We start from the raw sequence: 144,179 nt of genomic DNA on the forward strand, positions 1-144,179 counted from the left end.
TGTCCATCAGTAGATGAACAGATAAAGAATATGCACTATTAATATATATATACACAATGGAATGCTCCTCAGCTGTAAAAGAAAACTTGAAAAACATAAGAGAAAAATTGCTATTTGCAGCAACATGGATGAGCCTAGAGATTATACTAAGTGAAGTTAAGTCAGAGAAAGTGAAGTAACGCATCTGTATCTAAAAAGTGAGAACTTATTTACAAAACAGAAACAGACCCACAGACTTAGAAAACAAATTTATACTTACCAAAGGGGGAGGTGTGGGGAGGGATAAATTAGGAGTTTGGGATTAACACATACACACAAGGACCTACTGTCAGTAACACAGGAATCTATATTCAATATCTTATAATAACCTATAACAGAAAAGAATGTGAAGATGAAAACAGATACATATATACATGTATAACCCTCTGCTGTATACCTGAAACTAACACAACATTGTAAATCAACTATACTTCAATTTTTAAAATAAATAAACGAAAGTATGTGAAATGAATTTGAGACTAAGCAAATCATACCTTAAGAAGAATTGAGAATTAAAGGAGATGACTTGCATCTTGTAATTTGGAAGGAAAAATGAAAGGAGGTGATTCCCTGGAGAACTGATGTGTGTAGTGCTGATTGTATGCTGGGCTCTAAGAGGAGGCAGAGGTGAAACCACCGCTACTGTGATGAGCAGGGAGTGGGTGTCTCCAGAAGGCTAGACCGCGTCCATAATCAACACCAGGTACACGGTGGGAGCTCCCTCCTCCTTAAGTCTCACATTCTCACTCTCCAAGAGCCTTGGTTATATCAGAAGACATTCTGCCAATGTCAGGCAGGAATACTAATTATTTAACCACGTAAAATGTAAAAATCTTAGTGAGATGGATCCCTATCACCTTGGCAATAAATTCTAGGCTTAATATTATAAACAACAATATTCTGATGCCTTATTGTCAGTTATTATTTAATTTGCCTATGCTTTGCTGATATGGAAAGAACAGTCCATATCTGTTCTAACTGCTACCTGTTTCATCATCACCATAACCAATTTCACAGAGAAAATGAATGCCTTCCAACACGAGCTCCCCAAACTTTCCACTTCCAACCTACTGAAGTCTGTACACTACTCAGGATCAGTCTCTCTTTCCCTCTTTTTATGATGAACAATATATCTAGGCACTTGCCTCATGGTCCAGTGGCTGAGACTCCACACTCCCAATGCAGGGGGCTCAGGTTTGATTGTTAATCAGGGAACTAGATCCCATATGCCACAACTAAGACCCAGCACAGCCAAATAAATAAATATTTTTAAAAAGAAAGAAATATATATATCTAACCTCTCATGTTCTGACTCACATTTGTTTTTAACTTCTCAGGAACATCAATCAGTCAACTATCTTGCTCCTGAATCTTTAACATCTTCCTTCTTCCCAGCTCCTTCCTTTCAAAATTAAAGCTCACTTCAGTATTTCCCCATGTTAAAAAAAAAAAAAAATCTTGGCCCTATCTCTTCATCGAGCTGCTGTGTATTCTCCTTCTCCTTTTAACAACCTAACTGTGTTGTGTCCACTTTTTTACCATCCAGTCACTCCTGGGGTCTTCACCCTGCAGCCTGCACTATGACTGTTCTGGCCAAGGTCAAAGGCATTCTTATTGCTACATCCAGTGGCCACTTCCCAGACCCTTTTTCTGTGAATTCTTGGCAGTGTTCGTCACTGCCCATCACTCCTCTAGGAACATCCTCTTCTCCTGACGTGGCTCACTGGGTCTCTGCATTGCCCCCCCCTCGTGTCCCCATGTTCCCTCATCCTCCTTATACAGTTGTCCCCCATCGCCTGTCCCCTTGAAGACTGGTATCCCTCAGTGTCCTGTCCTAGGCTCTCTTTTCTTGTTCTACATACACCACGGGGCAATTTCATCACTTCCAAGGTGCCAGGGACTAGCCAAAAACACTGATGTCTTTCCTATCTATTTCTCCAACCTACATCTCTCCCCTGGACACAACAGTCCTGAGCCTAATTCTCAGTCTCAGCTTTTATGGCTCAAAAACTTGATTTACCAGCACATTCAAAGCAACTTTTTCTCTTGGGGGGGAGGGGAAACTAAGTTATAACTGTCACATAGTAAAGCTGCCACAGTTGAGAGGCTGCTTTCATTGCATTGATGCTACTGGTGGTATTCATCATCAATATTAGTATATTGTTAGTATATTCATCATCAGTATTTAAGTAAAATGCCAATATTTTTAATGTGTAAGCGATATTTTTGTTGGTGTTTTATACCAATGAAATAACACACGTTAATTCTCAATGTTTCTAAAGTTTCAAATTACACTGTACTAAATATTAGGGTTTTAAAGCTCCCCTATACATTCCTGATAATAAGCATTTTGAATGTTTTGCCAACACATTTTAACGGTCATGCAACAGTTATTTTTCCCATTAAATATTAAGATCACTTGGCATGATTTTAACTTGCATGGTCATTGCAGCAGTAGCTTAAGTAACAACTGTAGAGATTACTGATAGTATATTTTCCATCAAAGAGAGACTCTTTTTTTCCCTCAGGCATTTAGGTAAGAGGCTGATCAACTTAAGTCAATCAAAAAGCAAGCCAAGCCAGGGCTGTTTTATTAAGACTACAATCTAACTTTGGTACAGTCTTGAAGTAGCTGGGTTCAGTTCTTGGTAGCAAAACCAACTCGCTGGCTGGCAGGAAGGGTGAGATGGCAGGGAGGGAGGCGGGGAGGGGGGAGAGGGGATGGGGGGTCGGGACAGAGTTGGTAGGAAGAGACTCTAGCCCTTAACAATGTACACAGCGCTTTTAAGTACCTGACAAGGCTCTTTTAATCCACCCAGCAGCACTGTGAGTTGACATTAAAACCCCAACTTTGCAGATGTCAAAACTGAGGCCTGGGGCTTCCCTGGTGGCTTGGTGGTAAGAATTTCACCTGCCAGTGCAGGAGACATGGGTTTGATCCCTGATCCGGGAGGATCCCACATGCCCATACGACACAACTATTGAGTCTGTGCTCCAGATCTCAGGAGCCACAACTACTGAAGCCAGCAAGCTCTGAAACATGACAAGCCACAGCAACGAGAAGCCTGTGCACGAAACCAGAGAGAAGCCCATGCAGCAACAAAAACTCGGCACAGTCAAAAATAAATAAATAAATATATTTTTAAAAAAACTGAGGCCTGCAATCTTCTGAACAGATGTCTTCTGATTCCTAAATGTTTTTGCTACATGACCACATGAAGAATTAGGCCCCTTTTCACTGTACCTAGTTTATTAACTAAAATAGATGATCAGCTCTAATATCAAGACCAGCTTTGTTAATCATTCAACAATCATTATGCAACCCCTGGCTGTGCTGAGTGAGGAAAAGGCTAAAGCAAAATAGATCTTTACCCTTGAAGATCTTCATTTATAACAAAAGGACATGGCTATGAGCAGCCCCTCTCAGGGGCTCTTGACAGCAACATACAATTTCTTATGAATCGTAAGCTGCACGCTACTTCACATTTTAGTATCTCTGGATACTGTAAAATCAACTGAACATCACAGTTAACTTGTTAGCATTTGTGTTCTATGTTAATGGGATGTAAAATAACATGCCTCATAATAAATGGCATCTTATAAAAGTCAAGAAAATATAAAGTAATTAAGTGGCCACTTATTTTATAGCAATCAACAAATATTTGTCAAAAAGTAAGCCTTTTTATCCACAGGTAATAAAGTTAATATGTTACCATAAAACTGGAGAACATTAGTATCACTGTTATTGATTCCCAATGCCCCACTCGGGTTCAAGGTCTTCCATTACAAGATACAGGCACAGCAAGAGGTTCCTCAGTTTTGGTTCAGAAAAGCCTGCATAGAGGAGGCAAACAATTAGGTTGACAATCCCAGATGACAGAGTAACCAGTGGGCAAATATGCAAAAATCATAATTATGTTGAACTTCGGGTTCCTCCTTTGTAAAATGACTATAAAAGACGTTTAGTGGTGTGATGAGGAGAGGTAATGTTTGTAAAATATTTGGTAGGGACAGCAGACACTCGATAAATGGTAATAAAATTGGTTAGAATGTTTTGAATAGAAGAAGTAAATCCGAAAAGCTGTGATTTGGGAAATTAAAGTAGAATCTGTGACTAAAATGGGTTGGATAAAGAAAGTGATAAGTAGAAATCTAGTTAATATGCGTTTTCAATCGTCTGGATGGAAGGTGGAAGGGCAGGGGGACCGGTGGGGGGCAAACTAGGACCTCTACCAGTGGAGATGCGGCAGTCGGGGGCCCCAAGGGGCGAGGGCTACAAAGACTGCGAACCTGGTACAGTACCTTCCTGGGTACAGAGCCTGGTGGGTGGAGGCCCCGCAAAGCATGCGAGGAATCCGGAGGGTCTGCAGCCCAAGTACCAGAGAGAGGACGCGAAGGGGGTACAGATTGGGGGTGTGGGGGGAAGGTGTTCACCACCTCTACCTAAGTCCCGCCCTGGGAAGCATCAGTATCGGCAAAAAAGTCAGTCAATACTGGAGGCTAGGACTGGCAGAAACCGGTTCCCCCGCGGGATACCGGCGGAAAGCCGGGCGGAGGTGGAGCCGGAGGTGGAGCGCAGTCCCTGCTCCGCCCCTTTCGCCGCGTCCCGCCTCTCCGAGCGCGTTCCGAGGGGCGGAGGCCGAGACGCCCCGCCCATCTTGGCCACTTCCACTAGTCGCGCCCCGCCCTCCCTCCACCCCGAGCGCGTTCTGAGGGGCGGAGCCCAGTGCGCCACATCTATAAGGGCCACGCCCATCCTCCGCGCCCCACCCTCCCGCGCTCGCCCGGGATCCCTGCTCGCGCCGGCTGCGCCAGCCCTTTCCCCCTACCCCGTGTTTCCCCGCGCGTCTTGAGCAGCACGGCGACACCATGTTGGGCATGATCAAGAACTCGCTGTTCGGGAGCGTAGAGACTTGGCCTTGGCAGGTCCTGAGCAAAGGGAGCAAGGTAGGCCCACAGGGCTGTTGAGGACCGGAAAGAGGGCTCAGCTGGGAGGAGGGGGGGACAGAGAGACAGGATGGGTTTGAGGGGAGAATCCCAGCTTAACGAGATGGGCTGCGCCTGTTGAATGCACTGGTCCATCTATATATTACAAACATTCTGAATATTCGTGTACTGCGAGGTCTTCGGTTGCAGGAAGGACTGAAAAAGTGCTTATCCTGAAGAAGCTCCCAAACCGTCCTCGGTGGAGAGCGGAGTTTAGAAGAACAAGATCCGCGCCGCGTGGTGGTAACTGTGGAAGGCCAGGAGCACCTGGCAAGGAGCAGTCCATTTCTGCCAGTGGGTGACGGTGAGGCCCTCGCAGAGGAAGTGCCCTCAGCTGGGCCTCGGGAGTATGCAGGAATGCTCAGAAACAAGAAGAGCCTGTGCACAGGCTCAGAGCTGTGAAATGTCTTGTTGGTCAATGGAACTCCCAGAACTGGGCGCCTAGAATACAGGATGAGTGAGGCATCATCGCAGTTTTCCCCCAAATTGACATCAGTGCTCACCCAGGCAGATTGGACTGCTCCCGGAAAACAAGGAATCTGCCACTGGGTGATAAGCTCCTTGCAGACAGGTACTTTGTGCTCCTCCTGGCTGGAAACTCAGCTCCCCACCCAGTGCTGCTTTTGTTAAAAAACCGTGTTGTCCGGGCGGCCAAGGCCAGGTACCCATTACAACGATCATCACACAAAACCCTCAACTAGAGTCTGGACTGTTTAAGCAGCTAATAGCCAGAGGCCTGTACCTTTGTCTATATCTGTCTCCTTACTCATATGTAGAATGAGCAGTTTAGATCTATCAAAGGTGACCTTTTCAGATGCCTACAAGCAGCCAGGCATCTGATGATGAAAATGGATGACAGACTGAGGCAAGCTGAGGCTACGTGGAGTGAGAACTCAAGTCCTCATCTACAAAGTGATTCCAGGCAGTTGTCATGCAGTGGTAAAGAATCCACCTGCCAACGCAGGTGATGCGGGAGATGTGGGTTCCATCCCTGGGTCAGGAAGATTCCCTGGAGGAGGAAATGACAACCCACTCCAGTATTGTTGCCTGGAGAGAATCCCATGGACAGAAGAGCCTCGTGGGCTGCAGTCAGTGGGGCTGGAGAGTCAGATACGACTGAGTGACTGGGCACACACATCACGCATTGATGTGAACCAGGGTTGCCAGGTTTTTAAGGAAAACTAGCAACGCAGACTTTTGTGTGAAATCTCTAGATATAACATTTATTCATTCAACAAATAACTGTTAAGTGCCAAGTGAGGGTCAGGTGCTCTTACAGGCAGTGAGGTAAAATAGTGAACAAAACTGGAAAAAATCCCTGTCCTCGTGGAGCTTCTGTTTTAGTGACTAATGAACAATTAAATGTCAAATATTTCATGTATTGTTTGGTGATCAGTACTGTGATTAAAAAAAAAAGCAGGAAAGGGGAGGAAGGATTATAGAGTGTTAGGCTGAGGCTGTAGTTGGAGTAGGGCAACTGTGTCAGTTTTAACTGTTAAAATGTTTGTAAACATTGCAGATCAGGTGGGCAGGAGGAGGTGTCTGATGGGATGTCGCCCGTGTGCACACCCATCTGTGGACTCAGCCCAGTGACCTCCAGGGTCCTTGTTGGTCTTGACACTGAAGAATCCGCCTGTTACTTAAACCTCGCAGAGATCTTTCCTTTCTGTAATAGAATTGGGCTCACTTTGTCTTTGGGGTACAGGATTATTTGCAATGCAAGCTGAGGGTTTGGTCTCCTGGGAGAAAGCACTAGAAGGAGACAGGAGGATGGGAAGAAGGGAGAGACCAGGGTATTTCTCTTCTCCTTCTCCACCCTATGAGGTCTCTGGAACCAGGAGTTTCTCTGGGGCTCCAACTCTTGCTGGCCAGGTTACCATGCTTCTGGGTTTCACCACATGACCCAGGTATCTGAGCTCAGGTAACAGATCACCCTCCCTCCACAGCCCTGTAGGGTTCTTGCAAACCTCTGGGTTGCTTCACTGTTCCCTGGTGGGCTTCTCAGCTCTTTTGCTAAGTTGTTCAGTCGTGTCTGACTCTGCAACCCCGTGGACTGTAACCCACCAGCCTCTTCTGTCCATGGGATTCTCCAGACAAGAATACTGGAGTGGGTTGCCATGCCCTCCTCCAGAGGATCTTCCCTATCCAGGGTTCGAACCTGCATCTTACATGTCTTGCATTGGCAGGCTGGTTTTCTTCACCACTAGCACCACCTGGGAAGCCCCTTTCAGCTTTTTTAGTATCTGTGAAATCAATCCCTTGAGTCAAGGTGCCTCTGTTCAAAAGTCTTTTTCCTTAATAGCCGTTTATCAGTACAGAGTCACCTGCCACGGATTTGTTGTCTCCAGGCATAAATGCACCTCCCTGATACGCATCTTTCCTCAACATTTGGTAAGAATATGGGGCCAATTTATAGCGACGTGCGTGGACCTAGAGATTACCATCCTGAGTGAAGTAAGTCAGACAGAGAAGGAGAAATATCATATGACATCCCTTATATGTGGAACCTAAAATGAAATGATACAAATGCACTTAAAAAACAGAAAGAGACTCACAGACTTAGAGAACAAACATGGTTGTCTGCAAGAAGGATGAGGAAGAGGAATAGTTAGTCCTTGATGGATATGTACAGACAGCCATATTTAAAATGGATAACCAACGAGGACCCACTGTATAGCACAGGGAGCTCTGTTCAATGTTATGTGGCAGCGTGGAGGGGAGTTTGGGGGAGAATGGATACATGTATATGTATGGCTGAGTCCCTTCCCGTTCACCTGAAGCTATCACAGTGTTGTTAATCTGCTACACCCCAATAGAAAATAAAAAGTTTAAATTAAAAAAAAAAGAATATGGGGCCATACAGGGTGTTATTATCAAGCCGAAGAAAATCATTTAACCCGAATGAACCTCAGTTTCTGCAGCTTAGAAGGGGTATGAAAATATCTCCTCCATCCACTCCCAGAGTTGACGGAAATTTTACATTTGTTTGAGAAACATGAAAATGATTTATAAACTAAAACACCCTACAAGTGTTGTGATATTGTTATGTCAGAATTCAGCTCAACTCCACTCTCACTAGCTTCATGGTCCTGGGTAGCTTAACCTCTGATGCTGATGAGGGGGGAAAAATACTTCACATCTTATAAGATTGTATTGAAATTTAAATGAGACCCAATTATAAATTGTGCAACAGAGTACCTAGCACTTGATTGTTAACTTTCCTTTTCTTACAGGTAATTTGGGGTAAGTTACTTAACCTCTCAGGCTCAGCTGGTAAAGAATCTGTCCGCACTGCAGGAGACCTGGGTTCAATCTCTGGGTTGGGAAGTTCCCCTGGAGATGGGAAAGGCTCCCACTCTAGTATTCTGGCCTGAAGAATTCCATGGACTGTATAGTCAATGGGTTGCAAAGAGCTGGACACAGCTGAGCAACTTTCACTTCACTTTGCTTAACCTCTCAAACTCTCTGAACCCTAAAATTCCTCAACTGTAAGATGAGAATGACAGTGCCTTGTGTGAGAATTAAACATTCAAAGACTCTTATAACCCTTTTTAAAAATATATACACTTGCAGGGTGTTATTGTGAAGATAATCTTTTTCTAAATGATCTCTCCTTGGAAAGAGTCTTAAGTCAGAAACTGTTGTCCACTGTCCTGGGTCAATGAATGGAGCACATGGTATGCCCCATGTAGCTTGAGGTTAGGTTCAACCAGATGTTCAGGGCTGATTTCAGGTACCTGCTGGGGGCCCAGGCTGCTGCAGACCTTATCAGGTGCCTTCTGCCTTGCCTGGAAGGGGAGAAGGACCTACACCTCTTTGTGTGGGTTTGGGCGGGACTTGTGGGTGCTCAGTGCAGGACTGATATTACTAACCGGTATCTTTATGGGATTTGTTTCCAGCCTGTGCACGTTGGTTAGGGCCCCACTGCCTGGCTTGGAATCCTGGCTCCACTTCTTGCCACTGTATCTTGGGCATGTTGCTTAACCTTGTATGCTCCAGCTTCATCTGAAAATGAAGATGATAACACTTCACTGGGTTGTTGGAGGGTTGAATGAATGGATCCACATAAAATGTTTAAAACAATACAGGACACATAGTACTCAGCTTGATCATCATTATTGTTATTGTTATTCCCTTATAATGAGAAAGCTGTCTTCCAAAATCAGCGTGTGTACCCACCACATCAGGTGGTGTTGGGGTCCTTTAATGGACCAGAACCTGGTGGTCCGGAGTCGATGATAAGAAAGTGAAAGAGAGAGAGCCGGAGGGAGGGAGACAGAGGAAGAAAGAAAGACACAGGGACCCAAGCTCTGATGAAGCAAAGGTACTTTAATGATCTTTCTGTGAGTATATATAGGCTGTCGTACAAGAAATTTCTTTTGACAATGATAAAGATCAGAAAACCAAACATATAGCAACCATTACCAAGGGAACAAGGGATTAATAATGGTCACAAGGTCAGGAGACAATCCATATCTCAAGAAAGGGGATCGCGACTAAGCAGTTTTGTCGTAAAGAGAATGTTCACTGAAGGAGATTCAGGCCTGTCTCACACAATGACCTCAGTCCTGGGAGCAGCGTGCTTTCCGACTTAAAAAGAAACAAAGGACTTGTGAGAAACAGCATGTAGGAATCCTCCTGTTAAACATTCCCTGACAATTCCCCCTTATTTATTTATAATATTTGTAAAAAGGGTTCTGACCATTAGAGTTTGTTTAGTTTTAACAATTTTTGCATGAAGGCAACAGTAAACGACATATATAATTGTTAAGACAGTCACCAAAATTACAGTTCTAGAACCGATGTTGTGAGTAATGCTTTGAAATCATCTTCGTGGGTCTAGCCCAGATAATTGATCAGCTAGTTGTTCAGCTAAAGTTTTCAAATTAGTGGAAGAGGGCAGATTTTTAGAAAAGGTTTCAAAGATTTCTTTTTTTAATAATTGTACATTCAGAGAGGCATTATCATGTATGTTTTGTAAATGAAATTTGATTTGTTCCCAGTTGTAGGCACTATTATTGAATTGAACAGGAGTAACACAAAATTGAGTAGAATTCCAATCACATTTTAGCATCACCTGTTTTTGTACATCTATTAATTGATCTCCAAACCCATCTGATGGCTGTTTTTAGTTCCTGTATTTCATCTTGAATTTCCTCATTTATCTGAACCTGAGTGGCCCACATAGTATGAGCATCTTTAGTCCAATTTTGGATAAAATTATGTGTTTGAATTGAAGTTTGTAAAGTAACACCAGTGACGGCAGCAGTGGTGCAAATAACTGTTAATCCCAAAATGCCAAAAATCAGCCATCCAATGAATCGTTTAGATCGCCAGAGCAATTTCGTAAGTAACCGGGAAGCAAGTCCAGCCATGGGATCTTCCCAGGCTTCCCAGGGCCACTGGAGATTTATTGGTAACCACAGACTATGTCGAGATCGAAGAATCAAAAGGGATTCATTTCTTAAGGAAACAGGAGAGTTAAGACAAGTATATAATTTGCAATTTATACAAGTTACAGAATGTAAAGTCTTATTGAATTGTAAATTTCCTGTAGCTACAACAAAAGGTAGTGGAATACAGGCTTGTATGAAATATGATTGATTATCGCGAAATAAATAATTATTATGACTATGATTGGTCCCTGTGAAATGTCCAGTCTAAGTCCCAGGTTCTTCAGTGCTCTCAGCAAGTTTCCAGATGTCCCATTGATTAGGCCCAATCTGTTTATCGAGGACGATTTGAGGGTGAGAAGGTGTCATTTCGCCGTCAAGCCAGCCAAGGAGTCCTTTTCATGGAAGTGTTTCATTGAACTGTTGGTAGTCTTCTATGCTACTTGAGTAGCATAGTCACACATGGTGCTGTTAATATCATCTGAGCAGTTAGATACCCACATACCATGGTGTCCCCAATCAACAATGGTGAAATTGGCCATAAACATTAATTTCTCTGATTTACCTTGACATTTATCTCAATAAACAGGAGTATATTTAAAGTTTTTATAAGTAAACCCCTTACATTTTAACTTTTGTCCTTTTCCTAGAGTTTTGGTAGTATTAACATGGTTTTTATAAAAGGACAGGGCAGTAAACAGTCCAAGCAATGTGTGGAATTTCCTTTTTTGGAGGCAGGACAAAAGCCCATGTTTGTCGATTAACATTAATACATAATTTTATTGGGCCCATGCATAAAGGAAGGATTTCATAGCCTAGAGAAATGTTAATTAGTCTTCCTTCTTCCTCAGGATGAGAGGGCTCCTCCAAGCTCCAAGGAGGGGACATATGTGTTGAGTCATTAGTGGATACGATTGGTCCTATATCTGTCCATTCTATAACCTATAATAAAAGGGGAGGTTAGGTATATAAGCCAAATAAGTGTGATCAATCAAGTCAGCCTGAGCGGGGGAAGCAAAAGCAAGCATAGCGACAAAAATATTTTCAGGATTCCGAGGCATTCCGTGTTGAGAAATCAGATTTTCAGTTTGATTAGTAAGGGTTTTTATCTGTCCCCAAGTAGGGAGATCATGAGGTTGATGACGTCAAGTGCGGCATTTTTTGGAAACTTTAAAGCCGCCATGGCTTGTATTGGAATTTCTTCCTCTTGGGGTTTTTGTTGTTTTGTCTCTAGTTTGAATGCTGGGGGCCCCCCTACGCTGAATCTTCTGAAGAGGAAGCCATGTGAGTTCGTTGGATCCATCTGGAGAAATAGAAGCATACCCTTTCCCTGTAAGATTAGTTTTAGATTTCCATTGATTAGTTAACCCATCTTGATACCAAATGGGCAAAGGAAGGGAGGTGTCCTTCAATGTCTCGAGATGTTTTTCTGCTTTTGTCAAAATATCTCTTTGTGGTACGTTTAAAAAAATTAAATAAAGCTGTATTAACAATAGTTATAGGAAGAAAGGAAATGATAATGATGAAAACATTCCTAGGAAATATTTCAGTCCAAAAAAAAATCATCTAGAGATCTGTTTGGGGACTGGTATTTGGCTGTGGTTTTGAAGTAATGAGTTGATTTCCTCCTCACTGAGTACATACATTTTTCCTGATATAAAAAGAAATGGGATCTGACTGTGTTTTAAGTGGTTTGTGTTATTTGGGGCTAAGGATTAGGAGCAAACACTCAAACATTTTTCCTAAGTGAAATTACTGACAAGCTGATGCAGAACAACTTGACATATGAATGCTGCTCACATCCAAATACCTGACCTTGTCCCCGGAAAAGAAAGGCAGCCTGGCAGCTGTTGAATCTCTCTGTTCAGTGTATTAAGGAAGATGATTATACTTTTAAGACAGACCTGAAAAGAAGGTGAATATTTTGCACTTTTGATACTCTTAGGAACAAATAACTTATTTGGCAAATGGTATAATTTTTATGTTGTTTTTGTTTTGTATTGTGAAACAGGCACTGAAGTTGATGTTATTTTAAGAATCTTACAGACCAGAAACAGAAATAAAGCTATATTAACAATAGTTACAGGCTTAAAGAATATATTGCGTTGGAATCTAGTAAAGTCTCCTCTGGATAAGGAAGATAAAAGTGTTCTTGTGTATTCCCTTTATTTAATTTTTTATTTGTAGTTTTAGTGTGTAATGTATTTGTTTAATTATGTCTTGTGTTTGTGGATTATAAGGAATGATTATAATCTGTTTAATAGAGAATGAATGTAAAAATTATTTGAATTGTTTAGAAAATAGGCAGGGCCATTGTCTGTTTTTATAGAATTAGGTGTTCTCATTATTGGAAAGTAAGCTATCAGGTGGGTTATTAAATGTCGTATAGTTTCACCTCTGAGAGGTGTGGCCCATATAAAAGAAGAATTTGTATCAATTGAGACGTAAGAAGGAAGAGGAAGAAAGTTAAGGGCAATGAGTTACATCCATTTTCCATAAAATTTTCTTTCATTTGTCATAAACCTTTTTTATATTTTTGTATTTATCATTTTATTTGCCATTACTTATATCTTTTTATTAAAAGCATATATCTTTTCTTTAGCAACAAGTGTCTTGTATGTTAGCATTTTATAGATTGATGAATATATTATAAATATATATATTTATAAATAGTTTAAAATCTCTAGTTTTTCTGTAAGAAAAACTTTTTGTAAGGAAGTTAGTCTTCAGTAATTAATGTTTTAAAATCTTACTTTATTTGGAAATGACCTAGCTATTTAATAAACTTTTATCATTTAGTTTATCATTTCTAAAATATAATTATTTTTAATAGAGTTTTTATCTAAAAATTCTCATCTTATTTATATATTTATATATATAAAGAGTTACCTTTTTGTTGACAAATTTAGTTTACCTTAAACCTAGGCATAATAAAAGTATTACATAATGTTGATGACTTAAGACATGTCTTAATTAGATTAGCAAACAATTATATGTATATTTAAATAAACATTATTCTTAATATTGAATATTTTTCAGTTCACGTGAACTTAAATTTAAATGGAGCTCATTAATTTCATATTATCCAAAAACAAAGACTTATAGTGAGACATAGATAATTTTAGATAGACAGGCATAGTTTTCTGCTTGAAATTTAAATTTTTTTTTTTTTGAGTTCCACCAATTTGCTTATGGCTGGAGTCCTAGGTAGAGTGGGCTGTGTATCCCAAGGACATGATAAGAGTTAACTTCAGGTTTTTTCTTAGGCCTGTTTTTGTTTCCCAGGCAGAATTGGAGTTCCAAAAAAGTATTTTAACAGTATTTAACCTTTTCCTAACTGCATACGTAAGAAGAACCAGTTTTGCATTTCAAAAAAGATTTTATTTTAATCAGTTTTCTCTGGAGTCTAAAGAATATCATGGCCATTCAGTGTCAAAAATATCATTTCTCCTTTTTGTAGTTACAGTATATTATTAATGATATATGAATGAGGGAATTGCTGTCACATTGGATGTTAAGTCTTGGCTACAAAATTTTGACAAATAGTAGGACTGTTAAGCATACCTTGAGGTAACACAGTCTATTGAAATCTTTTATGAGGCCTGATATGATTAGGATAAGGGAGAGAGAAAGTGAATCTCTCCCAGTCTAAAGGATGTAAAGGTATATTAAAAAGGCAATCTTGTAAATCAGTAATAATAATGTGCCAATTTTGAGGAATAGTAGTAGGTGATGGGATCCCTGGTTGTAATGCACCCATAAGTTTCATAGATGCATTAACTTTTCTAAGGTCTGTTAAGAGATGCCATTTGTTAGAGTTCTTTTTTATAACAAAAATAGGAGAATTCCAAGGAGAGCAAGATTCCTCAATATGTTTTAATTCTAATTGTGTGTCTATAACCAGTAACGCTGAAGAAGCTGAAGTTGAACGGTTCTATGAAGACCTACAAGACCTTTTAGAACTAACACCCAAAAAAGATGTCCTTTTCATTATACGGGACTGGAATGCAAAAGTAGGAAATCAAGAAACACCTGGAGTAACAGGCAAATTTGGCCTTGGAATATGGCATGAAGCAGGGCAAAGGCTAATAGAGTTTTGCCAAGAGAACGCACTGGTCATAACAAACACCCTCGTCCAACAACACAAGAGAAGACTCTATACATGGACATCACCAGATGGCCAATACTGAAATCTGATTGATTATATTCTTTGCAGCCAAAGATGGAGAAGCTCTATACAGTCAGCAACAACAAGACTGGGAGCTGACTGTAGCTCAGATCATGAACGCCTTATTGCCAAATTCAGACTTAAATTGAAGAAAGTAGGGAAAAGCACTAGACCATTCAGGTATGACCTAAATCAAATTCCTTATGATTATACAGTGGAAGTGAGAAGGAGATTTAACGGACTAGATCTGATAGATAGAGTGCTTGATGAACTATGGACGGAGGTTCGTGACATTGTACAGGAGACAGGGATCAAGACCATCCCCATGGAAAAGAAATGCAAAAAAGCGAAATGGCTGTCTGGGGAGGCCTTACAAATAGCTGTGAAAAGAAGAGAAGTGATGAAAAGCAAAGGAGAAAAGGAAAGATATAAGCAGCTGAATGCAGAGTTCCAAAGAATAGCAAGGAGAGATAAGAAAGCCTTCCTCAGCGATCAGTGCAAAGAAATAGACGAAAACAACAGAATAGGAAAGACTAGAGATCTCTTCAAGAAAATTAGAGATACCAAGGGAACATTTCATGCAAAGATGGGCTCGATAAAGGACAGAAATGGTATGGACCTAACGGAAGCAGAAAATATTAAGAAGAGGTGGCAAGAATACACAGAAGAACTGTACAAAAAAGATCTTCATGACCCAGATAATCATGATGGTGTGATCACTAACCTAGAGCCAGACATCCTGGAATGTGAAGTCAAGTGGGCCTTAGAAAGCATCACTACGACAAAGCTAGTGGAGGTGATGGAATTCCAGTTGAGCTATTTCAAATCCTGAAAGATGATGCTGTGAAAGTGCTGCACTCAATATGCCAGCAAATTTGGAAAACTCAGCAGTGGCCACAGGACTGGAAAAGTCAGTTTCATTCCAATCCCAAAGAAAGGCAATGCCAAAGAATGCTTAAACTACCACACAATTGCACTCATCCCACACGCTAGTAAAGTAATGTTCAAAATTCTCCAAGCCAGGCTTTAGCAATACGTGAACCATGAACTTCCAGATATTCAAGCTGGTTTTATAAAAGGCAGAGGAACCAGAGATCAAATTTCCAACATCCACTGGATCATCAAAAAAGCAAGAGAGTTCCAGAAAAACATCTATTTCTGCTTTATTGACTATGCCAAAGCCTTTGACTATGTGGATCACAAGAAACTATGGAAAATTCTGAAAGAGATGGGAATACCAGACCACCTGACCTGCCTCTTGAGAAACCTGTATGCAGGTCAGGAAGCAACAGTTAGAACTGGACATGGAACAACAGACTGGTTCCAAATAGGAAAAGGAGTACATCAAGGTTGTATATTGTCACCCTGCTTATTTAACCTCTATGCAGAGTACATCATGAGAAACCCTGGGCTGGAAGAAGCACAAGCTGGAATCAATATTGCTGAGAGAAATATCAATCACCTCAGATACGCAAATGACACCACCCTTATGGCAGAAAGTGAAGAGGAACTATAAAGCCTCTTGATGAAAGTGAAAGAGGAGAGTGAAAAAGTTGGCTTAAAGCTCAACATTCAGAAAATGAAGATCATGGCATCTGGTCCCATCACTTCATGGGAAATAGATGGGGAAACAGTGGAAACAGTGACTGACTTTATTTTTCTGGGCTCCTAAATCACTGCAGATGGTGATTGCAGCCATGAAATTAAAAGACGCTTACTCCTTGGAAGGAAAGTTAGGACCAACCTAGATAGCATATTCAAAAGCAGAGACATTACTTTGCCAACAAAGGTCCATCTAGTCAAGGCTATAGTTTTTCCTGTTGTCATGTATGGATGTGAGAGTTGGACTGTGAAGAAAGCTGAGCACCGAGGAATTGATGCTTTTGAACTGTGGTGTTGGAGAAGACTCTTGAGAGTCCCCTGGACTGCAGGGAGATCCAACCAGTCTATTCTAAAGGAGATCAGTCCTGGGTGTTCTTTGGAAGGCTGATGCTAAAGCTGAAACTCCAATACTTTGGCCACCTCATGCGAAGAGTTGACTCATTAGAAAAGACTCTGATGCTGGGAGGGATTGGGGGCAGGAGGAGAAGGGGGTGACAGAGGATAAGATGGCTGGATGGCATCACCGACTCGATAGACATGAGTTTGAGTGAACTCTGGGAGTTGGTGATGGACAGGGAGGCCTGGCGTGGTGCAGTTCATGGGGTTGCAAAGAGTCGGACATGACTGAGTGACTGAACTGAACTGAACTGAACTGAAGTTCTTTAGTAGACTGTAATTTTTCTTTCGTAAGGGGCTATTGCTGTGTCCAAATAGGTTCTTCATTCTTCCAAGTTATTTTAATAATTGCTTTATTTGTTAAATGAGCAGTGGCCCTTAGGAAAAATGTGGAATGTATATCTGAGTTTGTCATTGCATAAGTCTCTTTCTGTTAGATTAAGGGGTACATCTATTACATAAGATCTTAATGTTGCAGGCTGGCCTTTTGGTCCTTCATATGGGTAGATTTGAACATTTTGATAAATTTCTTGTTCTTTGGTTTGAGAAATTCCTGCAGTTTGGCAAAAGATTTTTTGTATAGGCCAGGATTTGGGCCATAAGTGTTTGGAAATAATAGTAATATTAATATTAGATCCAGTGTTTGAGAAGACCAGAAAATCTTTGGGCATATTGGGCATATTCAGATACCAATGATGTCCATAAGGATTGTTTTTGATCTCCACTGCCGAATCTGCCTGTCTGTATATTTTTAGAGGAGTTAATAGAAATGTAAGGTAAAAGAAGTAATTGAGCAATTTTGTCCCCCTTTTTGAATTTTCATAGAATCTGCAATGACATCATAATTTGAATCTGCCCTTTGTAATCTGAATCAATTATTCCAGGGTGAATAGTAATTCTTTTAGAAGTCAAACTAGACTGGCCAAGTAAAAGGCTGAAGGTTTGTGGGGGCAGGGGTCCAAAAAGTCCGGTAGGTATTTTAGAAGGGACTGCTTGAGGGTAAAGGAAAAAGTCATTTAAGGCTGGTATATCAACAGCAGTGATGTTGAGGGTTTGAGGGAAAAGATAGAATTTGCCCCTGGTTTTTGTTGAAGGGGACCTGGGGGGTCCCCTGCCTGTAGTTTCCTGGAATAGGTTTTCTTTCAATATCAAATTTAGATTTACAATCTTTGGCCCAATGCACTCCTCTATGGCAGCAAGGGCAAATTTTTGTAGGTTTTTTATTAGCCTTCTTAGGGCAGTCCCTTTTTAAGTGGTATTTATCTCCACATGTAAAGCATCTTTCATTTTCCTTTCTAAAGGTAGCAGCCATTGTCTCAGCTAGCATTTGCATCTTTTGAGTTCCTGATCTTAGATTGCAACAAGCCTTCAAATAATCATTAATAGTCCCAGTCTCATGAATTGGAAAGATAGCTTTTTGACATTTCTGATTTGTATTTTCATAAGCAAGTAATTTCTCTAGCTGTTTTTTGGTTTCTTCTCCGATTACAGTACGGGAAATAGCAGTTTCTAATCTAGCTAAAAAATCAGCGTAACTTTCATTAAGTCCTTGTAATATTTTAGTGTAGCTACCTGTAGGTTCTCCTTGAGGAGTAATTCGATCCCAAGCTTCAAAGGCTACTGTTTTTGTTGATGCAATAAGGGAGGGCACTGTGTTTGAGCTTCTATGGTATCAAATTGTCTAGTGCCAGTTAACATTTCAAAAATAATTTGGTTTTGGGGAGTGCCAGCTCGAGCATTGCCAGTTTTGGTGTCAAAAAACGTCTTAGGAGAGTCGTTATTAGAATCATTAGGTTCTAAAAAAGGAAAGACTTCTGGATTCGTGCCTGCTGGCAGAGGAGGAGCATTTGGAGCAGCCGGGGCAGGGCTAGGAGGAAACTTTTGAAATATTTTATGTTGTTCTAATTGGGCCTTTTGTAAAGTTTCATCATCTAATTCATATTCATGCAATTAGTGTTCTGTCTGTTGTCAAATATCGTGAAGGCTAGAATTTACCTTGAAATGGCAGAATTATAGCTTTAATTTGAGCCCATAGGGGCCAGAAATCAACTGGAATATTTTTTTCCTGCCTGGTGACTCGTTCAACATTTTCTTTGACTTGGTGCCAAATTTGTAAATCAAAATGCCCCTATCAGGGAACCAAGGATTACATTTAACCACTGTTTGAAAGCAAGCCTCTATTCATTGGCATGAACCAAAAGTCCGTGAGCTTTAAACAAATGGTGAAGTAAAGCAGAGAAATGATGGGGCTTTCTAGCCGTTTGACCCATGTCTTAGTACTTACCGACCTCAATAGGTCCTGACCTCAGTAAGCCTGGAGTCACTCTGTCCGAAATGCCACGTATGCCAGTGTCCCTGTTCTGGGCGCCACTTGTTGGGGTCCTTCAATGGACCAGAACCTGGTGGTCCAGAGTTGACGATAAGAAAGTGAAAGAGAGCTGGAGGGAGGGAGAGAGAGAGAGGAAGAAAGAAAGAAAGACACGGGGACCCAAACTCTGATGGAGCAAAGGTGCTTTAATGATCTTTCTGTGAGTATATATAGGCCGTTGTTCAAGAAATTTCTTTCCACAATGATAAAGATCAGAAAACCAAACATATAGCAACCATTACCAAGGGAACAAGGGATTAATAATGGTCACAAGGTCAGGAGACAATCTATATCTCAAGAAAGGGGATCGAGACTAAGCAGTTTTGTCGTAAAGAGAGTGTTTACTGAAGGAGATTCAGGCCTGTCATACATAATGACCTCAGTCCTGGGAGCAGCTTGCTGTTCCACTAGTTTCTGACAACAGAAACTGATAAGGAACAGAGGATTTATGAGAAACAGCACGTAGGAATCCTCCTGTTAAACATTCCCTGACAAAGTGGCAAGGGGAAAAACCAGCCTTGCAAAGGACCTTGCAGATCTCATAGCAAGAGGCATTCTTTCAACATCTCTGTCTGGGACTTGACTGTGGTTCCCACTGAATGTTGAAAACTGGTGTTTGTGGCCACTGGCTGAAATCCTCATCTAGTAACTGGGAGCATGAGCTAGCTGAATGTGGGGCCAGGAAGGGTCATTATTTTGTTCCATGTAGCAAGGAAATGCACTGAAGGTGTTAAATTTGAAGAATCAAATGTGCTGACAGTGTTAAATTAGGTGCTTTATTTTCTGCAGAAATAGAGAGAACCTATTTAAATTCAGCTCCCTGGAGAACCAGAATAGTTGGACAATATCCATCTCTCAAACCTGAATTTTCGTAGTGATCCAGCAGTTCAGGTGAGAAGTTGTAGACACGGATGCTGTGAAAACAGGGGGTACCTGTTAGAGAACCTCCTTCAGACAGTGTGATGCAGCCTTCTTCCAAGACACATACAATTAGGCTAAGTGCTCCTCTCTCCAGCCATGTATGGTTGCTGAATTCCTTGTCATTAGAGTAAAGCCAGGTTTCACCCCCCATAGCCTCCTTGTCCACAAATCCTTATAGAGATCCTGCTATATATTAAAGACATGGTCCTTGATGCTGAGAGATAATAACAGTGGTAAACAATGCAGACAGTCCCTGACCCCATGGGGCTTATGGTTGCCAGTAGAAATTAAACATGTTATTATTCCATTACAATTTCCATTGTAATTATATTCCAGTGTTGCTCAGTTGCCAAGTCATGTTGGACTCTTTGTGACCCCACAGCCTGCAGCATGCCAGGCTTCCCTGTCCTTCACCATCTCCCAGAGTTTGCTCAGATTCATGTCCATTGAGTCATTGATGCTATCTAACCATCTCATCCTCTGTCGCCACCTTCTGCTTTTGCCCTCAGTCTTTCTCAGCATCAGGGTCTTTTTCAGTGAGATGAATCCCCTTCAGGGATCAGAGCCTTGTTATGGCGAAGGGGCTTGCATAACTCAGTGAAGCTATGAGCCATGCTGTACAGGGCCACCCAAGACAGACAGGTCATAATGAAGAGTTCTGAAAAAACGCGGTCCATTGGAGGTGTAAAAGGCGAACCACTCCAGTATTCTTGCCATGAGAACTCCAAGAACAAAAGGCAAAATATCATGGGGCACCTGTTTTAAACTGGGATCCTCTCTGAGGAAGTGACTTTTTAGGTTGAGACCTGTTGGATGAGTAGGAGTTCATCACGCAGAGAAAGGAAGGGAATCCCCCAGGCAGAGGGAGAGGCGGGTACAGAGGCTCTTTTGGAATGACCAAGACATTGACAAAAATAGCAGAAGGCCAATGAGGAGGTGCTCTAGCATTGCTGGTAAGGTAAGTAGACACTCAGTGGTGCCTGAGCCATCACAGGAAAGAGCTTGGTGAATGCCAGCTTTTAGGTGGGGGATTCATGAACGTGATAAATTTATATAGAATGCTCTGTATACTTCCCTGGGGCTTCCCAGGTGGTGCAGGTGGCAAAGAATCTGCCTGCAATGCAGGAGACTCGGGAGACTTGGATTCGATCTTTGGGTCAGGAAGATCTGGAGGAGCACATGGCAACCCACTCCAGTGTTCTTGCCTGGAGAATCCCATGGACAGAGGATCCTGGAGGACTGCAGTTCTTGGGGTTGTATAGAGTCAGACACGACTAAGCACACAGCAGCACAAGTATATGTTCCCTGGGCAACACAACCTCATTCACAGCTTTGGTTACCCCTCTGCTGATGCGTCCCAACTGAACCAGGCCCTGGCTGAGCTCCGGACCTGTTTGTCCAACTATTCAGTGGACTGCTTGCTTGTAATAAGAGGCAAATGAACTGCTGGATTTGTAAGCACACTTGCAGCTCTTACTGGAGAGAGCTGGTCATTGGTTTCTCCATTTGCAAGAGAAGGAACTGCATTGTATGACTTTTGATGCCCTTGATCTGAGTTTGACACGGGCCTACAAATGTCGGTCAGAAATACCTACCTCTGTACCTAAACAGAGAGGCTGAAAAACACTCACTTCATCCCCCATGGAGCATACAGCCTTGTGACAAGTGTTAGACCACTAAGTGAAAGTCACTCAGTCATGTCTGACTCTTTGTGACCCCATGGACTATACAATCCATGGAATTCTCTAGGCCCGAATACTGGAGTGGGTAGCCTTTCCCTTCTCCAGTGGATCTTCCCAACCCAGGAATTGTACTGGGGTCTCCTGTATTGCAGGCAGATCCTTTACCAACTGAGCTATCAGGGAAGCCCCTTGACCAGAGTCTGGGGCTTTAAATTCTGGTTCCTAGTTTCAAACACTTAGCAGCTGTATGTTTTTGTTGTTCAGTCACTAAGTCATGTCTGACTCTTTTCGACCCCATGAACCGCAGCACGCCAGGCCTCCCTGTCCATCACCAACTCCCGGATCCACCCAACCCCATGTCCATCGAGTCAGTGATGCCATCCAACCATCTCATCCTCTGTCGTCCCCTTCTCCTCCTGCCCTCAATCTTTCCCAGCATCAGGGTCTTTTCGAATGAGTCACATCAGATAGACAAAGCATTGGCGTTTCAGTTTCAACATCAGTCCTTCCAATGAACACGCAGGACTGATCTCCTTTAGGATGGACTGGTTGGATCTCCTAGCAGTCCAAGGGACTCTCAAGAGTTTTCTCCAACACCACAGTTCAAAAGCATCAATTCTTCGATGCTCAGGTTTCTTTATAGTCCAACTCTCACATCCATACACGACCACTGGAAAAACCATAGCCTTGACTAGACGGACCTTTGTTGGCAAAGTAACGTCTCTGCTTTTTAATATGCCGTCTAGGTTAGTCCTAACTTTCCTTCCAAGGAGTAAGCGTCTTTTAATTTCATGGCTGCAGTCACCATCTGCAATGATTTTGGAGCCCAGAAAAATAAAGTCTGACACTGTTGCCACTCTTTCCCCATCTATTTCCCATGAAGTGATGGGACCAGATGCCATGATCTTAGTTTTCTGAATGGTGAGCTTTAAGCCAACTTTTTCACTCTCTTTCACTTTCATCAAGAGGGTCTTAAGTTCTTCTTCACTTTCTGCCATAAGGGTGGTGTCATCTGCATATCTGAGGTTATTGATGTTTCTCCCAGCAATCTTGATTCCAGCTTGTGCTTCCTCCAGCCCAGGGTTTCTCATGATGTACTCTGCATATAAGTTAAATAAGCAGGGTGACAATATACAGCTTTGACGCACTCCTTTTCCTGTTTGGAACCGGTCTGTTGTTCCATGTCCAGTTCTAACTGTTGCTTCCTGACCTGCATACAGATTTCTCAGGAGGCAGGTCAGATGGTCTGGTATTCCCATCTCTTTCAGAATTTTCCAGTTTCTTGTGATGCACACAGTCAAAGACTTTGGCATAGTCAGTAAAGCAGAAATAGGTGTTTTTCTGGAACTCGCTTGCTTTTTCGATGATCCAGCAGATGTTGGCAGTTTGATCTCTGGTTCCTCTGCCTTTTCTAAAACCAGCTTGAACATCTGGAAGTTCACGGATCACGTATTGCTGAAGCCTGGCTTGGAGAATTTTAAGCATCACTTTACTAGCGTGTGAGATGAGTGCAATTGTGTGGTAGTTTGAGCATTCTTTGGCATTGCCTTTCTTTGGGATTGGAATGAAAACTGACTTTTCCTGTGGCCACTGCTGAGTTTTCCAAATTTGCTGGCATATTGAGTGCAGCACTTTCACAGCATCATCTTTCAGGATTTGGAATAGCTCAACTGGAATTCCATCACCTCCACTAGCTTTGTTCATAGTGATGCTTCCTAAGGCCCACTTGACTTCACATTCCAGGATGTCTGGCTCTCTAGGTGAGTGATCACACCATCATGGTTATCTGGGTCATGAAGATCTTTTTTGTACAGTTCTTCTGTGTATTCTTGCCACCTCTTCTTAATATATTCTGCTTCTGTTAGGTCCCTACCATTTCTGTTCTTTATGGTGCCCATCTTTGCATGAAATGTTCCCTTGGTATCTCTAATTTTCTTGAAGAGATCTCTAGTCTTTCCCATTCTATTGTTTTCCTTTATTCCTTTGCACTGATCGCTGAGAAAGGGTTTCTTATCTCTCCTTGCTATTCTTTGGAACTCTGCATTCAGATGCTTATATCTTTCCTTTTCTCCTTTGCTTTTCGCTTCCCTTCCTTTCACAGCTATTTGTAAGGCCTCCTCAGACAGCCATTTTGCTTTTTTGCATTTCTTTTCCACGGGGATGGTCTTGATCCCTGTCTCCTGTACAATGTCATGAACCTCAGTCCATAGTTCATCAGCCACTCTATGTATCAGATCTAGTCCCATATCTATTTCTCATTTCCACTGTATAGTCATGAGATTTGATTTAGGTCATGCCTGAATGGTCTAGTGGTTTTCTCCACTTTCTTCAATTTCAGTCTGAATTTGGCAATAAGGAGTTCATGATCTGAGCCACAATCATTTCCCGGTCTTGTTTTTGCTGACCGTATAGAGTTTCTCCATCTTTGGCTGCAAAGAATATAATGAATCTGATTTCAGTGTCGAAAAAGGATATATATATATATGTGTGTGTGTCTGAATCATTTTGCTGTACACTTGAAACTAACACAACATTGTAAATTGACTATAGTCCAATTAAAAAAAGAAAAGGCATGTATCATCATGCATCCAATCCATAAGGGTAAAGTGTTATTTTGTGAAACTTTGCTTCAGACATGTATGTCCATGATAGGGCATGATGTGAAAATGTATTTCTTGTTCTGGATTGTGGGTTTTTTTTAAGTTTGAAAGCACTGCTTTACTGTATGTTCGGGAATGCAAAATTATATCGTGTTTGTGTGTGTGTGCTCGGTCATGTCTAACTCTTTGCATCCCCATGGACTGTAGCCCTCAAGGCTCTTCTATCCATGGGATTCTGCAGGCAAGAATACTGGAGTGGGTTGCCATTCCCTTCTCCAGGGGATCTTCCCAACCGAAGGGTTGAACCGATGTCTTATGTCTCCTGCATTGGCAGGCACGTTCTTTACCAGTTGAGCCACCAGGGAAGCCCAGTATCATAATGAGACGTCAGAGGGCAAGGAGGAGGAAGAGGCCTGGAGGAGAGCTGTGTGGGTCTGTAGGGTAAAGGTAACGACATTAGCACAGAGACTCAATGCAGGAGGAGATCACTGCCAAGGAGGAAGTTTTGAAGAGGAAATGGCAGTTCGGCTGATTTCTCAGGGGATGTGCTTAGTGAGCCGGGCTGGGAAGAGGAGTCATGACTGGGAGTACAGTGTGAACAGAACTACTCTGATTCTTCTTGAAAGGCAGTCCTGCTACTGCTGTTGCTGCTGCTGCTAAGTCGCTTCAGTCGTATCTGACTCTGTGCGACCCCATAGACGGCAGCCCACCAGGCTCCCCCGTCCCTGGGATTCTCCAGGCAAGAATTCTGGAGTGGGTTGCCATTTCCTCCTCCAATGCATGAAAGTGAAAAATGTGAAGTCCTTCTACTAGATTGAGGCTTATCTTGGGGCCTCAGAGTTTTGTGGGATTGTCATTGTAGTTGTTTGTTTCCTTTGCCATTTTGTGTTCTCTTTTCCTGTGTGCATGCGTATTCATATCCAACTATTTGTGACCCCGTGGACTGTTGCATGCCAGGCTCCTCTGTTCATGGAATTATCCCGGCAAGAAAACTGGAGTGGGTTGCCATTTCCTCCTCCAGGCATCATCCCAACCCAGAGATTAAATCCTGATCTCCTGTGTCTCCTGCATTGGTCGGCAGATTCTTTACCCCTGAGCCACCTGGGAAGTCCTCTCTTTTCCTAGATCTCTCATTATTCAGATGTTGGATCTCTTGGCTTGATCCTTTTCCTTTTCTATTTTCCTCATCTTTGCCTTTTTACTTGACTTTCTAAAATATTTACTTCAATTTTATCTTCCAACCTTTCTACCGAATTTTTTCACCTCTGTTATATTTTTAATTTCCCAGAGCTCTTTGATCTCAGACCATTCGGTTTTTACAGCATTCTGGGGCTGTTCTGGGTGGTTTGGGATGTAATATCTTCTATTATTTCTCTGAGAATGTTGATTATATGAAGTTGTTTCATGTTCTTGATAAGGCATGATGTAAAAAATATTTCTTGTTCTGGATTGTGATTTTCTTTTTAAGTTTGAAGGCACTGCTTTACAATATGGCAAAGGGTGAAACAAACCAATACAACGCCAATCCCACAAAACTCTGAGGCCCCAAGACTAGCCTCAATCTAGTAGCAGGGCTGTAATTCAAGAAGAATCAGAGTAATTCAGTTCACACTACCCCCAGACGTGACTCCTCTTCCCAGCCCGTCTCACTAAGCGACACCCCTGTGCCCCGAGCAATCGGCTGCCCTGTCACTCCCTCCCAAATCCTTCCTCCTTGGCACCAGTCCCCTCTCTGCTGTCTGTAGGTCTGTAAGAACTCTCAGAGTCTATTTCTTATGGGCCTTCATACTCCGGCCTGTCTCTCCCACTGTCACCAGAGTTAGGCTCATTATGGCAAGTTCCTTAGCAGTCTGTGCCTCTTGTAGCTGGACTTTCACTGCTTGTAGGGGCTTCCCTGGTGGCTCAGATGGTAAAGAATCTGCCTGCAATGTGGGAGACCTAGGATCGATCTCTGAGTCAGGAAGATCCCCTGGAGAAAGAAATGGCTGCCCACACCAGTTTTCTTGTCTGGAGGATTCCCTGGACAGAGGCTACAGTCCACTGGGTCACAAAGAGTCGGACACTACTCTTTGTGTTAAGTGACTAACACTTTGAAAGTCATCACAGATTGCTACCTTCCACCTCTTCAGTGCTGTGCCTTCTCTGCCTCCAGGGAGATGTCTTCTACGAGGAGAGGGCCTGTGAAGGCGGGAAGTTTGCCACAGTGGAAGTGACAGATAAGCCTGTGGATGAGGCTCTGAGGGAGGCAATGCCGAAAGTCATGAAGTATGTGGGAGGCTCCAATGATAAGGGTGAGTGTCCCTGGAGGATGGGCTCTGGTCACCCAGGCCAGTGCTGCAGTCTCACGTCATCGATGGAAAGCACAGGAAGGGACCCAAGATGCCTGTTTCAGTGTCCTGTGACCTTGCTGTTCTGTGTGGGCAGGGGGGCTCTGGGGAGACCCACTGATGTCATGCCGGTTCAGGAGCACTGAGTTCATGCTTCTCTCCCGGGTCTGAGACACAGGCTTCGTTTGTTCGTCCATTTGTTATTTTTTCGTCTTGAAGTGCTTATCTCTGGATTGGTAAACTGGGAAAGGTGTGTCCGCGGTAAGCCAGGCCTCAGAACAAAGCCCGCCTCTGCCTCGAGACCTCTGCCCCCAGGCCAAAAATCTCGTCAGCCCCTAGTAGCTCAGATTCTACGGGGTTCTGAAGATCAGTGAGTGATGAGTGTGGCTGGTCCCTGGCTGTGTTCTGGCAAATAAAGAGCCTGAGAGTTCTTAGTCCCCTTCTGAAACACTTGACAGTCCATGGGGATTCCCTGGCAGTCCAGTGGTTAGTACTCAGTGCTCTCACTGCTGGGGTCCAAGATCTGATCCCTGGTCAGGGAGCTAAGATCCTGCAAGCCACGTGGCTTGGTCTAATAATAAGACTTGGTAGTCCATGCTGGCTGCCTCCCTGTTTTTGTGATAAAATGAGAGGCCTGAAGTTTCAGTATACCTGTTTGTATGTAAACCATATTTAAATAGGACTTTAACACTTAAGGGCTTCCCTTGTGGCTCAGCTGGTAAAGAATCCACCCACAATCTGGGAGACTAGGTTCAATCCCTGGGTTGGGAAGATCCCCTGGAGAAGGAAAAGACTACCCACTCAAGTATTCTGGCCTGGAGAATTCCATGGACTGTATAGTCCATGGGGTCACAAAGAGTCGGACACGACTGAGCAACTTTTCATTTAACTCTTAAGTTCTCTAACTTGGCCTGCACTTTAGAATCAGTACAAACCCAAAATGGTTCAGTATACAAGATGAAAAAAAAATGTATTTAATATTTAGGATATATCTCAAGTTGATAAATGAGAAAGAAGCTTGTATCAAGCTTAGTAATATTTGCTAGAACCAAAGAAATCAGGCTTTGGACATAAGTCAACCAGTAGGAGGTCACGAAGAAGTCTTTTCCTTCTTAGCACTGGCATAAATTTTCCTCAGAAGAAAATATGTGTAAAAATTATAAACTCACCAAACATTTTTGAAAATAACAAAACAGCACCCCAGTCCATCTTTTCTAATGTAATCATTGTCATATTTGAGTGTATTTTTAGGGCTTTATAATAGGTTTTTAAAATGTAATCATAATAGTATCTTCCTTGGTGGCTCAGATGGTAAAGAATCTGCCCACAATGCAGGAGACCCAGGTTCAATCCCTGGGTCAGGAAGATCCCCTGGAGTAGAAAATAGCAACTCACTCCAGTATGCTTGTCTGGAGAATTCCATAGACAGAGGAACCTGATGGGCTACAGTTCATGGAGTTGAAAAGAGTTGGGCATGACTGAGCAACTCACACACAATATGTAATCGTAGGGTTTGTGCAATATATCCTGTTTCTGTTCCTTATTTCATAATTATTTTCCATTGTAGCTAACTAGTCCTAAGCATGACTATTCATAGCTAAATCATATTGCATCATGTGCCTATAATTTACTTAAACATATTCCTCTTTTGAACATATCTAAATTTTTAACAATTATAAATTCTGCTGAAAGGAAAATCCTATTCCCTAAATAGCCTTTTTCATATTTTAGATTATTTCATTAAAATCAACAATTATGACTTCTCTGGTAGTATAGTGGTTAAGAATCCGCTTGCCAATGCAGGCAAGTGGGGTTCCGTGGGGCAACTAAGCCCATGCACACAGCTGCTGCAGCTCGTGTGCCCAGATCCCAGGCTCGGCCACAAAAGAAGCCACTGCAATGAGAAGCCCAAGCATCGCCTCTAGAGAACAGCCCCGACTCTCTGCAACTAGAGAAGTAGCCCCCACTAGAGAGCAGCCCCGACTCTCTGCAACTAGAGAAAGCCCGTGCACAGTGGTGAAGACCCAACACAGCCAAAAATGAAAAATTAAATAAAATTTAAAGATAAAATCAGCAATTAGACAGGATGTACTCTGTTGTTATTTAGTTGCTAAGTTGTGTCTGACTCTTTTGCGACCCCATGGACTGTAGCCCACCAGGATCCTCTGTCCATGGGATTTCCCAGACAAGAATATTGGATTGGGCTGCCGGGGTATCTTCTCCAGGTACCTTCTCCAGGGTATCTTCCCAACCCAGGGGTCAAACATGCATCTCCTGCATTGGCAGGTGGATTCTTTACCACTGTACCACCTGGGAAGTAATTGGGTACTGATATATTTATAGTCTTGATATATATTGCTAAATAATTTTTTCTGGACAAGTTTGAATCACTACCTTCCTACCTCTAGTATGTACAATTAAGAGGTACTTTATATGTATGTGGTGATACATGCTAATGCCTTAAATGCCTATTATAAATTTCAAGAACAACAAATATTGTCTTGAAAGAAGAATGAGACCAGCAGATGGTCCATGGGCCTCAGCAGGTTCTGTCTCTAACACCCATGTCTCTCTGTGGGGTTCTGTGTTTTCAGGACTCGGAATGGGGATGACAGTTCCTATTTCCTTTGCTGTGTTCCCCAGTGACGATGGGGACCTACAGAAGAAATTAAAAGTCTGGTTCCGGATTCCAAACAAGTTTCAAAGCGACCCGCCAGCTCCCAGCGATGACAGCATTAAGATCGAAGACAGGGAAGGCATCACTGTCTATTCCACGTAAGAAGACAATTCTTTGGGCATCCAAGGGTAGTACGTGATTTCCATAATCACTTCTTGAATCATCTGCCATGAACATTTGCATTTAAATTATTTTTTTCCAGTTTTGAGCTGTAATTGATATATAATGTTGCATTAAAGTGTACAGCATAATGCTTTGATTACATATTTATGAAATGATTACCAATGGAAGTTAACATCTTTCATTTGACAAAATTCCAAATCTTTTTCCTGAGATGAGAAATCTTAAGATCCATTTTCTTGCTGCTGCTGCTAAGTCACTTCAGTCATGTCCAACTCTGTGTGACCCCAGAGACAGCAGCCCACCAGGCTCCCCCTCCAGGGAATCTTCCTGACCCAGGAATAAAACCTGTGTCTCTTACATCTCCTGCATTGCCAGGTGGATTCTTTACCATTAGTCTCACGTGGGAAGCCCAATTTCAGAATGCTGCTGCTGCTGCTGCTGCTAAGTGACTTCAGTCGTGTCCGACTCTGTGCGACCCCATAGATGGGAAGCCCACCAGGCTCCCCTGTCCCTGGGATTCTCCAGGCAAGAACACTGGAGTGGATTGCCATTTCCTTCTCCAATGCATGAAAGTGAAAAGTGAAAGTGAAGTCACTCAGTCGTGTCTGACTGTTCGTGACCGCATGGACTGCAGCCTACCAGGCTCCCCCGTCCATGGGATTTTCCAGGCAAGAGTACTGGAGTGGGGTGCCATTGCCGTCTCCGAAGATCCACTCTCTTAGTAACTTTCAAATATGTAGTGCAACATACAGTGTTGTTAACTCTAGTCACTTTGCTATACATTACATCCCCAGAGCTAATTTATCTTATAGCAGGATGTTTCTACCTTTTGACCACCTTGACGCGTATCTCCCACCCCCTCACCTCCCCACCCTATGGCAACCACCAGTCTGTTCTGTGTATCTATGAGTTCAGATTTTTTTTAAAATTCCACATGTAAGTGAGATAATACAGTATTCCCCTATCTCTGTCTGTCCTATTTCATTTAGCATGATGCCTTCAAAGTTAATCCATGTCATCACAGATGGCAAGATTTCCTTCTTTCTATGGCTGAATGATATTTCATTGTACGTATATTCCACATCTTTATCCATTCATCTGTGTGTGGACTCAGGTTATTTCTACATCTTGGCTGTTGGTAGATTGGCACTCCTATGAACATAGGAGTGCCACTGTCTCTTCAAGTTAGTGGTTTCATTTCCTTCAGATATATACCCAGAAGTGGAATTGCTCGATCATGTGGTTCTATTTCTAATTTTTTTGAGGAACTTCCATACTGTTTTCCATAATGGCTGCACCAGTTTACATTCCCACCAGCTTTACACAAGGATTCCCTTTTCTCCACACTTGTTACTTCTTGTCTTTTTCATAGTAGCCATTCTAACAAGTGTAAAGTGACATTTCATTGTGGCTTTGATTTGCATTCCCCTGCTGACTAGTGATGATGAACACCTTATTATATACCTTTTGCCCATTTCTATGTCTTCTTTGGAAAAATATCTATTCAAATCCTCTGCCCATTTTTTTAATTAGATTGTTTAGAGTTTTTTAGTCAAGTAATAGGAGTTTTTAACATATATTGGCTATTAACCCATTACATATATATGATTTGCAAATAGTCTCTCCCATTGAACAGTTTGCCTTTTTCCTTTGCTGTGCAGAAGCTTTTTAGTTTGATGTCGTCTCACTTGTTTAGTTTTGCTTTTGTTGCCTGTGTTTTTGGTGTCAAATACAAAAAAAAAAAAATCATTGTCAAGACTGGTGTCAAGGAGGCTACCCTCTATGGTTTCTTCTAGGAATTTTACAGTTTCAGGTCTTATGTTCAAGTCTTTTATCCACTTTGAGTTGGTTTTTGTGTATAGTAGTCCAGGGACTTGCCTGGTGGTCCATTGGTTAAGTCTCAATGCTTCCATTGCAGGAAACATGGGTGTGACCCCTGGTGGGGAAACTAAGATTCCACACGCCACACAGTGTGGGCGAAAGTTAAAAAAAAAAAAAATTGTGGTCCAATTTCAATATTTTGTATTTGACTGTCCAGTTTTCCCAACACCATTTATTGAAGAGAGTCTCCTTTCCCCGTTGTACATTCTCAGCTCTTTTGTTAAAAATTAGTTGGCCATATATGCATGGGTTTCTTCTGGGGCGTTCTATTCTGGTCCATTGATCTATGCATCTGTTTTTATGTCAATATCATACTGTTTTGATTATGATAGCTTTGTAATATAGCTTGAAAGCAGGAAATGTTATGCCTTCATCTTTGTTCTTCCTTTTCCAGATTCAAGGTCTTTTGTGGTTCCATACAAATTTTAAGATTCATTTCTGTTTAAAAAAAAATTCCCTTGGAATTTTTATAGGGATTGCATTTAATCTGTAGATTGCTTTGAGTTGTATGGACACTTGAACAATATTAGTTCTAATCCATGAGCCTGGAATCTTTTAATTTATTTTTGTCTTCTCCAGATTTTCCATTAATGCTTTATAGTTTTGGGTGTAAAAATCTTTCACTTCCTTGCTGAAATTTATTCCTGGGTATTTTGTTCTTTTTGATGCAATTGTAAATGGGATTGTTTCTTAACTTCTCTTTCTAAACTCATTGATGAATTAAGTAAGAAATACTGAGTACTAACAGTTTCTCTCAGAATTTCTTCAGCCTGCAGCACACAAACATTTGCATTGTTTCTAAGTAAACGCCTTTATGTGCTGTGTGTGTGCTCAGTTGCTCAGTTGTGTCTGACTCTTTATAACTCCACGGACTATAGCCCACGAGGCTCCTCTGTTCATGGAATTTCCCAGGCAAGAATACTGGAGTGGGTTGCCATTTTCTTCTCCAGGGGATCTTCCTGACCCAGGGATCAAAGCCATGTCTCTTGTGTCTCCTGCATCAGCAGGCAGATTCTTCACCACTGTGCCACCTGGAAAGCCCAGATAAATGCCTTTGCCTGTTGCCAAATTGATTTGGATGTAGAGAATATTCTCCCAACCCCAGCTGAAGCTGGACACCTGCATTAGCCACAGCAGAATTCTGGGAGAATCAGAATATCTAGGTCAGTCTGTAGTTTGGGGTCATGAATACCTGTGGAGCAGGTATTCCCCTTGAATTCCCCACATTCCCCTTGAATGCCAGAAGGGCAGGGAGTGTTATTCATGGTCTGAGGACTTTTAGCAGGGCACATGTGCATCCTGTTGTTCTAGTCCTATTTCCAGGGCCTCACGTGGGGTCCAGGTCCCTTGACTGTAGAAAACAACAGGCGCACGTGTTTTCCTAATTTTGTTCTTCAGGCCTCAGCCTCTCCTAAGAGGTCAGGTCTCTTCGGGATAATCAGTGACTTCCCATTTGCTAAAATCCTCCTGTGTGACAGGTGTGAAACCATGGACAGACGAATGAGACCAGGAGCTTCGCCAGGGTTCTGCTCTAGAACAACCTCATGAAAAATATACAAATAATCTCCCACCAGACAGTTTTTGTCCACTCCTCAGGTCTCCAAACTTAGTTACTTTTTATCTGCCCTGCTCCAGCTGCACCCAGAAGGGTGCAGCTTTCAACACTGCTGCTGCTGCTGCTAAGTCGCTTCAGTCGTGTCCGACTCTGTGCGACCCCATAGACGGCAACCCACAAGGCTCCCCCGTCCCTGGGATCCTCCAGGCAAGAACACTGGAGTGGGTTGCTAATTCCTTCTCCCATGCATGAAAGTGAAAAGTGAAACTGAAGTCGCTCAGTCGTGTCTGACTCTTTGCAACCCCATGGACTGCAGCCTACCAGGCTCCTCCGTACACTAATGCTGAGAACGTAAGCTTGACTGCTCTGGGCAGTCCTAGACTGGGTGACGCAGAGGCCCCCAGAGGACAATGTGTGCACTGCAGCTGGACAGCTGAACTGGAACCTCCAACTCCCACTGCAGTCCTCATTCCAACTTTCCAGCCTCCACTGCATAGGCTGCAGAGAAAGCAAACTCTATTTACAGATTGTCAGGACTCTCTTTTCACAGGGCAGGGAGTAAGATGGGGAAGCAGGGTGCCTGTTATGCAAAATTTAGGTAGGCGCTCACTCTCACCGTTGTCTAGTACATATAGGGTAGGCCCTGAGAGTGAAAGGAAAGTGAAAGTGTTAAGTCACTCAGTCATGTCTGACTCTTTGTGACCCCGTGGACTGTATCCCTCCAGGCTCCTCTGTCCATGGGATTTCCCAGGCGAGAACACTAGAGTGGGTTGCCATTTCTACTCCAGGGGATCTTCCCAACCCAGGGATCAAACCCAAGTTTTCTGTATTGCAAGTGGATTCCTTATCAACTGAGCCACCAGGGAAGCCCCTTATCAGCCAGAATACTTTGGTAAAGAGAACCTTCCCTCATCTACTGTTTGGTTTCCCTAAGACAGAGTCACAGAGAAAAGGCCAGATACCTTCTCTTTAGCTTGATGCCTTCTCTTTATCAGTTTCCAGAATAATGACTTCTTTTCTTAACATCCTCTAAAGGGGAGATAGTGTTGATCTCTGTTTTCTGATTATCAATATAAATATATGAATTCACACATAATTGATGTGTTTCAATTCTTTGCAGTTATTATTCTCATTGATGCTCAAATTGTCCCATCTTTGGCCAGTGAGAGCCTCTTCAAATTGGTTTCTTGGTCCTTTTGACATGACCCTGGTAATCTCCATTAGCTTCCTTGGTTATTGGTAGGACAAGATATTTTAAGCACATCTTAACGTTTCTTGCTCTAGAGCTGAAATTAGCCATTTTGCCAAGGAACCCTGCTACCCTATGGTGAAAAGGGACTCTTTAAAAGGTAATTTTCAAGCCAGGTCTGTGGAAGTTTCCTTTACTGCAATTTAAAGGATCTTTTCTCTTATCCTAAACAGAGGGGAGTGTCTAACATAGCTTGGTGAATTTTTTTTTAACCTGTTATTATCTCTGATAGGCTTTCTTGGATTTCAGTCCCTGGGTCGGGAAGATGTCCTGAAGAAGGGAATGGCACCCCAGTGCAGTATTTTTGCCTGGAAAATTCCATGGACAGAGGAACCTGGCAGGCTACAGTCCATGGGGTCGCAGAGTCGGACACGGCTGAGCAACTAACACTTTGACTTTATATTTGATACTTTTAGTATCTGATCATTCCTCCACTTGCCACTTGGTGTCACTGCATAGTCAAGTGTGCATTTAAAAGTACCTTTCTGTGGAAGGCAGTTAATGACATAGTGAAGGCACAAGTACTGTTTCAAATACACATGGGTGCCAACTCACTTCAGTCATGTCAGATTCTTTGCAACCCTGTGAACTATAGCCCGCCAGGCTCCTCTGTCCATGGGGTTCTCTAGGCAAGAATACTGAAGTGGATTGCCATGCCCTCCTCATGGGAGGGATCGCTCCTGCATCGGGCAGGCGGGTTCTATACCACTGGTGCCACCCAGGAAACCCTTCAGATACACAGTGCATCCTCAACTCAGTCTTCCTGTTTTGTGACTTTGTGATGTCCATTGAATAGTAGTATGTGTTAAAAAGCAAATGCTTTTTAAATGAATAGACGTCTGTGAGGAATTAAGAGTTAACAGCTGTTCCTCTGGTCTTTTACAACTGGTGCTTACAAGGGGCTTCGGTCATTCATTTCCAGGTGGATGAACCCAAATCAGCAGGGCTAGCACTGCTGCCTTTTGTCCCAGGTTTCCTGGGAGGTATCGCCAAGTAGACCTCCTCTGTGCTATATGTGCCGTGTTCAGTTGCTTCAGTCGCTTCTGACACCAGGCTCCTCTATCCGTTGATTCTCCAGACAAGAACACTGGAGTGGGTTGCCGTGCTCTCCACCAGGGGATCTTCTCCACCCAGGGATCGAACCTGTGTCTCTTACTTCTCCTGCATTGGCAGCCAGGTTCTTTACCACCAGTGCCACCTGGGAAGCCCCCAAATCCACATGCCCTAGTGGAACTCAGATTCCCTCCCACTGTGTTCTGAGTTCTGCCTTCTGCCTTCTGCCTTCCTAGGGGTCCCCTGCATCCTCCCATCCCGTTCAGATCCATCCTGACTCCTCCGTCTTCCACATCAGTTGCTGGCCCGGTCCTCGTCACCCCCTGCTGTGCGTGCCCCTCCATCCTTATGACCACGGTCTTCATCATCTCTTGCCTGAACTGTTGCAAGGCCTCTTGAGCATTTCTAGCTCTTCCACTTCTGCCCCTTCTGACCTGCCCCTCTGTCTCCTCCAGCCCTAAAGCTAAGGACCACCAATGGCACTCCGCCCCCTTCTGTTCGACTCTGGTTGTGGGCCTCGCCTGCCTCTGCCTGAGGCACACCCCGAGGTTGGGACTGAGCCCGGGGTAGTGTAAAACCAGACGGGAGAGGGATAGGCTTTGGGTTGGGTCCCCAAAGGTTCCACCAAGCAGTGAATCCTACCGAGTAAAGAGCCTTGTCGTGGTTTATGCTGTCCTCTACAACACAGCCCCACTCCAGGGTTCCACCTGGCCTCAGAGCATCCCATCCCCACCTCCCAAAGCCCACTTAAACCCATATGTACAACATCCATGACCAGACCTTCACTCACTCACCCAGCGCCTCTCAGCCCCTCCTCAGTCTCTGTTCATTGGCAGCTCTGTGAGGCAAGAATTTTGGTCCTGTTCATTGCCAGCAACACAAGAGATGCTCCAGCAATAACAGCTTGATGTCACATCCTCCTTAGCCTCCTCCCCTTCACGTTCTAAGTCGGAACCAATCATTCCTTGTTCTTTGCCCCGAGAGTGTTCCGTATGTACCTCTAGCCTAATCTTTTCTCCTGCCCTGCATAATTTTTGTGTTTCTGTCCTGACCAGTACAGTTGGACCTTGCCAGGGCAGAAAGACTTCCCCATCATCTTTACAACTCTCTGTTGTCAAGCGTGTGTTTCCTGCTCAGTGATGCTCAACTTGTTAAGCCTGGTTCCATCCAATTAAGTGGAATGCCATATGGTGTTATGCATCTTTCCCATTGACATGGGATTATCAGCTCTTTGTCTTAGGCTTCTTTTGCGTAGCACAGGAGCTTCCTGCATAGCAGACTCTCCGCAAATCTGTGCTGACCTGTAGATTGCAAAAGTTCTAGACCGAATGGTCAGGCTCAGAGTCATTCCATTTCTCTTCCTTATTGCACTCCCTGAAAGATAACACTTGATCATTTTTTGAACTTTGGACCAGAGCTTCTATCTGCTAGCCCGCCTTCATCATCCCCCTCCACCCCAACTCTTCCGGACCTTTTAGTCAGTTCCTTTTGTATTTCTGGAATCCAGGGTGTGTGTTTTCTTTCTCAGTTCCCATGGCAACCAAATTCTCGGGAATACTGAACTCTGACGTTGAGTAAGATAAAAAAGACAGCCCTGGAGGTGAGCAGCTTTGAAGATGGAGACTTACTCTTGTTAACAGACTTGTATACAGTCTAATGTACAGACTTCTCATTTCTTTCTTTTGAGGAGCTCAAAGAGCTTACGAGCATTCCGCAACAGGTGCAAACATGCCTGTGGCCTTGGAGAATGGGGCACCACACGGTTTTCTTCCAAGTGCAGCGTGGAAGCTGAGCTCTGAGGATGAGGCAGCCAGAGCTGGGCCTCCTTCACATCTTGGGGCCCTGGGCCTGGAAGGGTTTGGTGTCCTGGCTTATTCGTGCGGTTCTGTGATGGAGGTTTGGGAGGGATGGTTAGACTGAAGGCAGGGAACACACATGGATCTTTCTGCAGCTCACCCAGCTTTGTTTGTTTCCTTGATGAAGCAATAGGGAAATTTTCATCCTCGTTATGAGCGTCTCAGTCGGCCTGAGAATAAATATCAACAGTCAAGGGTTTTTGTTCTGGTGATGAATGAAAGAATCCCTGAATGATGACGTTCTCCACATCACTCTGCTGGGTCTCCCTGGACTCAGATGGCTCCTTCTCAGTGGCCTTTTCTGAGTCCTCATCCTCCTCCCACCACCTGGGAATTAGGATTCCCGAGAACAGCGCGCCTGTTTGCTCACCACCTGGCCTCGTCTGCCTCTTGGCCATGACCACAGCCAGCACTCACTCACGGGTGACGCCCAGGTGTCTGTTACTGGACCCGTCTTTTTCCCCAGTTGTTTCTCTGACTCCAGTTCTTTCCAGAGGCTGAGATTTCGCAATGCCCTCCATGCGCTTAGGGGCACAGTGACTGTTGCATGAATGTGGTTCATTCGTAAGAGACACCTTTATATCAACATGTCCCAAACCAGATGGTGAACCCACCCACCCCTCCTCTCCAAAGGGACTCTTCAGAATCCCTCTTCTGCTTGGCGGCATGTTTCCATTCAGAGACTTAACTGGAAGCCCTCGAGAATCCTCCCTTCTCCCCACCCCTCACCCTGGCCTCCCTACCCTCCAGCTCACCTCCCAGACTTGCCTTTGTCCAGGCTTTCATTGTCTCACATTTGGCTGTTCCTAGCCTCCATGTCTCCCTTCCCCATCCCTCTACCACCTCCAGAGGGGTCTCTTCAAACTACAGTCTGATAATGGCATGGGGCGGGGGGGGTGCCACGTGTTGTGGCATGCAGGAGTTTAGTTCACTGACCAGGGATTGAACCCGTGCCCCTGCAGTGGAAGCACAATTCTTAACCACTGGACCATCAGGGAAGTCCCTAGTCCCTTAACTTTAAAACCCCTTCCTGAGTCCATCTTTGTATCTAAGGTCAGGCTCAGAGTCCTTAGCATGACCTTCAACATGACCCTAGTCAGTCCACTTGCTTTGCATTCCCACCACTGTGCCCTTAGTAGGTGCTCCAGATTTTATTCTACGAGTTAGTGAATATGGAGTCAAACAGATTCAGTGCCCTCATCTTTAGGCCCATCAGCGTAAAGACAGCAACTTTGATTGTTTATCACAAAATTGTTTATTTAGCCAAGGGGTCTAATATATGTGTTAGGTCAGAATATGCTCGTGGACAAAGAGTGACCAGGATCACTGCCCTCACGGGGCGTGAGTCTCCCTACCACAGAACTCAGACCATAAACAATGAATAATTTATATAGCATGTTAGAATAAATTATAGAGTATTCAATATGTTAGAAGGTGAGAAGTGCTGAATAAAGAAAAGGATAGGAGAGAAGGAAGAAAGAAACAGGGAGGAAGGGTAAGGGAAGAATGGGGAAGGGGAGTGCTATTAGACAATAAAAAGCATTTTGAGAGGAGGCCTCAATGAGAAAATGAGATTGTCATTTGAGCCAGGTCTTCATTATTAGGCCCTGGGTTCTGGATCTTATTTTCAATTGCCATCCTGTCCCTCACCTTGGGAGTCAGGGAATTGAACAACTGTTCTGAGCGGACTATAAAATCCAATGACAACAATACCTGCTGTTTGCTGTGAGTTTCCTTTGTGATGGGCATGAGGCTGAGTCATTTGCAGGGTCTTCTCATCTGTCATCTTCACAACAGTTTTCCGAGATTGACACCCTCATCCCTACTGAGCAGATGAAGGACCAGAAGGCTAGAGACGTTAAAGCACTTGCCCCAGACCAGGAGCTGACAGACAATAGCAGAGCTAAGATGTGGGCCCACAACTATCCATTTTGCCTCCAGCGGATGAATGAAGAAGGTTGTGGACCAACCACTGCTTTGGATGTTTCTAGAAACCAGTAGCTTAAAGACCCAACATTGTCCATTTTCACAGAAAACAGCTCAGTATCAATATGTGAGGGGGGCGCCGCAGAGGCACTAAATTCCTGCCCCCTGCCCCATTCAGCATTTGATTGGTTGCAGACAGGTGGTCCTCAATCTATAGACATTCTTTGAAAATAAGCCAAACATCTTACGGGCTTTTATTGCCAAACCAGTACCTCCTTAATATTCACCCTCTGTCTCCTCATCCAGTTTTATCTCACCAGAGCCTCGGTGAAGCTAGAACTCACCTTTCTCCGTCAGCCTTACACTCTTGCATAGACTTGAAGAACTAACCATCACATCTCCCAAATTGGTCTCAGCCCTGTGTTCTATAGCTGTTATCTAGACACTGAAATAGCCAGTTCCTTCAAGATGAAATCCTGGGTATTTGCAGATCAGTAGCCCTGTGATGTACGTGCTGAATGCTTAGCAAGCCTGACTAACCACTCATAAAAGAGCAAAGCATGAGTCAGAGAACCCCACCAAAAATAATGCATTTGGCTGAATCTTGGCTTGGTGTGGATTCAGACCTTTGAGTCATAAAGCTCAGTAGAAATGGGGATGTCCTTGACTCTAATAAAGATTTTAGTGCAGCCCAGATTTAGAGTGGTATATTTAGGGGAGGTCGCTGGATAAATTTTTGGAGCAGAGGCAATGACGTAAGGAGAGAGTCATAGTCTTGAAAAGACGAGCTTTATTGTTTCTCTGTCTCCATCTTCTGCCATCAAGAGAAATGCCTGATTTAGGAAAATTCTCTTTACTTACTAGAAAATGAAGGCTTTCCTGATTTGAGCAGGAGAAGGGGTTCGTTGAGTCTTCCCTGGTAGCTCAGATGGCAGAGAATCTGTCCACAATGCAGGAAACCCAGGTTTGATCCCTGGGTTGGGAAGATCGCCTGGAGTAGGAAATGGTAACCCGCTTCAGTATGCTTGCCTGGAGAATTCCGTAGACAGAGGAGCCTGGTGGGCTACAGTCCATGGAGTCACAAAGAGCCAGACACGACTGAGCAACTATCACACACACACACAAGGATTTATTGGGCTTCCCAGGTGGCGCTAGTGGTAAAGAACCCACCTGCCAATGCAAGAGACATGAAAGACAGGGGTGTCAGAAAGATCCCCTAGAGAGAATATGGCAGCCCATTTCAGTATTCCTGCCTGGAGAATCTCATGGACAGAGGAGCCTGGTGGGCTACAGTCCATGAGGTCGCAGAGTCAGACATGACTGAGCAACTTAGCATGCATGTATGCAGGGATTTATTACAAGTGATTTCTTGGTGCGTGCTTCAAGCTTGCCTTGGAGCCCTCCCAGGGCTTCCTCGGGTCCCTGTCTTTGGCTGCTCTGTATTTTAACAAAGCTGCTACTTGTCCCAGCTGGGATGTGTGAGAAACCAGTGCTCCATCTCCACCCTAACAACTCTGGTCCTCCCCCATCCCCTCCACCTCTCCCCCCCACCCTCATCCCAGCTGGAGACAGAGAGGCAGCTGGGGCAGCAGAGGGAGCTAGAGAAAACAATGAAGACTTTGCCTTGGGAAAAGTTGGCCTCCCATCTCGGGGAAATTTCAGGAAGGGAAGGGAAGCTCGCCTTTAGTACAGTACTGGTTCCAGGAACCCCGCCATTACCAAAATCCAAGGATGCTCGAGCCCCTTATATAAAATGGCATATAATCCTTCTGTATACTTTAAATCATCTCTAGATTACTTAGAATACCTATCACTATAAATGCTATGTAAATAGTTGATACGTGTCATTGTGCTCAGTCACTCAGTCGTGTCTGACTCTTTGTGAACTTACGGACAGACTGTAGCCCACCAGGCTCCTCTGTCCATGGGATTCTCCAGGCAAGAATACTGGAGTGGATTGCCACTTCCTCCTCCAGGGGATCTTCCCAGCCCAGGGATCAAACCCTTGTCTCCTGAGTCTCTTGCATTGCTGCTGCTAAGTCACTTCAGTCATGTCTGACTCTGTGCGATCCCATAGATGGCAGCCCACCAGGCTCCCCCGTCCCTGGGATTCTCCAGGCAAGAACACTGGAGTGGGTTGCCATTTCCTTCTCCAATGCATGAAAGTGAAGTTGCTCAGTCAGGGATTCTTTACCACTGAGCCACCAAATAGTTGGTGGCAGGTGGCAAATTGAAAGTTTTGCTTTTTGAAACTTTCTGGAAGGTTTTTTTTTTTCCCCTAAATATTTTCAGTCTTCCGTTAATTGAGTCTGCAGGCCCAGAACCCACCAATACAGAGGGCCGATGGTACTGTGTTTCAGGTTCCACGTTAGTTTTTTTATACCCGTGATTGTAGTTAATGTTCATAATTAATTGAAAGGAAAAGGAAACATACCCCAATTTTGGGTTCTCAGGTGGCACTAGTGGTAAAGAACACGCTTGCCAATGCAGGAGACATAAGAGACTCAGGTTCAATCCCTGGGTCTGGAAGATCCCCTGGAGGAAGAAATAGCAACCACTCCAGTATTCTTGCTGGGAAATCTCGTGGACAGAGGAGCCTGGCGGGCTACAGTCCATGGGGTTGCAGAGAGTTGGACATGACTAAAGTGACTTAGCACGCATGCACCCGAATTTTACATAGGATGCTCTGAGGCTCAGTGAGCGTCAGTCCACCCCAGTAGGAAGGGGCAGAGGTGAAATTTTACCACTAGAGCCTGCTTGTTGTAAATAAGAGTGATGAGTGACTTTTTTGGGGAAAAAATCCCCTCTCTCCAAGACTCTGCCCTTTCTTAATCTACAACTTGCTCTGTGTCCCCAGGCAGTTTGGTGGTTATGCTAAGGCAGCTGATTACGCTGCCCAAGCTGCCCAGCTGCGGTCCGCCCTGGAGAGCACAGCCAAGTACCAGACTGACTTCTACTTCTGCACCGGGTATGACCCTCCCATGAAGCCCTACGGACGTCGAAACGAGGTCTGGCTGGTGAAGAGCAGTGAATGAGTCACTGGCTGTGCCGCAAGCTGCACGGGGGTCTGCATCTGTGCCCACTTCCCCTGGGAGGAAGCAGCGCCCCCTTGCCGCTCCAGCAGAACCAACTTCCCTTCAGAGCCAGTCACTGCCAATTTCCTGAGATAAGCACGGTCCAGATGCTGAGGCTCTGTTTCTCTTGGTGGGAAATAATGTACCCACGATACACATGCGTCCTTCTAATTGACTTATAGACAATTCAGTGGTAGGCCAGAAAAACCCAGCAGCATTTTTCCAGCTCTCTGGATCCCCTAAAAACAGATTTTTACAAATCATGAAAACTGTATTTTTATTAATCCACGAAGAAGTGTGATTTACGCGTGATCTTTCATATGTAATTTTTAGAAGAGCTTTCTTTAAAAAGAAGCCAAAAATAAAGATCTTTGACTTAAAACAGCTGAAACAAATCCTGTTGTTGTTTAGTCACTTTCTATTCTATCCCCAAAAACCCCAAACAGTGGAGCATCATCAGATGATGAAGGGAGGACTTTCAGTCTCCTGCCCCATGGTGAGGACACAGGTAATGGGATGTCAAACAGTGAATTAAGAAAAGACAGGGACAGGAGCTGAGGAAATATTAATTGTTTATCTTCATTCTGGATTAAATAGTGAAAAATAGGACAGAGACCAAGGTGGCTGATTGTCAACCTATGGACTAGTAAAGCAGTCTTTTTTCCCAACTTCAGCCCCCTTTCTTGTCCGCATGTTTTCCAAAATAGAGGTTGATAAGAAGACCTTGCTCTTCCCTCTCCTCTTCTTACTAGGGCCTAGAGTAGAACATATGGCCAATATTTTAGATTTAGATTGTTGTATGATTAAGTTGTAAAACAGTAGACAGTAAGAGATATTAGCAAATATTCAAACTGCTCTAGAGGTAATGCTCGGGTTCACAGCCTGAAGGCTGCAGGCTCTCTGGAGCTGCACATACAAGGATGCTCTGCATTCCACCACAAACCCCCTTCCCATGCCATTAACATTCTTACATGTAACTCAACAACAAAGAACAAACAACCCAATCGAAAAATGGATGGAAGACGTATAGACATTTCTCCAAAGAAGAAATACAGATGGCCAATAGGCACATGTGAAGATGTCCAATGTCACTAATTATTAGAGAAATGCAGGTCAAAACTACAGTGAGGTACCACACAGGTCAGAATGGCCATCAGTAAAAAGTCTATAAATAACAAAGTCTGGAGAGGGTGTGGAGAAAAGGGAACCCTCCTACACTGTTGGTGGGAAAGTAAGTTTGTGCACCCACCAGGGAGAACAGTAAGGAGGTTGCTCAGAAAGCTAAAAATAGAATTATCATATGATCCAGCAATCCCTCTCCTTGGCATATATCCAGACAAAACTAAAATTTAAAAGCCCCTATGTTCATAGCAGCACTGTTTACAAAAGCTAAATACAGAAACAGCCTAAATGTCCATCAATAGATGAATGGATAAACAAGATGTGGTAAGGCTTCCCTGGTGGCTTAGTAGTAAAGAATCCTCCTGCCAGTGCAGGAGACACGGGTTTGATTCCCAGTCCAGGAAGATCCCACCTGCTGTGGAGCAACTAAGCCCGTGAGCTGTAACTATTGAGCCAGTGCTCTGAAGCCCAGAAGACACAACTGTTGAACCCATGTGCTGCAACTGCTGAAGCCCTCACATCCTAGAGCATGTGCTCCACAAGAGAAGCCACTGCAATGAGAAGCCCAAGGACCACAGCTAGAGAACAGCCCCCACTCACCACAACTAGGAAGAAAGCCTATACAACGGTGAAGAACCAGCACAGCCAAAAATAAGTAAAATTATTTTTTAAAAACTCCAAATCTTGTATTTAAAAAAAGATGTGATGTGTGTGTGTGTGTATATATATATATATATATATATATATATATACATACACACACAATGGAACATTACTCAGCCATAAAAAATGAAATAATGCCATTTGCACCAACATGGATACAACTAGAGATGATCATACTAAGTGAAGTAAATGAAAAAGAGGCAAATACCATATGGTATCACTTATATATGGCATATAAAATATGACACAAATGAGCCTATCTATGAAACAATCACTAACAGAACAGACTGGTAGTTGCCAAGGAGGAGAAGGTTGAGGGAGGCATGGAGTGGGAAGTTTGAGGTTAACAGATACAAGCTGAAGAGTGGATAAACAACAAGGTCCTAATGGATAACACAGAACTATATTCAATATCCTATGATAAACCATAATGGAAATGAATATTTTTTTAAAGTATACATTTACATATATATACATATATATGTTGGAGAAGGAAATGGCAACCCATTCCAGTGTTCTTGCCTGGAGAATTCCACGGATGAAGGAGCCTGGTGGGCTGTAGTCCACGGGGTTGCAAAAAGTCAGATACAACTGAGCCACTAACACATACACACACACATATATATGTATAGATGAATAACTTTGCTGTACAGCAGAAATTAACATTTCTGTAAATCAACTATACTTCAATAAAAAATATTGATTAGAAAAATAAAACATCCCTCAAGAAAAAGAATTATCCTTGTATGTTTTGTGATCACACCCAATAAACTTTGTCCTGTGTGTACCACAACATAATTCCACACTCTCCTGCTTACACAGATGCTTAGGGGTCATCAGGTGATTGTACTGTGCAATGCTTGGCTGAGCTCAGGTTAAGACCTTCATTTACATTTGGCTTCTCCACTCTTGAGTAATGTTACTTTGATCTTGAGCACTGTAATTAAAGCTTCATCGCATGCCACGCAGATGGGTATTTATTTGATTGAATGCCATAGGTTTTGCCTTCGAATTTATATCCTTGACAAGCTCTAGGTTTTCCTTCCAAGTATTTGGTTTCTATAGCAACCATAATTCTCTAGGAATAAGAAGATAGACTGAAGCAATGCACATGCAGAATCAGAAACCAATCCATGTAAGGTGGAAAATGGCCAGGGTAGACTGAAGGTGTGGGCTGCATAGAGTCTTCTCATAATCAAACAAGGAATAAAATCTGAATCACCTTTTCTTGGCAAGGAGTTAATTATCAGTCGCTTCAGTCATGTCTGACTCTGCGATCTCATGGATTGTAGCCTGCCAGTCTCCACTGTCAATGGGAATCTCCAGGGAAGAATACTGGAGTGGGTTGCCATGCCCTCCTCCAGGGGATCTTCCTGACCCAGAGAGCGAACCTGTCTTTTATATCTCCTGCATTGGCAGGCAGGTTCTTCCAACTAGCGCCACCTGGGCAGCCCAGACTTGCATCAAAAAGTCATTTTATGTGCTGGCTCAAACACAGCCTTTTCTCACATCGTGCCTCTTCCTCCTGGGTTCCCTTCCCTCTAGCAGAACCAGAATAAATGCTGGTTCCCCTGCAACGTCCCCCACTTTCATGCTCCGTGACTTTGCTTACCTTGCCTCCCACACCTAGAATCTACCCCCCACCTCCCTATCTATCCTCTACCCATCTTTCAAGTCCCAGCTCAAGAGTCTTTGAATCTGTTAGAATAGGACAGAGTCCAGAATGGGGGTGGCTAAGAGACAAGGAAGGGAAAAGCCCTCAAAAATAGAACCAGGGAAGGTCCCAGGACCTCAGAGTGAGGACCTCAGGTAGAACAAACAGCTCTCCTGGCTAGCCCAGTTTACATAGGGAAGGCCCAGGGGGAGGAGAAAAAACATACAAAAAGAGGAGCCAAAGGGCCGGGGGTCTCTCTCTCTCCTCTTGGATCGGCATGCCCTCATGCCTCGAGGATGTATTTTCCTTTATTTTCTAAATAAAACTGAGCTGTAACTCTGATCACTGTGACACCGTCTCCAGTTACATCCCTCTTCCTTGATGATTTATAGTCCCCAGTCACCCCGTAGAGTAAGGGCAAGAAAGGGAATACTGCCTGCCATATCAGTACACAAAGGCTGTCATGGTCATCAGCCAGTGAGCCCTGGGGGAACTCGGGAAGGAAAAGAATACCTGCCATCTAGTAGCCATCCGACTGCAGCTTCCCCCTACGGTGAGCCCTGAGGACACTCAGGATGTGAAAACACAGGATGCTGACCCCAGAGAGCTGAGGTGCATATCAAATAAATGATTTTAGTGAGCCCAGACTCTTGCATCTTCCCATACAAAGAACAGTGCTAAATTCCTTAACTTATTTTCCTTTTAATTCACAATAATCTCTTGACTACCTGCCCTTTGTTCAGACTACCAGCCCTTTGTTGTAAAACTTTTGTGAACCTGGCTGTGCCTCCCCAGACCAGTTCTCTCAGGGTTACTTGAGCTACTGCCTCCTGGGTTTGAAGTCCTAAAAATTCCTGCCAAATAAAACATAACATTTAGGTTGTGAATACTTTTTAAGTCACAAGGGTATGTGTACAATAGACGCTCGGTCTTATCAATGTAGATCAGCTGAATTTTAAAAAATAAGAGTTATTGATGGCTAACATTTATTAAGCATTCCCCATTCCCTTTTTATTAGACCCCACAATCCTATGAGGGAGTCACAGGCAATACCCGCATTTACAGATAAACTAGGGCAGCCCAGAGAGGTTCATTAACATGCTCTAGGCTACACAGATGATACTCAACAGAGCCAGAATTTGAACTTAGGCAGTTTAACTCCAAGACCAAATACGCTGAACTCTCAGTGTCTGTTTCCCTTGTCTGGCAAGAAAGGTAATGAGGCAGAATGTGACTCGACGAGTGTAGGAGGTGGGTGCTGCTTCCTCCCTGTATCATTTATTCTGAGGCTCAGCCAACGTGGCAGTGCTATGATCCCTGTGTCTCTAGGGCATAAGCCGCTGCCTGGAGTGTAGATGAACAAATTTCATGAGCTTCTAACTCTAGAGACAGCAGAGAACAGCAGCAACCTATTTGCCACCTGTCAGATCAGCAGCCCTATCTATCCTCTCTCTTGATTAAAAGTCAGATAAAAGAAGTTCTTGTTACCCCAATACTAACAAAGGACCATCATCCCTCCTTAAATAATGTCTACAACATAGGGACTTTTTCTTCCAGTTTTAATGAGATATAACTGACATACAGCACTGTATAACTTTAAGGTGTACAATATAATGATTTGACTTCCATATGTGATTAAATCATTACCACAATAAGTTTAGTGAACGTCCATCAGCTCATATAGAAACAGCTTTAAATGGGAGTTCCCGGTGGCCTAGTGGTTAGGACTCTGGGCTTTCACTGCCAGGGCCTGGGTTCTGTCCCTGGTTGGGGAACGTCCCAAAAGTCACATGGTGTGACCAAAAAAAAAGACAGGAAGGAAGAAAGAAAGAAACATTAAACAAATAGAAAAGTATTTTTTCCTTTTGATGATAACTGTTAGGATTTCCTATATAACATACATCAGTGTGAGTTATATTATCCTTTTGTGGGGCTTCCCTGGTGGCTCAATGGTAAAGAATCTGCCTGTCAGTGCAGGAGACGCGGGTTCTACCCGTTGGATCCTGATCCTTCGAAGCGGGTAGGGAAGATTCCCTGAAGAAGAAAATGGCAACTCACTCCAGTATTGTTGACTGGGAAATCCTGTGGACAGACAAACCTGTGCCCCATGGAGTTGCAAAAGAGTCAGGCACATCCTAGCGACTAAATGACAACAACATAATTGATTTACTCTTTGTGTTAGTTTCTGGTGTGCAGCAAAGCAATTTGGTCATACCTAAACATGTGTATCTATTCTTTTTCAAATTCTTTTTCCCAGTAGGTTATTACAGAATACTGAGCAGAATAATACTATTCATTTCTGTACCTCCAGCTCCCAGAAAAAGCTCAGTGTATGAATGTGGGATGAATAAATGAATGAATGTGTTTCCCAATTCATGCAACAGCTGAAAGCAAGCTGGAAAATGAGGGATGGAGAGGGGTAGCCAGCCCACCTGTTTGCCATCCAGCTTGGTATACATCTACAATGCCGACAGGAAGTTAAACATTTTTGAAAAGTACAAAAAAGGCAGAAATAAATCTATAAGCTCCAGATGTATGGATCCAACGACTTGCTTGACGTTTTCACATAAGTAATTCAGATTTCTCAGATGACACAACCAGAATGGGACTTTTGGTTCAGATTCTTTAAACCCTCCAAATCTTTTCCTTCCTCCATTTTCCTGGACTCTCTGAACAGCACCACTATTCACAAACTCACTGTAGTCAAAAAGCCAGAAATCATCCTGAGATCAAGACATTGCCCAAGACCAGGGCAGCAGCAGCAGCAGCAGCAGCAGAGAGCTAGTTCATAGCAAACAGCCAGACTCAAGTCAGAGTGCAAGCAAGAACTCATTTAATGAGGCTAGTATTTTTCAAGCTTTGTTCTTACCCCAATCCACAATCAGAATTACATTTTACCTTTCAACCCAGTACAAGCACTCACACATGCGTAACACATGTTTTATGAAGCAATACTTTCCATTACTACCAATGGTAAAGTAAAAGCTCAGCCGTGGAGAGAAGGAGGGGTAAATAGATGGAGTATAGGTGATTTTTAGAGTAGTGGAACAATAAATACTATATGACCCTGTAATGATGGATATATGTTATTATACATTTGTCAAAATCCATAGAATTTACAACATAAAGAACAAATGTGAACATCATAAACAATAGACTTCAGAAAATAATTCCATGGACAGAGGAGACTTCCCTGGTGGCTCAGAAGCTAAAGAGTCCACTCCTTTGTCAAGGAATTCTCCAGGCAAGAATACTGGAGTGGGTTGCCATTTCCCTTTCCATGGGATAGTCCCAACCCAGGAATCGAACTCAGGTCTCCTGCATTGCAGGCAGATTCTTTACCATCTGAGCCACCAGGGAAGCCTTTAGAAAATAATAATATATCAATATTAGTTCATCAATAGTACAAATGTACCACACTAATTCAAGATGGTAATACTATGGGAAACAAGGGTAGGGAGAAAGAAAGGGGGAGAATGGGAAATCTGTATGTTACACTCAGTTTTTCTGTAAAACTAAAACTGCTTCTGAAAAAAAAGTCTATTGGGAATTCCCTGACTGCGCAGTGGTTAGGACTCCATGCCTTCACTGCCTGCCTAGGGCACAGGTTCAATCCCACAAGCCACACAGCCTAGCCAAAATAAATAAATAAATAATTTTTTTAATTTAAGTCTACTTAAAAAAAGCATGACAGAGACAACATTGCATAGTATTTTATTGCTATTCATATAGAATATAAAAATTCTAAACAAATAACACAAACAAAAATTTAAACATGATTGTTATGGAGTGAACAGATGTGCTTACCTGTGTGTAAAATTCATTCCAGCGGACGACCTGAGGACACAATAACATGTACATCTGGTACACTATTGGACCTCTTTTTAAATCCAACCAAAATTGAAAAAAAATCACCCAAACAGGTTGTTGTCATTGGTAATATAGTAATCTTTACTATTTAGCACCGGAAATTTTTTCTTTGATCTTAATCTACATGATAAACATAATGTAGTGTAAGAATTAAATGAAGTCATGTATTCTCTTCCTTGTTCAATTATTGATTTACAGTTTTGAAAAGCAAGTATCTTTTATTCACGTTTTTCTTTCAAGCTTCATATTTTCCTCTAAAAAGTTATGATTGTGACCATGAGAGAAAAGCAAGATGTAAAAATGCATATCTCTGACTTTTTCATTCAAACTGACTTTATAACATTCCACTCTCTATATTGCAATCATGTTGAAAATATGCATCAGCTAGAATTACTCCGATTATAAAGAAAATTTAAAGACTTTGGAATGAACATCCTTTTCGATGGAATGCTGGTGCCTCTGAGATTACCTGATCATTCAGGGATACATGCCTTTGGCTTCAACTAGGCTATTTTAGAACTCTTTAGAAATAAACTTGAACTTGTAGAAAACTCATAACAAAGCAAGTATGTCTTGCATTTGACAAATACATAAATTCTGTTCAACGAAGATTTGATTGAACTGCTGAAACAAGAGAATCCATTTCCCAGCAGACTTCCATTCCCATGTCTGGTCCTTTGGCCATGATTGCTGGGAGGCTGGCGTCAGCTGATGTTGTTGACCAGAGAACCTGCGTGTAGTCTCTTGTGTTTCTCAGAACAAGGAAGCTGTGTCTCAGAAGAAAGAATCCAGAGTAGTCCAAGGGACCAAAACTGAAGCTGGAAGGCACATTTTGACCTAGCCTTGGCAGAAATCGCATATCATCACCTCCACTCCGTTTTATTGGTTACAAGAGAATCACTAAGGCCAGCCAGAGCTTCAAGTGGAGGGGAATTCGACCCCATCTCTTGATGAATTACAACCCTCTTTTAAAACTGCCACATTTCTTGGAATCTTCAGATGTGTTTGACATGTTAAAATATACCATGGTTTTCTTCCAAAATTGTACTCAAGAATGTTCAAAAAAGCAGTTAAAAGTGCACTTTTATTATCCAAATATCACGTAAATATTGGCCAAGTGAGATAGTTTTTCAACTCAAGAAATCGACATCTTATTTCTGAGTTTATATATTATGCTCAGCTTAGTACCTTCTGGCAACCAGGAATTCTACCGTGTGCAGTAAGTGGATATAGTCAGTTCCAACATGTGAACAAAATATGTCTAAAAGTTTTGCTCACTGGCATTTCATTTGATTTCAAGAAACTCATGAGGTTCAAGTAAAATATCTTTAGGTTGCAAAGCTTCATGATGAATAAACCAGGGTTGTTAGCCATTTTCAACCATTTTTTACAACTCTGCCATATTTTTGGTCACATTTGTTGTCTAAGTTTATAACTCCTTTACAGTTTTTCTAGTTTAAACAGTTGAATTAACAATATATTTTTCCATCTCAGAGATCATACTTAATCCAGTGTGAGTGAAATTAAACAGCACAAGAAATCCTCTATAAAAATTGTTTTTTCCACTCATTTTGAATCTCACCAAAAGTGCTGGCAATTTTCAACAGTGCTTTTATCAAGCTGAATCACAGACTCTACATCATACCGTAATTGCGTTAAAAAGTTGCTTCCTATGTTCTGTAGTAATACAGATTTGATGAACTGTTATGGGATACTAAGAGGTATAATTTTTCATTGTTAGCTGATTTATCATTTTTATCCTCAAAAATCATATCTACTATTCCATGGGGCTTCCCTGGTAGCTCAGTTGGTAAAGAATCTGCCTGCATTGCAGGAGACACAAGTTCGATCCCTGGGTTGGGAAGATCTCCTGGAGAATGAAATGGCAAACCACCCCAGTATCTTTGCCTGGAAAATCCCATGGACAGAGGATCCTGGTGTGATCCCATGGGGTCACAAAGAGCTGGGCACAACTGAGCGTCTAATACAACAACATATATCCTGAAAGAATGAATTTTTAGCAGCTGTATGTCCCGTTTTTTTTTTTTTTTTCTTTTTTGCCACCTAATATATTATTGGGCTCCCCTAAGGGTTCAAGTGGGCCTTAGGAAGCATCACTACAAACAAAGCTAGTGGAGGCGATGGAATTCAAGTTGAACTATTTCAAATCTTGAAAGATGATGCTGTGAAAGTGCTGCACTCAATATGCCAGCAAATTTGGAAAACTCAGCAGTGGCCACAGGACTGGGAAAGGTCAGTTTTCATTCCAATCCCAAAGAAAGGCAATGCCAAAGAATGCTCAAATTGCACAATTGCACTCATCTCACACGCTAGTAAAAAGTAATGCTCAAAATTCTCCAAGCCAGGCTTCAGCAATATGTTAACTGTGAACTTCCTGATGTTCAAGCTGGTTTTAGAATGGGCAGAAGAACCAGAGATCAAATTGCCAAAATCCGCTGGATCATCGAAAAAGCAAGAGAGTTCCAGAAAAACATCTATTTCTGCTTTATTGACTATGCCAAAGCCTTTGACTGTGTGCATCACAATAAACTGTGGAAAATTCTGAAAGAGATGGGAATACCAGACCACCTGACTTGCCTCTTGAGAAACCTGTATGCAGGTCAGGAAGCAACAGTTAGAAGTGGACATGGAACAACAGACTGGTTCCAAATAGGAAAAGGAATATGTCAAGGCTGTATATTGTCACCGTGCTTATTTAACTTCTATGCAGAGTACATCATGAGAAATGCTGGGCTGGATGAAGCACAAGCTGGAATCAAGATTGCCAGGAGAAATATCAATAACCAGATATGCAGATGATACCACCCTTGTGGCAGAAAGTGAAGAACTACAGAGCCTCTTGATAAAAATGAAAGAGGAGAGTGAAAAAGTTGGCTTAAAGCTCAACCTTCAGAAAACTAAGATCATGGCATCTGGTCCCATCACTTCATGGGAAATAGATGGGGAAACAGTGGAAACAGTGGCTGACTTTATTTTTCTGGGCTCCAAAATCACTGCAGATGGTGATTGCAGCCATTAAATTAAAAGACACTTACTCCTTGGAAGGAAAGTTATGACCAACCTAGACAGCATATTAAAAAGCAGACACATAACTGTCAACAAAGGTCCGTCTAGTCAAGGCTATAGTTTTTCCAGTGATCATGTATGGATGTGAGAGTTGGACTATAAAGAAAGATGAGCGCAGAAGAATTGATGCTTTTGAACTGTGATGTTGGAGAAGACTCTTGAGAGTCCCTTGGACTGCAAGGAGATCCAACCAGTCCATCCTAAAGGAGATCAGTCCTGGGTGTTCCTTGGAAGGACTGATGTTGAAGCTGAAACTCCAATACTTTGGCCACCTGATTAGAAGAACTGACTCATGGGAAAAGACCCTGATGCTGGGAAAGATTGAGGGCAGGAGGAGAAGGAGACGACAGAGGATGAGATGGTAGGATGGCATCACTGACTCAATGGACATGGGTTTAGGTGGACTCTGGGAGTTGGTGATGGACAGGGAGGCCTGGCGTGCTGCGGTTCATGGAGTCACAAAGAGTCGGACACGACTGAGAGACTGAACTGAACTGAGGGTTCAATGATAAAGAATCTACCTGCTAATGCTGTAGACACAGGTTTGATTTCTGGGTTGGGCAGATCCCCTGGAGAAGAAAATGGCAATCCATTCCAGTATTCTTGCCTGGAGAACCTCATGGACAGAAGAGCCTGGTGGGCTACAGTCCATGGAGTCTGCAAAGAGTCAGCCCAAAATTAGCCACTGAACACACACACACACACACACAGTATATTGCTAAATAGATTATTAGAAGCTTCTTTCATTAACAGTAGATAACAACTTAGGAATCACTGATAAATTCACGTATTTTACCTTTGGAAATATGAGTGGGATTTAGTGACAGGATACCATGTTTTTTCCCTGGATATGTTTTTAATTTTGAAGATTTTAAGTTTTCATTTATAAAAATTTCATTATAGATTATATGTTGAGTCTTACTTCTGTTAAGTTTTGCATATTTTTAAAATCACATTTAAATAATCTTCATTATAAGATCCTGCATCTACTTTTCAGAATACAGCTCAAATAAAATAAATTTTGTTATTAATCAACATTTTTTTCAGTATTGTCATGTTTACACTTCCAGATCCAGAAATTGAACTTGAACATAACTCTATATTTTTCTCATCATCTGCTTTCTTATAATAATGGTAAAACAACCCACTATAATAGCAATTTATATTAGTTAGGGCTTCCCTGGTGGCTCGGTGGTAAAGAATTCGCCTGCCAATGCAGGAGACCCAGGTTCGATCCCTGGGTTGGGAAGATCCCCTGGAGAAGAAAATGTCAACCCACTACAGTGCTGTTGCCTGGGACAGTCCACGGACAGAGGAGCCTGGCAGGCTACAGTCCATGGGGTTGCAAAGAGTTGGACACAACTTAGTGACTCAACAACAACATATTCGTTCAATTTAAATGTTATAATAGGCAAAAACTGGAGAAAAATGTCAGATAACTTCCCTCCCCCAAATACCCTTATTAACTAAATAAGGCTTGGTTGAGAGTTTTCACAGTATCCTGACCCAAATAAAATACTGCAATTCTTCACAAAATAACTTCACATTATAAAATACAATTAAACTCTACAATATTTACATCCTGATAGGAAATTGATCAAGTTAGCTATCATATGCCAGAAAATTGAAGGATATGACCAGGGCTAGTTACATAATTTGCATCAGTCAGTTTAGTTGCTCAGTTGTGTCTGACTCTTTACAACCCCATGGACTCTAGTATGCCAGGCTTCCCTGTCCATCACCAACTCCCAGAGCCTGTTCAAACTCATATCCATTGAGTCAGTGATGTCATTCAACCATCTCATCCTCCATCATCCCCTTCTCCTCCTGCCTTCAATCTTTCCCAGCATCAGGGTCTTTTCCAATGAGTTAGTTCTTTGTATCAGGGGCCAAGGTACTGGAGTTTCAGCTTCAGCATCAGTCCTTCCAATGAATATTCTGGACTGATTTCCTTTAGGATTGACTGGTTTGATCTCCTTGAAGTCCAAGGGACTCTCAAGAGTCTTCTCCAACACCACAGTTCAAAAGCATAATTTGCATGACCCAGTGCAAAATGAAAATGTAGTATCTTGCCTGGACATAAATCAATCCCCCCTTTCCAAGGGTCTATTACCCCAACCTATGTCAGACAGGTGAGCCCAGGTGGAGTGTGGAGGGAGTCTAGGGACAGGGGCAGAAATGGGGAAACGGCCCTGGGGCCCCAAGGGGTGGCAGAGAGAGAGTGGCCAAGAACCTGTCCCAGGGAGACAGACAGGTGATGAGACACAAAAGAGATGGGAGGCAGGATCATGCATGAGCCGAGGCTCCAAGTCCCATCTGACTTCACTCATAAAACAAATTCAGGGACTTCCTGGTGGTTCAAGGGTTAAGACTCCACCTTTCCACTGCAGGAGACACCAGTTCAAGCCCACATAGGGGATTTAAAATCTCAAATACAATAAATAAATTTCTTAAAAAATAGTTTTTTAAGCCAATAGCTTTTTCATTAAAAATACATAAATAAAACACAAATTCAAGATTAAATTATCAAGAATTTGAAGATGATGATGGCAGGACATTAGACTGTAAGCACAGGAGCCCTCTGTGTATTGTGCCCTAAACAACTACACTGGTGGCAATCCCCTGAAGCCAGACCTGGAAAGGCCAGTGAGCAAAAGAATCAGTGATGTTCCTCCCAGCCAGATCAACCCATCTCATATAGCTGGTCCTCACATGTTTACCGGGACAGCTGAAGTTCCAATATTTTGGCCTCCTGACGCAAAGAGCTGACTCATTGGAAAAGATCCTGATGCTGGGTAAGATTGAAGGCAGGAGGAGAAGGCGACGACAGAGGATGAGATGGTTGAATGGCATCACCAACTCAATGGACATAGGTTTGAGCAAACTCCGGGAGATAGTAAAGGACAGGGAAGGCTGGTATGTTGCAGTTCATGGGGTCACAAACAGTTGGACACTACCGAGCGACTGAACAACAATGATAGCTGTTTTGGGATAAAGGGTATATGATGCATTCTCCTAATCAATATTTTTCTTTCTTTCTGATCCTGACCCATTTGCCACATCTAAGGGCTTATTCCTCCTAGGGCTTGTCCTCACAATATGAAACATATCAGGAAAGTAACCTGGTACAGCAGCAAGAATGGGACCAGGAGTCAGACAATGCTGGCTGTCTCCCCTAACATCCCACCCTTGGGTACCTCCCTTTATCTCTCTGGGTCTCTGCCTCCCTGTTGTTAAAATCCTCCTATTGTCATGGTGGCTTCCTTATTATTATTAATGAAAGGGTTAGATTAGGTCACCTCTAACATTCCCTCCAGCTTGTTTCTAGGAGAAGGAAACAACACAAAAAGATGTTTGGCAAAAGGCGTTTGGCCTCTTGACAGTTTTATCTCCATTTTTAATGGACTTGTAATCAATATTCTTTGATTCATCAAAGCCTGAGCTGTTTGGTGTGATGTTGTCACAGCATAAAAGACAAAAGGAAGGAGATGTGAGTAATTTGAATGCGTGTAGGCAAAGGGAGCCCTCTTTCCTTAGGGCCTAGAGAAGATGGGCTAACTTTATTACCCTAGATTTTAAAATAACAATAATTAGTACTTGAGACAGTTCTTTTATCTAAGGTGCTCAAAGGGCTTTGTGGTCATTAACCCATTAATTCACCTGCCTCAAGCCATCAGGGGGTCAGGAGGAATCTCCTTAGAAGACAAGTATGCCAGGAACTCTAACCTCACAACAGTGAGGAATGCCCAAAGGGGTTGACCCTCTCTGTCTCTCCTCCAAAGGTCACCAAAATGGTCATCTTGGAAGAATTAATGGGAAATCCTCTCCTGCTGGTCTAACAGCAACTTCATCATTCACACGTGGCTTTGGGTGAATCCTCCCAGATGTCATATTTCCGCATCTGGAAAATCCCTTTACCCTTAATGTAAACTTTATAGAAAAGCTTTTACAGCTTCAGACAAACTGTGATTGTGCCCAAAGTGAGAAAAGGGGAGGACGCTTCTCCCTAAAATAGTCTTTTCTCAAAGTGGGGGAGAAAAACACGGCTTTTTAAAGTTAAGGAGATTCTAGATGATAGAATGCCACTTCAGAATGAATTTGTCCAGAGTTTGTTAAGATTCTTATCTCAGGTGGCTTCCATTTAAAAGCATGGGTTGGAAAAGCACACTACTAAAAAGCAACTTCATGTGGCCTGGAATTCTATCCTTAGAATCCTTCCATTAATCAGTTCATCCATCACCTAGGAGGTGCTCCCTGCAGTGCCAGGTGCTATGAGGACATAAAATGTGGAGCCTAACCCCCAAGCAGCTATAAATCTAACCAACGGGATCAATTACAAATAAAAGAAATTAATAAATGTGCTGTTTTTATTGGAAAAGACCCTGACGTTGGGAAAGATCGAGGGCTGGAAAAGGGGATGATAGAGGATGAGATGGTTGGATGGCATCACCAACTCAACGGACTTGAGTTTGAACAAACTCCAGGAGACGGTGAAGGACAGGGAAGCCTGGCATGCTGCAGTCCATGGGATTGCAGAGTCACACGTGATTTAGTAACTGAACAACAATGACAATTGTTTTTGTTATTATTTATTATTTTTTAACTTTTTATTTTGTATCATGGTATAGCTGATTAACAAGCTATATCATTAATGTTATGATAGTTTCAGGTGGAATGCAAAGGGACCCAGCCCTACATGGCCCAGATCACAAGGAAACTTGAAACCACACTATACATGTATCCATTCTCACTAAACTCCCCTTCCATCCAGGCTGCCACATAGCACTGAGCAGAGTTCCCTGTGCTATACAGTAGGACTTTGTTGGTTATCCATTTTAAATATAGCAGATGTCGATCCCAAACTCCCTGATTATCCCTTCCTTCATCCTTCTCCCCTGGTAACCATAAGTTCCTTCACTAAGTCTGTGAGTCTGTTTCTGTTTTATTATTAGTTATTATTTAAATTCATTTTATTTATTATAGTTATTCATACATTTATTAATGCAAATAAAATGGGCAGAAAATATTATTTCCATAACTTTGGACAGTACAGACTGTGAAGTTCCCTGAGGGAGTGATCAGTGAGGGCCAGAGTGATGAGGGTAGGAAGGAACGCTCACAGAGGAGATAAGATGAACTGGATCTCCGAGGCAGAGAAAGTACTTGGGTAAGAAGCAGGATCAATGAGAATCGAGCACAGAGGATAAATGGGAATAGAATAAAAGGCAGTTCAGGACAGGGACAACCTCTAAGAAAAGGTGAGCAGATGGGAGGGAGAAAACTGACCTGAATGAAAAACAAGGCCTGGAGAGGAGAAAGAAATATGGTTGGATGGTGGAAGGGGGGGCTGGATCATAGGGAGACTTGAAACCACACTAGAAAGTACTGATTAGGGTCTTCAGAAGTCCTCTGTTGGAGCTTCCCTGGTGGTTCATCAGTTAATACTCCATGCTTCCACTGCAGAGGTGCAGGTTCAATTCCTGGCCAAGGAACTAAGATACCACATGCCAAAAAATGAATAAGTAAATAATATTTTAGAAGCAAATATCCATATATTCAATAACCCATAATAAACCATAATGGAAAAGAATATGAAAAATTATATATATATATATATATATATATATGTATATGTATACACAGTCAAGGGGTTCAGACATGAAATAACACAACATTGTAAATCAACAATATTTTCAACTTTTAAAAATTAATTATAGATAAGTAGTAGGAACCTACTGAACAGTACAGGGAACTCTACTCAATACTCTATACTGGCCTATACAGGAAAAGAATCCAAAGAAAGAGACGATGTAGGTATATGTATAATTGATTCACTTTGCTATACGCATAAAACCAACATTGTAAATCAACTATACCCCAATAAAATTTTTGATTAAATTGAATTAAAATTTTAAAAATTATTAATTTAAAAAATGAAACTAAAACCTCCAAACTTTTTTTTTTAATGCAAATATCCAGGAAAAGAACCAAAGAGTAAGTAAATTTGAAGGGGGGATTAGGGGTGGCCTGTGGCCAGATAGCCTGGACCCTGTCCTGCATGCTGTATTATACATCACCGCAAGAGAAAAAGAATATGTTATACCAATATGAGCTGAAACTGTTAATTGCACATTCTTCTGTCTTGGGCCCTGGGAAAGCCTCAATGGAATGAGACCCAATAAGAGTGCATTCTGATAAGGGTGAGGGGAGCAAGGAGAGAGGGAAGTTATACCAAAGGCCTTGGCAATCCCGGAAGAGCTGGTCCAGGTAGAGCCCCCACCTTATGCGCAGCCAAAGCTTGAGGAAGGACCTCCAAAGGAGAGGAAGGTGGCAGAGTAGAAAAGTCACATTTCCCTGAAGTCACAGAGATGGCAACCAGTGGACCTTTTAATGTGCATGATCCTTCTAATCCTTTATGGCTCAGCCAACCTTTGATTCCTTTGGAAAGGATGCTCCTTTGGATCTTAAGATCAAAATAAAGATGTGGGAAATACTCTGGAGATGGCTTTGTAGGGAGTGGTGGTAGTTTAGTCACTAAGTCATGTCCAACTCTTGCAACCTCATGAACTATATCCTGCCAGTCTCCTCTGTCCATGGAATTTTCCAGGCAAGAACACTGGAGTGGACTGCCATTTCCTTTTCCAGGGGATCTTCCTGACCCAGGGATAGAACCCGAGTCTCCTGCATTGCAGGCAGATTCTTTACCACCGAGCCACTTGAGAAGCTCTTGGTAGGAGTAGGTCAGAAGAAGAACGACGTGTCCTCATGTGGCCAAGGGAAGGCCTTTTGCAGCCCCCCATCACATCTGCACCTGTGGGGAAGAGGCGGTCTTTCCTAAAGCCACACCCCCTTCAGGACCTCCCTAAGGTCAAGGTGCCTCTGGTTAGCAGTAAAATGAAAAACAGTTGTTCTCACCAAAGAAATCTCTGTAGACAGGCTGCTGGGAAACTTGAATAGGTGTGTCTTTCTGACCTTCCGGTTCTTTTTATAGGTTCTGTAGGAACCCCAGTGGGTGCCTCCATCCTTCCGCCCATTTGGGGAGAGATTAAAGACACTGAGGTTGTCTCTTTCTTACTCATTGGCAGTTACAACCTTGCAGCCACTACAGCCTCAGCCTCCAGCGTGGACACGGAGGAGGTAAGTGGGAATGAAGGGACCATGCCCTCAGCTGTCAGCCTGGGTCACTCAAGCCAGCTGGCTTGGGAATAACCAGAGAGGAGTGGAACTAGGGGTATTCAGCTGCTAGGTACTTGTTTCCAAATGAATATGTGTGATTTTTTTTCTAGACAACCGTACTCAAGACAGAGTTTGGTGCTACCTCTCCAAAAAATTAATTGAGGGCAGAGACCACTTTGTAAAATTCTTTGACAAATTAACAGCAGATATTTAAGCACAATGTGTTGGATTGACTTGAATTAAAAGAAGGAACAGTCATTAAAATGACTGGGAAGAGCCTGTCTCCTTTGAGGAGCACTTCATGTCTTGAATGATCAAATGGTCCATTAATGTTGACAACCCTTGTTCTGGAGCCTGCTACAACTGGAGTCCAGCAACCATACGCACGTTGTCACACAGCCCATCTTTATGAAAAAAATTCTGCCTTAGGCTTCAAAAAGCCTTGGTGGAAATTATGACATGAAATTCATGAATGATCCAGAGTCCTCAAGTGAAGATGGTTCTCCTTTCCTAGCAGGACAGAGCTAGGATAGTTCTGAGGGGTGGATAGTTCTGAGCTGTTTCATTCAACATGTCCAGGCATCTTCATCTGGGAATCAGAGATACTATAGTGTCCTGTCCAGGACTACCCAACAGACGTTCTTGTGGGTAAACGTAAAGTCGTGTTGTTTCATTCTGGTTTTTTTTGCAGGGGAAAAGAAGATCGTTCTAGTGAGGTACCAACAAGTCACCATGTATGAGGACTGCAAGGAGTCCACGGGGGACTATTACTTCCTCTGTGACACTGAGGGAGCATGGGGCATTGTTCTGGAGTCCCTGGCAGCAGTTGGCATAGTGGTTACAGTCATGCTGCTCCTGGCGTTTCTCTTCCTCATGAGAAGGGTCCAAGACTGCGCCCACTGGAATGTCCTCCCCACCCAGTTCCTCTTCCTCCTGGGTGTGCTGGGGCTCTTTGGCCTTGCTTTTGCCTTCATCATCCAGCTGAATCAGCAGACTGCCCCCATCCGCTACTTTCTCTTTGGGGTCCTCTTTGCTCTCTGCTTCTCGTGCCTCTTGGCTCATGCCTCCAACCTGGTGAAGCTGGTCCGGGGTCGAGCCTCCTTCTCTTGGACGACAATTCTGTGCATTGCAATTGGTGTCAGCCTGTTGCAGACCATCATCGCCATTGAGTACGTGACTCTCATCATGACCAGGGGTGGCATGTTTGTGCACATGACACCCTATCAGCTCAACGTGGACTTCGTGGTCCTCCTGGTTTACGTCCTCTTCCTGATGGCCCTCACGTTCTTTGTCTCCAAGACCACCTTCTGCGGCCCTTGTGAGAACTGGAAGCAGCACGGCAGGTTGATCTTTGTCACCGTCCTCGTCTCCATCATCATCTGGGTGGTGTGGATCTCCATGCTCATGAGGGGCAACACACAGCTCCAGCGGCAGCCCCAGTGGGACGACCCCGTCATCTGCATCGCCCTGGTCACCAACGCGTGGGTTTTCCTGCTGCTGTACATTGTCCCGGAGCTGTGCATTCTCTACCGATCGTGTCAGCAGGATTGCCCCCTGCCAGGCAATGCCTGCCCCCTCCCGACTTACCAACGCAGCTTCAGAGCAGAGAACCAGGAGCTCTCAAGAGGTACTCTCTGGGGAACTCGGGGAGGCTCTCCTGTGAGCAAAGCAAGAGGAAAAACAGGGCCAGAGGATACAGCAGGAAGGAACAAAAATGGAATGGTCAGGATCTAGTGTTAGTCGCGCAGTTGTGTCTGAATCTATGTGACCCCATGGACTGTAGCCCACCAGGCTCCTCTGTCCATGGGATTGTCCGGGCAAGAGTATTGGAGTGGGTTGCCATTTCCTCCTCCAGGGGATTTTCTCAACCCAGGGATTGAACCCAGGTCTTCCGCATTGCAGGCAGACTCTTTACTGACTGGACCACCAGGGAAGACCTAGGGAAGTGACTAAATAGCTCAAGCCTAGAGAGGCAGACAGAGTCAACGTTAAACTTTTCTGAAAAATCAGTTCATCCAGAATACAGAGATTCATGAGGAGAGGCCAAGACAGAAATGACTCAGAGGTCCTAAATAAAGAGGGTGTAGCTCTGAGTATTGTTACTGGATAAAGAAAGGCACCCACTGTAAAAGGAGTTTACCAGCCCCAAATTAGGCTTTGGTTGTGCCCTTGCATGACATAGCGTGCTAAGTCCAGATGTTTTGCCCATCAAGTGCAAAAGTCACCCCTGGCAGCAGTGACTGACAGTTTTAAAATTTAAGTCTCAAAACTAACTTCCCCTAACATCATAGTAGACTGATTCATACGACTCATCATCTCATTAGAGTCACAAAGCCCGATAACTTCTGGATGTCTACTTTGCAAACCATTCACTTCCTGAGAGCCTTCAAAGTTTACAAAAAGTGACAGGAAGTGCCATTAAGTGAGAATTCTGAGCAGAGGCTCAGATGTGTAATCATTAATAGAAATAAAAGAACTTGCTTATGTGACATTTTCATAATAATTTCTGGGTCAGATTTGAATCCTTATGTAAGACCAAGTCACCTGACTATACATTTGTTAAAGAATAAAATGTATTATCCATGATAACAAGGTGACTTGGACTCCAATAACCTGGGGGAATAAATGGCTAATATCAGTGATCTAGAAATACATCAAAACTCATTAATTCCTTTCTGAAACATCTGGCCCATTATTCATAACCCAATATCACAGTTTTACATCCATTTCTGTGTCTTAATAGGCATCTGATTTCTCACAATGTATTTCTAATGTGCAAAGAGGATGTTATTTTACATATTGCATAGCGCACATTACGTTCACCATGCTCAAAAAAATTAATAGAAGCTTTCCTGTTAAGTCATACACTTTTTGAGCTGTAATCTATGGCTAATTACACATTCAAATTAATTCCTGTTCGGATAGCTGCATCCATTAATTCTGTTCAGTTCAGTTGACCATGAATCGGAAATTGAGACTACACATCCTTTCTATATGAGTTTTTCATTGCTTTTGATGATGTGAGGTTCATGGCAGAATTGCAGAGTCAATCTTTCTTGAAATGACTTCTCATAGTTCTCACCAAAAAATAAGATAAAACTTCTATGTCTGCTTTGTCTGCTGTCATATGTCTCTGCTGCTGCTGCTGCTGCTAAGTCGATTCAGTCGTGTCTGACTCTGTGCGACCCCATAGACGACAGCCCAAAAGGCTCTCCCACCCCTGGGATTCTCCAGGCAAGAACACTGGAGTGGGTTGCCATTTCCTTCTCCAATGCATGAAAGTGAAAACTGAAAGTGAAGTCGCTCAGTCATATCCAACTCTTTGCAACCCCATGGACTGCAGCCTACCAGGCTCCTCCATCCATGGGATTTTCCAGGCAAGAATACTGGAGTGGGGTGCCATTGCCTTCTCCATCATATGTCTCTAGGAAACAAAATCAGAGAGAGAGAGTTCTTAGTGTTTCATAATACCCAAAACACACTGGGACTTGTAACGATCAATTTTCCACACCCCCAAAAATTAGGCAGGTATTTAAAGTGTTCTAAGAAATGTCCTATGGAAAACAAGAGCTTTCGAAAGCGCAATGTTTCCTTATAACTGTCTTTATACTAGAGCATTGGTAGAAAATCCATTTCTGCCAGAGATAGTTATTGTCAATGCAATTTGATATTTTGTGGGAAGAAACATCAGTGGCGTAGAAAAGAACATGTAGATTACTATCCAAAACTGGGCAGAATAACCAGAAACTTAAGCTTAGAGAAGGGAATCAGGATGGAGGTTACCTGGAAAAATTAGATGTCAAAAATTAGAAGAACGATTCAAACTCAGGAATGTACAAAATGACACCTAGCTTGGAAAAAACATACAAAGAGATGCAAAATAGATAAGAATGAGAGCAGTACAGTGTAATAACAATAATGTAAAAAATTCTAAGTGTTGCTGTAGGTCAAGAGCTGGCAGTGGGAAAGCAACTCACAGCTGTGTTTGTTTTTGTCTGCTCAAGAAACAATCGCAGTGCTGTGTAGACAGATGTGTGGTCAGCAAGAACAGTCAGGCCTTTGTTCTCAGCATCGGTCAGTCCCTGACAAGAATACCCATTCCAGCTCTGGGATCCACTCAGGACAAGTGTGGGGATCTGGAGAGGTTTGGTGGAAAACCTCAAAGATGATGAAGGGGTTATAACATTAGACCTATGTGGGAAGGTTAAGAAGATGAAAGTGAGATGGTAGTTCTTAAGCTTTAGATGCCTTTCTCACCAACATTCAGTTCTCTCTAAATTCTGTACCAAAACACATTTTGTTCCAGTCTGTGAGGCATGCATTTGTCATGTGACTCTTCTGGTTTATAGCTGTGATTGCAGTCACATAATTATTTGATTTACCACTGGGGTCTGAGACCAGAATTAATCAGTTAAAAGAAGAGTAAGACAAGAGGGGATTGGCAAGGAATTTCACACATACGACGACTTCTCCCCAAGAGGCTGTTGTCCTGTTTTCCGTCTCCAGCTAAAGATGAAGGGTAGAAATAGACCCAAATGGAAGCGCGAAGCATTCAGATTAAATGCAACGAGTTGGTACGCTGAAATAAATCAGCAAAGGGGATTAAGGCTTTCATTTCCCTGGAAGTCTTTCAAAAGATTAGTCTTTAAAGATTCTCTCTAAAGTGATGTATGGACTTAGTTCAAAGATATAAAAACATCTAGATGAAGAATAAAAATCCAATCAGGCATATTACTACAAAACACCAAGAAAATGGGTATAAATAGTCTGTGCCCTGAGATATAAACATGTTCCTGAAAAACTGCGCATCAACTGAATTTTTTAAATCAATTGCTCTTTTAACTGAGAATTTTTAGTGTGACATCATTTGCAAAGATCCTAAACCTAGAACATCAGGGGACTTCCTGGTGGTCCAGTGGTTAAGACTCCACGCTTCCACTGCAGGGAGTGGGGGTTCAATCCGTGGTCAGAGAACTAAGATCCCACATGCCTTGGGATGTGGCAAAAAAAGCAATAAAAATCTAGAATATCAGCCATGAACCATTTTTTATGAAAGGAAAGCTCCTGTTCTAGTAGTGCCTACTTTATCTGTTCTAGATTACTTAGAATATTGTTTTATCAAGTTCACTAAAACCAAGACCCATGTGCATTTTAAAAAATCAGGTTATTGTGGGCATTTTTTCTATCCGTTGTTTAAATATCTACAGACAAATCTAGTATGATTTTTTGGAAGGTATTAAGACAGAAACGAGGCTATGCAATGTAAAAAAGGAGTCAATGAATAGCAAATGATGGAAAACAGGAGAAAAGTGCTCTTGCCAACCCAAGCCCTTCAGATTATTTTCCTTACCGCAAATACCAGCTTTTGCTCAGCATAGAAAGTGATGATGAGGCTTCAGCCCCTTCAATTACTAAGCACAGAGGTACTTTTCCTGCATACACAATTGTGATCTGTATGCAACCTTCTTCCGAAGCTTTAACAATGCTCTTTTTTAAATCACAAATTAAAAAAAAAAAAAGTAGCCTCAGTGGAGAATTTATTTTTAAAGGAAGGAGCCTCTTTGCAAGCCACTGAGCCCCACCCTCCTCAGGTGCTGTTTCCAGGTGAACCTCTGACACTAACCCAGACCTTCCCTCCTTTGGCTTTCAGCCCGAGACAGTGATGGCGCTGAGGAGGATGTAGCATTAACTGCATATGGTAGCCCCCACTCAGCTGCAGGTAAATGTGCTCATCTGCATTCTCCAAGGAGGGATGGAGGAAGCCCACCTTCCTCAGGCGAGCTGTCAGGCTTCCTCTCCAGTGGCTTTCCTGACCCAAGAGAGGATAGATAGGGCAGGGTCATTCCTCCAGACATGCAGAGCCTGAGCCATCCAGACTGAATCCATACCAGGGCAGTGCAATGAAGCTAAATCATGCCTTTTGCTTCTTCCCAAACCATTCCCAACCCTCAACTGCCACTGCCATTGACAATAAATTCTGATGCAGGTGAATGTCCCTGAAAGAAAAGGCAGCTTGAAGGGTTCAGGTGGAGAGTGAAGAGGAGCAAGCTCACCGCTTTTTGCCTTGGGGACAAGGGGGAGGGAGGTTAGAAATATGCATGAGTGTAGGAACTGTTTTTAGCATCAGTGGTCTAAATGCATCTCCTGGACCATGCTGGCTGCCTCTCTGAGTCACTCTTTGGGCCGCCCCAAGAACTGGGCTGGGTCTGTCAGCATCATCTGGACACCCATGTGGGTGCACCCGTTTTATGCCTGCAAAAACAGGGACACTGCTGAGTAGAACCAGAGGTAACCTACATTGGTGCCATGATGGCTGGAAGACAGACAAAGCCAAACAGCCAAAAATACCACTTTGGGACACATTTGTATTATGGGGTCAGAAGCCACTAAGATCCAAGAGAGAAAGCCACGCCCAGACTGCTCGTTCAGTGAACTGAACTAGGCAACTGTAACTAGGTTAAGCCCTTTGGTCTGCTATCTAACGTTGCCTTTTCCTGGAATGACAGGCCAGGACATAGCTATATCATTTGCTGTAATTAAGCCTCCTGAGGGTATTTACACCATGAGAAAATCTTCACTCTCCCCGTCAAGAACTTCTTGGGTTACTTTCAACTTCCAGTAATTTTGCAAACAGATTCTTACTAAGGGCTAAGAGAAAAAATGATGTGGGTAGACTCAACATTTTTTTTCTTTTTTGTTTAATTAACAAAGGATTAAATAATGGTGAAATGACAATATTTCGGGCATAGTGTTGCAGAGTATCATCCCCTATGTTGGCTGAGAAAGCTATTAATGGCATTTCTTCCGTTGCAGATTGTTGATGCCACACAGAAATATCTCATTCCACGGGCTAAAGGAAGCCCCCAGCAAGATGCACAATTATAAAGTCCACAGAAAACATGAATCGTGAAAACCCAGAAGATCTTCCCAGTGTCGTCCCCATGGGCAAGTGGGAAGCCTATCTACCAATAAAGTATCCTTCCTTCCCTGCCTCCTGGTCCTCTCCATCCATCTGGAGCCCTTCCTCAGGACACTGCCCTTCAAGCATAATTACAATCTTTCTGGCCACCCTACCATGACTACGTGTCTCTTTCTTCATTCATATAACTGAAAGATTCTCTTCCCCAGCAATGCTAGGACAAATTGGCACCTCTTACTAATGAGACCAAAAGACCTCAGTTTGATGAACGGAGTCATGCTAATGTGACAAAGTACAGATTTGCCAAAGTACGGATGGCAGTAGCAACTTACTATTGGATAACTCCTCTAGCCATTTTTTTAAAAGGGGCCCCTAAATATGATTGACTCAGAATTTGCAATAAATGTCATAGCAGAACCCTCAGGATCTCCACAATTGTACATTCCATAGGCTTGCAAGCCGGCAGGCTTCTCCCACAGCATAAGAACTCCCATGACAGCAAGTATGGCATAGACATGACTGAGGTCAGTGACCTGCTTTGATGAACCAGTAACAGCAAGCTAAGAGCCACCCGAGTTGATGCTCATAAAGGATTTCAGCATTGTCACCCATCCTCCTAGTTTTTATCCCCAAAATGATGACAACAGCACCTTCAACATAATTTTGTTTTGTTTCGTTTCAAAGGTGAGAGGTGTTTGAGTCAGCTGACAAATTTCAGTAAACCCATTAAAGACATATAGAATGGCTAATGCTGTTTCCCAAGATGTTTCCCCTAAAATTAGTAAAGGTAAAATTGAACCTCTTTGTACCAAATTGCCTCTGAGGTTTATCCTCATTTTATCAAAATTTGGACCATGTGTGTGTTAGTTTTGGGGGGTTGTAAGGCTGCAAAGTGTCTCCTTCGGGCTGTCTGAGGAATGGAATTGTAAGGTTACACCTTTCAGGAAAGAGAGAAAACCCTGTCTGGGAACCCTCTACAGTCCTTCAGCCAGGTTCACAGAGATGGAACACTGTCGGGTGTTGAGGGGACCCTGCTTTCTCCCCATTCCCACAACCACCCCTCTCCTAACACTTTGACACTTGCTTCACTATTTCCTTTTGAAGTATGTTTACTTATCCAGCCGACTCACTTTCTCCCTGTATGGCATAATTCAGATTCCTAAGAGAGACTCTGATTGGCTCAGCTGCTCGCCAGTGTCTCTGATTGGGTGCTCTTTTGCATTGGCCCACCTGTTAATTTATAATCACCCTGTGGATTGGCTGCCCTTGGGCCCGGTAATCACCACTGGTCCCTTCAGCTGTGTTTGGTGTGGTCATGTGGTACAGACTTGACTGCATATGTCTGCTTCCTCAGTGAGACACCCGTGGGCAGGGAATTATGCTCTGGGCAGCTAGGGAGCAATAACATGCACCATGAGTGACCAACTCCAGAAAGATGAATCCAGGAAAATATAATTTTATGAAAATTATAGAATATCTTTATGAAAATATCAATTCTTTTGAGTTTATGTAGCAATTCACATAACGCTAAACACCCCAATCATCTTCTGAGTTGGGATCCATGAGGAACCACTTAAAAGAACAGATAAAACTATTAATGAATAGCTTGTGTTCTTAGTTGCTCAGTCATGTCCGACTGTTTGTGGCCCCATGGGCTCTAGCCTGCCAAGCTCCTCTGTCCATGAGATTTCCCAGGCAAGAATACTGGAGTGGGTTGCCATTTCCTTCTCCAGGGGATCTTCCTGGATTGGGGATTGAACCCACATTTTTTGTGTCTCCTTCATTGGCAGGTGGATTCTTTACCACTAGCACCACCTGGGAAGTCTATGATTAGCATGTTGCAGTCAGTTAATCAATTCAACAAGTAGTATTTGACGATCTAAACACACTTACTGAAACTTCCCTGGTGGTCCAGTGGTTAGGAATCCGCCTTGCAATGCAGGGGATGGGAGCAAGTTTGCATCCTTGGTGGGGAAACTAAGATCCCTACATGCCAAGGAGCATCTAAGCCAGAGCTGCAGCTACTGAGCCTGTGCACTCCAGAGCCCAGGCACCACAACTAGAGAGTCCGTGAGGCACAGTGAAAGGTCCTGCATGACACAACAAATGTCCTGTGTGCCGCAACTAAGACCTGTCGCCGCCAAATAAATAAAATATGTGTGTGTGTGCGCTAAGTCGTGTCCCACTCTTTTTGACTCCATGGACTATGGTCCACCAGGCTTCTCTGTCCATGGGATTTCCCAAGCAAGAATACTGGAGTGGGTTTTCATTTCCTCCTCCAGGGGATATTCCTGACTCAGGGACCAAACCCACATCTCCTGTGTCTCCTGCATTACAGGGGGATTCTTTATCTGCTGAGCCATCGACGAAACCCATAAACAAATAAACTCACTTACTGAATGTGAAAGCTGTCTATTCTCTTAAATATTTTAGATCATCTTCTGATTTTATTTATTTACCAAAAGAAAGTGTATCAGTGAAAAACTCCATTATAAAACACCTTCCTGGTGGAGCATGGCTGATATGCTCAGTAGAGCATGGAGCTAATGAAATATCTTCCCAGGTAAAATTGATATTTTTCATCGTGATGATTTTTTTTTCCTGATCCAGAGCATCAGAGATTTATTTCCCTCCACGTTAAATTTCATGAACTCCTCATAAGCTTAAAAGTTGTTGTTGTTGTTCAGTCACCCAGTTGTATCCAACTCTGCAACCCCATGGACTGGATGGAGCACAGCAGGCCTCCCTGTCCCTCACCATCTCCCAGAGTTTTCCCAAGTTCATCTTCATTGCATTGGTGATGTCATTCAGCCATCTCATCCTCTGATGCCCTCTTCTCCTTATGCCCTCGATCTTTCCCAGCCTCAGGACTTTTCCAATAAGTTGTCTGTTCGCATCAGATGACCAAAATCCTGGTGCTTCAGCTTCAGCATCAGTCCTCCTAGTGAATATTCAGGGTTGATCTCCCTTCAGATTGACTGGCTTGATCTCCTTGCTGACCAAGGGACTTTCAGGAGTCTTCTCCAGCACCACAGTTCGAAGGCATCAATTCTTTGGCATTCTGCCTTCTTTATGGTCCAGCTCTCACAACAGTATGTGACCACTGGGAAGACTATAGCCCTGACTATACAGACCTTTGTTGGCAGAGTAATGTCTCTGCATTTCAACACACCATCTAGTTTTGTCATTGCTTTCCTGCCAAGAAGTAATCATCTTGTGATTTCATGGCTGCAGTCACCATCTGCAGTGATTTTGGAGCCCAAGAAGCAGAAATCTGTCACTATTTCCACCTTTTCCCCTTCCATTTGCCATGCAGTAATGGGGCCGGATGCCATGATCTTAGTTTTTTTTAATATTTAGTTTTAAGCTGGCTCTTTAAAAAAGTCTTATGCCTTATTTTAGCCTGTGGTCAGGTCTGGAATAAGCTCCCACATGCTGCGCAGCAACTAAGTCTGCGAGCTGCAACTACTGAGCCCACGTACTCTGGAGCCCAAGCACCACAACGTTGATGAAGCTTCCTCATTCGCTATAGCCATTATTCTTTCTTCTTTTAAACAAATGCTCCCTTTTCTTGGGATTATATCTACTTCATATTGGCCAGGTTCATGACTTCCCAGCCTTCTTTTCCTCCTTCCACAATCAGTTCTAAATCTACCTTTTCCCAGAAACTCTCTGAAGACATGAGGCCAACAGGACTGTCTCCTATGAAGCCTTAACTCAACTTGTGGCAGAATGAAAGTCTTTTTTTCCTTCAAACTCAGATGGTAAACAAGATCGTTCTGTAGCCTCTTCCTCAGAATAAGCCTAATCATCTATTTCAAAAGTGCACGATTCATGAGAAATAAACTAGAAAATCTTTTTCTGCTTCTTTGATACAAAAGCCTCTGTATTTTGCATATGAAGGAATGCTTCTCAATTAACAATGAATGGGAGTGAATATCCTTAACTTCTAAGAAGTCATGCTTGACCTCTGAATAAAGAAAGACTTTCTCTTGGAGTTGTTTAAAATGTTCTAGTCAGACATGACCTAGTGACTGAACAGCAACAAAATGGCTCAGACCACTTTCAAACTGCTGGCCTCCAGTGGGAGATCTTGTTTGCCTATCTATCTTCAAAGATAGATTAGTTATAATTAAGTTTACATTTTAACATATATCAGAACTTATTTATTCAAAGAACTTCCAAGGCATAAACATGCACCTTTACTTAAAACTATTACGGCCTTTCAGGGACTGTCTTCAAGAATATCTCAGGAGGCTTCCCTGGTGGTTCAGAGTTAAAGAACCCATCTGCCAATGCAGGAGATACAGGTTTGATCCCTGATCCTGAAAGATCCCACAAGCCTCGGAGCAACTAAGCCCATGAGACACAACTATTGAGCCTGTGCTCTTGAGCCTGGGAGCCGCAACTCCTGAGTTCACCTGCTGTGACTATGGAAGCCCTCGCACTCTGGAGCCTGCGTTCCACAACAAGATAAGCTATCGAAATGATTAACTTGTGTGCCACAACTAGAGAGTAACCCCCACTAACCACAACCAGAGAAAGCCCTCCCAGCAACGAAGACTCAGCACAGCCAAAAGTAAATAAATAAAAATTTTTAAAGTAATCTATAAAAAAAGAATGTCTCAGGAAAATCAGAAGGATTGGGTTGCTAGGATGGTCAAACTGTCAGATCAGAGATTTGAGTGAAGTTTCTTTAATGAAATCCAGCCCATTTTATTCAAATTCTCCGGAATCTGAAGCTCTAATACTTTGACCATCTGATACGAAGAGCCAACTCATTAGAAAAGACCTTGATGCTGGGAAAGACTGAAGGCAGGAGGAGAAGGGGACGACAGAGGATGAGATGGTTGGATGCCATCATCAACTCAATGGACATGAATCTGAACAAACTCTGGGAGACAGTGAAGGACAGGGAAGCCTGGCATTTTGCAGTCCATGGGGTCACAAAGAGTCAGACCCAATTGAGCAACTAAACAACAGCAACTGTGGCTGGTAAAGGAGGGGATCAATAATGTCACAGCACCCTTTGGGGTGATGGAAGAAAACAGAGACCAATGAATGAGCCATGTTCGTGGCTGAAAGACTGAAGTGGAGAACGCACGGAATTATTATCTATGGTCCCTTTGAGCTGCGTAAGGTCTTCCATGGATGCATCCCAATTCTGTGTTAAGATTTCAGAAGTCAGTGTTTCCTAGAGTGAACTCAAAGCATTTCTTTTTTTAAAAACTTTTTATTTTCTATTGGAGTATAGCAGATTAACAGGCAATGTTGTGATAGTATCAGATGAATAGGAAAGGCACTCAGTTCAGTTCAGTTCAGTCCCTCAGTCGTGTCCAACTCTTTGCGACCCCATGAATTGCAGCACTCCACGCCTCCCTGTCCATCACCAACTACCGGAATTCACTCAAACTCACATCCATCGAGCCGGTGATGCCATCCAGCCATCTCATCCTCTGTCGTCCCCTTCTCCTGCTGCCCCCAATCCCTCCCAGCATCAGAGTCTTTTCCAATGAGTCAACTCTGCATGAGATGGCCAAAGTACTGGAGTTTCAGCTTTAGCATCAGCCTTCCAAAGAACACCCAGGGCTGATCTCCTTTAGAATGGACTGGTTGGATCTCCTTGCAGTCCAAGGGACTTTCAAGAGTCTTCTCCAACACCACAGTTCAAAAGTATCAATTCTTCGGTGCTCAGCTTTCTTCACAGTCCAACTCTCACATCCATACATGACCACTGGAAAAACCATAGCCTTGACTAGACGGACCTTTGTTGGCAAAGTAATGTGTCTGCTTTTGAATACGCTATCTAGGTTGGTCATAACTTTTCTTCCAAGGAGGTAAGCATCTTTTAATTTCATGGCTGCAATCACCATCTGCCCTGATTTTGGAGCCCAGAAAAATAAAGTCTGACACTGTTTCCACTGTTTCCCCATCTATTTCCCATGAAGTGATGGGACTGGATGCCATGATCTTCGTTTTCTGGATGTTGAGCTTTAAGGCAACTTTTTCACTCTCCTCTTTCATTTTCATCAAGAGGCTTTTTAGTTCCTCTTCACTTTCTGCCCTAAGCGTGGTGTCATCTGCATATCTGAGGTGATTGATATTTCTCCTGGCAATCTTGATTCCAGCTTGTGCTTCTTCCAGTCCAGCGTTTCCCATGATGTACTCTGCATAGAAGTTAAACAAGCAGGGTGACAATATACAGCCTTGACGTACTCCTTTTCCTATTTGGAACCAGTCTGTTGTTCCATGTCCAGTTCTAACTGTTGCTTCCTGACCTGCATACAGGTTTCTCAAGAGGCAGGTCAGGTGGTCTGGTATTCCCATCTCTTTCAGAATTTTCCACAGTTTAATGTGATCCACACAGTCAAAAGCTTTGGCATAGTCAATAAAGCAGAAATAGAACTCGGTCATACATATATATGTATCCATTCTCTCCCAAACTCCTTCCCATCCAGGCTGCCACATAGCATTGAGCAGAATTCCCTTGCTATACAGTCAGTCCTTGTTTGTTATCCATTTTAAATATAGCAGTGTACACATCCATCCCAAACTCCCTGACTATCCCTTCCTCATGTCCTTTCTCCCTTCCTTCTGCAACCATAAGTTCTGAATTCAAAGCATTTCTATCTACTGCTGGAACCAACAGTCTAAAGAAGGAAAGATATTCTGCTGCTCCAGAGTAATTCTGCATTCATATTGGCATTTTGCATGCCTGTAAACCTTCCCTAGTGGCTCTGATGGTAAAGAATCTCCCTGCAATGCAGGAGGCCCGGGTTCAATCCCTGGGTCAAGAAGATCCCCTGGAGAAGGGCATGGCAACCCTCTCTAGTATTCTTGCCTGGGAAATCCCATGGACAGAGGAGCCTGGTGGGCTACAGTCCATAGGGTCACAAAGAGTCAGACACGACTGAAGTGACTTAGCACGCAAAGTGTATCTAAATATTCTTGCCTAAAACCATGCTTGTCTGCCAAGTAGTGAAACAGCATCTGACTGTCCCTGGCTGACTGCATTTGCCCCGGAGTTTCTAGATCTTCTAACATCTTCACAGTTGGATCACTTCTACCTGAAGCTGTTTCAGTTGCGCAACAGTAGTGGTTCTTTGTTTCTCCCAGTGCATGAGGAATATCCTCGAAATAAAGTATTTTTATACTTCCGTAGCAAAGCCTACCACATTGGTATCACTAAGAAGATCCTATTTACCTTGTGATAATTCTTTTTCATTATTTAATCTCCTTTACAGAGAGAAATTCAAGCAATGGTAAGACTAGATGCTGATCCAAAAAGTGCATGATGCTAGTAGCCAAGTCATCCCCTCCATCTTGCCAAGGAAAAGGATACACTTTTAATACTTATCTCATCCATCACTCAAAGAACTACAAGTACACTTTGGAAATACTATTGTCTATCTTTCTAGATTTTTCTAAAGCTAGTGGAACTATTAGAATTTGAACCACGTTTTGGAGAAGGAAATGGCAACCCACTCCAGTATTCTTGCCTGGAACCATGTTTAGGATGTAGTTAAATCAAGTCTGGTTTGGAAAAGAATCCTCTAAGCAGATTTTTTTTTTTAATGTAAAAATTAACAGTAGGATATTGACTTTTCTGTGTTCTTGGAGAAACCCTTTCACATCTAAACGTTTGACATTTGATCTGAGATTGATTCACACTTTCACACTTGAGTTCTTTCATTGGAGATTAGACATAATTTTTCATTTCAACAGGATTTTCACATGATTATAGTCACAAATTCTGGAGACACAAGTTCTGTGTCATCACAGAATTCAAGACAAACAAAACTGATAGGATCTATCAGTAGACAGATCTATAATTGTCCACAAACTGTAGGATAAAGGAGTCTATGCTGTAAACACAGAGAAGGATATTTATTTTAAAAGGTTTAAAATAGAAGCAAAGAAAAGAGACAAAAGGTGGCATTGCGTATATATTTCAATTTATAAAACTGACATTTTTGAACTCTAACATGTTCTTTCTGTGATATAAATGCACTAAGGGAGCACTTATTAAAATTAAAGGGAGAAATTAAAATTTCTTTTTAATGTGAAATTCATCTCTTAATTATTGTTTTTTTAAGAGTTAAAGATTTGGGGGAAAATGTTAAGGATGTGTATCTCTTCCACCAGTGTATACAGAGGGGGGCTGGCTTTTTAAAATATATGCTACAGAGGGAAAGTGGACTTTACATGTATTTAGGAGAAACTTGTATAGACTTCATCTGCAATTCATTTTTAAATTCCTTAACATCTAATTCAGTGGCGTCATTCCCAGGGCAATTTGTTCCTGGAAAAACTGAGTTTTTCAAGTTTTGTTTTGAATATATAGCTGATTCATACTGAAAGAATGTTTTCTGCGGTTCTGTTCTTATTAAGGGTTTATTTTAAAAGCCCATGAAAATCAACAGAAAAGAAATGAAAAAAATACCTGTGGCAGGAAAAGATCTTATTAATAGAACATAAAGGTCTTTGGGATGGCTAGTCCGTTGGGCTAACAACAATATGTTTTTAAACAGAATTTACATTTCAGCATTTTACAATCTACAGAAGGTTTTCACATCCACTATCTATCTCATTTGATCTATTGGATGGGTTAGGCAATTTATTTGTGTAACTAAGACACTAAGAATCTCATCAAAAACTGAACTTGGGCCACTACATTCCGCTATTTTTTACAATATAATCTGAACTATAAAATAAAATAGATACATACTCCAAAAAAATCCTTATTTATGAGCAGAGATGTCACTGAAAATTTTCCCAAAAAACCTGTGCTTTGGGTTTTAGCTGTAGTTGTTATTGCCAGGTCTTGCTGTTGATAATGCATTTTTCTGAATGCCAAAACAACTGGTAGAAAAGGCTATTTAAGAAATAAGAAAGTCAGTCAATTTTATGGAAAGCGTCGACTCTGGGAGTCATCAGTGCTGTTTGCCAAACGTTTCCATGCTCTCCTGCCCTCCAGGAACATGGTAGGCTTATACTTTTTGTCCTTTTTGAGGTTGGGTGGGACCATGACACTAATTCTGGCCAGTAAGTTGGAACAGAGATTATGTCACTTCCAAAGCTGATTCCAGGAAGAAACAATTCATTATTGGTACCAGACTGTCGAGAGTTTTTTTCCTTCACCACAGTGGCAAGCAGAGCTGCAAACAGTGACTGCTCCATCCATCTGGGTTCCATGAGGAACATGCGGGTGAATAAGAAATAGAGCTTTCTTCTTGTAAGCCCCCAATTTGTTATCTCAGCTAGCCGTGCCCAGCCTGATTGATGCAGCCAATTGTTTGGTACCTTGAAGTAAAACAAAGGAGGTACTGGCCTGAATGTTTTGACGTTACTACTTGTTATTCCAGTATTCTTCAAAGGTATCCTTAGATTAAAGAAGAACCACCCTGAACTTGACCGATACAGGCCAGACTTCTGGGGAGGCGTGTGGTTTTACAGCTGTCCACATAATTACACTTCACTGGGATAGCTGCCATCATAAGAACATGCAGAAGATGAAGTGGTAACTTAGAGTCACTCTGTCTCAGAGATTGAGGGCAAGAAAGACTTCCCAGTGGAGGTCAAAGCTTGAGCTCTGTCTTACATGGGAGGGAAGGAGGGCGGGATTCATGGGGAAAGATGTGGGGAATGATACTCAGAGCCGCCACTAACAGGGAGTCTTTGTCCAAGCTAGAAAAACATGCCCATTCTGGGTGAGTAATGGGCTTCCCAGGTGGCTCAGACGGTTAAGAGTCTGCCTGCAATGCAGGAGACCCAGGTTCGATCCCTGGGTCAGGAAATGGATAAGGAAATGGCAACCCACTCCAGTATTCTTACCCGGAAAATCCCATGGACGGAGGAGCCTAGAGGGCTACAGTCCATGGGGCTGCAAAGTCAGACACGACTGAGCGACCAGCACTAGGTGGATGAATGGGAAAACATGACGGCAGCCCCATGGATACAGCCTCACGCCAAGCATGCTGTGGGGGGAGGCGACGGAGCGATGGGGTGTGGGGCTCCGTAAGTGGAACAAGCTTGAATTCCAACCCCACTCACCGTCTCAGCCAGGTATCTCTGAGCAGTGCAGAAATCAACGACTATGCGTCTGGCTGCAAAGTCCCAAATTTGCAGAGCAGAAAACACCGCCGAGTAATGGTGTTGCTGTTGCTGTTTAGTCGCGGAGTTCAACTCTGTTGTAACCCCATGGACTGTAGCCCGCCAGGCTCCTCTGTCCGTGGGATTTCCTAGGCAAGAATAGTGGAGTGGGTTGCCATTTCCTTCTCCAGGGGATCTTCCCCACACAGGGATCAAACCTGCATCACAGGCAGATTCTTTACCACTGAGCCACCTGTAATAGCATAGCTGCAAGGAAAGCCAAGGCACGTTGGAGAGCTGCAAGGCATTCTTTATTGAATCACACAAAGCGGAAAGCAATAGGAGTTGAGGTTGGAGAGCTGAGCTTCCTGGGCTCACACAGGGCTTAGATCCCGAAAGCAGGAACCTGGACGTGGTGTGAAGGGCATTGAAAGGAGTGGCCAGCCGACCAGCAGCTCTGTGCCAAGTCAAGCTGGAAGCTGGGGTGGAGGCACTCATGTGTACCCCTGGCACAGGCTTATCAACAAATCCGCCCATGTTTTGAACCCAGTGGAAAAAGTTAAAAGCTCTCCAGTCAAAAAAAAAGAAACCTAGAGTTCTTAGTTGCCCAGTCTGTTTACACGCCTTTGTCAACCCTCATAAACCCCTGGGAGGGACGTGACAGCCACACTAGCCCAGGGACCGCAGCCTGATGGGAAATAATTGTCGCTGTTGTGAAATAAAGCAGGGTCGTGAAACAAACCATGACAGCCTGTTTTTATAAAACGTCTATGGGTTGTGGATCATGGACTTTCTGCACTCGTTTTTTTTTTTTTTTTTTTAAATATTGTAATCCATCTTGATGACTGAGGGTCTTGGCGCTCCCTTGAATTTTGTGCTGGAGCTAAGAGCCTCGATCTCCCCACCCTGGCCCCAGCCCTGTGAATGGATCAGATCTGCCTCGTGGGGAAGGGTGGAACAGAGGCAGAGTGGGAACCCTGGCTGCATGTTACAATCACTTGGGAAGTTCTAAAAGCTGTCCATGGCCTGACCTCACCACAGACCAATTAAATCAGAATTTCTGGGAGTGGAGCACAGGCATGTGTATGTTATAAAATCTTTCCAGATGATTCTCTTTGGCAGCAAACCAGGCTTGCAAACCACAGCCTTAAACAGATACTTAAGTTTTGATGTAGGGAATGAGGAAGACAGAGGAGCCAGTATCCTGGCTTGGGTAACTCAGAGGACCACACTTCCGGTTTGCAAAAGAGGGAACCCGAGGTAGAGGGTCCAGGTGGAGAAACAGAGCTGGAGGTGGAGAGGACAATAAATCAGTGGTTTTGAATCAACTGAGTTGGAAGTGGAAGCACCTGAATGAATACAAGGCTGTGAAGTTGCAGTGGAGACAGAAAGGGAGGTTGGAGAATGAGCTTAGAGGTGGAGGTGGGTGATGAAGCAGGAGATGTGATCGTTGCGGGGAGGGGACGGGCAGGAGGAAGGGGCCCCAGAATGCCTAGCCGTGAAGAAGGCTGCTCCATCCCTAAGGGGCATCTCTCCTGATGCCTGTGTCTCCATGTCCAGTTTCACCTTTAACACTGGGAGGTCTCCACCAAGATCCCTCCAGGGAGGGAACTGGAGTCTTGTTTGCAGAACCACACTATGGCTCCCAGACAGGAGAACAGACTGAGAGGCTTCCTATGGATTGAGTTCAAAGGTAGGGAAGGCAAAAAGTAGGGTTTGCCTGGAAGATTGGTGAATTAGGAAATGTGGACAAAGATGGCTAACTCTCTGATGCCTTTCCCCAAACGTGTGGTGCTGGAGAAGATTCTTGAGAGTCCCTTGGACTACAAGGAGATCAAACCAGTCATTTCTAAAGGAAATCAACCCTGAATATTCATTGGAAGGATGGATGCTGAAGCTGAAGCTTCAATGCTTTGGCCACCTGATGTGAAGAGCTGACTCGCTGGAAAAGACCCTAATGCTGGGAAACATTGAAGGCAAAAGGAGAAGAGGGTGACAGAGGGTGAGATGGTTAGATAGCATCACCAACTCAATGGACATGAATTTGAGCAAACTCCCAGAGATAGTGAAAGATGGGAAAGCCTTGCATGCTGCAGTCTATGAGGTCATAAAGCATCAGACACGAGTTAGTGATTGAACAACAACAAACCTGTCCAGTCAGGAGAATCAGCTGGGATGCCTATTGCAAGTATAATTTTTCATACCTGAACCCCAATCTACTGCATCAGACCTTCCAGGAGAGGGCCCTGGGATCTGCATTTTTAACAAGCTTCCTTCCCTTGTGGCTCAGCTGGTAAAGAATCCACCTGTGATGTGGGAGACCTGGGCTTGATCCCTGGGTTGGGAAGATCCCCTGGAGAAGGGAAAGGCTACCCACTCCAGTATTTTGGCCTGAAGAATTCCATGGATTGTATAGTCCATGGGGTTGCAAAGAGTCAGACAAAACTGAGCGACTTTCACACTTCACATCACTTCATATGACTCTTTAGACAGCATGAGTTTGGGAGGTGCTGCTCTGTAGACAAGAGGAGCCTTCCTCTGTGCTGTTGTTTGGAGCGAAGACTGTCCAGGTTTTTCCAATTTGGCTCAAAAAAGCAGAAAGTGATTGGTTTGATATGGCATCATCAATGGAAAGATTTTATGAGTCAGTCCTGTTCCTGGGAACATTCAGCTTCCTTTTGCATCTTCTTCTCTGCCCTTCTCCAGTGTAATGCACAGCCCAGCCCGAGCCCACGCCTGCCACGTCCCCACTGACCCTCGCCTGCTGCCGCCCAGTCCCAATCCAGGACACATTCACCAGTTTTCCCAAGAGAAACTGTTGCTGGAAGCAACAGCTGCCTTGAAATGTAGGAAGATAAATCCTTTCAAGTCTCTTTGCTGGCACTCTCATCTATTTCCCGTTTGGTTTATGCAGTCTGAAATGTCCTTGTTCATCCATTTGGTTCAAGTCAGTTTAGAGAAGTAATGCACTTGAAAAATAAAAGATTGCCATTGATCTTCAGGGGGGATCAGTCTAAAATGCTTCTCTGAGTTTTGCCTTCGGGGCTGCTTTTCGCTTTTCTCATATATGAAGTTTGTTCTTATGTAGTTCTCCTAGGAAATGGCACTTTCCCAAGCTTGACAAAGAAAAGCCTCAGGGAAATAAAACTTGGATGTGATGAAATGAACTCAGCCCCCAAAGTCAAGAATTTCCTTTCTCTCCTCCAAGGCTCAGGTTTGTGAATAGCTTTTATCACTTTGGAGTTAAGTGTTGTTCTTGTATGGAAAAAACCAAAAATCTGATGGTGGATCAACTGAAATTCATCATAATTATTTAAAGATAAATGACACCAAAAGACACCAGAGCAGACTAGAGGGACTCTGACAGCGGTGCTCGCTAAGTGATGTGTGTGTGCGTACTCAGCTGCTAAGTCATGTCCGACTCTTTGCGACCCCATGGACTGTAGCCCTCCAGGCTCCTCTGTCCATTGGGATTCTCCAGGGAAGAACACTGAAGATCCCCCTTCTTCAGGGGATCTTCCCGACCCAGGGATCGAACCTGAGTCTCTTATGTCTCCTACATTGGCTGGCAGGTTCTTTACCACTGAGCCATCTGGGAAGCCCCTGAGTGAGGAGCCAGAATCCTAATTAGCCTGGGATAAACAAACAAAAAACATTACCTTTCTCCCCGAAAGTTTATTGGTTCATACAACAAATTCTCATATGTGTGCAGGCACTGAACTAGGCCCTGGGGCTATAAGAGGACACAAAAGAATTCTCTGCCTTCCTAAAACTTTCAGAATATCGGGACAAAAACAAGTAAAATGAGAAAGAAATGTAATTGCAAGTGATAAGTGCTCTGAAGCAAACAGACTGGTGACTGAAGATCAGCTGCAATGGGACACTAGCGTTGAATAGACTGGCAGGGTGGGGCCTTACTAAGGAAGCAACATTGGAGCTGAGATGCAAATGTGAAGGGGAAGAGCTGGGGGAAGCCTCCAGGGAGAGGCCTGTAGAGCTGGGCTCCCTCCAGGGTAGGACTAAGAGAGAAACTCATCTCAGAAGTGAATGATTGAAACATTAAAGACAGGGACTTCCCTGGTGGTCCAGTGGTTAAGACTCTGAGCTTCCAATGCAGGGGCCACAGGTTCTATCCCTAGTCAGGGAACTAAGACACCCATTCGTCGAGGCATGGCCATACACACACACACTCCAAAACAACAACAACAAAAATAAAAAACATTAAGAATTCTAAGTGGAAGGATCAGAACCAGAGATAGGAGAGAGGTACAAAGTGGGATGATGACAAGGATGGGCTAAGCAACGGGCAGCAGGCAAGTTTGAGAAGACCAGAGCCCAAACTGGCTCTTTCTGCAATGTATCCATTTACCCCCATGTGTCTTCAATTATTTATATCAGCTCCCAAGTGTCCCAATAGGTGAACTGATTGGAAGGCCCTACTTAAGGCTTTAGTGGCGTCCCCGACGGGTTAGTGGTAAAGAATCTACCTGCACGGAGAAGGCAGTGGCACCCCACTCCAGTACTCTTGCCTGGAAAATCCCATGGATGGAGGAGCCTGGTAGGCTGCAGTCCATGGGGTCGCTAAGAGTCGGACACGACTGAGCGACTTCACTTTCTCTTTTTACTTTCATGCATTGGAGAAGGAAATGGCAACCCACTCCAGTGGGTTGCCTGGAGAATCCCAGGGATGGGGAAGCCTGGTGGGCTGCCATCTATGGGGTCACACAGAGTCGGACACGACTGAAGTAACTTAGCATAGCATAGCATCTACCTGCAATGCAGGAAACACAGGAGACACAGTTTCAATCCCTGGGTTGGGAAGATCCCCTGGAGGAGGAAATGGCAACCCACTCCAGTATTCTTGCCTAGAGTATTCTATGGACAGAGGAGCCTGGAGAGGTATAGTCCATGGGGTCGCAAAGAGTCAGCCCTGACTGAGCAACGGAGCACACACAAAGCTTTAGGTCCAAACCAAATCAACTTGGGAAAACCTACCTGGGGTTAACCTCAGCTAGGTATCTAGATTCTATGCTCAAATCTCTTCACCATCTTCCGGTTTTTCAGACTGGAAAGCATTTCTGGCTGATGGAACACCTTGGGAAAAGCAGGGGTCTAGGAAGCTGAAGAAAATGAGGTAATGACATTGCGTTGTGACACAGCCCTAAGGACGGGTGAGATTGTGGGAACCAAGGTCACAGGGACGGGTCAGCAGGAGACAGTTGGTAGCAGGTATCCCTTGTCAGTTATTCAATCAACAGCCTTCTGATTTGCCACTGATTTGAATGGAAATATTTTGGGAGGGGGAGATCTACTCACTCTACTCACAAGGCGCCGTCCATTCTAAAGCAAGGCTAGGAAGAAGGGTTCTGCAAAATACAGCTACCTGCCAGGGGTGGATCATGACAGCCAATAAATTACACTTACTACAAGGTAAGAGAGCATCCAAGCCATGAAGACATTCTTATTTTCACCTGAGGGCAAAGGAAGTGCAGGTGTGGGGGAAGAAAATGGTGTGGAAAACTGATAACCCCTCCACGGTTCTTAGAATCCAACCCTAAGAATGGCAGCTTGGCAAGTGAGAGTCCAGAGTCCTGAGACTCCTTGAGGTTACCTGGTCCAGCCTCACTCTGAACACAGAATTCACCCACATCATCCTCAGCAGAGCGCCCTTGACCTTGAACACCTCCAGCAAGAGATGGCCCACCACTTTGCAGGTAGCTCTTCCAGGGTCTGTCTCCTTCAGATTTCTGCCCTGGCGGCTCAGCAGTAAAGAACCCGCCTGCCAATGCAGGAGACACAAGAGACACTGGTTCAATCCCTGGATCGGGAAGATTCCCGTGGAGGAGGGCATGGCAACCCACTCCAGTGTTCTTGCCTAGAGGATCCCATGGACAGGGGAGCCTGGCGGGCTACAGACCATGGAGTTGCAAAAGAGTCAGACATGACTTAGGGACTAAACAACAACTTAAAGGATCTGCCTCCTTCAGATTTGTAACTCTGGAGCCATGCGCTGTGCTGTTATTGTTACAGACAGTTGAGGCAGTCTGGGGCTGGCTTTGACTCCCAGCCCCCACTTGGCAGCTGCGTCACGTTGGGCATTAGTTAACCTCTTAGTGCTTCCATTTCCACAGATATTAGATAAAGGAAGATCCAGCCAGTCCATCCTAAAGGAAATCAGTCCTGAATATTCATTGGAAGGACTGATGCTGAAGCTGAAACTCCAATACTTTGGCCACCTGATGTGAAGAACTGACTCACTGGAAAAGACCCTGACGCTGGGAAAGATTGAAGGCTGAGAAGAGGACGACAGAGGATGAGATGGCTGGATGGCATCACCGACTCAATGGATATGAGTTTGAGTAAACTCTGGGAGTTGGTGATGGACAGGGAGGCCTGGCATGCTGCAGTCCATGGGGTTGCAAAGAGTCGGACACGACTGAGTGACTGAACTGAACTGAACTAGGTAAAGGCAGGGGGCAATAATCATCATAACTCATATGTAGTAGTAATAGTATATGACACAAGTAAGGCACTTAAAGTGGAACCTGGTACCGAGGGAGGGAAGGGAAGTCGCTCAGTCGTGTCCGACCCTCAGCGACCCCATGGACTGCAGCCTTCCAGGCTCCTCCATCCATGGGATTTTCCAGGCAAGAGTACTGGAGTGGGGTGCCATTGCCTTCTCCGGGTACCGAGGGAGAGCACAGTAAATATTAGCTGTGATGACGGTCATGCATACTGCAGAGTCTTCTTCTTTCCAGATGAAATATCTCCAGTTCCATCAACGGTGCTGTAGATCATGTAGTTCTAAAAACAGCTCCTCCCTTAGAAGCTCCTCCATTCAGTGAGACCCACAGGAACTGATGTGATGTTCTGACATGGTAGAACCTGCCCCCCGTGCAGTGGGAATAGCACCTGCCTTGACACAGACTTCACAGTGGTATCAGTGCTGCCTTTGACTGAGTTGGCTTTTTATCTGCTCAGTCACATCACTTGTCCTTATCAGTCTGTCAACACCTAAAACTACCAGGTTTGTTTTTTGTTTTGTTTTTTTTTTTCCCATAAAAACTACTGTCAAACCAAGCCTTTCCAAGCTATACTTATGCAATTTCTTTTGGAGGCATGAATATATTTACATTAAACTTAATTCTAGGTCTGGGATCTTTGTTCCAGTCTATTGCAATATGTTTGTATTCTGGTTTTATTATTTCAGTCTTTCCTAAGGTTTTATCTTGTGCAAAATTTGAGAAATATGCTTTATTTTTATCTAAGTGGTCAGTAAAAATGTTATCCAAATAGATCCAAAAACAGAGCCCTGTGGGAAACCACTAGAGACCTCCAGCTAATAAATGACCTTTTCTTGAATATTTGTCTTATGAGTCGACCTAACTCTATGATCATTATCCTTCCCTTTTTCATGAAGATAGCTTGTTCATAAAGATATGGTGAAACAATGTATGCTGTTTCTATTTCGATTCCTTGTGGGTAAAAGAACTGTTGATCTCGAATTATTCCTTGTTAGAAGGCAATGGCACCCCACTCCAGTACTCCTGCCTGGAAAATCCCATGGACGGAGGAGCCTGGAAGGCTGCAGTTCATGGGGTCGCTGAGGGTCGGACATGACTGAGCAACTTCACTTTCAGTTTTCACTTTCATGCATTGGAGAAGGAAATGGCAACCCACTCCAGTGTACTTGCCTGGAGAATCCCAGGGACCGGGGAGCCTGGTGGGCTGCCGTCTATGGGGTCACACAGAGTCGGACACGACTGAAGCGACTTAGCAGCAGCAGCAGCGGCAGAAAGAAAAGCAGTGGCACTACATAATCACGTGATATGCTGCTAACCTCCACCACCACATCCCAGAGCTCAGGGCATAGCTGCATGGGCTTCTCAGAGCTCTAATCAGGTTGATAAAAATCCAGCAGTTTTGATAGATCGTATTATGCAAGGGAACCTCACTCAAAGCAGCTGAGACCAGACAGTTTGGTGTTAAGCTGTAGTAACGAAATTCCATTAGAGTTTCTTCTTTTCCGTTGAAGATCCTGGTTGGATCTGGTGCTTGGGACACACAGCTCAGGTCACTACACACACAACAGTTCCTTGCCACATTTTCCTAAGGACTTCCTCTGAAATATGCCATCTGAAACCACATAGGGCAGTGATCGATTTGTAATGTGCAAAAGTATGGAATCACTATGTTGCACACCTGAAACTAATATAATATTGTAAGGCAATTATACTTTAATTTTTTAAAACAAGGAAAAGAGGGCTTCCCTAGTGGCTTGAACTGTGAAGAATCTGCCTGCCAATGCAAGAGACACAGGTTCGATCCCACATCCCATGGAGCAACTAAGCCTGTGCACTACAGCTACTGAGCCTATGCTCTAGAGACCAGGAGCCACGACTGCTGAAGCCCACGTGCCCTGAAGCCCAGGCTCCCCAACAGGAGAAACCACTGCAATGAGAAGCCTGCACACTGCAATGAAGATCCAACAGGGCCAAATGAATAAATAATTTTAAACAGAAAAAGAAATCCCATAGAGGTAAGAGATTGCCGAGGGGGGATGTAAATACACAAGAAGCAAAAAAATGCTGGATATGGGTTTTGGGGTTGGGGGGTATTTATTTTTGGGCTGCTGAGGGTCTCAGTTGCAGCACACAGGATCTTTGAGCTTCGTTGCAGCATATGGGACCTAGTTTCCCGACCAGGGATCAAACCCAGACTCCCTGCATTGAGAGCACAGGGTCTTAGCCACTAGATCACCAGGGCTCATGCAAAACCCCATGCATGAGTTTTTGATTCAGGATGAGATGCAAGGAAGTGGAAGAATTTTCACAGCAATGGGAAGATGGGAAACTCTGCCTCGCCCTGAAGCCCCTCCCCAGGAGGCAAAGACACATGTGGCTAGGAGATCGTGGACGAGTGACCTGGGGTGACACAGAAAATGTCGGTCCTCAGCCAGTCCCTCTCCCCACAGCTTCCACGCCCAGGGGAGAAAACAGGAGCAGCAGAGGAAAACTTCCCAGGTAAGGAAGATGAGAGGAGAGCTGCAGATACATACTGACTGTGGTCATTTTTATATGAGTCTTTCTTCAAACACCCTCTTTGGGGAAAAAAAAAAAAAGGTGTCTAACACAGACCACACAAGTGTGACATTCGAAAGAAGACAGAACCAGAAATCTGGGCCTGGGTCTACTTAAATCCTTTAAATCTGTAAAATGAGGGCTGTGGAGACCAACTAAGGGAGCTCCATGAGCTTTTCAAATGATAATGTTTTAGGCGTTGGAGTGTCCCACTCTGAAGAGTTAAGGAAGTGGTAGCAAGCAGGAGGTGGCAGAAACCAGGGTCAGATGCCAATCCTCTGCCACACAAACTCCTCTGCATACCTGGAAACCCTGACACCAAGGGGACCAAGCATTATCTGCCCCAACAGAAGGGATGCGAGACTGTGACCAGAGGAGAACCAGCGAATTTCCAGAAGTGTCAGGCTACACACGGGAGGCTGAGTTCCCAGATTCGGGCTCTCAGCCATCAACACCTGAGAAAGAGCAGTCTGAAGCTGCCGCCTCCAGTTCTGAAACAACCCCATGTTTCCGGCTGGGGCTGGGACAGTGGCAAACCTGCAAACCCGGTAGCAACAGGAGGAAAGTGGCCGAAGAGGGAGGTCAGAGGGGCGCAATTCAGTTCTCTGTGATGATGACAAGTCTAGAAATGACGGTGGAAATCCCAGAATGCACCGGGTCGCGGTTTCACTGCTGCATTTTCAGGGCCAGACTGTACTCCTGGTTTTGGTAAACATTTCCCGACAAAACCGAGTGTTCTCACCGCATAAATACTCTTCAACACTAATAACAGCCTATAGGACCAATAAGGGCTTCCCTGATAGCTCAGACAGTAAAGAATCTGCCAGAAATGCAGGAGACCCAGGTTCAATCCCTGGGTGGGGAAGATCCCCTGGAGGAGGAAATGGCAAAACAATCCAGTATTCTTGCCTGGAGAATTCCATGGACAGAAGAGCCTGGTGGACTACAGTCCATAGGGTCGCAAAGAGTCTGAGAGACTAACACATGAGGCCAATATCTGTAAAGATGCCAGGTTGTCTGCAAATGAGCTGGTAATACCTCGGAGAGTTTCACAAAAATGAGACGCGGAGCAGTGGAGCTCGGGCAAAGAAGATGGAGAGCGGCTTCTTTAAAGACGGTGGGAGGGAGGATGCAAACAGCTCACACGGTCAAGCCTTTTAAAATGGAACGCACGTTTGCCTCAAGTCTGCTGAATAGCTGCAGCCCTGCCCGGTGCCCTTCGTAGAAGAATAGCTGTGCATGTTTGCGGAGTCCCTGAGGGCTGATGCCTGAGGCTTTAGCGCCATCCAGTGGGAGCAGAGGGTATGGCGGCTGTCGACAGCTTCAGCCTGAAGGGAGAGGCGGAGATGAGACTCGGTCTGTTTTTCATCTGACAGTGATAGATGAGGCGAAGGTGGCTGAGCTTCATTTCATTACCACCCGTTTAGTTCCTGGGAGACGCCGTCTTGGGTCCCAGCCATCAATCAATTGGCATCATTCAAGGACCAGGCTGGGCTCAATTTGCCCATTCTATTTCAGCCCAGGTGGCGATGGAGACCTGGAGGAAGGGCTCTGAAACCCTCTTCTCCAGTCACACACTGATTCTCACATGTCCAAACCTCCAGCCCCTGGGGTGGCCCTATTAATAAAAGAGTTTAATTATGTGCAGAACACAGAGACCTGAAGTCAGATTAGCCTCTGGAAGGGAGGGTGGGGGTGGCAACAATTGCTGCCTGAATGGGGAACATTCTTCCACCACCCGCAAGAAAAAGAACTCAGAGACAGGATGGTCTACTGGTCCAAACTATCCCTTGGAAGAGAAAGCAGTCTCTAGCGACAAGTGCCATATTCATGTCCTCTTGTGTTTCTGAAGAGATTGACTTAAGGATGACCCCTGAGGGGCTACAAAGGCCTGGCACATGTTTTCCTTAAAAAGGAAGCAAATCCGGAGTGTTTGGTGGCTTCGCCCTCACTCAGCTCCCTTTGCTGGATTGACAGGCCACAAACTCAGAAGAAGAGAAAAGAGTGGAGGAGGACTCCCCTGGTGGTCGGTCCAGTGGTTAAGACTCCGAGCTCCCACTGCAGGGGCCACAGATTCCAACCCTGGTCAGGGAAGTCCCACATGCCTCAAAGTACAGCCAAAAAGGAAAAAAGCTAAATAAGTAAAAATTTTTGAAAAGAGGGAAGGAAATACATATATTTCTTGAGTACCCACACTGTGACAGATAATATACATGAAATTATATTGTTTTCTCCTCACAACAAACCTCACTGCGTTATGGCCTCTTTGGGAAGACTAGAATAATCTAGAAGGGTCCAAACCATCATTTGTGATTCCCCTTTTCTTTTGTTTTCCTTTGGGTGGGGAGGTTGGCTATTTCATCCTATTATGATCAGAAAAAATACCTGTTATGATTTCAGTTTTCTAAAACGTGTTAATACTAGTTTTGTGGTGTAAGATGTGATCCATCCCAGAGAATGGTCTATGCATACTCAAGAAGAATGTGTATTCTGCTGTTTTGCGGTAGAGTATTTTGTAGATAGATAGATATTACATATATATACATATGTATATTATATATATATATATTAATATATATTTGGCCACACTGTGAGGCAAGTGGAGAAGGCAATGGCACCCCACTCCAGTACTCTTGCCTGGAAAACCCCATGGACGGAGGATCCTGGTGGGCTGCAGTCCATGGGGTCGATAGGAGTTGGACACGACTGAGCGATTTCACTTTCCCTTTTCACTTTCATGCATTGGAGAAGGAAATGGCAACCCACTCCAGTGTTCTTGCCTGGAGAATCCCAGGGACAGGGGAGCCTGGTGGGTTCCATCCATGGGGTTGCACAGAGTCGGACACGACTGAATCGACTTAGCAGCAGCAGCAGTGAGGCCAGTGAGAGCAGTAGCCCGCCAGGCTCCTCTGTCCACGGGATTCTCCAGGCAAAAATAGTGAAGTTGGCAGCCATTCCCTTCTCCAGGGGATCTTTCCGATCCAGGGATTGAACCCAGGTCTCCTGCACTGCAGGCAGATCTTTATCAACTGAGCCACCAGGGAAGCCCTACATGTATATATATATTATATATATATGTGTGTGTGTGTGTGTATTGAAGCTGGCACTAGTGGTAAAGAATCTGCCTGCCAATGCAGGAGACATAAGAGATTCGGGTTCAATCCCTGGGTCAAGAAGATCAGGAGAAGGAAATGGCAACTCACTCCAGTATTCTTGCCTGGGAAATCCCATGGACAGAGGAGCCTGGCAGGCTACAGTCTCTGGGGTCACAAAGAGTCAGACATGACTAAGCAACTAACACACACACACACATTATATATATTACATATATATATTAATATATATTTGGCCATACTGTGGGGCAAGTGGTAAGTGTGGAGTCCTAACTACTGGACTGCCAGAGTGAAGTGAAAGTCACTCAGTCACGTCCGACTCTTTGAGACCCCACGGACTATGACGTGCATTGAATTCTCCTGGTCAGAATAGTGGCATAGGTAGGCTTTCCCTTCTCCAGGGCATCTTCCCAATCCAGGGACTGCACCCAGGTCTTCCACATTGCAGGAGGATTCTTTACCAGCTGAGCCACAAGGGAACACCAGAGAAGTCCCTGTAACTCCGCTTTCCAATACAAAACTAGGCTGACGTTAGTGCAAAGTCATGTGAGAAGCAATCAGCTAAATCTCTGTGAAATGTCCATTTCCCTAATTCAGCGCGTCATTAATTCCCTCCAACCTCACCACACCTCTCCCCACACTGGGTTTTCTTCGTGATGAGCAGCAGAGCATCAGGCTCTTGGGTGGTAAATCCTTAACTCAGCAATCAATCTTATAAATGTCATTCAGTTTTTCTTTCTTCTTCTTTACCCAAAAGCAATTTTATACTGCCCTACCCAACAAAGCTGTTTCTGGGATTAAGCAAATGAGAGATTATGAACTAATTCTATTAAATTAGAGATCTGGACTTAACCCCTCCTACAATTAAACCTCAAATGAAATGTGACACTGGCTTTGAGGTCTCCTCCTGGTCTGAGCCTGGCTGCCAAATTCCATTCTGAAGTTGCCACTCCTCTGTTTACTTGGAGCAAAACCTCAGACTCTTGACCCTTCACAGCTCCCCCTTACCTTTGTCACTCACCCCTAAAACTGGGCAACACACACTTGTAGACACAAGGAGGAGGAGAGACACGTGGAGAAAGTTCAAGTCCACACCCAGTGGGACCGAACTTTGAACTTCAGATCCCACATAAAGACAAATGTCAGGCGCCTACCCCTCACATGGCTGTGGCCACACTTTTATTGCATCTGGAGGGAAGAATGGCGAATAACTTATTTTACAAGAAACAACCCCCTGCCCGTGTGTGGACAATACCCACTTCCAGAATGCAGCGGGTGAACACAGGGTACGTCTATTTACAGACGCTGGGGAGCAAGGGGATGGGAACTCAGAGCAAAACAGCACACGGCCTCCTGGCAAAGAGAATTCGGGCTTGTACACCCCAGCGCAGTCTGGAGGGATGGCCCCTGGTGAGGCACAGCAGGGAGGTAAGTCTGAGAACCAATAGCACGTCTGGGAGAGCTGGCGCTGGGGACCCTGGTTAGGCGGCATCACAGAGGTGCGAAAATTTCAGGTGACTTTTAAGCCTGTCCCAGCCGGGCAAGAAGGGAGGTACCGGTAAGTTGGCTTCCAGTGTAGATGTGGGTAGGGTGGGCTGAGAGATGGTCCTATGCTGTTTTTGCTCAGATGTGCAACTCTGCTCTGAGCCAAGCGATTGGCACAAAGCCAGCCCAGAGTCAGAAGAATTGGCTTTGGAGGTTGAACAGGTCAGCGTGTGGGTCAGATGACCAGAGCCTCAGTCACGTGTAAAATGGCAGGGATGGTAAGAGTTGCCCTGAGTTGCCCGAGACTCCCACTCAAGAGAAGTAGCCTTGGGATGGGACCAAGGAACCACCACAGTGCTGCTGAGAACTGTGGTCCCTGCAGCCCCATCAATCCCAGGACAGAGGATGTGGGAGGAGAGGTCTTCCTCTGATGCTCCTGGGAAGACTCAGGACTCAGCCTTCATCTCGTGGACTCCCTGCTGGTTCTGCTGACCTGCTTCCTTCATCTCACCCATTGGGTCATGTTAACTGACATCTTTCCTTCCTTCGTAGTCACTGTAAGGGCTAACCCGAGTCTGGACCCGAGGAATGGAGAAATCCTTTGCGGAATCCCGATTCTGAAAAGGAAGCATTTCATCTTGTTCAACTCACTGCACTTCCCGGCCATTTCCACAGCACCTCTTGCTCCAACCCGGGCAGGATTCTAACACTCCTCCCCTTTCTTCTCAGCCCCCTCCTGCTCTGTGCTCGGGTCTCCTGTCCTAACCTCATGAGGCAGATTACAGGAAAAGTAGACCCGTCATCCTTTCTAGGTGACATCCAGAGGCCATCAGAGTGGCAATATCATCTATTCCCTAAGGACAGATGCTCCTGGGGTGCTAACACTGCCGACGAGAAAGGGGAAAGGGCTGCTTTACCTGTAGCTGGAAATGGGTGGAGTATGGCGCATAGAGCGTGCTCCCCGTCTCTTCAGTACCTGAAACAGACAGAGAGGAGTGGGTAAACGTCAGGGTCCCCTCCTTTGTGCCCCAATCTGTGCTCACCCCAGGCGAGTCATGTATAAACCATGATGCATATCCATTTAATTCTCTGTCTCCCTGGGAGACGATCAGGGGTTTGGTTTGGTTTGGTTGTCTGTTTTTAAAGAGCTCTCTTACTCTCTTTTTAATTCTTTTAGTATTGATTTATTCATTTGGCTCCACCAGGTCTTAGTTGCAGTACCTGGGATCTTAGTTCCCTGATGAGGGATTGAACCTGGGCCCCCTGCATTGGGGGTGCAGAGTCTTAACCATCAGACCACCAAGGAAATCCTCAATGGTCAATTTTGTGCCAGAGGAAACTGTCCTCAAGCCTAGGACCAGGCACAGAGTCAGCCCAAAATTGGTTAAATAAATGAACAACTAGCCGTGTATAATCACTAGGGAAATGCCTTCAGAAACACCCTCCAGGAGGATATATGCACACCCATGGCTGATTCATGTTGATGTTTGACCAAAAACAACAATATCCTTCAATTTAAAAATAAATTAGTTAAAAAAAAAAACCTCCAGAGGGTCTTTGTCCTAGGCCACTTCAAAAGCACATTTGAAGCTAGCGTTTTCAGACACAGATCTGACCAGAGATGTGTCTAGAGGGAATCTTACTGAGGATTTACCCACTTCTTTACCTGCCCAACAAGGAAGGGTGGAAATTCCATGATTTTCTTTGTGAAGGGATAGAGTCTATGAGCAATCATTTTCTATTATTTGGGAGAAATCAGAGGGATTTTTTTTTTCATGGACAAGGGGCATAGAGGATCTAACCAGGGATTGAACCTGTGCTGCCTACAGTGAAGGTCAACCACTGGAGGACCAGGGAAGTCCGGAATCAGAGGGATTTAAACTCAGGAACAGACCAGTAAACACACACATTCATCACAGAAACTATTTACAGAATTCCCTTCCAGTGCAGTGGTTAGGGCTCCACACTTTCACTGCCGTGGCCCATGTTCGACCCATGGTTGGGGAACTAAGATCCCCCAAGCTGTCCATGCATGCTTGAGTGCATGCTCAGTCATGTCCAACTCTTCACAGGGCAGAGGAATACATAAATACAATGCAATTTAAAGCAATCCATTTATTTCCCACCAAATTTACCTCTTCAATTTACTCAACAAATACCTAAGTATGTGAGATATTCTGGAAAATAGGATTAATCAGAATGATTCCTGCCCTAAGGCTGACACTGGAGAGTCCGGAATATCTGACAGCTAATAACAGCTAATAACAGCTAATATCTGACAGCAAATAACTCCAAGATGAGACAGACTCTGATAACAGCATCTCAAAGGTCTAGAGCTAGATGGGTGGAGAAAAGACAGAGCAGGACTGGGGAGTAGGGACGCTGGAAAAGGGAGAGAATAAGAAGGGACATGTTCTCTTTGAGTAAAGAGAATAAGGAGGGACAGATAATCTTCGAGCCCAGACAGGCAGACAGGAAAGTGCAGGGCACTTGGTTTGTTTGAGCTGAGAGCACAGATCTGGGGATTGCGGGGTTCTGGCTGTGAACAGCCTCACCAGCAGTGTGTGCTCAGTCGCTCAGTCGTGTCCGACTCTTTGTGACCCTGGGGACTGTAGCCCGCCAGGCTCCTCGAACCCGCATCTCTTATGTCTCCTGCATTGCCAGGCAGATCCTTTACCACTGAGCCTCCTGGGAAGCCCAACAAGGATTTGGTAAAAGCAGTGGATACCGGGGAGCCAGTGAGGCATAGAGGCCGGAAAGGGGGTGGGCAGAAGAGTATTTTAGGGAGAGGGAGCTGACAGTGGTCCATGGAGTGAAGGGAAAGGATGAAAGGAAGGAAGGCCAGTTAAGGACCCATAACATGGATTCAGGCATGAGGTGATAGACTGAAGCATCGGGAATGGACAGGAGGAGATGGGTGGGAAAATATCCCCTCTGCCCTGCCCGCTGGCTCTCCCCCTCCCTTCAGACTTCCCGGGGCACAGGAGAGGGACCAGGACTACAGAGATAATACCAGCAGGTTGTGTACCATAGGCTCCAAGGGCAGAGAAATTCATTAGCTGGGGCTACGAACCTGGCCTTGGAGGACCCTCCCTCCTATTCGCAACCCCCACCCCTTCCCTGATTAGGCCCAGAGACTGATATAAACTCAAGAGACCAATGCACAGAGGCATATGCTGCTGCGTCACTTCAGTCGTGTCCGACTCTGTGCGACCCCATAGATGGCAGCCCACCAGGCTCCCCCGTCCCTGGGATTCTCCAGGCAAGAACACTGGAGTGGGTTGCCATTTCCTTCTCCAATGCATGAAACTGAAAAGTGAAAGTGGAGTCGCTCAGTCGTATCCGACTCCTAGCGACCCCATGGACTACAGCCCACCAGACCCCTCCGTCCATGGGATCCTCCAGGCAAGAGTACTGGAGTGGGTGCCATTGCCTTCTCCACAGAGGCGTATGAGTAAAGGCATTCTTGGCTATTAGTGTAGTCTGGCTGCTCACCATTCCAGACAAGAGCAAAATTCCCTCCTGCAGGCCAGAGATGGACAAGAAAATGTAGCTCTTCAGGCTACATCAAAATCCTCAGTAGCTTTATGGAGATTCCTGCTGGTTTATGATAAAAGAGTTTTCTCCCCGCTTTGTGCTCTGTGGTCACTGCATGGCTGGGCTTGGTGCACTCAAATCTACAAAAGCAGGGGCTTCCCTGGTGGCTCAGTGGTAAAGAATCTGCCTGCCAATGCAGGAGATGTGGGTTCCACCCCTGATCTGGGAAGATCCCATATGCCTGGGAGCAACTAAGCCCTGTGCCACAACTATTGAGTCAACGCGCATGGGAGCCTGGAAGCCACGACTGCTGAGTCCCCGTGTTGCAACTTCTGAAGCCCAAGTGCCCTAGAGCCCGTTCTCTGCCACAAAAGAAGCCCCTGCAATGACAAGGCCTTGCACTCAACTGGAGAGTAGCCACCACTGGCCAAAACTAGAGAAAATGCCCTCGCAGCAATGAAGACCCAGCACAGCCAAAAATTAAATAAATATATATTTTTTAAAATCCACAAAGTCTCCACATTTCTACAAAAGTTGCCCAGTTGTCTTTTATAAAGGACACCATCATCTCACCCACTTGTCTCTGGGAATTTCTCTAAACATTCCTTGTCCATTCCTTTGCTCCATCTTGTTTTGATTCAGAGAAACCTACATGGTATTGGATAGAAAGTACTAGATAGGGACTTCCTGGTGGTCCAGTAGTTAAGACTTCACCTTCCAATGCAGGGGGTGCACGGGTTCAATCCCTGGTTGGTGAGCTAAGATCCCACATGCCTCGCAGGCAAAAAGCCAAAGCATAAAGCAGAAGCAATATTGTAATAAATTCAGTAAAGATTGTAAAAATGGTCTGTGCCTGTGTGCTCAGTCATGCCTGAACCTTTGTGACCCCAGGGACTGTAGCCCGCCAGGCTCCTCTGTCCATGGGATTTCCCAGGCAAGAACACTGGAGTGGGTTGCCATTTCCTTCTCTAGGGGATCTTCCTGACCTAGGGGTTGAACCCACATTTCCTGGATTCTCTACCACTGAGCCACCAGGGAAACTTAAAAATGACCTACATCAAAACCAGAAAAAAATACTAATGACTCCTGAGGCCAGCTGCTAGTTCTATTTGTCTCTAACCAGCTGGATGATTCTAAGCAAGACCTGAGTTTTGGAGAACTTGTGTTTTATCAGGAGCATGTCCTGCATGTTCCCTACAGTAATAATATCTTACGATTTTATTTTATTTTACCCATTTTTCCCACAAAGGATTCTGCACCCAACCAGGTTCTGTACCTTGAATGATCCCCTCTTGAGAGTAAGCTCTGTTCACCACGCCATAGCTCTGCTTCATGAACTGAGGCTGACAGAAAGCGTCCTCCACAGGGTAATCCATGGGGTTCTGTTGCCTCGTGAGCAGGTGAAACTCGGGTGCAATGTAAGCCAACAGGAAAACCCAGCCATTGGCCACCAAGGCTGAACTGAGGATGGTGTCATCCCACTGGGGGCTGAGGGTAGGGACCAAGAGCAGGGTGATCCACGCCACCCAGATGGCAATGGAGAGGATCGTGGTGAGGTAGATATGGGCCCCGTGTCTCTTCCAGGCAGTAAAGGATCCCTGGAAGCTGAAAGAGGCCGTGAGGAAGGTCAGCGCCATGAGGAAGAGGACGTAGATGAGCAGCATGACGAAGTCCTCGTTGCGCCGTGGGGGAGAAAGCTCAGAGAAGATGTTGACGTTGGTCCTGTTCATGGTGAGGACCACGTACTCGATGGCAATGATGTCCTGCACCAGACTGAAGCCCAGGGCCAGGCCCAGCATCACCAGCATGGACAGTGGCTGCCTCCCTCGCACCAGCTTCGTCAGGTTGAAGGCGTGAACCAGCAGGCAGGAGAAGCAGAGGGCGAAGAGGACGCCGAAGAGGAAGAACCGCGTGGGCCCCGTGCCGCCGTTGAGTGTGATGATGAAGGCGAAGGTGAGGCCGAAGATCCCCAGCACACCCAGGAGGAAGAGGAACTGCGTGGGGAGCAGTTTGCGCTTATTGGAGTCCTGCACCTTGCAAATGAGGACCAGCAGGGCGATCATGAAGGCCACCGAGGCTACAGCCCCCACGCCAGCCAATGCCTCTAAGACGATGCCCCAGGCTGCCTTCTTATCACAGAGTCTGTAGTACCTGGAGTCCAGGTCTGAGCGGCAACCAGCAGGGGCTACTGTGGACATTCTGGTCCTGCAAGAAAGCAAAGTTGGGCTGGGGGTGAATCTCTCCCATAAACTCAGGCACAGAGGACCAGAAACAATTCAGAAACAATCTTGTATATCTGCTGCTGCTGCTGCTAAGTCACTTCAGTCGTGTCCGACTCTGTGCGACCCCATAAACGGCAGCCCACCAGGCTCCCCCGTCCCTGGGATTCTCCAGGCAAGAACACTGGAGTGGGTTGCCATTTCCTTCTCCAATGCATGAAACTGAAAAGTGAAAGTGAAGTCGCTCAGTCGTTTCCGACCTTCAGCGACCCCATGGACTGTAGCCCACCAGGCTCCTCCATCCATGGGATTTTCCAGGCAAGAGTGCTGGAGTGGGGTGCCATTGCCTTCTCTAGTCAGGGTTTTTTGGAGAAGGCAGTGGCAAGTGAAGTGAAAGTTGCTCAGTTGTGTCCAACTCTTTGCAACCCCATGGACTATACAGTCCATGGAATTCTCCAGGCCAGAATACTGGAGGAGGTAGCCTTTCCCTTTGCCAATCCAGGGATCGAACCCAGGTGTCCCACAATGCAGGTGGATTCTTAACCAGCTGAGCTATTAGGGAAGCTCAAGGACATGGCAACCCAATCCAGTATTCTTGCCTGGAGAATCTCATGGACAGAGGAACCTGGTGGGCTACAGTCCATCGAGTGGCAAAGAGTTGGACATGACTGAAGCTACTTAGCACAGGCAGTCAGGGTTTTACCCCTGAATTTACAACGTTAGATCAAGCTACTAGCTGTTCTCCACCTCTCATGGCAAATTCTAAAGGCTGATGAAGGGAAGGGACTCCTCGTACCTCCCTCCCCGCAATTTAACTATATTCATATTTTCCCTGAAGCCAGGAAACCCAAAACTTTGAATGCAGTATTTGAGCCACATCTCAAGAAATAACGTCACAAAGAACTTGCCGGGGTTCCTGATATTTTTGACTAGTGCTTTCTTAGGAACTGGTGACCATGGAATTATCTAACCATAAAGTTAATACTTTGTGAATTCCTTGTCGGTTCAGTGGTTAGGACTCCGCACTCTCACTGGCAGGGCCCGAGTTCGATCCCTGATCAGAGAACTAAAATCCCACAAGCCTTTGAATCATATTAACAGTCTCCAGTTTTTTTCTACCTCAGGCCCAGCCACAGATGTTATCTGTAAGCCTCCGAATCTCTCTCAGACAAGAGAATCATAGGTATTATCTGAGTTATCTGAACCATAGATTTCTCTGCAGAGTGTCAGCCTTCCCCTCTTAGCCACTGAGCCCTCATCTTGAGTTCTGCTGCCACACATCATTTTCCCTCCCTAATTAACATTTGTAAGGATGGCACTGCTGATCCCAAAAGAAATGGAACCAGTCTTCCCTGTCATAGGCTTGGCCATGCTGCATGGCCATGCGGGATCTTAGTTCCCCAACCAGGGATTGAACCCATGCCCTCAGCAGTGAAAGTGTGGGGTTCTAACCACTGGACCACCAGGAAGGTCCCCATAGTGAACTCTTAATAAGCTACTCGTAAGGAGGGACATCCTGGATGACACATCCTGGAATAACATCCTGGAAAACAGGAGGTGATCCAACAGAAAATGTTACCAATAGCTAATGCTCCTTTTGGGGCTTCCTTGGTGGCTCAGATGGTTAAAAAAAAAAAAACAAAAACAATACCCTGCCTGCAATGCAGGAGACCCAGGTTCAATCCCTGGGTCAGGAGAATTCCCCTGGAAAAGGGAATGGCAACTCACTTCAGTATTCTTGCCTGGAAAACCCCATGGACAGAGGAGCCTAATAGCTTCTCAACAGATCTATAATTTTTTTTTTCTGAATTATTTAACGGTTTTTAAGTTTCTATGACACAATAGAAAGCTTTTGTTTTGTTGTATGCTGTTTATTTTTTTTATTTTATTTTTTGTCTTTTTGCTATGTTGCAGGGGTGCTATGTGAGATCTTAATTCCCTGATTAGGGGTGGACCCCATGTCCCCTGCATTAGAAGCACAGAGTCTTAACCACTGAGCCCCAGGGAAGTCCCTCTAAGCTTCACTTTGTAACCCGGCCATTCATTCAACCAGCACCACCGTGTGTCCATCATTCTTCCAGATGATCAACTGGTAAAGGGGAAACACACATCAGACATGTTTCTTCTATAGTAGAAAAAACAGATCTAACCTGCCACTGCTGCATAGCCTTCCCATGGACTCCCCTGGCCAGGGGTCTGTCACCTGGACTCCAACCCAGGGATATAACACCCTGGTCATCCCAACCGCATGCAGGGCACAGAGCAAAGAATGGGTTATGTTCTACCTCCGCAAGGCAGTACAGAATGAGATGCAAAAGGACAAAGAAAGGCAGATGAGCTTCAGATACAGGCAACCCCTGAAATACAAGGCCCCCCAAAGTCTGATATGGGTGGTACAGGACGGGGAGAGGGACAGGCCCCCCTGTCCATGCTGAGGATGCAGAAGAGGAAGGGCCTGGTCTAGTTCAAGGGCAGCATCCGCAGGGGAAGGGACCAGGCTCCACTTTCTCCTCCCTTAGCACCTCCTCGCCTCACTCCTCTCAGATTAATCATAAGGGCGGTTGCCAGCTGGAAAGGTATTTCTCTCACCCTCTGTGCCCCTCCCTGGCACTGCTCCTTCCCCACCCCTCAGGGCAGTGCTGTTGGCTGACAAGTTATTGTTGTCATAATTATCTGATAATTGTAAAGGACTCTGAACCAGTTTACTCTGAACCCTCAATCTTGAGAGACTGATGAGGTTTTCCACTAAGGGAACATTGTGGTGCTGCACAGAGGGGTGGTCAAGCAGAGACACCTGCCCCCCGCCCCCCTCACTTCTGTGCAGCTGCACAGGGAGGGTTTGTGTACTGGGGCCTCCTGGCACCCACAGACCAGGATCCAACACTGTGAGCACGCAAGGTGGGGGTCCCCGAGGAAAGAGAACCAGGTATGACTTTCTTAACATAAGAGAAAACATTTTTAACCTAAACCATTTTGCGATCTATGCCTGGCCATAAGACTTGCCCTTGAATAGGTCTCAGCAATTAACGATTTTTTTTTTTGGCTATACCTCTCATCATCTGAGATCTTAACTCCCCAACCAAGGATCAAACTCATGCCCCCTGCATTGGGAGCAAGGAGTCTTAACCACTGTACCATCAGGGAAGGCCCCACTAGGTTTTTTAGCCAGATCTCAAGCATCATTCTCTACATAGCTGCTTCAGCATACATTTGTAAAGGACAAAACTCCTTTTTAAGTTAATTGAACTTTAGAAATTAACAATGACTCTTTCATATCAAATGGATATCCAATTAAGGTTCATGGTTCTCAATTCTCTCAAATTAAGAATATTTGAAAACCTTTTCAAATGAAAACTTCTTGGTAATTTTTTTTTATCTGAGTGACTAATTTTTTGAAACTATCCTTCCTATTTCACCTCTCACTCCTCCGCCACCCTTTCCCCAACATGACAGCGATTGCGCAACGGGTCTGAAATGTCCCTAGCAGTTTACATTTTCTCAGAGGGAAATAAAACTGAACAAACTCACTCACAGCAGATCTGCACTGAGAAGGCATTGGGTCACGCAGGGAATGGCCCAGACGAGCCGCCACGATCGGGGATGGGGAAAGGGACAGGGTTCTGAGGAGCTGACGTCCTTTAGAAAGCAGGGTTTGAGGAAGAAAAGAGCAGTACCACCATTTGAGAATAGAAACCTCCAGGAGCTAAAGCAACAGCCTCGGAGAAGAACCTGAGGGCTGGAGCAGAAAGAGAAAGGAGACTAGAGGTCATGCAGTCATCATTCGTACCCAGAGTCAAGGGCAGAGAGACCTATGGGACTTCCCCGGTGGTCCAGTGGTTAGGACTCCATGCTCTCACTGCCGTGGCCCAGGTTCAATCCCTGGTCAGGGAACTGAAGTCTTGCAAGCTTTACAGCACAGTCAAAAAAAAAGGAAGGGTGGGCAGAGAGACCTAGAGTCCGACCAAGAAAGCAGGTGCTCTACAAAGGCCAAAGGAGGACAAAAAGAGACAATTTACTCTTGGACCTGCTCTGAAGAGGAGGGAAGGTCTCCTAACTCATTCTCACAATGGGTCAAGCATGGTTGTATACAACTCACTTGTCTAAGTCTTGCAATCACTTTTATTTTTATTTATTTATTTGGCTGTGCCAGGTCTTAGTTGGGGCACACTGAATCTTTTAGGTGTGGTATGTGGGATCTAGTTCGCTGACCCGGGTTGAACCCGGGCCCCCTGCTTTTCGAGCATGGAGTCTTAGTCACTGGCCCACCAGGGGAGTCCCAGGCTTAGGCTCTCAGGGTCACTCTCTTTGAGGCTGGGGGACGAGCCATCACCTGTACATCCTCAGCCCCTGCCTACCTCTCCAGCCTCATGGCTGACCATGCCTTCCTCATCATCCCCATATGTGTGCTTCTCATTGTCCTCCCAACAAGCCCCACTATCTCGCTTCAAATCTGCCATCCCCATCTGCATGGGACGTTCTCCCTGACATCCCTCACCTTAGAGGTCCCCTCTTCCAGGATGTTTCCCTGGATGCCCTAGTCTGATGAGAGATTGCTGTTGTTGTTTACTCACTAAGTCATGTCCAACTCTCTGCAACCCCATAGACTGTAGCCTGCCAGGCTCCTCTGTCCACGGAATTCTCCAGGCAAGAATAGTGGAGTAGGTTGCCACTTCCTACTCCTGGGGATCTTGCTGACCCAGGGATTGTGTCTCCTGCATTAGCAGGCAGATTCTTTACAGCTGAGCCACCGCGGAAGCCCCCTGATGAGAGAGATACATCCCCTGAATTCCCAGAGAGCCTCCACATCGCCTGCATTTATCACAAAATCCTGTAGTGCCTCTTAGTGAGTCTTTGTCTTCTAAATTCAAAACCTCCTTAAAGCAGGGATTGAGCTGTTAAAATTCTCTACCTGACCACTAGCCTTGCGCCTGACGCAGTGAAGGTGAAAGTCGCTCAGTCGTGTTTGACTCTTTTTAACCCAAGGGACTATACGGTCCATAGAATTCTCCAGGCCAGAATATTGCAGTGGGTACCCTTTCCCTTCTCCAGGGGATCTTCCCAACCCAAGGCTCAAACCACATTGCAGGTGGATTCTTTACCAGCTGAGCCACAAGGGAAGCCCAAGAATACTGGAGTGGGTAGCCGTTTCCTTCTCCAGCGGATCTTCCCAACCCAGGAATAGAACCGGGGTCTCCAGCATTGCAGGTGGATTCTTTACCAGCTGAGCCACCAGGGAAGGGCAAGCACCTAACCAGGATGGATGAGTGAGCATGTGGATAGAAGTAGAATCTGATGGGGAGCAGGGCTACTCTTGAGACAGTGGGGTGGGGTGGGATTCCTCATAAGCCTCCATTGCGTTCATCCCCAGCTCTAACTCCCTTTCACCCATCCTCCTTAGGTGGGTCTGAGGTAGGAGTCTGGCCACAGCTGGGCTACTAAGTGATTCCAGGGGCCTCCAGGTAGCTTGGATCCTGAGTAAGCAGATCTAAGCAGAGGTTTTACTGGAATCCAGTCATTCGCTCCCACCCAATTCTCTGATGACTAAACCCTGCACTATGGAGGAAGATGGTGAGGTTTCAGCATAGCCCCAGACACGAGCAAGGACCTTGAGTCATAAGGGTGAGACCCCCTTCACTTATTACAGCAGCTGAGCCAACCACGCCCATCTAGTAATCCACCAACACCCACAGCCAAGACCCCGACAGCCCTTGGTGCTGGCTTAAACCCTTTTCAGATGAGTCAGTGCATGACCGAAAGGTTAAAAAAACAAAAGACGGAGGAAAGAGAAAGGGAAAAGAAAAAGAACCAAAGCGGGGGTTGCGGGGGGGAGACGAGAGGGAAGCAGGGAGGGAGGGAGTCACTGAGCTCTATTCCAAGGCCTCTGACTCCGATCTTTAGGACAGAGGGGTTTCAGCTGCCTCTCTCTGGTGGACACCATCTCCTGGAGCCTCCGTTCTCTCCTCTATGAAAGGCAGCTGGGTGCTGAACTAGGCATTCTGAGCCCATGTCCAACTTTGTAGACAATTCCCAAGTCTCTTTCTCCCATCCCCTCATCCTGCTTCCTGCCCCATCTCCTGTCATTAAAAGAATCTCTGCCCCAAACTACTAACGAAACTCCAGACCAGGGCTGGAGGTGAGGTTGAAGGGTCTGAGTACCGGCTCAGGACACAAGGGGAACACTCGCCTGCCAGACAGAGCTGCAGAGTCACTGGAGCAGGACTGACCCTAGAGTGGCCCTGACCGACACAGGCGTTGACGGGGATGCAAGGTCAAATGCCAGCATGTGAAGGGTCTCTCAGGTGCTCCTTTCCAACCTCTGAGACTCCTCTCTTCCCAGAGATGTGGGGAGGGTGTCTGGAGTTACTTACATCCAGACTTAGTAGGTTGCCTAGCTGGCTGTATGCAACCCTCCCCAGATTATCTGAGCAGGAATTACCCATGGCCCTGAATTTTGCCCAGAGCTGATCTTACATTCCTCCTTATATAAGATTTATCTCATTCTATCATCTAAAAAGAAGAAGACATCAGGTGGTGAAGACTCCGCCTGCAATGCGGGAGACTCGGGTTTGATCCCTGCGTTAGGAAGATCCCTTGGAGGAGGAAATGGCAACCCACCTCAGTATTCTTGCCTGGAGAATTCCATGGACAGAGGAGCCTGGCAGGCTACAGTCCACAGGGTCACAAAGAGTCGGACACGACTGAAACGACTTGGCACAGCACATACAGGGGCTTCCCGGGTGTTGCTAGTGGTAAAGAACTCACCTGCCAAAGCAGGAAACTTAAGAGATGCAGGTTTAGTCCCTGGGTCAGGATCATCTGGGAGGCCCCTATGTATATATATATACGGTCCCTGGGTCAGGAAGATCCCCTGGAGGAGGAAATGGCAACCCATTCCAGTATTCTTGCCTGGAGAATCCCATGGACAGAGGAGCCTGGTGGGCTACAGTCCATGGGGTAACAACTGAAGTAACTTAGCACGCATATATATAACAGATTCCCTTTTCTGTACCCCTGAAACAAACACAACATTGTAAATCAACTATACTCCAGTAAAAACAGCAAAAAAAAAAAAAAAAACTTTCAATAAAAAGAAGAGGATAATAATGACCTCTTAGGATAACTGCCTGGGGAATGATAAAAAATAACTCAAATGTTTGTTAAGTCAAGTCAAGTCTTCACAACATCCCAGCCTGGTGTTTGTTAAGTCAAGCCAAGTCTTCACAACATCCCAGCCTGGCAAATTGGCAATTTTCTAGCATTTTAATTTTCTCTCTATTCTGGAATTGCCACAGTCCATCAGTAGTAATAACAATAGTCACAATATAAATATGAATAATACAAATGACAACTACTGTCACATGTGGAGACCCCTTAAGAGCCAGACTCGATGCTGAGAGTTTATACGTTTCCATGTGTATTCACTCATTAACATGGTTTTACATCTATTTTATCATTTAATATTCCTACAGCCCATTTTGTAGGTGATAAGACTGATTCTTAGAGAGATGAATTTACATATTCAGTGTAACAAAGGAAGATTATCCCTTTATGAATAGTCTTAATTAGAATTTAATCTTTTGTTTCATCCCTAAATCACTATTATGCTCCCTGAAGCTTTTCTCCCTGACTCCAGCCTCTATTTATTTTCTCATTTTTATTTTTTTCATTGACGTGTAGTTAACGTTGTGTTAGTTTCAGGGGTACAGCAAACTGATTCAGTTATGCATATTTATATTCTTTTTCATATTCTTTTCCATTATGGTTTATTACAGGATATTAAATACAGTACCCTATGCTACACAATAGGACCATCTTATTTATCCACTCTCTATATAATAATTTGCATCTGCTAACCCCAAACTCCCAATTCATCCCTACCCCAGCCCCACTTCCCTTTTGGCAACCACAAGTCTGTTTAAGCCTCTCTCTATTTAAACAACATCTGAGAAGGCTCCAAAGTAAGCAACTCTGTAATTGGTCAATCTTCCTGTCAATCAACACTTAAGTGTGTACTTTGTGTCAGGCGCCGTGTTAAGTATACAAATCACTCGGACCCTCAGACCCAGAGTGTGACCGCTGCCCCAGGACGACCAACAGAGTCACACTGACACACAAATAAGGGTTGTAGAGTGTTTGGGGAATCTTGAGGGCACACGGAAAACAGTGAAACCCCACTCTCCCTAATGGGGTTTGTTTTTTAAAAAAAAGGCTTTAGAGAGGAAACCAGGGAGATGAGGCCTGAGAGATGGGCAAGGAATGGTAGGAGATTCTTAGGAAGGCAGAATCAATGGAGCTTCGAAATACAGGCTTGTGGGAAGAGATGCCCAGTTTAGATCTGTTGAATCTAAGATGAATTGGAGGGATTTCCCTGGAGGTCCAGTGGTTAAGACTCAGCTCCCGCTGCAGAAGGCACGGATTCCATTCCTCGATCCCTGGTCAGGGAGGCATCATTTAATCCTCACAACAGCCCTGTTACTATGGCCCCACTTTTCATTTTATTGGAGTCTACTAGATGTACAGTGTTGCATTAGCTTCAGGTGTACAGCAAAGTGACTCAGTTATACATATACCTGTATTCATTCTTTTTTAGACTCTTTTCTCATATGGGTTTACACAGAGTACTGAGGAGAGTTCCCCTGTGCTCTACAGTAGGTCTTTGTTGGTTATCTTCTGACTCATATATAGTAATGTGGGTGTATTCATGCCAGATTATGCCCCCTTTCTACATGCAGAAAACAGAGGTACAGAGGCATTAAATAACTTGCCCAAGATCACTGACTTTTAGAAACCAGGCTCCTAGAAGTTCCCTGGTGGCCTAGTGGTTAGTATTCTGGGTTTTCACTGCCATGGCCCGGGTTCAATCCCTGGTTAGGGAATTCAGATCCCACAAGCCATACAGTGCAACCAAAAAAATAAATAAAAGCCAGGCTCCACGACACCGGGTTCTGCTGACCTCCCTGTGCTCAGACATGTGAGTCTGAGGCTCAGGAGATGTTTGGGCTGTGAGCACAAGTGAAGGGTCACGGAGGGGTCACAGCAGGCACTGGAAGGCTGTGGATACCAGATCATACAGAGAGCATGTATGGCAGCGAGAGGGCCGAGGACAAAACCCTGGAACACCGTCTCAACCAAGCAGGAATCAGCAGAGGTTGTTCAAAAGAGATTGCCAGTGTTAGTACAAGAAATAAGCCCAGCTGGTCTCCCAGGAGCCAAAGAGCAGCTTCTCAGAGTGGTTGATGGAGTAAGATGCTCCAAGGACAGCAAAGAAGAGAAGACCTGAAAATGGACTTTTGGATTTAGGAGTTTAAAAACAAAAAAGGATCTGCCAGGGGGCTTCCCTAGTGATACAGTGGTTAGGATTCCCCCTCCCAATGCAGGGGGTGCAGGTTCAACTCCTGGTCGGGAAGCTAAGATCCCACATGCCTCTCGGCCAAAAAACTGAAACATAAAACAGAAGCAATATTTTAATAAAGTCAATAAAGACTTCAAAAATGGTCCACATCAAAAACACCTTAAAAAAAAAAAAAGCATATCATCTCCTTTTTGTCCATTAAAACAGATTCAGCCTCAATTTGAGCTTCGAGGCTTTTCTCCAACTAGTCCTCCCACCTACTTTTTCCAGCCTTCCTAACTCCCGTCTCCACATCTATGAAAAACTTCCAAGAGCATTTTCTCTCTGGAAGGGAACTGGGGCTCATCTAAGACCTTCTCTAACAAAGTGGCTCTTTGCCTCACCACATGCATTATTCTCCTTGCCAGAGGGACCCTTCTCCCCCTAATCACAATTCATGTACCATGTTTCTTAGAAATTTGCCTCCAAACTTACCTCTACCTTGAGGGTTTTTTAGTTATCAGTCCCATCTCATTCTAAATCTGTGATCTCACTGTAGTTATTAACTATTTTTCAGCACTCGTCTTTCCATAAATATGTCATATATTACAGCGGTCTCCAATCTTTTTGGCATCAGGGACTGGTTTCTCAGAAGACAATTTTTCCATGGACCAATGTGCTGTTGGGGGGTGGTTTCAGGATGATTCAAGTTCATTACATTTATTATACACTTTATTTCTATTACTATTACATCAGTTCTACCTCAGATGATCAGGCATTAGATGCCAGAGGTTGGGGCCCCCTGATACAGTATACATTAATATCAGTGCTAACTCACCTATCAGATAGCAAACTTTTAAGGAAATAGAGCAAATCTTCTATTCGTTGGCATTCCCCTCACTATGTACTCTGCACAGTGGTTGTTGAGCAAATGATTTGCAGAGTGTGAATAAAACTCAAAGCAAGTTATTCATTAGTAAGTGTGAGTAATGGAAAGGAAAGATGTGGGGAGCTGCATATGTGGTGCTAATCTGTGGGTTTTAGTCCAGGCTGAGTTCTAAGATGAGGGTGGAGTCCCAGGGAAGTTTCTCTGTACCAGGTGCAGGATTAGCTGTAAATGGAAAGTATCTACAACAAAATGTCCAGGATCCCCTCTTCCCGGTAAGCCATCTGGATTCTGATGACATAAACGTGATGCATCGTCGCAACAGCGTGTGAACAACATCTGAGTAACATCACTGAGTTGAGTTTCTGAGTAGTAACTAGGAGAAAATAAATCATCATTCCCACATAGGCAGAGTCAAACAAGCACTGAGTTGGCCAGAAAGTTCATTTGTGTTTTTCATAAGATCTTACAGAAAAGCCTGAATGAACTTTTTTGGCCAACCCCAAATAAGAACAGTGTTCATCCCAATTTCTTCACTTTTTGGAGGTATTATCATATTCTTCTATTCTAAACAATGCATGTGAACTTTAGAGAAATTACTGAAATGTAAAATAAAATATAGGCAATCACTTTTTTTGATTTAAGATTTTGAGTGAAACTACTAAATCTCTTATGCCCAGAATTTAAGGATGTGAAAAGCATCGAGAAAATAGGTGGATAAGATGAAGTCCTCTTCTGGTATACCACCTCAAAGACACCTTATTTCAACTGTTTTATTTCCACATATAAAGGTGATATATTTATGGTCTGAAACTTATCTCTCCTTACAAACCTGTATTTCTAAACCCTGAGAATGGTACTACCATACACTCAGTGTATCTAAAAATACAGTATAGATTATCTAATGTGGGAGAAGATGGAGAGAGCAGACTATGCGGCCAAAATTAGATGACAATAGCAAGCAACTATTATTACAATAAATGTAAATGCAAAGTTTTTTATTTTGAAAAGACTAAATCAAACCATATTATACCTATAAGAAACCCATGTAAAACAACAAGATTCAGAAAAGTGGAAAGGAAAGGAAAAATAAGTGCAAAAAAAGCAACAACAACAGATAGGTTTATTTAGCAAGTATTATGTATCAGGTACAAAGTTAATAGCTTGTTCAAGGTAAGAAAAATGAGAATTGAGTTATTATTATCACACAAAGTTTAGTTAAGACAAAAAGCTATTATGCTGACCTAAAAACTTTTTTATAATAATTAAGAATGTTCCACATTGAAGATATAACCATCATAAATTTGTATGCAGTGAATAATATACCACCAAAATATATAACACAAACGCTGCCAGGAATACAAAAAGAAATCAAAAGAAATTGATTACAGTTACAGGAGACTTTAACACTTCTTTATCACTCCTCAGCAAATGAAATAGAAAAAATTAATAGCAATAAGGTAAATTTTTTAAGTATTCTATGGATACTTTAATCAAAACATGCTCTATCTTTATATTTCATTAGATCTCTATGATTAATAATATAATTCAGATCCTCTATATCTGTGATCAGCAAATATTTTCTGTAAAGGGCCAAACAGTAAGTAGTTTAGGCTTTGCAGTCCTTTTGTTTGCAGCCGAAAAGCAGCCATAGGTGATACATAGACAAAATGAGCATGGCTGAGTTCCAATAAAACTTTATTTACAAAAACAGGCTGTGGGATGTTTTTGGCCAGGAATCTCATTTACCAACTTCTCTATATGATTTCTTCTATTGAAGTGGTCATGAAACATTTACAAAACAGCATATCTTAGACCACAAAAATAATAATAACAATAAAGTCTAAAATAAGAAATGCACAGACCATATATTTTGACAAGGCAATCAACATAGGAATATAAGCAGGAACTAACACACCAAGCTACTCAGAAAATTCGAAGACTCCTCAAGCAAAATAATTCTTCCATTCTTTGTTTTTAAGGGCCCTATTATACCAACACGTCATTTCCTGCCCATTTCCTCAGCTCAATCTGTAGATTTTTAAAAAACAATGAACCTGAAGACAAACCCCCAGAATGAGAATGAGAATAAAACCATAGTCAAAATTCTTCTTCATGCCCTGTTACCTTCAATTCTCACTAAGGAGTAGAATACAAAAAAGGATACTCCAAAGAGGATGCTCAAAGAGACGTATATAGATAGAGAGGGGCTCTTGGCCCTGGCCCTGGGAGGGAGCTGAGGACCCTAAGACCCCTTAGGAGGAAACCCTTAGGAGGTGCAGCTCAGCCTTTTCACAGCTACAAGCCGGCAGAGCTGGGATGAGAAGTCGGGCTTCCTAGCTCAAGGCTAAGGGGCACTTCCCAGAATGTTAGCTCGTTCTGAGTTCCACTCATTCCTATGTGCCCTTGAAGTACCAATCTACCTCTCCACACCTCGAGGAGCCTGTCTCCCAGATGACACCGCTGTTGACCTTCCCAGTACCAGCACACAGACCAGAGGACAGAGCTGTGACCCCCCATCCTCGCCCCTCCCAGGGGCCACAAGTAACTCAAGTATTCCCTTCAGGAATGAGTCCACAGCCCTGGCTGATTCAATCAAACCCTTCAGCAGGTGTGGCGTGTTCAAACATCAGCCTGGAAACAACTCAGGAATGGAAAGTCCTACAAATTCCTTGAACCTGAGCTGGCTTTCCAAAACTTCCTTCCACCCGGGGAGGTTTAAGGGACCATATCTGACAGCTGGGGGGTCATTGCTGAGTCCCATCTGGTTGGTGCCTGAAGGTGGGCTGTTACTGGATACTCAAATGGACGTTCAACCCAGGAGTCCAGAGTAACTCAAGGGACAGCAGATGGGAGAATGCTGCAGAGTTGATGGCCACGCTCATGTCACGAGAAGAGGTGGCTTCTAGAATCTACTTCGCAAAATTCAGAAGGGCACACTTGTGAAAGGACAAAATAAATGGACATTTCTCAGTATCTGGGTAAACTAGCAGGGGTCACCATCTCCTTCCTGCCCACCCAGCCAGTTCCCTGCCATTCCTCTAAGATCTTCCTCCCTCTTTTCTCTTTCCCTAGACTGAGCCCAGAACTTGTCACCTGCCGGGCCAGGATTCCACCTACTCAGTTTGTTCAGTGTATCTGAGCAGAAACTATTTATCCTGATTATCTTTTTGCTCTCTGCCTCTTAGTCTGGGAACTTCAAGGGGGGGCGGGAATCTGAGTTGAATTAAACTACAGGAATTCCTTTCCTGGGATTTTTTTTTCCCCCTCCGACCCAGCTGCAGTTCATTATCGGGGTTTCTCTCCTCTTGCATCCTCAGCTTTCTAACCCCTGCCTCCCCACTACTCCGCAAACCCCACCCCCGAGGATTTCAATCACCGAACCCAGCGCGCTCTGCCTCAGTGCGCCTCACTTACCCCGATGCCTCGGCTTCGGCACGTGAACTTGGCGCTGCTTCGCGCGCGCGGAGGGAGAACTGTAGCCCCTATAGGTTCTGGGAGAGCCCGTGGGCAGGGATCGCGCCCTCGCGGCGCCGAGCAGTTATAAAGGCGGCAGAGGGAGGAGGGAGTGAGCAGAGGGACAAGGGGCGGGAGAGGGTCAGGGGGAGAGGACACGCCTATTCCAGTTCCACGGCACTGCGCGCTGTTATGAAAATAAAGTCCCCGGGCCAGAGCATGAGCCAAAAGCCGCCTGACGTCAGCGCCACAGTCACCCTTGGAATGGGTGGCGGCGGCGGTGGTGGTGGTGGTGGGAGGGGAGAGCCAGAGCACCCACTCCGCTCCGCGTGCGGTGCATCACCTGGTCGGGACGTCCCAGGGCATAGGGTAAAGGAAGGGGCCAGAGAGCAGATGCTTCCTATCCGTTTGGCCAGCTGTCACCTCCAGGAGAGAGCCACCCCCGCCCTCCCACTGGGCACTCCAGTCTGCCCAGGACACGGGCTGGACAGTTCGCAACATCCCATGTGATTCCTGGGTACCCTGGGAAGCCAGGCCGGGGAAAGGAAGAACTGGCCAGCGCCTGGGTGCTCCGCAGTGGCAGTCAAGGCGGATGGAGGCCAAGAAAAATATCCAGCCCCGCATGGCAACTCCCCCGGTCAGAACTGTCCCCAGACCCACCAGTGCTGCCCGATGACGGACAGAGGGAGAGGGCAGGTCCTTACGTCTTCATTTCCTCACTAACCCCCGCTTAGAGCCTTGACAACTCAGGTGGAAGAGAATGGATGCCAGATAAAATTATGATATAAAAGAATTTGCCTTTCTGTCTGGTTCCCTCTCCCTCCGCTGCCCACTCCTCCACCACTGAAACCTGCTTTTATTGACTTGTCAAACAATCCCTGAGTGGCTGCCTCCTGGGTGCCAGCCTCCAGCAAGGCTCTACCCCACTGCCATGCAAGAGGGAGGGCTGGGTGCATTTAAGGTGCTGGTTAGTTAGCACACCTGGTCAGCACACCTGGGGTACTATGCATGTAAGTGAACTGAACAGGGAAGGTCTAGGACTCCCCAACTTTTTCCTCACATCTCCTCACACCCCAACTTTCCGGAGTTTTGTTTTGTTTTTAAGTTTTTATTGAATTTGTTACAACATTGCTTCTGCTTTGCTTTTTTCTTTCTCCAGCCAGGAGGCATGTGGGATCTTAGCTCCTGGGCCAGGAATTGAACCCACATCTGCTGCACTGGAAGGCAAAGTCTCAACCACTGAACCCCCAGGGAAGTCCCTCCAGAGACTTTTTAAAGCTGGTATTTTGGAGACAGTGACTCCAGCTTTGTAAGTTTTTATTTCTCTCTCAAGAAACCACAGCCAACGTACAGCATCTTGGAAGACTTCCCTTGAGGTCTGCAGCTCAAGGGTCTAAGTCCACGGGCTCCTCTCCCGGGCTCCTAGCCCTGCACACGTGCGTGCGTGCGTGTGTGTGTGTGTGTGTGTGTGATTGTCAGGGACCGGAAGCGACAGCGCTTTTTAGCATGTGCTCTCTGCTAAACCAGGTCTTCTCTCTGGACCTCAGTTTTCTCATCTGTTAAAGGAGGAAGTTGAAGTGGTTCATGCTTGTCACATGTGTATGTCATTCAGGCCACAAAGGTCAGCCACAGGTATAATTTAAACTTTCTAGCAGCCAGCCACATTAAAAGAAATAAAAAGAGGGGAATTAATTTTCATGATGTATTTCATTTAACCCAGGAGATCCCAGACATTGTCATTTCAACATGTAATCGACATTTTTAAAAAATATATTAATGAGCTGCTTTGCCGCCTTGTTTCAAACTATGTTCTCAAAAGTGCAATGTATTATACTTTCAGTCCTGGCCAAATTGAACCAGACCCAGTTCCAGTACTCAAAAGCCCTGGGCTGGTGGTCTCTAAGGGCTCTTCGGGCACCAGCATTTTAGGGGTCTGGATCACCAAGGTTAGGATGAGGTTCATGACACCAAGAAAAAGATATCAAGTTGACAGAGGGGGTAAAAGCAGAGGTGGGTCATAACTTTGGGGATTCCCTACCCCCAACATCCTGCGATCCCCAACTCCCACAAGAAATTCTGGGAAAACTAATGAGAAAAGCGTGAGTGCATTTTCTTTTTCCTGTTGCTCCTGGCTGGCTGGCTGGCAGACCCGGGGCTGCATCCAGGGGAGCCTTGTGGACATGCCTGTTTGGAAGCGCTGCCTTTGGTCACTGGTGCCCATCAGTCTCCACATTTCTGTTTACAGCAGATTTCCCACCTAGTCCTCTAAGTGCTCTCCTTTTTTTTTTTTTTCTAGTAGTGTCTTGTGTTTATTTCTCTGGAATCTTCCCTAGTGACTCAGACAGTAAAGAGTCTGTCTGCAATGCAGGAGACCTGAGTTCAATCCCTGGGTTGGGAAGATCCTCTAGAGAAGGAAATGGCAGCCCACTCCAGTATTCTTGCCTAAAAAATCTCATGGACAGAGGAGCCTGTCGGGCTATAGCCCATTGGGTCACAAAGAGTCGGACGTGACTGAGCGACTAACATGCACAGTACCTTGTTTTTTTCATATTTATTTATTTATTTGGCTGCACTGGATCTTAGTTGCGGCATGTGGGATCTTGTCCCCTGACCAGAAATCAAAGCCTGGCCCCCCTGCATTGGGAGTGCTGGTCTTAGCCTCTGGACCACCAGGGAAATCACAACACTCTCTCTTCTAGCCTCCTTTTCTCTTCTCATGTGTACCCAGTCACTCAGTCTTGTCTCTTTGCAGCCCCATGGACTGTAGACCGCCAGGCTCTTCTGTCCATGGGATTCTTCAGGCAAGAATACTGGGGTGGGTCGCCATTTCCTCCTCCAGGGGATCTTCCCAACCCAGGGATCAAACCCACATGCATCTCTTGAGTCTCCTGCATTGGCAGGCAGATTCTCTACCACTGTGCCACCTGGAAAGCTCTTATCAATAGCCAGCCCAGCGTCCATCCAGGACTGCGGTGAGGCACTCAGGGCACAAAATTTAAGGTGGCACTAACTCAGCCCTGAGAGTGGGCGCATCCTTAAATGCTGAGCCCTGGGCACCTTGCCCTGCCCCAGAATCCTTGTGGGTCCAGTTCTGTGGGAGGTGGGGGAGCCTGAGGAGAGGTCACTAGCTGATTAATTTTGCAGTGCCCCCAAAGAAGATAAGGAGGGACCTAGTAGCTGAAATAATTTACTTGCTGATGGTCAGGAGAGCAAGGTTGAGGCCCCTAGAAATCAGTGACAGAAAAAGCCTAAAGGGAGTCTAAATGGAGTTCTGCTCCTCTGAGTGTTATCCAGCTTCGAGTGACCAGTGGCATTGTTGAGGGACAAGAAGGGAAGCCCATGTGACTGGAAATGAGAGGAGAGAGAGACTCACAATAAGGGCGCTTGTTCCCAAGGTTGGAGAGGACCTGCATTCAGCCCCAAGGCCGGCAGGGATCACTTTCCATGAGAACTGGCCTGGGTTTGCCCAAGGACACAGTCCCTGCTGACCCCTCCCTCACCACCACCCCCCCACAGCCAACCATCCCCGCCAGGACCCCACCCTTGACTGCAGGACAGAACTGGTCACATAAGCAGCTCTCCCTAGTGTCCTGGTGCTCGGACCCTCTCACCAAGGCCCCCTCAGCATTCAGGGCTGTAGAACCTCAGCCCAGGGGCTGCCCTTTTCTCTGCCCACCCTTCCTCACCAGCAAGATGGAAGGTGCCACCTGCCAACCCCCCACCCCACCGCCCCTGACCTCCATTAAATCCCATTTAAGAAGCATGTGAGGAATTCCTTGGAGGCCCAGCGGTTAGGACTCCTCACTTCCACTGCAGGGGGCATAGGCCTGATCCTGGTCAGGGAACTGAGATCCCCCCATGCCACTCAGCAAGGTCAAAAGAAGAAGAAGGAGGAGGAGGAGAAGTATCTGAGTTGGGGCAGGGTGGGGTCGGGGGAACCCAGGGGAATTCTGTGTCCTCGGGTCAATTACACTCATGGAACAGCACAGATCACTGAACCTCAGCTCCTGCCAGCTTCCTGCTAACCATGGCTTTTCCATCCAATTGCTAAACCATACAAGGAGCATCTGAGAGCCAACTACACAAGCATCGCAGGGAATGTAATAAAAGTTTGAGAAAGATGCTACTCAGTCTCTACCCCTGGAAGGAATCTCCACTTTTTTTTTTTTTTTAGCCATTTAGCCACCCTGGATGATCTGTATAACATGCTGGGGATTCATAAGAAAACTGCCTTGAACGAGCTCCACCTGCAGGTGAGATGGATATAACGAAACAAAAGTATGCATTGTAGAGAGTAGCGTAGAAACTTATATACTAACATATGTAAAATAGATAGCCCAGTGGGAATTTGCTGTATGACTCAGGGAACTCAAACCAAGGCTTTGTGACAACCTAGAGGGGTGGGATGGGGAGGGAGGCTCAAGAGGAAGGGGACATACATAGGTATACCTATGGCTGACCCCATAGGGGTCATGTGTTGATGTGTGGCAGAAACCAACACAATATTGTAATTATCCTTCAATTAAAAATAAATAAATTGAGAAAAAAAATACAGCTTTGGAACACAAAGCGTGCATTGTGTTACATGCTATACTGAAGAAACACACAGGGCCACGGCTGGGCACAAAAGGCCACAGCGTGCAGAGTAGCCCTCCCAGGAGGTAGGGGAGGGGAAAGGCTTAAAGGATGAGTAAGCTTTTCAGGTGGAGAGGGAGGAGGATGAGTGAGGGGGAGGATATTTCAGGCCAAAGGGACAGAATCTGCAAAGGCACAAAGGCTGTGACAGCCCTGCCCAGCAACGCAGCATGGGCACCAAGTGTAGGCAGCAGGCGATGAAGCCAGACAAGCAGACAGTGGCCAGAGGGCGAGTGGAGGGCCAGACTCATCCCAGAAGCAGACAGGCGCTGCAGCAGGAAGCAGGCGGCTCACCTGATGGGGGCAGGGACGGGCAGCCTCCGCTGGGGTCCTCAATGCAGTGACCAGGGTCCTTATAAGAAGAGGACAAGGGGACTTTCCTGGTGGCCCAGAGGTTGAGAATCCATGCTTCCACTGCAGGGGACATAGGTTTGATCGCTGATCGGGGAACTAAGGGGGCTCCCCAGGTGGTTCTAGTGGTAAAGAATTGGCATGCCAATGCAGGAGACATAAGAGACATGAGTTTGATTCCTGGGTTGGGAAGATCCCCTGGAGGAGGGCATGGCAACCCACTCCAGTATTCTTGCCTGGAGAATCCCCATGGACAGAGAAGCCTGGCGGGCTGTGGTCCATGGGGTCGCAAAGAGTCGGACACGACTGAAGAGACTTAGCCCACATGCCCAGGGAGCAAAGATCCCACTTGTGCCCTGGAGCAAAAAAAAAAAAAAAAAAGGAAGAGGACATGGAGAGATACACAGGTACAGACGAGGCAGAGACAGGGAGGAGCCATGGTAAGGCAGAGGCTGGAGTTACTCTGCCACCTGCCAAGGAGCATCAAGGATGGACGAGAGCCTCCAGAAGATTCTCCTTCAGTGCTCCAGGAGGAACCAGCCCCACCCACACCTGGGCTTCAGACTTCCAGCCTCCCGAACGAACTTCTGTTGCTCTGGTCTGGCATCCTTTGTTACGCAGCCCTGGGAAATGAAAACACTCTGGAATGAAGGTGACTGTGTATCATCCAGCAGGTTCTGTGAAACGCTGAGAGGAGCCGACCTGGCGCAGCAGGAGACCCAGGCCTTTGTCTTGACCTGGCCTTGGTTCCATCCTTCCACCTCCAGGAGGTCAAAGCGGAGAAGTGGCGAGTGCAGAGGGTAAACACGTGTGACTCAGGAGACACGACACTCAAGGTCCCGGGAGGCAGCCTGTTGGGGAACCCGAGCTTGTGGTCAGTGGGCTGGCCAACCTCCAGCCTTGCCTCTTGTGATCAAACCATTAAAAATGCAAGGGTTATAGCTCATACTTGCCCACCTTCTCTGGAACTGGATTTAATATTGGGCTCATATTCAGGGTCTTAATTCCAAGGTAAGTTATGAGCTGAAGTTGCCACATGAGACAGGTGTCACCAGTGACCCCAAAGCTGGAATGGAGAACCCTCTTAAGTGCCCAAACTGGTTCAGCGGCGAGAAACCTAATACAGCTGCCAGTCTCCTCTTCCAGCTCCCTCACGCCTGCCCAGTGGATCTGCCCTGATCTCCCTCTCTCCTTTCTCTGTCTCTGTCTCTCTCTCTGGCTGTGCTCAACCCAGGGCAGGGAGTCAGTGACCAGAGGGACTCACATTAGAATGAATTTCCATGACTTGACCCTTGGGGTCGGGAAGATCTGCTCTGAATCTTATAAACAGCTCCAGGATCTGTTTCCTCATCTGAACAAAGGGAGCTGATTTCACTGAATTCATGGTGTTGTCAGGAGCATCACATGGAGTTAGTGTGATGCATTGGCAATTCAGTAATGTGCACGCACTCACTCGTGGATTTCCAGCCCTGAAGACAGGAAGGCAGCTTCCCGAGTCTGTGCATGAAAGACAAGCAAAACCGTGAAGCTATCCAAATTGTCCTTCGGTATCTGGCCCTTGTCAGGTCTCTCCCTCATGTCCAGTTACGCAAACACTCATATTTCCCACATGCTGCTCAATCAGTGGCTAATTCCAAGGAAAACACAGACTTAAAGCAGAGCGAAACTCCTGTGGAAAGACTCTGGGCTGGCACTGGGCAACACCCCAGGGGACTCCGCCAGCAGGGACACACACCTGTGGCACCTCTAAACCGCCCTGGCCCGAGGCGAGTACAGAGCAAAACAAGACTGCTGTGGGGCTACCACTGCCTGCCATCCACTTCCTTATTTCCCTGGTGCTACCCCAAACCACCGCTGCTTGAAACATCTTTTCAAGAAAACAACAGGCGTGGCCTTGGGAGGGAACAGTGTAAATAGGCACCGACAAAGGTAAGCGTTGAGAAAAGAAGACGAAGTTAACGGAAAGTGGGAAAAGACCAAGCCGACCTCATTTTGGTAAAGATGAAGGCCCCAGGTATTTCTGGGGTGACTAGTCGGTTTCCCAGAACCAAGGCTCGTCTTGGGTCCCTTGAGGAAGATTTCTGGATTGAAACTTTAGGAAATTTTATTTTCTCATTGTAAAGAAATATGGCTCTCCTCCATTTTAATACTGTATGTATGTGATATTGTTGTTGTTCAAGCACTAAGTCTTGTCCGACTCTTTGCAACCCCACAAAATGCAACACACCAGGCTCCCCTATCCTTCATTATCTCCCAGAGTTTGCCCAGATTCACGTCCATTGAGTCAGCGATGCCATCCATCTATCTCATCCTCTGCTGCCCTCTTCTCTTTTTGCCTCCAATCTTTCCCAACATCAGGGTCTTTTCCAATGAGTTGGCTCTTCACAGCAGGTGGCCAAAGTATTGGAGCTTCAGCTTTGGCGTCAGTCCTTCCAACAAATACTCAGCCTTGATTTCCTTTAGGATTGACTGGTTTGATCTCTTTGCAGTCCAAGGGTCTCAAGAGTCTTCTCCAGCACCACAGTTCAAAAGCTTCAATTCTTTGGCACTCGGCCCTCTTTATGGTCCAACTCTCATATCCATACATGACTACCGGAAAAACCAAAACTTTGACTATATGGACCTTTGTAAGCAAAGCGATGTCTCTGCTTTTTAATATGCTGTCTAGATATATATGCACACTTTGCAATGTTGAACTATTAGTTAATAATTGGGGCTGAGGAAAACAGCATAGTATGTCTGGCCCATGATGCATACAATATCAGTGATTAGCAGCTCTAGGTGGAAATAAGCTTGATCAATAAGAGGATTGAAGTTCAGAAAGGCCAAGGGGCTCCCAATGCAGCAGGCCCAAGTTTGATCCCTGGTCAGAGAACCAGATTCCACACACCAGAAGTTAGAGTTTGCGTGCCACGACTAAAGATCTCACATGCCGCAGGGAAGATCGAAGATCGCATGTGCTTCAACTAAGACCCAACACAGTCAAATAAATAAAAATAAATATTAAAATTTAAAAAGAGGTCATGTGAGCACACAGCAAGATGGTGGATTGACCTCAGAATGAAACGACCTTGCCAGCACTTTGATCCAGACTTCCAGCCTCAAGAAGCATGAGAAAATAAACCTCTGTTATTTAAGCTTCCCCGTCAGCCGTGTTTCGTTAAGGCAACCCGAGTGGACTCAGACGACCAGTTCACTTTCTTTTCCACAACTGTGACACCTGGCATCCAGAGTCCACTTTCCGCAGCACTTGTGTCTTCTGTCTCATGTTTTATGTTTCCAGAAACTCTCCAGTGCAGATGTTATTATCCTCAATTTATGGATGAGGAAACTGAAGAGACCAAACCAGTCAATCCCAAGGGAAATCAACCCTGATTATTCACTGGAAGGACTGATGCTGAAGCTGAAGCTCCAATACTTTGGCCACCTGATGCAAAAAGCTGACTCATTGGAAAAGACCCTGATGCTGGGAAAAACAGAGTGCAGGAGGAGAAGGGGACAGCAGAGGATGAGATGGTTGGATGGCATCTTGGACTCAATGGACATGAATTTGAGAAAGCTCCAGGAAACAGTGAAGGACAGAGAAGCCTGTAGTCTACGGGGATGCAGAGAGTCAGACACGACGTAGGAAGAGAACAACAGACTGAGGTTTGGAGAGGCAAGTGGCCTGCACATGGGTCAACCTTCAGAATGTGGAGCCATGTCCACACACCCAGGCCCTCTGCACTCCACAGTCAGGCCGTTTTCAGGGAATCGCCTGCCTCGGCCCCCTCGGCCCATGTGTGGCTGACTCTCCAGGGACCTCAGGGCCGGGTCACCGCCATGTTTTCCCTGAGAGCCCTGGCGGCCTCGCCCTGCTGAGTTCATTTGCAGCTGGTCCTGCCCTGAGGCCTTAAACAGCTTGCTTTTTTTAGCTTTGGCAGGAGCTGTGGCTCCTCCCCTCCTCTCTCTTGCCCAGGTGAAAAGAACTGACAAATTGACTTCACTGGGGCCAGGCTGGCATCTCTTAGCAAACGCCTCCATTCTCCGCTTGCTTTCCGTGATTCGGATTCGGTGCCCTTGCTGTGTTTCTATACATTCTGAGAGGCATACCTGAGTATTCATCAGGGACCTCATTTCCTAGCTGCAGCTCACCTGTAACTTTAAGGGTTCCTGGAACACACAGAGAAGGGGATGCTCCCGGCCCTGGGTTTCCTGTCCCCTCCCCTCTCCACCGATTCCACATCCTTCCCCGTTTTTCCTGTGTTCTGAACTCTTTGTTTTGTTTGTTTTCTGTTTTGTTTGTTTTCTTTCTTCTAATATTTATTTGACTGTGCTGGGTCTGCAACACACAGGATCTTTGATCTTCTTTGCAGGGTCTTTAATTGTGGCATTCAAACTCTTAGTTGCAGCATGTGGGATCTAGTTCCCCAACAAGGGATTGATCCCAGGCCCCCTGCATTGGGAGCGCGGGGTCTTAGCCACTGGACCACCGAGGTAGTCTCTGTTCTCTGTTTTAAGCTGACATCTGTTGAGAACCATGCGATGCCAGGCCCAGCATTAGATGCTTTATAGGCCTTCTTTCGATCCTTTTTCCCTCCCAGGAAGAAGCTGATAAACACATTCTTGGCAAGAGATACCAGACAGATACGGTTTAATGGGTCATTTAGCCCTGGGACACTCTAGTGGAAACAGAACTTCCGCCAAAGCTGAGTCTGCCGTTGTAAATACAAAAGTATTTGTCAGCCAGTTAAGGAAGGCAGTGCGTGGTTTGGTTTAGTTTGATAGATGGGAGGTGCCTTCCTTTGAGATGTTGAATCATGTTATGAGGTGCAGGGTCACCTGTTCCTCTTTTGCAAGGTTGTTCCCTTGGCAAGCATTGTTACAGGGAAGAATTGGTTTCTTTTACTTTAACCTTTATTTCCCATTGCTTTTATTCATGAAAAGGGTACTGTCTATGCATAATGACCCCCCTCAGGAAACCTGCTCTGAGATATTTGCAAGATTAATGGCCTTTTTATTTTAATTCCTCACCTCCTCCTCAATTCTGTTCTATAAAAGAACCTAGCATCCAGGCCCCAACAAGATGGTGATTTTCAGACATTAGTCTGCCATCTTCTCTGTCTGCCAGCTTTCCAAATAAAGTCGTTATTCCTTGCCTCAACACTTTGTCTGTAGACTTACTGTCAGAGCCAGCTTGGACTCTGTATTGATAGGGACAGAGTGAAGGACAAAGTAAGTGATTAAATAGTTAATCCCACTAGGGGATTGTGAGTAGAAAAATATGGGAGACCCCTGTAAGTTAATGATTACTCAAGAAAGCAGGCTTGCTTAGCAACAAAACCAGGCAACAGAAGCATGAGACATGCCCCCAAAACAATAAAACAATGGGTGCATGAGACCCACATCCTGCCCAGTGAGCTCAGTAAATTAATGATCCCTAGGATACACTCTCTGAACACATAAAACACAATAATTTGTGGACCTAGATTGACCACCCAGGGACAAGAAAACTCCTCTGCCCAACCTGTAGGAGGAGCTGATGATGGAAGCATGATGTCTACTCAAGAAAGACAAAGAAGTTCTTTTCCCCCTCCCCACTTTTCCTTTGATTATAAAACTATAACACAGTAAATTCTCAGGGCAGGGCACCCTCCTCATCCATCAGCTTATAAGCCTCACAAGCATCCTATTCTAATTCAGTTCATTTCAGCTCAGTCGCTCAATCGTGTCTCTTTCTGACCCCGTGGACTGCAGCACACCAGGCTTCCCTGTCCATCACCAACTCCCGGAGCTTACTCAAACTCATGTCCATCGAGTCAGTGATGCCATCCAACCATTTATCCTCTGTCATCCCCTTCTCCTCCTGCTTTCAATCTTTCCCAGCATTAGGGTCTTTTCAAATGAGTCAGTTCTTGGCATCAGGTGGCCAAAGTATTGGAGTTTTAGCTTCAGCATCAGTCCTTCCAGTGAATATTCAGGGCTGATTTCCTTTAGGATGGACTGGTTGGGTCTCCTTGCAATCCAAGGGACTCTCAAGAGTCTTCTCCAGCACCACAATTCAAAAGCATCAATTCTTTGGCACTCAGCTTTCTTTATAGTCCAACACTTACATCTGTACATGACTACTGGAAAAACCATAGCTTTGACTAGACCGACCTTTGTTGGCAAAGTAATGTCTCTGCTTTGTAATATGCTGTCTAGGTTGGTCATAGCATTTCTTCCTAGGAGCAAGCATCTTTTAATTTCATGGCTGCAGTCACCATCTGCAGTGATTTTGGAGCCCAAGAAAATAAAGTCTTGGACTGTTTCCATTGTTTCCCCATCTATTTGCCATAAAGTGATGGGACCAGATGCCATGATCTTAGTTTTCTGAATCTTGACTTTTAAGCCAACTTTTTCACTCTCCACTTTCACTTTCATCACTTTTAGTTCTTCTTCGCTTTCTGCCATAAGGGTGGTGTCATCTGCATATCTGAGGTTATTGATATTTCTCCCAGAAATCTTGATTCTAGCTTGTGCTTCATCCAGCCTGGCTTGTGCTTCATCCAGCCTGGCATGTGCATGATGTACCTGCATATAAGTTAAATAAGCAGGGTGACAATATACAGCCTTGACGTACTTCTTTCCTGATTTGGAACCAGTCTGTTGTTCCATGTCCAGTTCTAACTGTTGCTTCTTGACCTGCATACAGATTTCCCAGGAGGCAGGTCACGTGGTGTGGTATTCCCATCTCTTTAAGAATTTTCCAGTTTGTTGTGATCCATGCAGTCAAAGGCTTTGGCATAGTCAATAAAGCAGAAGTAGATGTTTTTCTGGAACTCTCTTGCTTTTTTGATGATCCAACAGATGTTGGCAATTTAATCTCTGGTTCCTCTGCCTTTTCTAAATCCAGGTTGAACATCTGGAAGTTCACAGTTCACAGTACTGTTGAAGCCTGGCTTGGAGAATTTTGAGCATTACTTTAGTAGCGTGTGAGATGAGTGCAATTATGTGGTAGTTTGAGCATTCTTTGGCATTGCCTTACTTTTGGGATTGGAATGAAAATTGACCTTTTCCAGTCCTGTGACCACTGCTGAGTTTTCCAAATCTGCTGACATATTGAGTGCAGCACTTTCACAGCATCATCTTTCAGGATTTGAAATAGCTCAGCTGGAATTCCATCACCTCCACTTGTTTTGTTTATAGTGATGCTTCCTAAGGCCCGCTTGACTTCACATTCCAGGATGTCTGGCTTTAGGTGAGTGATCCCACCATCGTGGTTATCTGGGTCATGAAGATCTTTTTTGTATAGTTCTGTGTATTCTTGCCACCTCTTCTTAATATCTTCTGCTTCTGTTAGGTCCCTACCATTTCTGTCCTTTATTGTGCCCATCTTTGCATGAAATGTTCCCTTGGTATCTCTAATTTTCTTGAAGAGATCTCTAGTCTTTCCCATTCTATTGTTTTCCTCTACTTCTTTCCACTGATCACTGAGGAAGGCTTTCTTATCTCTCCTTGCTATTCTTTGGAACTCTGCATTCAAATGGGCCTATCTTTCCTTTTCTCCTTTGCTTTTAGCTTCTCTTCTTTTCTCAGCTATTTGTAAGTCCTCCTCAGACAACCATTTTGCCTCTTTGCATTTCTTTTTCTTGGGGGTGGTCTTGATCACTGCATCTTGCACAACATCATGAACCTCCGTCCAAAGTTCTTCAGGCACTGTGTCTATCAGATCTAATCCCTTGAATCTATTTGTCACTTCCACTGTATAATCGTAAGGGATTTGATTTAGATCATACCTGAATGAACTTAGCCTCTTGCTGAATTATTTTCTGTGCTGAGGCATAAAGGACTACGGTACCGGAGCTCTTTGAAGTCCCACTAAACAACATCTAATGGTTTCAGTATCATTACTCAGTTGACCAGAGAAGGCAATGGCACCCCACTCCAGTACTCTTGCCTGGAAAATCCCATGAATGGAGGAGCCTGGTAGGCTGCAGTCCATGGGGTCACAAAGAGTTGGACACGACTGAGCGAGCGACTTCACTTTCACTTTTCACTTTCATGCATTGGAGAAGGCAATAGCAACCCACTCCAGTGTTCTTGCCTGGAGAATCCCCGGGACGGTGGAGCCTGGTGGGCTGCCATCTATGGGGTTGCACAGAGTCGGACACAACTGAAGCGACTTAGCAGCAGCGGCAGCAACTCAGTTGACAACACAATGGTACTTATTAAGCACCTTCTGTGTGAAGGGATTATATTACTCTTGCAACACAAAGATTTCTGGTTACTGAACTTGAAACTGCAGAAAGTTCATGAATGTTTCTTGGCATCTTTCAGGGGAGATGTTTCATGCCTTTCTGAGATTTTCAAGGACCTTCAAGTTGCTCATGATTCAGAATGACTGCTTTACAGATTTGTTATAAGCCTTCAGATGTTAAGATACTTTGTAAAAAGAACAAACACATGTAACTAATATGTTCTAATATTAGTAACATATGAACTAATATGTAAACACATAGAAAAATGAAGTCCCTGTTCTCTATTGCCATCTGTCATGGAGGCATGCCATGACCTTGGGGAACAGAAGTACCCTCTCCCATTTTTATTCTCCCCTCTGCTCAAGGAGTATCAATCTGTTGTCGAACAAAAGGACTGGTTATCCAAGCTACTCCATCTAAGGCACTTGACTGAGTTGGAAGGCCCAGAAACTGACTGGTCTCTTCTTTAGCCTCATTCCTTTGCATGTGTGCGTGCTAAGTCACTTCAGTCATGTCCAACTCTGTGCGATGCTATGGACTGTAGCCCACCAGGCTCTTCTGTCCATGGGATTTCCCAGGCAGGAATACTGGAGTGGGTTGCCATGCCCTTCTCCAGGGGATCTTCCTGACCCAGGGATCAAATCCACATCTCTTGAGTCTCATGCCTTGGCAGGCGGGTTCTTTACCACTACTGCCAAGCTCTGTTACTCCTCAGAAATCACTGTTTAGCTTGTGTCCTTGGTAGACTGCCTTGAGTGAAAGGAGTCATCAAGCTAAGCGATTTAAGTACATACACACAAATACACACACAGACACACTCGTGTCCATATTTATATTGTAATTTAAGTCAACAGACACCCTGCTTAGCCATTCGGTTCACTCATGCATGCATTTAATCAACATTTATTGTCTTATCTGGAACCAGGCTCTGGAGTTAAGGACAGAAGTCAAGTAGGTCCCGGTCCTTAAGACCTTCACAGTCTAATGAGAGATAGACACCTAAGCATATGATTTATGAGACAGCGGGTTAAATGCAAAGAAGTAGATAATTGGGAATTCAAAAGAAAGAGGGTGATTTCTCCTGGAGGGATGAAGGCAGGAAAGGCTTCACAGAAGTGATTTATGAGCTGAAATATAAAGGAATGAAAATGGGTCATTTGTAGAGACATGGATGGCCCTAGAGTCTGTCATACAGAGTGAAGTAAGTCAGAAAGAGAAAGACAAACATTAAATATTAACACACACATGTGGAATCTAGAAAAATGGTACAGATGAGCCTATTCACAGAGCAGGAACAGAGAGGCAGACATAGAAAATGGACATGTGGGCATGGAGAGCAAGAAGGGGAGGGGTGCGTGGACTTGAGACAGTAGCACTGACATAAAGCCACTGCCATGTGTAAAATAGACAGCTAGTGGAAGCTGCTGTGCAGCACAGGGAGCTCAGCTCGGTGCTCTGTGATGACCTGGAGGGGTGGGATGGGGTGGGGTGGAAGGGAGGTTCAACAGGGAGGGGACGTAAGTATGCGTATAGCTGATTTGTGTTGTTGTACAGCAGAAACTAACACAACATTGTAAAGCATTTATACTCCAATTAAAAAAATAGAAGTGACTTATGAGCTGAAGAATAAGCTAAGACCAGACGTAACAAAGAATACAATGCGTGCTGCCCCTCCAGAGGAGTGTCTCCTCCTTGGAAACACTCACTCAACACTAGCTAATCTAACACCCGTGGGTGCTGAGCACTAAACGCCCAGTCTTCCACTCTGTAATGGCAGTAACACATAGTCAAAGCATCCAGGGGCCCTGCCCCTTTCTCCTGAGTGAGAAAAACAATTTGCATTGCAAACATCTTGGCTGGGGTGGAGGGCACTTTAGAGCAGGTGTTCCCGAGCCTAAGCATTTTATAATGCAATTCAAGGCTACTCCCATCTCTGGCCAAGTGAAAGCCAGCCTTTGACATGAGCTGTGTCAGGAAGGCCCATCTAACCCCCAAATCTCCTGCCAGAAAGAACCCTGTCATCTGCCTGGAGGTGGACCATGAGCGTCATTCGGAGTCTTACTTTGAAATCCTAGTCTCCTGTGAAATGCCCCCTGCATTGGAATCACAGAGTCTTAACCACAGGACCCCAGGGAAGTCCCCTCCTCTCCTAATAGTTGCTAAATATTGTCCCCATTTGGAGTCTGCTTTGCCTACACCTGTGAAGTGCCAGCCATGTCAGGGCACAGACGTCCCCAAACTCAGAACCCAGGCCTGCCTGCCCAGGGTTCTGGAAAGATGGAACAACACATGGAAAGGAGCTGTTTAGCTGGGGATCCTTCTGCTCAGCTCCTGAGCCCAGGCCAGCCTTCATAGCTTTGAGCGGGTGGCTTAACCCTTTCCTCCTCGGCTTCCCAGTCTGTAGGTTGGGGCTAACACCTCCTCCAGACTTCTAGATCTGTCCATCCACAGTGGTTGCCTGGAAACTCTGAGAGGTGCTGTGGGGACGAGGGGCGGAAAACCATCAGCCCTCAGGGGACTTCCAGTAAAGCTGGGAGATGCTTATAGTAGTGCCCTGTTGGATGAAGAACTTACACAGGGAGTGAGAAAGTGCTGGTATATGGTGCCCACTCTTCCTCTGGGGTTCTTTAAAGGCTGGGGGGATGGAGGTCTGGGGGAGTGACCCACAGTGGCTAAAAGAGTGAGGAGAGGCTCTCGCAGATCTGAGACGTGAGCTGTGGACTTTGTCATTCAAGGCCCCATGTGGAATCGGGAGCAACATGGGGTCTTCCTGGATTAGAGGTTAGCATGGGTCCTGTCAGAGGTCAGTCATTTAAAACATAATCTTAAGACTTCCCTGGTGGTCCAGCGGTTAAGAATCCACCTGCCCACGCAGGGGACATGGGTTCAATCCCTGGTTGGGAGATACCCGTGGTATGTGGTTGAGATCCCACATACCACGGGGCAACTAAGCCCATGTCTGAAACTACTAATCTTACGAGGTCTGGAGCCCATGCACCATAACCAAAGATATCTCATGACACAACAAAGAACCAGTGTGCTGCCGCAACTAAGGCCCGACACAGCCAAATAAATACCAATAAATAAAAATAAAATGAAGCATAACCTTAGAACTTCAGCGTCCCCTAATTTAGTGGATGAGACACCACCAGGCTCATTCTTTGCCCAAGGTCCCCTTTGCAGCCACCGGAGTCCCCTGTTGCCAGCTGTTCCCAGAACTTCTAAGAACTGTGGGCTACACGGCCAACATGTGTCCCCAAAGAATATTTGAGAAACACAGCACCTGAAAGGCCACGGATGCCCCAGCAGAGTAGCTAATCAGAGCTTCCTAGTGTTTTACACATCAAATAAACCAGAAAAAGCAAATAAACACTCCCAGTCTGGCCCATAGGAGAACAGATGAGGCAGTTATGAAAGATGGGATGTGACTCTTCCAGTACAGCTGGGGGAAAAACTCTCTTTCAGAGAGAATCATTACTTAGCTTGCTTGGTTTCCTGGGGGTGGGGGGGTGGGGCAGGGAAGTGGGAGGACACATCAATTAACGATTAGTGATTGCAGGCATAAGCAGTGGAAATGGGACCTATACCTCCTAGCTAAACTCTCTCTACCCAGTTACTTGTAGCTACTCATCTGTCTCTATCAAATTGTACACTTTTAGCTGGTGCCTAAATAAACAAGTGGAAAAAGTTAATTTCCTGGCAGGAAATTCCTGTGTAATTAGTCAGCAGCTTCAGCCCCTGCCCTGTCACTCACCAGCACAGTCACCTTTATCAGAGCCACCTCTCCATCCCTGAAACCGTCACCTTAAGCCAGGCCACTGTGGGCCACACAGCTTCCTATTGATCTCTGTCTCTAGTTCTCTTCCCTCAAGTCTCTGCCACTCTGGAGATCTTCAGTATAGAGACCTTCCTAGATCCCAAATCTGGTCCACCCTCCCATGTTTAAAATCTGCAACATCTCTTCATTTACTCTAGGATAAAATTCAAACAACCTTGCACAACTTACAAAGCCATGCTCTGGCCCCTGCTTACCATTCCAGACTCCTATGCCCCCTTTCCCATCTGGAGTCTATGGGGTCGCAAAGAGTCAGACAAGACTGAGTGACTGAGCACACACATGGCTAATTACAGAAAAAGAATACAGTCCAACAATAACCTGAGCTTGTCAACCTTCCTGTCAAACTAATACAGTAGAAAATTTCCTCTAGACATGTGACTTTACATCCACGACTGAATTAATTTATTCATTATATTCCATTTACTAGAAAATCCATTTTGTCTTTACTTTGGGAGAGCATGAAGAGAGGAATTATTCCTTAGACTTTGGTGCATATTAAACTGTAGACTGGGGCTCTTCCTTGGTGGCTCAGTGGTAAAGAATCCCCCTGCCAAAGCAGGGGACATGGATTCAATCCCTAATCCAGGAAGATCTCACAGGCCAAGGAGCAACTAAGCTCGTGCATGCTTAGTGGCTCAGTTGTGTTCAACTCTTTGTGACCCTGTGGACTGCAGCCCACCAGGCTCTCTCTCCAGGGGATTCTCCAGGCAAGAATGCTAGAGTGGGTTGCCATGCCCTCCTGCCAGGGATCTTCACAACCCAGGGATTGAACCCAGGTCTCCCACCTTGCGGTTGGATTCTTTACCATCTGAGCCACCAGTGAAGCCCAAGAATACAGTGGGTAGCCTATCCCTTCTCCAGGGGATCTTCTCAACCCAGGAATCAAACCAGGGTCTCCTGCATTGCTAAGCTACCAGGAAAGCCCAACTAAACTCATGCGCCACAACTACTGAGCCTGTGCTCTCGAGCCCAGGAGCCACAGCTATTGAGCCAATGAACCCTAGAGCCCCTGCTCAGGAACAAAGACCCAGCACAACCATAAATAAATAAACATTATCAACAGGAGACTGGACTAGCCACTCGCAAAAGTGAATCTTGTTCAGCCTCATATCTCCATGCTGATAAAAGCACTTGGTATGAGGAGGCTGCTGAATGATGATGAGGCTGCTGATTAAGGATGAGCTGAATGAATGAATGAAGGAGGGGGTTAACTCACAATACGAAGTGCAAGAACTAGGCTGTGTTTTACCTAGAATACCTCACTTACTTCTCACAACCATCTGTGATACAGGCTATGTAGCTACTTCCGATTGAAACCACTCTCTAGCATTCGAACATTGTTTCTTTCTCTTTTGCCAGGGAGCGAACCCAGACCTTCGGCCGGGAAAGTGCAGAGCCCTAACCACTGAACCACCAGGGCATTCCCTCAACACCTTGCTTCTCACTACTTGTATCATGGAGTCAGGGCTGATCTTTCACAGAAAGGAAAATTGTGGTATCATTTAATTGGCTAGAGAGAAGACTTTCACTGCCACACAGAATTTATCTTCCAATCGTTACAGAAATACGTAAATAAACTTTGAAAGGTACAATAAGCTGGTGAAGGCAATCTAGCTGAGATAACTGTTGAACAACAGGAACAGAATGAGGGCCAGGTATGCAGATGCCTTCAAGACCATAACTGAATATTTGCAATTCATGGATGAAAGAAATCCTAGTCTGGGAGATCAAACAAGATGTCAGGAGACAAAGAACCTCTGTTGTAAAAGAGAAGGCTCTGCATGTTAGCTCCCTGTCAAAGAGATGTATGTATATCAACCTAGGTCCCATTAGGAGGCAAAAACCTATGTCAACAGGAAATGTTTAACATAAAGAATTATGGGAACTTCCTGGTGGTTCAGTGGTTAAGTCTCCACACTGCCAACGCAGAGTGTGCAAGTTCAATCCCTGGTCAGGGAACTAAGATCCCACGTGCTGTGCATCATAGCCAGAAGATTTAAAAAAAAAAAAAAAAGAATTATGAAGCTATGACAGGAGTGCAACTATAAGTTGTCAAAAGACCTCTAGAGTGTACTTCAAGGCTGAAGGAGAATACCCAAGAAAAGACAAAGGTGGAGGGGAGCTCCCCGCCAAAGGCTGGGCTTCTGATCTTGTTGGAGAAGCTGTGTTTGCAGCCCACTGGGTGGTGAAGTTCACCAGGCTGATCAGGCCAGAGTTGGTCCACAACTGCTGGGCAGGCAGGAAACAACTCCCCAGGGTGCCGGCCCGCTGAGGCTGGTGGACAGGAGGGCAGAGGGGCGTTGGGCATCACTGCAGGCCTGGAGTGGGCAGAACCAGTAGGGAGGGCTGCAGGAAGGCAGTCACTGGGCTGGAAGTTCCCCAAGTGACCAGATGTTCTGGGAACACTGCTGAGGCCCAGCACCGCTGTGTTCACAGACCTGCACCACCGACCATCCATGTAACAAGAGACAGAAAGGAGGGAATTCCCTGGAGAACCAGGGAATTAGGATTCTGTGCTCTCACTACAAAGGGCCCGGGTTCAATCCCTGGTCTGGGAACTAAGATCCTGCACGCTGCAACTAAGAGTCTGAATGTGAAACTGAAAAGGTCCCATGTGGCAAAGAAGATCCTGCGTGCCACAACTAAGACCAGACACAGCCAACCAAATAAAATAGATAAATAAATATTTTTAAATAAAAAATAAAAATTTAATTAAAATAAAAAGAAGAGCAGATGCCACAGTGCACTTAGAAACTAACTGCTCAGGACCCAGAAACAGAAATCATCATCATCATTAATATTTACCAGTGTCTACTCTTGGGATTCCCTGGTGGCTCAGACGGTGAAGAATCTGCCTGCAATGCAGGACACCGGAGTTCGATCCATGGATAGGCAAATGGCACACCACCCCAGTATTCTTGCCTGGAGAATCCCATGGACAGAGGAGCCTGGCAGGCTACAGTCTATGGGGTCATCATTATCATTAATATTTATTGGTGTCTATTTTTGGTTAGTTGTTGTTGTTTAGTTGCTAAGTCGTGTCCGACTCTTTGTGATTGTAGCCTGCCAGGCTCCTCTGTCCATGGGATTTCCCAGGCAAGAATACGGAGTGGGTTGCCATTTTCTTTTTCAGAGGATCTTCCCAGCCCAGGGATCAAACCCACATCTCCTGCATTGGCAGGTGAATTCTTAGCCACTGTACCACCAGGAAAGTCCAGCCACCCCCATTTTATAAGAAAGAAAGGCACAGCGGTGCACAGAGCTTAAACACCCAGTGTGACATAACTCACACGTAGCACAGCCGTGTCACTGAAGCATAGAGGACGCGTGGTTTCTGTCACCACCTTAGGTACGCACAGGACTCCGTTCACCTTCTCTCACATGTAGCGGTGTGTGGCCCAGAGCAGTCGAGGTTGTGTTCTGCTCCACCTTTCTAGAGGTTTAAGGCAACTCACCTGAATTCTCCCCTTGCTGTTTCCTAATCTGAAAAACAAGAGGTGAAAATAAGGGACTGTCATCAGAAATCGTCAGTTCCGCAGTGCAGAAGTGAGCCAAAGCTGCTCTCCATGTTTACCTCTCAACCAGCGGGGTGGGCTCAGACAGAAAAGAAGGGACTGTCATCAGAAATCGTCAGTTACGCAGTGCAGAAGTGAGCCAAAGCTGCTCTCCATGTTTACCTCTCAACCATCCGGGTGGGCTCAGACAGAAAAGAAGGGACTGTCATCAGAAATCGTCAGTTCCGCAGTGCAGAAGTGAGCCAAAGCTGCTCTCCATGTTTACCTCTCAACCAGCGGGGTGGGCTCAGACAGGCTCTGGTGCCATCTATTTCCGGAATTTGCCAGCCTCCACAATCCCACTGCATCCCCTGAAGCTAGTGACTTGGTTTAGTGCTTTGCTTTGGCATCTGATAAAAGTTAAATCCGAAAACTTTAATGTGGCATCATTGTATTTATTTTGGCTTCTAACTTACAAAGGAGAGGCTCATTTTATTTTTCCAAAGTCAGGTGATGAAGAGGAAAATGAGCCAGGCCACTCCAAGCTGAATTGACAGAGAGCTGGAGGCAGAGATGAATGAGTAGTATTAGCACCCACTTAGGCAGCTGTTCCAAAGGAAGGTGGGATGGTCATGCAACATTTAACATGGCGACAGTCCCAGGCTCAGGTTCAACATCAGCCAAACCTATCCTGACTCACAAGGTGTGGCAAAAGAAGATGCTGCCTACAGGACAAACTGCGTTGAAAATAACAATATGAATTCAGAACTTTTCCCTCTTTAAAAAATATGCAAGGAAAGGCAAGCTGATAGGAACAGAAGGCAAATGACCATAAGGAAATCTATGGGGGTTGTTAGTGTTCTAAAACTGAATTATGGTATGGCTACACCAATTACCAGAGTAGAAAGGAGAAGGATAAAGTAGGGCAGGAGGTGGAGGGAGGGGAAGGGGTGTCTGGAACAGAGCCAAATCAGCCTAAGCTCCTAAATCTGCTAATCAACAAAAGTGAAATGTCCCAAACCGTTAGGAAATGGATCATATAACTCGCCCACTTCTAACTAGGGCTTCCCTGGTGGCTCAGATGGTAAAGAATCTGCCTGCAATGCAAGAGACCCAGGTTCAATTCCTGGGTTGGGAAGATCCCCTGGAGAAGGAAATGGCAACCCAGTCCAATATTCTTGCCTGGAGAATTCCACAGACAGAGGAGCCTGGTGGGCTACAGTCTATGGGGTCACAAAGAGTTGGACATGACTGAGTGACTAACTTTCACTTTCCTATAACTAACAATAAGCCATTTGGGAGATATTTGCCTCTATAGTTTTTCATCTCTCTTTGATATAGCCAATTATCACTGCATCCACTGTATTATAGTAACTTGCATACTTATCTTTTTACTCTCACTAGGCTGTAATCCTCTTAAGTGTAAGCACTGGGAGTAACTGGGTTTTATTATTATTATTATTATTAATTTGGCCGTGCTGGATCTTAATTGCAAAGGATCATTAATCTTTGTTGCAGTGCAGGATCTTTAGTTGCAGCATTCAAACTCTGAGTAGCAGCATGTGGTATTTATAATCATTCCCTGACCAGGGATTGAACCCGAACCCCCTGCATTGGGAGCACAGAGTCTAAGTTACTGGGACCACTAGGGAAATCTCAGATTAATTATTTATGTACTCCACAGTGCCTAGGTAACTGAAAATATTCATTCAATAGGTTATATTAATATTTACATATCACTTATTTTTATTTGTTTATAGGTAAATGTATTCACATTGTTCAAAACTCAAAAGTTACTTACTTAAGGGCATACATATATCATGAAGCGTTCCCTTTCCTCATCACCCCCAGATGTACTGGCAACAAATGTCCTCAGTGTTTGACTACGGAAGTCTTTATTTCTCCATTTTTAAAAATAATTGTATTCATTTATTTATTTTTGTCTGCGCTGGGATGCTCTCTGGGTGCTAGCTGTAATACGAAGCTTCTCATTGAAGTAGCTTCTCTCGTGGAGCGTGGGCTCTAGGGTGTACAGGCTTCCGTAGTCGCATCACGTGGGCTCAATAGCTGCAGTTTCCTGGCTCTAGAGCAGCAGCTCAATAGCTGTGGTGCACAACTATCCCACTGCTCTGCAGCATGTGGGATCTTTTCAGACCAGGGATCGAATCTGTGTCCCCTGCATGGGCAGGCAGATTCTTAACCACCGGACCACAGGGAAGCCCCTATAATCAAACTTTTAAAAGGTGAAGACAAAGTTGAAAGCATCAAGGGAAACATGAATCATCACATACAGTAAGATTAGCAATATTATTGATCCTCAGTAAAATAAGATGATCAGTATAGTTCTCATCAGAAACTCTGGAGGCCAGAACACAGTGGACTGATATTCATATTCAAAATGCTAAAACAACCACCGCAAAGCTGTCAACTATGAATCCTATATGTGGCAACTGTCCTTCAAAAGTGAGGGAGAAACTGAGACATTCCCAGATAAACAATAGCTAAGGGACTTTGCGGCCAGTAGACCTTTTCTGCAAGAAATCTTTAAGAGATTCCTGTAAGGTGAAATGAAAGGAGACTAGATAGTAGCTAGAAGCCATACGGAGAAATAAGGCCACCAATGAAAGTAAATACATGGAAAATTATAAAAGCTAGTACTAGTGTAATAATATTTTGTAATTGTACTTTTTATTTTCTACATGAGTTGAGACTAATACATTTAAAGTAAAATATTGTGTAAAAGCTATTATTGCTATAACTTTGGTTTGTAACTTCAAATCTTGCTTTCTACATAATTTAAGAAACAAATGCATTTTAAAGAATTATTAACTCATGTTTTGGGGCATATAACATATAAAGGTGTAATTTTGTGACATCAGCAACAGAAAGGACTGGGGACACAACTGTAAAGAAGGAGAAGTTTTTATGTTATTGAAATTAAGCTGGTATAAATTCAAATTAGAGTGTTATAACTTCAGAACTTTAAACGTAATCCCCCCCCCAAAAAAAATAAATAAATAAATAAATGTAATCCCCATGGTAACCAAAAAGACAATAGCTAAGAGGAAACAAGAAGGGAAAGTAAACACTTCACTACAAAAAATCAAGTAAGCACAAAAGAAGACAGCAATTGGGAAATAAGGGACAAAAAAAAAAACAAACCGTAAAGCATACTGAAAACAAATTGCAAAATAACAGAAGTCCCTCCTTATGAGAAATTACTTTAAATGTAAATGGGTTAAACCCTCCAAGGACAGAGATTAGCAGAATGGATAAAAGCACATGATCCAACCATGTGCTATCTACAAGAGACACACACGAGCTGCAAAGACCCAGAGATCGAAAATAAAAAGATAGAAAAGACATTCCATCCAAAGAGTAACCAAAAGAGAGCAGAGGTGCTATACTAATATCAGACGAAATAGATTTTAAATCAAATAAGTTTACAAAGAAAAGCATTATATGTTATAAAATGTTCAATACAGCAAGATGATGTAACAAGTATAAACATTCGCATGCCAAATGATAGACCATCAAAATAAGTGAAGCAAAAGCTGGCAGAATTTAAGGGAGAAATAGTTCTAAAAACTATTGGCAACTTCAGTACCCCACTCATAATAATGGATAGAACAACCAGACAAAAGTAAGGAAGTAGAGGACTTAAACCAAGTAACTCTAACAGACATAGTGTACAGAGCACCCTACCCAACAGCACACACGTTATTCTCAAATGCAGGCAAGACATTGTGCAAGCCAGGCCACAGATTCAGTCTCAGTATGCTATCTGACCATAACAAAGTTAGAAACTGGTAACAAAGGAAAGCTAGAAATTGATGAAACTGTGGAGAAACCAAATGACACATTTTTAAACAACCAATGGATCAAGGAAGAAATCACAAGGAAAATTAGAAAGTAGTTGCAGGCGAGTGAAAATGAAAACACAACTCACCAAAACTTATGGAAAGTGGCAAAATTGGTGCTTCAGGGGGAAATTGTAGTTATAAACATATTTTTTTAAAAAAGGAAGGAAAGAGGCGGAAAGAAAGGAAGACTAAAAACAGATCAAAGTACAGTACAATGATAAGAAAATAGTTAGGGATTTCCTTGGGGGTCCAGTGCTTAAGAATCTGCCTTCCAATGCAGGGGACTGGGGCTCGATCTCTGCTCAGGGATCTAAGGTCCCACAAACTGAGGAGCAACCAAGCCGATGTGCCACAGCTGCTGAAGCCCAAGTTGAGAGTCTGTGTGCCGCAAGAAAGGACCCTTCATGCTGCAACTAAGACCCAGATGCAGCCAGATAAATAAATATTTTTTTAAAAAAGAAACAAAAAACCAGAAAACAGTAGGTTTTGCTGAGTATGTGGAAATTGGAATGCTTGTGCACTGTTTGTGTAAATATAAAGTGGTACGGCTGCTATGGAAAGTAGTTTAATGCTTCTTCAAAAAAATAAAAATTATCTGTGATCCAGCAATTTCACTTCTGGGTATATACACCTGAAAGAATTGCAAGCTGGGTCTCAAAGAGGTATTTGTATACCCATGTTCATAGCAGCCTTATTCACAATAACTAAAACATGGAAGCAATCCAAGTGCACACTTAACAGATGAGTGGATAAGCTAAAAGTGGTCTATATGTACAATGAAATATTATCTTGTCTTTAAAAGGAAGGAAATTCTGCAATATGCTATAACATGGATCAACCTTGGGGACATTATGCTAAATGAAATACTCCAGTAACCAAGAGACAAATACTGTAGATTCTACTTACATGAGGTACTTAGACAAGATCATAAGGACAAATAGTATAATGGTGGTTGCCATGGCATTGAGGGGAGGGGAGAATGGGGAGTTGTTTAATGGGTAGTTTCAATTTTGCAAGATGAGAGAGTTGTGGGGACAGATGGTGGTAGCGGTTGTACAACAATGTGAATGTGTATAATATCACCTAACTGTATACTTTAAAATAGTTAACATGGTAAATTTTATGTGTATTTTACCACATTAAAGGAGAAGTGGGAGGGGAAAAAACCTGCCCAGGAATGTTTACAGCAACTTTATTCATAATTCCCAAAACTTGGAAGCAACATAGATGTCCTTTGATAGGTGAGTGGATTAACTATGATACATCCAGGCAATGGAATGTTATTCAGTCCTAAGAAACGAGCTATCATGCCATGAAAGCTAATCTCAACAGCTAGAGAGGTGGACCATAAAGAAGGCTGAGTGCGGAAGAACTGATGCTTTCAAATTGTGGTGCTGGAGAAGACTCTTGCGAGTCACTTAGACAGCAAGGAGATCAAACCAGTCAATCCTAAAGGAAATCAACCTTGGATATTCACTGGAAGGACTGATGCTGAAATTGAAGCTCCAATACTTTGGCCGTCTGATGTGAAGAGCTGACTTTTTGGAAAAGACCCTAATGCTGGAAAAGATGAAAGGCAGGAGGAGAAGGGGATGACAGAGGATGAGATGGTTGGATGGCATCACTGACTCAATAGACATGAATTTTAGCAAGCTCCAGGAGATGGTGAAGGACAGGAAAGCCTGGCGTGCAGCAGTCCATGCAGTCCCAAAGAGTCAGACACAACTTAGTGACTAAATAGCAACAAATATATATATATACTGCATGATTCCAACCATATGACATCCTGAAAAGGGCAAAACTATGGAGACAGTAAAAATAGTAGTGGTTGCCAGGCTTTTAGGGCGCAGGGTGGGACAAACAGGTGGAGCGAGGATTTATAGGGCAGTGAAAATAAAATATTACAGTGGTAGACAGATACAAGTCATTATACATTTGTCCAAACCCTTACAAGGTATAACACCAAGAGTGACTCCTAAGGTAAACTATGGACTTCAGGAAATTACGATGAGTCAATGTGGCTTCACTGATTGTAAAGTATGTCCCACTCCGGTTGGGGATGTTGATAATGGAGGTTATACACATATGGGGACAGCAGCATATCTCTGTACCTTCCTCTTTATTTTGCTGTGAACTTAAAACTGCTCTTAAAAATAATTTTTTTGTATTATTATACAAAATAATACCGTTCAATTCAATCGCTCAGTCGTGTTCAACTCTTTGTGACCCCATGAATTGCAGCACGCCAGGCCTCCCTGTCCATCACCAACTTCCGGAGTTCACTCAAACTCATGTCCATCAAGTCGGTGATGCCATCCAGCCATCTCATCCTCTGTCATCCCCTTCTCCTTCTGCCCCCAATCCCTCCCAGCATCAAGGTCTTTTCCAATGAGTTAACCCTTCTCATGAGGTGGCCAGAGTATTGGAGTTTCAGCTTCAGCATCAGTCTTTCCAAAGAACACCCAGGACTGATCTCCTTTAGAATGGACTGGTTGGATCTCCTTGCAGTCCAAGGGACTCTCAAGAGACTTCTCCAACACCACAGTTCAAAAGCATCAATTCTTCAGCACTCAGCTTTCTTCACAGTCCAACTCTCACATCCATACATGATCACTGGAAAAACCATAGCCTTGACTAGACGGACCTTTGTTGGCAAAGTAATGTCTCTGCTTTTGAATATGCTATCTAGGTTGGTCATGACTTTCCTTCCAAAGAGTAAGCGTCTTTTAATTTCATGGCTGCAATCACCATCTGCAGTGATTTTGGAGCCCCAAAAAATAAAGTCTGGCACTGTCTCCACTGTTTCCCCATCTATTTGGCATGAAGTGATGGGACCAGATGCCATGATCTTCTTTTTCTAAATGTTGAGCTTTAAGCCAACTTTTTCACTCTCCTCTTTCACTTTCATCAAGAGGCTTTTTAGTTCCTCTTCGCTTTCTGCCATAAGGGTGGTGTCATCTGCATATCAAAACTGCTCTTAATAATAATTTCATTTGGCTGTACTGGATCTTCATTGTATGATCTTCAATCTTTGATTTCATTATATGGAATCTAGTTCTCTGACCAGCAATTGAACCCCAGCCCCCTGCACTGGGAACTCAGATCAGCAGGAAAGTTCCCAAAATACTTTTTTTAAACCATAAGGATATATCAGAGTTTTGTTTGAAAATTAATTTCAGAATGAAACATAATTTTTCTAAAAGGGCTATTATCAGAATAAGTCTCAAACTTCCCCAATATGCACCCCTATTTGACATATTTTTAAATACTTTCATCCTTGTATACAAGTTGTCATTAAAATAATGCTTTATGTGCATTATAAAAACATACAGACATAGAAATCCAAAAAGGATGAACTTTTAAAAATAAATAGAAGTAAAAATTCCAGTATCTGCTGCCCACAACTCCTCGAGGTCAGAGGGAAAAGAAATGAGCCCTGGCCGCAGGCCACTGGCCATCGGGTGACTCAGGGAGTCTGCAGAGTCGGGGAGAAGGGGCAGGAAATGACTGCACTGCTGCTCAGTACCATAAACTCCAAGCCGACGTCAGACTATCAGTCTCAGGAAACACTCACTCTTCTTCCTCGCTCCTCCCTCTGGAACCCTACCCAGGTGACCAGCACAGAGGTGGCTCTGCTCTCTTTCCCATGTAAGCTACCGGCCTGAACTTTGTCCTGGCCGGGCTTTTGGCCTCCTTCCAGACCGCCCTTGGTGATCATACATCAGTTGGAGTTCACCCAGGCAAACACACTAAAGAGGTGAGCTGTGAAATAAGACTTTATCTGTACTCCTCCCAAGATAGCACCTGGAACCTGGCTGGGGACAACACTGGCATTGTTAGGAAAATTACACTGACCAGAGCCGTCTAAAATACATGTTTCTTCCTCAATGTCTTCTACCACGCTTCTGAAAAAAGGAGACTTCAGTCGAAAGCTGTTATCCTGAAAAACAAAAGATTTTTTTCCCCTTGCTATATGCTATGCTATGCTATGCTAAGTCACTTCAGTCGTGTCCGACTCTGTGTGACCCCATAGACGGTAGCCTACCAGGCTCCCCTGTCCCTGGGATTCTCCAGGGAAGAACACTGGAGTGGGTTGCCATTTCCTTCTCCAATGCATGAAAGTGAAAAGTGAAAGTGAAGTTGCTCAGTTGTGTCCGACTCAGGCAGGTATTAGAACTTTTTTGAAAAATAGTGTCTCCTTTTAAATTGCTATAACCTTGTGAGTACATTATAAAACAAACATAAACTTACACATTATAAAACATATACAAACCTACAAAGGTACACATACTGCCTTTAACTATCCTCAAAGGAAAAAATGAACAATCTGGTTTGTCACCAAGGTCCTCTCAACCCTAAAGTTCTGATTTGGGGTGAGGTTTCACATGAATATTAGAGCTTCCCTGGTGGCTCAGATGCTAAAGAATTTGCCTGCAATGTGGGAAACCTGGGTTTGATCCCTGGGTCAGGAAGATAGGAATGGCAACCCACTCCAGTATTCTTGCCTGGAGAATCCCATGGACAGAGGAGCCTGGCAGGTTCATGGGATCGCAAAGAGTCAGACAGGACTGAGCTACGAACACTTCTACATGAATACTATGGCAGAGTCCAAACGTAAAATGTATTCATTTTCTAGAGACTTGCTGAAAATATAAAACTACGGAGGAGAGGAGAATCTTTTCCACTCCCCACCTCACCCTCAGTCCTTTGAATTCCACTCACATCAATGAAATGGACACAGAAGCCACAGATTAACTAGAATGTGATCAAATCTCTACTTCATTTTGTCAGTATAAGCTCACCATGCTAATTTCCTGAACATCCTTGGATGAATTTAAGAAATCATGGGGACTTCCCTGGTGGTCAAGTGGTTACGATTTTGCGGGAATGCAGGTTTGAAGCCTGTTTGGGGAGCTAAGAACCAAAAAACCCAAACATAAAACAGAAGGAGTACTGTAACAAATTCAATAAAGACTTTCAAATAGTCCACATTTTTAAAAAAAATCTTTAAAAAAAAAAATCACTGAAGATGTAGAATAAGGAATGAATAAGGAGTGACCACGCTGTGGTTTCAAAATGCCACGAAGAAGCTTTTCTGTTTCCTCAAGAAATGACTCATTACATCAAGTTACTGAAATAACAGATGCCAAGCAGCTAGCACATGCCTAGCACACAGCAGGCTCTCCAAATCCTTATGTAAAGAACCACAAACAAGCCATTACAAATACACAAATAGAAGCATGTCGAATTAGAAACCTTCTCATGGTCTCCATGCTCTTGACCCACCCAGAAAACACAATAAGGATGTTGGTTTGAAGTTGGCTCTGGAGGGAACAGCTTGAGTTGGGGAGTTTCAAAGAGGTTGGGTATTGGGCAGGAGCCACCTGTGGATTCCTCCCCTGAAAGGAATGTGTGGGAAAAGCCAGCACTGAAATCAGTTACAGTGGAGTTAGCACACCTCACCTGTATGCTGCTACCACTCTTTTGGAACCAAAAAGACAATTCCTCATCACTTGGAGCTGAAAGACATGTCTTCAGTACAGAATGGACGAGCAAGTGACTCATTAGCTAACCAGCAACAGGCTTATTGGACAAAGGAGTTCGGGCTTAACAAAACTTGGTGATGGTGGTTTAGTCGCCAAGTCGTGTCCGACTCTTGCAATCCGGTGGACTGTAGCCCGCCAGGCTCCCCTGTCCATGGGATTCTCCAGCAAGAATACTGGAGTGGGTTGCCACTTGCTTCTCTAGGAGATCTTCCCGACCCAGGAATCAAACCCAGGTCTCCTGCATTACAGGTAGATAACTTACCAACTGAGCTATGAGGAACTAGATGGATATGCAGTAAAAGGAGGCTTCCCAGGTGGCGCAGTGGTAAAGAACCCACCTGCCAATGCAGGAGATGCAAGAGATGCAGATTCAATCCCCGAGTCAGGAAGATCCCCTGGAGGAGGAAATGGCAACCCCCTGCAGTCTTCTTGCCTGGAAAATTCCAGGGACACAGGAGCCTGGCGGGCTACAGTCCACGGGGTCACAAAGTCTTGAACACAACTGAGTGACGCACATCAGAAGAGGGATTCGTGGCTTAGCAAATTCACATTCAGAAACACAAGCATGCAGTGGGTAAGTGATGATACGGGGGGGCGGTGTGTGAAAACATCAACAGTACTCTGAGGTTACAGACGGGGGTGGGCGTTGCAGGGGGCATCAATGGATGGCAAGGGACTTTATCAAAATCCCAGGAGGGAAGGGCAGGCTTTTGAAAAGAACAAAGCTGCTTGTGGGCTGAAAAGGAGGGAATGCCAGCTGGGACTGTAAGCAAGAGATAATAGAGGAATGCAACTTTTTCTTCTTATAACATCTGAATTTCAGTTTATTTTTATCTCCCAGTCCCCATCTTCTGGGTCAACCTAGTAGATCCTCATGAAGGTTGACACCTTCAAATACCTGAAGGTAGTTCTCATAGCCACCCTGACCCCCAGCCCTTCATCACTGTGGGCCAAATATCAGACAAAGAGCCCTTTAAATAGGCCACAGTGAAAACTTCCCATTCTGGAGTATTTTTCTCCCTTCTGCCATCTACTGGTGAAAATGAAAATATCATAGCCTCCCACCGAAGGAGGATCTGCAAGGATCTGGAAGTTTGGATCTGCAAATGGGTTTGAAAGCCCTTTTGTGTCATATACTTCTTTATTAGGTGGAATAAATTTTTTTTCAAAGGAAAAAAATATAAACGATGATTCGATCTTCAATCAGTAAGCACTTGCTGAATGAATAATATGAAATTATACATGTACACATAATACAAAGTGTATTTAGGATAAAGAGTAGAAACTTGGCATCAAATTGGGTCCCTTATGAGCTGTATGGCGAGCTGTATGGCAAGCTGTATGGGCAAGCTATTAATGCTTATCCACTCTTCATCTGTAATAATCCTAACAATAATGACAATCACAATGGCTAACACTTAGTAATCATTATAAGGAAGAGCCACAGTATAGTTCATTTAAACCTCACAAGGTAGCTTTATTACTATCCGTGTTTCTTCAGATAAGGACATTGAAACAAGAAAAGTTGAATACTTTGCCCAAGGTCTCACAACTGGATAGTCCAGCTCCTTAGCTTATAATGCGGACAATAATACCCACCTTTCAGGATTGTTCAAGAAACTAGAGACAAGTGAAGTTGCTGATACACAGTTTGTTACAGAATATGATAGATATTGAAACTTCTGTGTGCCGGGCTCTGCAGGATGTTAGGAATCACATCCACTAGAAGGCTGCGGTCCCTGCCCACTGGGTGAGCACAATCACAATACAACATTAAGACTGAGTTCAGCCCAGACAGCACCCAACTTTTCAGTATTGTCTTCCTGCTACCTGCCACAGTGGCTGCGAGAGAGCAGATGCTGGAAAGGAGAAAGGGAGGGGACAGAGTTAAAAAACAAATAAAACCCGGTTCAAGACTCTGTGAGGCAGGACTTCCCTGGTGGTCCACTGGTTAAGAACCCACCTTTCAATGCAGGGGATGTGGGTTCAATCCCTGGCCAGGAAACTAAGATCCGACATGGCTTGGCCCAACTAAGCATAAGGACCTCCAACCAGAGAGCCCACATGCCGCAACTAGAGAAGGCTGGGCACCCCAACGAAGACCCAGCACAGCCAAAATACAATTTTAAAAATTTTTTTAAGAATTTTTTTTCTAATTTTTAAAAAAGACTCTGTGAGGCAGACGGGAGAGATGCTCTTATTTCCGTGTTAACGAGAGAAATCGAGGGTCAACGACTCCACAAGGTCACAGAGCTACGATCAGTCTCTTGACGGAGACTGTGTTCCCACACTCCGCTGTGCTCCATGTCCCTCCAGTTTCTTCCAGTCCCTAGATGGCGCCCGTGGGTTAATGAAGGATGACATTTTGGGAAGGTACTGGGTGGACCATGAACAGACAAAAACTTCAAGAATATGAACAGATATGAGGTCCACCTCCTAGAGATTCTAGTCTCTATATGAGCCCATATTTTCCCCTCATCTCTCTTCCACTTGACACAAGTCAGCTCTTCACTCTAGGTGAGACTGCTTAGTACGATTTCTCAGAGTTCAAGTTTCTGCAGTTATTTTTAGCTGGCGTTTATAGTGCATACCTGGGACAGGTGAGGCATGAAAAGGAATGTGGGTGTGGGTAGCCCTTGAGTCTCTAGTGCCAGGGTCTGGGTCTCTTGTCATTCCAGCTAAAGAGGGGTGACTCACACCCTGATTTATTATCGGCCCTGAGGCTGGATTTCACCCTAAGAACTATGTGGATTAAAACTTGTCTACTCTCTGATTCTGCATTCAAGTCTTTGGAGCATACTTGCTTGATGTTATTTTGTTACCTGCTTTTGATAACGTGGATGCCTTCATTTTCTGTAACCAACACCACAGTCTGTGGTTCTTTCTGGTCTCATTCCTCAGGGCTTTGAAGGACCTGGGGCAGATAGTCTCGGATTTGGATTTGGGGCTAGATCTGCAGGTAGGAACTTACCTGGAAAACACTCTGGCTATAAACCAGATGTTCCTATAGAGTCAGCCAAGTTCCAGGAGATCCACTTTTCTTGGCTGCACTGGGTCTTCATTGCAGCATGTGGGCCTGGTTACCCCGTGGCAGGTGGCATTTTATTTCCCTGGTTAGGGATCGAACCTGCTGTCCCCTGCATTGGAAGGTGGATTTTCAATCACTGGACCACCAGGGAAGTCCTTCATCACATTTTTGAAGGGCTGGGAAAATAATAATCATAATCCAGTTGAGTCTAGATCCCTCCCAGCAACTTCTAGAATCCTCTCAGACGGCCCTTAAATTCCAGACAGCCTGGAATTCTGGGCCTGCTTTAAGCTTAGAACCACCTTCTCGGCTGAAACCCCAGCACTGGGATCCTGTGTTGTTCAGTTTCTAACTCATGTCTGACTCTGTGACACCATGGACTGCTGCACACCAGGCTTCCCTGTCCTTCACTATCTGCTCGAGTTTGCTCAAACTCATGTCCACTGAATCAGTGATGCCATCCAGCGATCTCCTCCTCGGTTGCCCCCTTCTCCTCCTGCCCTTAATCTTTCCCAGCATCGGGATCTTTTCCAATGAGTCGGCTCTTCGCATCAGGTGGCCCAAGTATTGGAGCTTCAGCCTCAGCATCAGTACTTCCAATGAACATTCAGGGTTGATCTCCTTGCTGTCCAAGGGACTTTCAAGAGTCTTCTCCAGCACCACAATTTGAAAGCATCAATTCTTCGGCACTCAGCCTTCTTTACAGTCCAACTCTCACATCCATACATGACTGCTGGGAAAAGCATAGCTTTGTTTGGGATCCTAAGACCCCTCCCTTCATAAGGTAAAGATACTTTCCTCATTTCACTTTGGCTCAGCACGGAGGAAGGAAGTAAAACTAGGTTGGTTAGTATCATGAAACCATGATACAATGAATACTGTATAAAGTGGCTCTATGATTCAGACGAGAAATAAGGGAGAATTTTCTCTGGGGCAGCATCACTGACTACTGCAAGATAATCCCTCTAAGTCATATAAGTTAGGTGTGGGAATTGATTGCAACTGGGAGGCAGGGGAAGATAGTTAATTATTTTAAAGCCCTCAGTGTCCTAAATCAGGAAAGCAGAACTAAGAAATTACACCAAGATGGGACTAGAAGAAAGGCTAGAGGCCTCCTTCCCCACTTCTAAAACTAGACCCTTTGGGACCTTTACTGCAAAGACAATTTACATTTAAGAGGATGTCACTGTAAATTTCTGTACTTCTAGCCATCCTCCCATTTCTGAAGACTCGTGTGCATACATACTCAGTACTGTCTGATCTGCAACTCCGTGGACTATAGCCCACCAGGCTCCTCTGTCCATGAGATTTCCCAGGCAAGAATACTGGAGTGGGTAGCCATTCCCTCCTCCAGGGGATCTTCCTGACCCTGGGATTGAACCCACGTCTCCTGCGTTGTCAGGTGGATTTTTACCACTGAGCCACTGGGGAAGCTACTTCCTGTCTTTTCTCCACTTTCTTTGTAATTAATTCTACCAGTTGAATTCCACAACACAATCTTGTCAGTTCAGTTCAGTTCAGTCACTCAGTCGTGTCCGACTCTTTGTGACCCCATGAATCTCAGCACGCCAGGCCTCCCTGTCCATCACCAACTCCTGGAGTTCGCTCAGACTCACGTCCATCACGTCCATCGAGTCAG

The 144,179-nt window shown here is 44.6% G+C and overlaps 3 protein-coding genes across 4 annotated transcripts; 2 read left to right on the forward strand and 1 right to left on the reverse strand.

Annotated features, from left to right (window-relative positions):
• The first annotated feature begins 4,871 nt into the window (after positions 1-4,871).
• HEBP1 (heme binding protein 1) lies at positions 4,872-42,260 on the forward strand. Its single transcript, NM_001075985.2, has 4 exons — positions 4,872-4,986; positions 26,308-26,446; positions 29,077-29,257; positions 41,660-42,260. The coding sequence occupies exons 1-4, from the start codon at positions 4,909-4,911 to the stop codon at positions 41,835-41,837; spliced, it is 576 nt and encodes a 191-aa protein (NP_001069453.1). The 5' UTR covers positions 4,872-4,908; the 3' UTR covers positions 41,838-42,260.
• A 16,341-nt stretch (positions 42,261-58,601) lies between these two features.
• Positions 58,602-66,521, forward strand: GPRC5D (G protein-coupled receptor class C group 5 member D). Of its 2 annotated transcripts, XM_024991929.2 has the most exons (4): positions 58,602-59,409; positions 60,140-61,075; positions 65,099-65,153; positions 66,249-66,521. In XM_024991929.2, the coding sequence occupies exons 2-4, from the start codon at positions 60,181-60,183 to the stop codon at positions 66,331-66,333; spliced, it is 1,035 nt and encodes a 344-aa protein (XP_024847697.1). In that variant the 5' UTR covers positions 58,602-59,409; positions 60,140-60,180; the 3' UTR covers positions 66,334-66,521.
• A 23,295-nt stretch (positions 66,522-89,816) lies between these two features.
• GPRC5A (G protein-coupled receptor class C group 5 member A) lies at positions 89,817-109,655 on the reverse strand. The gene is given in 4 exon segments (NM_001034515.1): positions 89,817-90,754; positions 91,055-91,113; positions 94,951-95,879; positions 109,528-109,655. Coding segments are annotated over 3 exon segments (1,074 nt in total). The 5' UTR covers positions 95,873-95,879; positions 109,528-109,655; the 3' UTR covers positions 89,817-90,661.
• Positions 109,656-144,179: the final 34,524 nt, after the last annotated feature.

This window comes from Bos taurus, chromosome 5 (assembly GCF_002263795.3).
Source record: "Bos taurus isolate L1 Dominette 01449 registration number 42190680 breed Hereford chromosome 5, ARS-UCD2.0, whole genome shotgun sequence".
Taxonomy (NCBI): Eukaryota; Metazoa; Chordata; class Mammalia; order Artiodactyla; family Bovidae; genus Bos; species Bos taurus.

What these genes read in the sequence shown, in the direction of transcription:
- HEBP1 (NM_001075985.2), top strand. Translation starts at nt 4,909, where the DNA reads ATGTTGGGCATGATCAAGAACTCGCTGTTCGGGAGCGTAGAGACTTGG. An exon ending in GGGAGGCTCCAATGATAAGG is followed by an intron (nt 26,447 to 29,076) that starts GTGAGTGTCCCT and finishes CTGTGTTTTCAG; the next exon opens with GACTCGGAATGGGGATGACA. An exon ending in GGCATCACTGTCTATTCCAC is followed by an intron (nt 29,258 to 41,659) that starts GTAAGAAGACAA and finishes CTGTGTCCCCAG; the next exon opens with GCAGTTTGGTGGTTATGCTA.
- GPRC5D (XM_024991929.2), top strand. Translation starts at nt 60,181, where the DNA reads ATGTATGAGGACTGCAAGGAGTCCACGGGGGACTATTACTTCCTCTGT. An exon ending in GAACCAGGAGCTCTCAAGAG is followed by an intron (nt 61,076 to 65,098) that starts GTACTCTCTGGG and finishes TTTGGCTTTCAG; the next exon opens with CCCGAGACAGTGATGGCGCT. An exon ending in TTAACTGCATATGGTAGCCC is followed by an intron (nt 65,154 to 66,248) that starts CCACTCAGCTGC and finishes ATTAATGGCATT; the next exon opens with TCTTCCGTTGCAGATTGTTG.